General features: G+C 32.6%; 9 protein-coding genes, 1 long non-coding RNA gene and 1 pseudogene across 33 annotated transcripts in view; 8 read left to right on the forward strand and 3 right to left on the reverse strand.

Annotated features, from left to right (window-relative positions):
• The first annotated feature begins 7,636 nt into the window (after nucleotides 1–7,636).
• LOC130821201 (uncharacterized) lies at nucleotides 7,637–10,985 on the forward strand. Of its 6 annotated transcripts, XR_009045311.1 has the most exons (5): nucleotides 7,672–8,030; nucleotides 8,125–8,202; nucleotides 8,323–8,556; nucleotides 9,276–9,348; nucleotides 9,760–10,970. It is a non-coding gene; the product is annotated as an uncharacterized LOC130821201 (long non-coding RNA). The 6 variants fall into 6 exon arrangements; XR_009045308.1 differs by having other exon boundaries at nucleotides 7,637–8,275; nucleotides 8,346–8,556; nucleotides 9,760–10,975; XR_009045307.1 differs by having other exon boundaries at nucleotides 7,637–8,202.
• An 8,643-nt stretch (nucleotides 10,986–19,628) lies between these two features.
• LOC130820129 (two-component response regulator ARR5) lies at nucleotides 19,629–21,580 on the forward strand. Its single transcript, XM_057685383.1, has 5 exons — nucleotides 19,629–20,216; nucleotides 20,309–20,382; nucleotides 20,466–20,543; nucleotides 20,629–20,699; nucleotides 20,801–21,580. The coding sequence occupies exons 1-5, from the start codon at nucleotides 20,042–20,044 to the stop codon at nucleotides 21,222–21,224; spliced, it is 822 nt and encodes a 273-aa protein (XP_057541366.1). The 5' UTR covers nucleotides 19,629–20,041; the 3' UTR covers nucleotides 21,225–21,580.
• A 13,073-nt stretch (nucleotides 21,581–34,653) lies between these two features.
• On the forward strand, nucleotides 34,654–38,049 carry LOC130820128 (formin-like protein 4). Its single transcript, XM_057685382.1, has 2 exons — nucleotides 34,654–36,078; nucleotides 36,364–38,049. The coding sequence occupies exons 1-2, from the start codon at nucleotides 34,919–34,921 to the stop codon at nucleotides 37,703–37,705; spliced, it is 2,502 nt and encodes an 833-aa protein (XP_057541365.1). The 5' UTR covers nucleotides 34,654–34,918; the 3' UTR covers nucleotides 37,706–38,049.
• Nucleotides 38,050–41,499: 3,450 nt separating this feature from the next.
• On the reverse strand, nucleotides 41,500–60,866 carry LOC130820820 (phospholipid-transporting ATPase 3-like). Of its 13 annotated transcripts, none has more exons than XM_057686343.1 (28): nucleotides 59,751–60,852; nucleotides 59,417–59,611; nucleotides 58,399–58,464; nucleotides 58,221–58,282; nucleotides 57,654–57,735; nucleotides 57,359–57,469; nucleotides 55,600–55,677; nucleotides 55,338–55,434; nucleotides 54,714–54,820; nucleotides 54,461–54,526; nucleotides 54,134–54,255; nucleotides 53,921–54,014; nucleotides 53,737–53,814; nucleotides 53,538–53,654; nucleotides 53,216–53,365; nucleotides 52,934–53,038; nucleotides 50,046–50,188; nucleotides 49,625–49,726; nucleotides 49,472–49,535; nucleotides 49,178–49,390; nucleotides 48,356–48,521; nucleotides 48,187–48,266; nucleotides 47,813–48,052; nucleotides 45,634–45,855; nucleotides 45,376–45,543; nucleotides 44,938–45,300; nucleotides 43,604–43,710; nucleotides 41,500–42,012 (listed from the first exon to the last, which is right to left on the reverse strand). In XM_057686343.1, the coding sequence occupies exons 2-28, from the start codon at nucleotides 59,516–59,518 to the stop codon at nucleotides 41,706–41,708; spliced, it is 3,612 nt and encodes a 1,203-aa protein (XP_057542326.1). In that variant the 5' UTR covers nucleotides 59,519–59,611; nucleotides 59,751–60,852; the 3' UTR covers nucleotides 41,500–41,705. The 13 variants fall into 13 exon arrangements, with proteins under 13 accessions (XP_057542326.1, XP_057542324.1, XP_057542323.1 ...); XM_057686341.1 differs by lacking the exon at nucleotides 59,417–59,611 and having other exon boundaries at nucleotides 60,249–60,441; nucleotides 60,588–60,851; XM_057686340.1 differs by lacking the exon at nucleotides 59,417–59,611 and having other exon boundaries at nucleotides 60,249–60,472; nucleotides 60,588–60,851.
• Nucleotides 60,867–61,414: 548 nt separating this feature from the next.
• LOC130820821 (transcription factor BHLH089) lies at nucleotides 61,415–65,211 on the reverse strand. The gene is made up of 6 exons (XM_057686352.1): nucleotides 64,591–65,211; nucleotides 63,316–63,510; nucleotides 63,026–63,091; nucleotides 62,653–62,721; nucleotides 62,504–62,575; nucleotides 61,415–61,747 (listed from the first exon to the last, which is right to left on the reverse strand). The coding sequence occupies exons 1-6, from the start codon at nucleotides 64,843–64,845 to the stop codon at nucleotides 61,628–61,630; spliced, it is 777 nt and encodes a 258-aa protein (XP_057542335.1). The 5' UTR covers nucleotides 64,846–65,211; the 3' UTR covers nucleotides 61,415–61,627.
• A 13,087-nt stretch (nucleotides 65,212–78,298) lies between these two features.
• On the forward strand, nucleotides 78,299–86,175 carry LOC130820823 (uncharacterized). Of its 6 annotated transcripts, none has more exons than XM_057686356.1 (15): nucleotides 78,299–78,508; nucleotides 78,588–78,632; nucleotides 78,716–78,814; nucleotides 78,908–79,018; nucleotides 81,630–81,804; nucleotides 81,942–81,998; nucleotides 82,101–82,225; nucleotides 82,325–82,384; nucleotides 82,467–82,541; nucleotides 82,983–83,053; nucleotides 83,643–83,710; nucleotides 85,008–85,048; nucleotides 85,147–85,230; nucleotides 85,577–85,662; nucleotides 85,762–86,175. In XM_057686356.1, the coding sequence occupies exons 1-15, from the start codon at nucleotides 78,407–78,409 to the stop codon at nucleotides 85,805–85,807; spliced, it is 1,245 nt and encodes a 414-aa protein (XP_057542339.1). In that variant the 5' UTR covers nucleotides 78,299–78,406; the 3' UTR covers nucleotides 85,808–86,175. The 6 variants fall into 6 exon arrangements, with proteins under 6 accessions (XP_057542339.1, XP_057542342.1, XP_057542338.1 ...); XM_057686355.1 differs by having other exon boundaries at nucleotides 78,300–78,508; nucleotides 78,722–78,814; nucleotides 82,089–82,225; XM_057686354.1 differs by having other exon boundaries at nucleotides 78,301–78,508; nucleotides 82,089–82,225.
• A 145-nt stretch (nucleotides 86,176–86,320) lies between these two features.
• On the forward strand, nucleotides 86,321–93,984 carry LOC130820822 (transcription factor ICE1-like). The gene is made up of 4 exons (XM_057686353.1): nucleotides 86,321–89,415; nucleotides 91,620–91,838; nucleotides 93,385–93,555; nucleotides 93,647–93,984. Exons 1-4 carry the CDS (start codon nucleotides 88,585–88,587, stop codon nucleotides 93,728–93,730), a joined length of 1,305 nt encoding a protein of 434 aa, XP_057542336.1. The 5' UTR covers nucleotides 86,321–88,584; the 3' UTR covers nucleotides 93,731–93,984.
• A 17,298-nt stretch (nucleotides 93,985–111,282) lies between these two features.
• On the forward strand, nucleotides 111,283–116,659 carry LOC130820844 (uncharacterized). Of its 2 annotated transcripts, XM_057686384.1 has the most exons (10): nucleotides 111,283–111,872; nucleotides 113,359–113,439; nucleotides 113,535–113,873; nucleotides 113,971–114,106; nucleotides 114,254–114,419; nucleotides 115,294–115,422; nucleotides 115,521–115,715; nucleotides 116,072–116,194; nucleotides 116,308–116,444; nucleotides 116,535–116,659. In XM_057686384.1, exons 1-9 carry the CDS (start codon nucleotides 111,635–111,637, stop codon nucleotides 116,419–116,421), a joined length of 1,521 nt encoding a protein of 506 aa, XP_057542367.1. In that variant the 5' UTR covers nucleotides 111,283–111,634; the 3' UTR covers nucleotides 116,422–116,444; nucleotides 116,535–116,659. The 2 variants fall into 2 exon arrangements, with proteins under 2 accessions (XP_057542367.1, XP_057542366.1); XM_057686383.1 differs by having other exon boundaries at nucleotides 116,308–116,659.
• Nucleotides 116,660–118,701: 2,042 nt separating this feature from the next.
• Nucleotides 118,702–122,304, reverse strand: LOC130820843 (exocyst complex component EXO84A). The gene is made up of 7 exons (XM_057686382.1): nucleotides 121,968–122,304; nucleotides 121,682–121,779; nucleotides 120,547–121,561; nucleotides 119,948–120,460; nucleotides 119,499–119,687; nucleotides 119,292–119,428; nucleotides 118,702–119,203 (listed from the first exon to the last, which is right to left on the reverse strand). The coding sequence occupies exons 1-7, from the start codon at nucleotides 122,130–122,132 to the stop codon at nucleotides 119,089–119,091; spliced, it is 2,232 nt and encodes a 743-aa protein (XP_057542365.1). The 5' UTR covers nucleotides 122,133–122,304; the 3' UTR covers nucleotides 118,702–119,088.
• Nucleotides 122,305–132,230: 9,926 nt separating this feature from the next.
• LOC130820528 (cysteine--tRNA ligase 2, cytoplasmic-like) lies at nucleotides 132,231–140,501 on the forward strand (annotated as a pseudogene).
• A 201-nt stretch (nucleotides 140,502–140,702) lies between these two features.
• LOC130820526 (hydroxyproline O-galactosyltransferase GALT6-like) overlaps nucleotides 140,703–144,179 on the forward strand; it is an 8,712-nt gene continuing 5,235 nt past the window's right edge. The window contains exon 1 of the mRNA XM_057685937.1: nucleotides 140,703–143,470. Coding sequence (XP_057541920.1) covers nucleotides 142,759–143,470 — 712 coding nt within the window. The 5' untranslated portion in view covers nucleotides 140,703–142,758. The remainder of the gene's footprint in view (nucleotides 143,471–144,179) is intronic.

Raw genomic sequence — 144,179 nt, forward strand, 5'->3', positions numbered from 1 at the left:
TCCAATTTCACAACAATAACCCTCATAAGCCAAATGAGAATAGTTCATAAAAACTCACAAAACTGAACAAATCCATGTTTCAATGCCACCCAAAATCACAATGTTGCTTCACAACAGTACTACTCCCACAATCGCAATTCACATATCATACACGATAAGAACTAAAAATTCTCATCCATCGTTGAAAAAAAATGAAAAAATAACTACGAATACTATCCTAATTTCACTCAATTTACCACATTAATAAGTAGAAAATAGCCAAATTCGTAAATGATAAATCACCCAACAAAAACAAAGCAACCAAGACATGATAATAAAAAACAAATTATGAAAGCAATTCACATCAATTACCCTAATCAAGTGATGATAATATACGACATATAAGGAAAATAAGGAGAACAGCGTCTTACCGGTCAACCCACGCAACGGGAGCCCTTGCCATTAGATTATACACTGTTCTACTGTTTTTCTGTAATGAAATTCGAGTGTCTTAAAACAATAGCAAGGGCTTTTGCAAAAATCGAGTCCGAACACCTAGCAAAGAAAAGATTTTTTTCTAAAATACTAAATCAAAATGTTTTTGCACTTTGTACGTGTTTTTTCGATTATCAATGATACCCCTAACATTTCATGTTAATTACAATCGTAACATTATTCAAGTTTTTGTCGTTAAATCCTTTTAAAAACAAACTATGGTGAGTTTGTTATTTATTTACCGTTAAACTGACTAATTTGTTTTTAAAATGGTTTAATAGCAAGATAACAACAAAAACTTAAATAATGTCACGGTTGTAATTAGCATGAAATATTAGAAGTACCATTAATAATCGAAAAAAACAGGAGTGCCAAAAATAAAATGCAAAAACACAAGAGAACCATTAATAATTTCCCAATACTAAAACTAAATTCTAGCCGATATGAAAGTTTAAAATGAAATTATAATTTAGAACAAAACTTTTTTGATTGCTTTTTCTAAATAGTAAATAAAATTTGAGTACATTTAAATTGTTTGATCCCTTTAGTTGGACAAAATGTTGTTAGGAACTTTCACAAATTGTGTAGCAAATTTGTAAGTACAAAAATTAATCTTACACTAGTATTTCTATGATTAGGATTTAGGACAAAGTGTTAATTTTACTTACCCTAATATTATATTTATGCTCCTATCGTTTACGACTAAAGCTAATAAGAATAATAGTTTCTCTTTTTGCAATAACTTTGTTTTTCTTAGTTAGTGTAAAAAATGAAAATTAATTCTTCGAATACAAAGCTCTTAATCACTTGATTAATCAATTATTTTCATATATTTTTACTACTATTGGAGATCAAAGTTAGATAATGGAAAGTTCATATTAGTTGCAGCAATTTGTTTTAATTGCTTAAAGTTTTACAAAAAGAATGTTATTCATAACTTACGCTAATATATATATTTCTCCATCTTAATAAAATTATTACTATCTATCTACTTTATTAAAAAGTCCTTACATAAAAAAAAATATAACAATTTTAATTAAACAAATTTATATCAATAAATAAATAGTGTCGGTCAATGTGAGCCCTTAAAGATTTTGAATTGTTCAATTGTTTAATTGCAAGAATTGAATCTTATCTTATTTAAAGTAAATACCGCATTTTTCAGATAAGATATTAAGATTAATGACACTTAGTTCTCTTCTTCGTTCGTTCGGTCTGCCCCACAATAAGAAAAAACACATAATATAATTAGTAATATATTATATCATGTGAATCTTCTCCCCCATTAAATGATATTAATAGAATCTCGTGTCCCAAAATCTTATCAACAAAAGATAGCATAATTGGGGCCAAGAAGGGATACTACTTATAATAATCTCCTCTCATGTCTCACAAGTCAAATTATATAATTAGCCAATTAGGTTACCATAAGTCTAAGTTCATGTGTAATGCCTTCCTCCCAATAGTTAGTAATACCTTAAGTCAGACTATGATGCAACAGAAGCTGGTTTTATTTTAAGCAGGAATTTAAATTTGATATTCGTTGGCACGTTGCCTCCTTCTTAACCTACCTTGTATCAAAATAAATAGTACTCCATATACATCATCAGATATTATTCATTAATTCATTCAATAATTCTAAAAGTAATTTCAAAAATCTTCATACTATTCATAATGTACAAATAAATGTATATATAACAGATAATATAAACGTGTTTGGCAAACAACTAATAACAGGTAGTTGGTAGCTGATTGAAATGTCTGATTCATCAACTTGATTTTATCAACGGGTTTGGCCAACTTTTTGAGTTCATTATTTTAAACAGCTTGTTTAATAACAACTTACTCATAATTTACCAAACATTAGCATTAAATGTTGGCTCACTCAATTCTCTATTTGCGTCAAAATAAGCTAAAATTTTAGAATAAGTTATTTTATTGAGTATGAAATCTGAAAGCATAATGCACTTTCCAACGACTGTTGGCTATAATCTTAATTCTTAAATGCACATGAAATGAAATTTCACATTTATGGCTTTAGAGTATAGATACTTTTACAAAGTTGAATGTCTAGGAGATAAAGAAAGAGATTTGTAAATTGTAAGTACTTTCATAATCTTCAAATTATAATAATCCGTAAACGTAAAAAGAAAGATTCGCCTAATCTTTTGGTAACTAATAGATATAAATTTCATATTCAAGTTAAGGGTTTATTGGGTATTATAGTGATTTATATTTTTTAATTTCGGAAAAATTACCTAGAATAATCCAACATATTTATGATTTTCATACAATATTCCCACTTATTGATTAACCACGAATAATCCCAACTTTAAGGGGTATTTTCCTAGAGTAAACCCGGTGACTAGATGACTTGCTATAGCATGTTTTATTTTTTAAAAAAAAAGATAAATTAAAATAAAATGTCGAAAAAAATAATAAAAAATTGTTAAAAAACATTTATGATTTTTTTTATTATGTAGAATTTTTTAAGTAAATTTTTAAAATTTTTCTCTAAATTTAAATTAATTTTCAATTTATTTTTTTAGTGAATTACCTACTATAGCAAATCATCGGGTTACCCAAGTTTACTCTAGGCAAATACCCCTTAAAGTTGGGATTATTCATAGTTATTCAATAGGTGAAATTATTGTAGAAAAATCATAAAAAAATTGGATTATTCTAAATAATTTTTCCTTTAATTTTCTAATTTTCAAAATTATAATATGGTGTATGTACTCTGATAAATGTTATCTCAAAAAAAAAGTTCTAAAATAAATGAAGAAAAATAGTCAAATTTATAGAAATCGTGATGTCTAAACCAACAACTAAAAAGTAAAAATTAATTTTTCTAATTTTCTACCTTTATTTTTAAATTTTCAAAAAAAAAAAAAAAAAAAAAAAAAAAAACAATAACAAACAAACCCTTAGCTCTTATGTTAATAGTAACCCCAAGTTAGTATATATACCCAAATAACCCAAGTATTATGACATATTTAAGTGTGCCATAGTCCATACGTAATAAGATTTAAGTAATTTTTGCTTACACTACAAAAAACTATCAAATTGGCGATAGACGGTTTCGTCGCCATTTGATAGCTAAATGGTCAAAAAGTAGGGTTGGCGACCGGCGGGCGACGGCTAATGTGGTGGTCGCTAATCTCTTCGTCGCTAATCTCAAAGTGGACGCGTTTTCCTCGCCAGTAAAACCGGCGACCACCACCCGTCGCCAAACTGGTGACCACCCCTTGCTAGCTGTTTGGCGACCATCTTTTCGTAGCTGTTACGTCGCCAGCATGGCGACCACATTTTCATAGCTGTTTGGTCGCCCCTTTTTTTAATTAATTAAAATATACATACATATATATATATATATATATTTATTGTAATATTAAGATAAATATATATATACACATAAAACAAGTAAATAAAAATAAAGAACTGGAAATATATATATATATAAAATTAAAGTTTATGTACAAATTCACAAAAAGTACATATATTTAATCATTCATTTGGAGGAGGGGTTGATACATCTCGTTCTCTTTGAATTTGTTCAGTCTCATAGGCAGTCTAAACATTTCCCATTTGCACCGCTTTCCATAATTGATTATTGAACTCCATTTGCCGTGCTTCTTGTAAATATTTCGTAGGCTGTGGCTCATTGACCTTTCGATTGTTCTTGAAATATTAAAAAAAACGATATAAAACTAAATAATGAACATAAAAAAATACTGGAAAATTTTAGCACTAAATATGTTTCAAAAATGCCATTATTCGAAAATATAAAAAAAAAAAAAACATAAAAATATATCGAAAATAACATAAAACAATATCTAGGCAAAAAAATAACATCATGAAACAAAAATTGGGCAAAAAAATAACATTACATCAATAATAAATTATAATAAACACTAACCTTTTAGTAACAAGATGAGAATTTTAGAGTTGGAAAGAAAGATAAGAAAATAAATAGAGAATGAGATTAATGGATGAAAAGAAAATTTAGAAGAAATATAAGTTAAATAAAGATAGAGTTGTAGGAAATGAGAAATGAGGGCAAAGAGTTGGTTTTATAACCAGCAACTGGCGACCAACAGGTGGTCGCCATCTGCAACGACGTTTCACTTTCTGGAGTTGGCGACCGACCAACTGGTCGCTGGTCCTCGGAAATGAAAAAAGTTTACGTGCTGCAGTAAAGAAAAAATTTGCTGGACTGTCTTACCTGGCGACCATTTAGCGACCACAGATCTAGTCGCTAAATATTTTAAAAAACATTATAAAATAAAAGCTTTTAGCGACCACCAAACTGGTCGCTAAATATTTTAAAAAAAAATTTAAAAATAAAAGCTTTTGGCGACCAACCAGCGACCGTACTTTTCCGTCGCTAATTTGCTTTTTCAGTTATAAAATTCATAATGTTATTTATTATAGCCGAAGATATTAGGTTAAAATGTATAAAATAGAATCCCGAAAATATAATATAATTTTAATTTTTGTTCAATTGAAACTATTGAAAAGCATAAGCAATGAGCCAATGATGTAGAGTTGGATATGAATGGCTAATTACTTTTAACTAAAAAGATGCTTCACCATATTTAGTAAGTGGATTTTATGTTTGTTATAATAAATAATGGCAAGTATGAATATATATGAAAAGCCATATTTGTCATTAAAATGATCAATGAGTAGGTTTGGATCTGAAAACATATTGTTTAATATGCTACACCATTACATTCACTCTACCAATAATATACTTATATACACTCAAATATTCAACCATCTTACTTTTATTAAAAAAAAAAAAAAAAAAAAAAAAAAAAAACTTTTTAAGCTTTCTGGATTTTAGCTAGTGAATGTTATAATTTAGTTTTGAAAAGTCCAAATTAGTTTTTTGAGATGCTTTGTAGTTTGTAGAAACAATTACTTTTAAATAATTTGAACTTTAATCTCAGTTTTCTTTTAAAGCTCTAAAATCTAAATGACATGTAAGCGATTCTTTGGATTATTGCTTTTTAACTTTTAATTTAAGAAAAAAAAAAACTAAAAAAGACAACTAAAAAATAAAAAAAAAAAGAAAGAAAAGGCATAGACAATCACAATACACCCTTCCTTCCAACCTTCCCACCACCACCACATCACCTCCCTCCGTCTACCTTCACACCACCCCTTCCCTGAAAACTCCTACTAGCAACCACCCTCACTTAAATACCCCTCGTTCAACTTTTTTTCCTTACGAATCGCCTGAAACCTCCATCCTTACGAGTTACGACCCTACTCTCCTAAAACTGCCCTTCCTGTGATTTCCTTTGCCTAAATCCCTCCTCTTGTGGAACCCTAATCATCGCAACCCTCGTCCCTTGAAACCCCCTTAAAATCCGTTTCTCGCGATAATCATTGATGGTGGAGCGAGTTGCAAATGCGTAGGTCATTGATGGTGGGTAATGTTGATGAAGGTGGTGGTTTTAGTGGCACAGCAAAGTATGCTGGTGGTGTTGATCGGCCAGGGAAAAAGAGAGGGCGAGGGGAATGCTATTATTTTATATAAAATAAAATAAAATAACAAATAATAGTGTGACACATGTCACTGCTATTTTTTAACAGAAGAGAAAATAGGGTACAATAAGTTCAAGAAAGACCTTAAAAGAAGATTGAGGGAAAGATGGAATTTTTCAATAATAATTAAAAGATGAGAGTTTTTTTTTAAAAAAAAAAAAAACACTTGAACATATGATTTTTAAAAATAAAATTTTTACTTTTATTGTGTGCTTTGTTTTTTTATTTTTTAGTAAGATTGAAGAATTTCTAATTATTTTTTTATTTAGTTTCCTTTATCATGGCCAAATTGTCGATGTTTTATTTCTTCTAGAAGAGATGGTTCAAACTTCCAAGAAACTTTATCAAAAGTTGATCAAGTTAATAATGCTATTATTTCCACGACGAACTGTTCTTAATGCATGGTTATATTGACTTGTACTTTGATTTTCCAACAGTCAACATGCAAATAAATTCTCAATCTCACTCCATATCTGCATTTTAGATTATTCTTTGTAAAATTCATGATTGAAATTTACAAGAAATTTCTAATAGTGCTTTTATGAGTCCTATTAAATCATTAAATATATATAGTTTACATTTTAATTATTATAATTAATAATAAAATTTTTTAATTGAGTTAATTTTTTAATATAGTATGCAAATTAATGTGGTAAAAGGTTGTAAATTCAAATTTCATTTCACCTAGTATTTTAAGTAAAAACTTTATTCTCGAGTATGAAGACTATCTATATGGATTTAAAATGCTATCATGTGTCAGAAACAAAGTAATAGAGTACTCCTTCCATCTCATTGAATTTGCAGTATTTTTCATTTTAGTTTGTCCTATTTAATTTGCATTAATTTTATTTTTCGATGATGATCCACCAATTTCTTTTAATCTCATTCCTACATTTTAGTTCTTTTTTAATTGTATCCACATAATTCATTCACTCTCTTTATTTCTTACCACATCCTTAAAAACTACCCTCTTTCTCTCTGATACAAATCAAAAAGGACAATGGGAGTACATGTTTAAAGTGAAAATTATAACCATCCGCTTAATATTTTATCTACAATTAGTGCTAAATCCACACAAGAGGTTGGGTGAGGCCTATCCTCCCTAGTCTACACCCGGCCCGGATGGATTTTTAACTCGGATTCGTTTATTAATTTATAACATACTTCATAAAAAGATTGATTAGATATTAAAATTAAAGCGTTTAGTTGTTAAAGTAGTAAAAACGAAATTAAGATTTGTAAGCAAAATTAATCTTTATGCAAGCTATAAATTTTGTAAACTAATAACTCAAGTGCTCAACAAGTTTTTCTTTCATAATTCATAAAAGTGTTCCATTTAAAAATAAAAAATTAAAATTCTAATTTATTTTTATATTTATATTTTGTTAGTATATTTACTAATAGATCCTTCTAGATTGAAATCTTAGCTATATCCAGTTGAAGATAGTTTTTTTACCAGCGGTGTTTATGTAATATTTGAAAAGTTAGTAATATTTAGAATTGGAAAATTAAAATAAATATTGAGATTAGAATTTTATTGGGTTAAACCTAAAAAGAATGAAAAGTGGTATTGGACTTCAAGATACCCAACATAATAATTCCTTTATTATCTCTTAATATTTTATTTTATTTATTTAATTATTCCTAAAAATCAGTTTCCTTCCCCACATGTACTATTCATCATCTTCCCCAAACATAATCTCATTCTGATTTTCGAACTCTACCCACTCATCCCTTACCTCTTGATTTCGAAACCCAGATCAAGGTGAACCTCCCTCTTTTCGCACATTAGAGTAAAGCAAGCAATACTCATCTTCTACCTCTAATGCTCGCAAGAAAACACAGCATACCCTTCCCTCCTTGCCTTCGATTTTGATGAAAATGGAGCAGGTATAACATTTTTTTTCTGTGTTCTCTTGTTTCTTGCTTTGGATATTCGAAAAGCAAAACCTATCTTTTTCCTCTGATTTTCTGAAAATAATACACAAGAACAGCATCAGGTATAGTTTCCCTTTCTTTTCTTTAATTTTTGAGCACATTTACTACATTCATCTTCATGTTCCTCTGATTTCGAACCCTAACAACAACCAATAGCAGCGGGCTTCTTGCCTTATTTGGATCCGAAAATCAGCAATTACCTTGTTTCTTGGTCTTCAATACCACACATTACTGGTACTAAGACTTGATTATTATACTTCTCTATTCACATTCTCACTGAAATTATTGTTGAAATTCAGCAATACAGGTACGATCTTCTTCCCATCTAATTTTCTGATTTGTGAACCAATCCAGAATCTCATTTGCTCGGTTCTTAGCCCTCAAACAGGCGGTAACAGCCGCGTACCACCCTCCTCATTCCCGGAACTCGACCCTATACAGCAGCAATAACACCTTTATGCCTGAGACACTGAATTAGCAGCCTACACTACCTGCCAGCTTTCATTTTGGGTCGAAAGAAGATGCTGGCAACCTTCTGATTGTGGAATTCCTCTTCCATCTTTTCTGTTGCCTAAAAAGAATTAGAAGGTAGATATCCTATTCAATAATTCCTTGATTTCTTTCTCATGTTTTCTCTTCTTCCATAGAAATTCCAATTATGGTTATTGATTATATTTTCTTTATTTTCATAAATTATTTTAATGTCGTATTACACTGTTTATCGCTATGAGTTTAATTAATTGAGTCAAGATTAGTTGGATACTTGTGGATTTGATGTGGACCTTATGTTGATTGTACTGTCTTAGTGGAGATTGAGATTTTGATTTTGTTGTGATATGTCCTTAATGGTGAAATGTTGGGTATTTTGACACTCTTGGATGAATATATATGGCTTTGTTTGTGTACCAATGTCCGTAAGTAGAACACCTATGTTTATGGTAATTAAATATATAATTTGAAGGATAATGATGATTGATATTAATTTTAGAGATATGGTGGAATACCTTGAGTATATACTTGTTAAGGAACATTTGATAATAATGAAAATATTTGGTCATTGATGTTCTTATATAAAGTATTCTATTCTTGAAGGTACTGATAAATATGGATTTAGGATGAATATAAATCTATGAGCGTTGTTGAGTTACTCTAGGTTCTTTGATATGTTTAGAAACAATCTTAGATCATAAAATGCTAGAAAAGAATCCTTATTTAAGCTACAGTCATAGGAGGAGATGTAATAAGTTATATGTTAGTGTAGTTGCATCGAACACACGTTGTGACGTTATGATATTGTCATACTTCAGGATACGACTACGTCGATGAACCCTTCTAGTCAATTGCGGTGAACCGGTCTTGACTCCTTGAAGCGTCTTTTCGGTGAGTAGTAACAGTCCCTTAAAGGGGTCTGGCAAGACTACATTTCTTGAAAATAATTTTATTGAAACTCTTTCAAAATTAAAATTTGTTGAGACAAATGTTGTTGTGACTGCTTATGTTGATATTATGACATGGTCAATGGTTCGGGCTTGCGAGCTGGTTATTGACGGAGTTGAGGAACATTGTTCCCTATTCCATATTTTTGAGGCGAGTTGTTATTCAGATATTGACTAGCTTCACCGAGAGCGACATAGCCTTGGAGCTATGGGGCACCTCTTAAATTAGACTCCCTGTGCGCACATTGATCTAGGAAACTGATGTTGCTTTTAAACCTATATTTTGAATCATGGTGTTTTGGATTGTTATTTCTCATTCAGTTAAACCTGACCCCCTGTTGTTTTCATCTTTTAGATGTTTACGGATCGGAACATGTCGGGAACGATAGTTTAGCGGTGATGATTAGAGTTACAGAGATGTTATATTGAGCTGGGTACGTGAGAAGTGTAGTATTGTATTAGGTTTTTGATAGATGTGTATTAGACTTGACTGCGTTGGTTATATTGGACTTATAAAGTAACTTTTATGATTACTTTGCATCTTAGCTAAATGTTCGATTTGAGAATTAGCTGAGTTAGTTATGTTAAAGAACTGGTGGCTCCTTTGCTCAAGTTTTGAAATTGTGATTTAAGTTTCTTGGGAAGCAGACGCAGACCCCTTAATGACCCTGTTTACCTAATCAACAATAAGTGGAGTTGTTACAGTTTATTTGGATTATCAATTTAATTTTGTATCTAGGATTTCGGGAGGGTTTCAAAATCGGGTTCTAGACCCATATGGAATTTTTCACAATTTTAAATTTATACTAAAGTTAAATTAAACAAAATTAAATTTCGTTATAAAGTCAAATCAATGTCAAATTTTTAAGTGTATCTTAGAAATCTTCTAATCCTATGAGTACTAATAACGTTGTCCACTGGAAAGTTAGGTGCCACTCACCATACTGTGTTCATACGTGTTTAGATATTTTCTGATCTTGTAAGTGACTTTTAATGAAGAAAATTGAGAAACGTGTTAAATACTTAAGACCACTTCTTCATTTCTACAGTCATATGAAGACATATACTTAGTCATAAGAAGATCTTTACAAAGATTTTGCCTCTCAACTTGAGAAAAACATGGAATTGTAATAGTTTTGTCAAGTTCTGGTCATAATCTAGATGTTGAGGTCCTAAATATTTTAAAGGTATGGAATTGTAAATAACAGTGATGTTTGAAATTAATAAATCATGCTTATATCTATATGGTAAAATTTAATATGGTGAGAGTTTTGTAATTTTAATTAACCTTTTTTGATTTTATTTATTTTATTATTATTATTATTATTATTATTATTATTATTATTATTATTATTGTCTTTTTGTGGTGATTATAAATCACGGTTATTGATTAGAAATTATTGCTCTTAAAAAACAAGTTTTAAGACCAAGACTAACCACTAATACCTACTACTTCCTCCATTTTATTATACTTGCTACAATTGTCTTTTTACAGCAACTATTCATTATTTTAATAATTTATATATTGAATTATGCACATCTAAAAATTTTAAAAACTATTATTAAAGTATGCGATTAAACGATTCAAACAAAATCACATTTGACTATATTTTTTCTTACACAGTAGTCGTAATATATAAAATAAACTTGAACAATAAATAGTACATATAATCGTAATGTAACAAGTATTTCAGAACGGAGAATGTACTATGTTAACAATAGTCTTAACTGAAGGTTTTTTAAATAAATTTTGTTTTATTAAGTTTATTTTGTATATTATGGTTAATATGTAAGAAAAGCATAGTCAAATACAATTTTATTTGAATCGTCTAAATGATATATACTTTTATGTTATTAACATTTTATTATTTATTATGTGTAACTTCAGATATAAATGATAAAAAGCGTATTGATTTAGGAGAAAATTCAAATATACCAATTATAGTGAAACAGATAAAAGTACTAGACTGAGAAAATTCAAATATACTGAATATTAGACTGAGAAAATTCAAATATACCGAATATAATAAAAAAAGATAAAAATACTAGACTGTATTTTCATCCAAAAATATGGGCATGCAACATTGACAAAAGTTCAATTATTAAATTAGATTCATGGCATCATATAAATAAAAAATTTTGCACTTAAAAGTAAGTGACATATAGTAAGCAATACTAAGCATGCTCATTGCAAGTATTGCTAATTTTTTTTAATCTTTCTTGGGCAACTTTAGCCAAGGACCCACAACAAAAATCAATCTCTTTTTGACTAGAAGCAAATTGTTAATAGTATCCATGAAAAATCAAGATCCCAATATAAAGAAAATTATAGAAAGTTCGACATACTTTGAGATTCTATTTGACTAATATAATTATACTAATCACAAATTTATTTAAATTTTTTTGAATAATAATAAACTCAAAAAGTAACATTAGTACTTTCCCAACAAAATTTATTATAATACCCGAAAAAATCTATGATATGATTTAAAATTATGTAAAAAAAATTAGAATTGAATTGTTTGATTGAAAAAAACTTAATAAGTATATAAATGCACTAAATCTAAGTACACAGATGAGTTAAAAAGGATTGATGATTTGATGATAAGTAAGAGTTAATGTATAAAAAATATTACAAAAAAAATGTATTTACAGTTAATTTGAGGTAGAAAAAATAAAAAATTATATTTTATTATTTTATTTTATTGAATCAAATCTGCAATTATTTTTATTGAAATAGACACTTAATTAAAAGATTATTGTGGACTATTTGAAAAAATATAGCAACATATAATTATTTATTGCTATATGCATCAACATAGCTAATTAGCTATATGGAATTTGAAAAAACTTTATTTACCTATCGGATAAATTAGTCCGTTAGTTGCAGGATTGAAGCTATTAGCCTAATAAGCCTAAACCACAAGATGTCAAACTCACTAATAATCTTAACCGTGTGCATTTCCAAAAGCTTTTAATGTATTACTCTACAGTCTACAGTAATACCTTGGCAAGAGTAAGCTTCCTATAATAGTGGGGCCCCAAGTTGTACAGCAGTAGCAGTACCATAAATTTTTTACAGGCATGCGGATTAATTTATGATTGATGAGCTTAATTTACTTGCAAATTTTAATCCAATATGTTTGTGATGTGGAAACAAACATGAAATGTAGCTAATTTATCAAACAACTCTTTCTAATTACATTGCTTCCTTCCTTATCAGATACGTTCTGTCGGCAACTTTTTATTCACCCAATTGCCCATACTGTACTGCTATATTATCACACATTTTCTACACCTCATACTTGAACAACAAGTATTTTAACCTCCGTACTCCGTTCTCAAATATTTATAATTTATTTTAGTTAAGGGTACAAATGTTATTATCAATAGTGAACATATCACCGTTAATAACAAGTATTTTTATAATAGAACGAAGAAAGTATGTTAAATCTTGATACTTTATTTAATTGTTCATAAGAAAAGAACATTAGCTAATACTTTCTCTAGTTTTTAATAATTGTTATAATTCTATTTTTCACACTATCTAATGCACAATTTTAATCTTTACTATCTTTACTTTTAAATTCTAAAAAAGTAATATTATGAAAATATGCATTAAGACGAATCAAACAAGATTCCATTTGACTACGTATTACATTAAATATGGAGAAATATAAATCAAATGAAGTCAGTTGCTAAACAATAATTACTACATGAACTGTGACAACTATTAAAATCTAGCGAAAATATTTAATGCCTTAATTCAACTTAAAAAGACGTAATGCATTCGAATATTTATTGTTGTTTTTAAGTAATAAATTTCATAAATTAAAAATTTTCTAGAAATAATAGTGTGGTAGCTAGGCTAGGGGTAGTAGAAATACGTTCCAAATTCCAACGAGGAGGAAGAAGACAAAAAGATTGAGAAAATCCGAATGAAATGGATATTTGGTGGAAGAAATGTTAATTTTAACGTGCATGGTAATTTAATTTGTTTGCACCAAACTCCAAAGGATAGACAATGTATGTTGTGAGGAAAACAATATGAAGGATGGTGACCTTTCAAATACTCCATATAATCAGATACTGCTATCTATTATATGTCCTTTCTTCCATTACCAGACACCATACGTATTCAGTATTCTCACTGCTCTATGCCTTACTTAATACACTACTCATTTCCCTCCCTTTTCTTATATTCAATTTTCGAAAACTTAGCACATTAATGAATTTTACTTTATATATTCGGCATGAAACATACTTTATTAAATTAATTTTTTTATTTTAATTAGCATCAATTTATAAAATAAAATATTTTTAAGAAAAAATTGAATATTTAGTAATAAATATATTAAGAGAAGAATTAATTATGTGAGTGAAATTATAAAAGTCCAGTTTAAATGAATGGATTTGATTCAAGGTAAATATTGGAATTATTTTAGGCATGCAATTTAAGAAAGCACAACAATTGAAATGGGTGGTCCACTGATTGGTTTAAGTCAATTGACTCAACCTGTTGTATCCACTAAATCAACAAGATTTTGACCGGTTAATTTGGTTCTTCAATAAAGATAATGCAAAATGAATGAGACAATTCAGAATAAGAAATAAATTAAATTTGAAGTGCAAAGTAGATTAGATCACACTAAAACCAATTGGAAGAAATTGTGATATAATATACAACTATCATATCTCGGGGCTTTTACTATTAATTTTAGTTTTTATTTGAGTTGGTCTTTATATATAATATCAGAGTCAACGTGACAAAAGAGTTACGAACTTTAATTATCACCAACCTCTTATTTTTCAAATTAAAAAAAAAAACATGTATGAGGAAAACATGTTTAACATTCGTAATTTGAACTCAATTGGTTATCTTGCAAGGGATGCCATAGATTAAGCAGTATAAGATATCATATTAAACGCCTACAACATTATGTTACGAGACTTTAACATACAATTAGCTTGTAATTATAAATTATGATTGAGTTTGGTATATTGACAATTTGTTTTATTTCGTAACATATCATGTCATAGTATTTGATTTGAAATCATAAGTTTTCGTAACATTCCTTGCGCAGTGCGTGAGCGTGAGCTCATATTTGGAAAGATCGAAAAGAATGTCTTCTTTTTAAATTGTTGATGTCCAACAATGTTTGACTTGGATGCTGCTCTAAATTAAGCTTTAATATACTATGTCCTTCATAAATCACTTGTTTAAATCACGTAATCAACAATATAAAATGAATATTAATTTTTAATTAAGGTAATCTCAATATAAAAATAGATGACTTTGATTGCATCAGCTTAAACTTTTTTTAAAAAATAATTGCTTCTTATAGAAGTGGAAATTTTGTTTTTTTTATTTTTATTTTTGTAATTAATGAGTCTTCTACATGGACCAGTTTTACATGAGACAGTCTTATACAAGACGGGCTAAAAAATAAATAGTAATAATATAATAGCTAAACATTTTACTCAAGCAAGATATATTGATAAAATCAGTTCACATGTTTCAATTGTTATTCAACAATTCATTAAATTTGATAGTCGGTATCAAATGGGAGAAATGTAATGAAAATTTGGTGTGATTAGATGGAAAAATCTATTGAGACTTTTAGTGGTCATACTTGTTGAATTTAATTTCAATTATTTCATTTTCTTTTAAAAATTTATTTCAATACATTATCATATGAAAATGTGATAATAGTTGGTAATAAAAAATTGTGAAAAAACTATTATATGATTCAAGTTTTATGAGAATGACATAATATATAATAAAAATTTACAATAATAATTTTTATCATCACCATTAAGAACCAACTATCAAAATGAGTTGTTAAGTCTTAACCCTTACTCTCTCAATCCTCAGTACTCACACCAACTATTCTATTTTAGTACCTCTATTTGAAAAAAGAAAGTGAATCATTTATCATGATTCGGGCACGTGCAAAAACGTAGTATTAATGAACGGATAAGAAAGATAAATAGTTGTTGGAGTTTAATTAGAATACTTAAGAAGAGAACGAGATAGACAGAAGATGACTTGAAGGACATGAGTGGAAAGATAAGGATTTGGACTGACAAATTAAGATGGTAGAAAATCAAAATGAATTAAGAAGAAGAATCTTTATGGACGACCACTAGAACTGATATCATTGAAACGGTATATAATGGCTCATGTAATCGACCATAATCGTTCGGAATAAAACTATGGAGGTGGTGGTATTATTGATACTCTATTCGTCTCAAAATTATGGCTAAATTTGTATTTTCACATTTGACAATACACAACTTAAATTATTAATATCTTTAATTATACATTATTAAAAGTTATACAAAGTTGATACTAATAAAGTATACATTATGAGGAATTAAGTTGATATTATTTTATTCATTAAGAATAAAGAAAAAATAATTGGTAAACAATAGCAAAATCACATGTATAGCTAAAACTTGGGGACTTTAGGTAATATTTTTACTACTTTTACTTACTTGTGATCTTCACATTTTTAAATGTTTTCGCAAGTTGATCATATCTACACACAATATTGTGCTGTTGTTAACTCATTGGGCGAGGTATTAACAACTCTTCATCTTCCTTAAGTGGCATAAAATGGGTATAATCCGACACCAAAAACGAGGAGTGTTTACTCTCTAGTGAGAAGCAAATAGTTGGGTAAAATGACCCGACCGTAAATACTTTCTCCGTTTCAATTTACTTACAATATTTATTTTTTACGCAGTCTAATGTACTAATTTAATTTTTAATATCTTTAATTATGTATAATAAAAAATATAAAAATTTAATATTAATAATCTTTGAAATGAGAAGAATCAAACAAGGTGTCACTTGACTATATTTTAACCTATAGATTAAAAAACTAATCATAAATTAAGTGTCGTAAATAAATAGTGTTATTTTTACCGATAATTACAACTAATATAAAACGAAGAAAGTAAAAAAGACAACTAATATGAAACAGAGAAAGTAAAAAAAGATACGGAAAATTGCATAGCAATCCTCATCGGAATTGGGGCGAGGGAAGACAATTCAATAGAATAGGCAAATTCCGAAATCCTCCGAGATTGATTTTATTTGTCCCGACTCCCTTACATCTTTTTGAATTCATTACTTGGTCCCACTTTTAGATTTCTTTGGGAATCTCCAAATCTTTTCCCCCTCCTTTTGTCCCTACCAATCTTAAATTTTCTTTCCTAATGCTCCCTATTTTACTTATCCCAAAGGGAAAAAGAATACCACGTACTTTTTGTTCTTACTATTTCTATATGATGATTATTGATAATACAATATCTATCATTTAAATTTATTTTATATATTATATTAAATGTGTAAGAAAAAATATAGCTAAATGAGATTTTATTTGAATTGTCTAATTGCCTACTTTTATAACATTAACTTTTTATAATTTTTAAATGTATATAAGTATAGTGAAATAGAGGAAATAAATTATTTCATTACCGGTATACTCAATTCAAACTTGATGAAATACATAATTTAAAGATTTATTTTAGTATAAATAAAACCTTTAAATGTAAAGAAGTATTTTTATGAGAGACTATTTTTCGGCGAAATAACCTGAAAACAAGAAGTTCATATGCCAGTAAATGTATTAATTTAAATATAAATAATTAAATCAAAACCTATTAAAAGACCTATTTATGACCCTATAACCATCAGACCCAGAGGTCTTAGTTTGGGTCTAAAATTTTCAACCCCTAAAAATTTAGATTCGAATAATATGGATCCAAAAAAATTAATAGGTTTAATTATGGGCCCTGTTGGACACAATCTAGACCCGACCAATGACCAATCCTTTTAAAAGTCAACAAATCTTATATGAGACGAGTCAATATGGTTGGCCTATTTCTTTAATTAGCGTTTTGAAAATTAAATTGATCAGTTTAATGTTATAACTTATGAGTTATTTATTTAAAAATTTAAAAAAATAATCCCTTCAAAAACAAAGTTTAAGTGATTACCATAATATTATAAATAATCATTTTAAAGCCATAAGTGTATATTAAATCAACTCAAAAAAATAGTTTTACAATAGAACAGTCTAGTTAAAAATTTACGAATAACAATGCTACTTCCGCTAATTAAATTTCTGTACATAATACCAGTGTATTTGTTTCGAACTTGGTAAAGATTGGGATTTGGGAGATTGTAATTTGTTTGGAAGGGCGAAAGTTAGTTGGAAAGAAAGGAACCAAAAATAGCAAAGAAAGTGAGAATGAAAAAGAATTAGTAAAGGAAGCTGGTCCATTGATGTCATAGGCGCAGTTTAAGTTCCTTGTAGATTTGCAATGGCGTAAGAAAATGCATTTTAAGAACTGCATTTGCTTATTTGTCATTCACTCACCTTCACAGCTACTAATTAGGTACTTCGTAGCTACTTCTCTTTCTCTCCATCCGTCGACTTGACTTATCCCCAACTCACACTCTCTGGCAGCTTTTCTATGCTATTGGATCTGACGGGTGACGCCGCTTCTTCCTCTCTCTATTTTCTCTTTCTTTTCACCTTTGGTCAACGCGCTGCTCCCACTTTCTCACCATATCTTCATGTCTTTATTTAGCAAAATGGAAAATTAAAATTCTTTGCTCCATTCTATTTCCTTCAATCATTTTACTATTCAGCTTTTAAACTTATTTTATATATTTTGATTAATATGTTAAAAAATATATAGTTAAATATAGTCTTATTTGAATCATCAAATCGAATCATTTTATTATATCAAATTTTTATAATTTTTAGTTAAGTATAGGTTAAGATATACTCCATCTGTCCCATTTAACTTGTAGTATTTCTGTATTTGCCATTTTGATCCGTCCCACTTAATTTGCATCATTTTTATTTTTGGACTATGGCCCACCACTTCCTTTTAATCTTATCCATATACTTTAACTTCATTTTAATTTCATCTACACAATTAATTTTTTCTTTTTATTTATTACTATTATCCACTTTTTTCTTATAAACAATATTTTTCTCGTTGATGCAAATTATATAGGACAGAGAAAGTAAGTGATCAAAACACATTGGATTGGTAAAAAATAAAATGTATCATATATAAAGGAACAGAGGAAGTATTTGTTATTTAATGTTGTTTTATCTATCATAACGATATTTGTTCGAAACGATGTTATAAAGCTTTTTCGATATACGTGCCGAAAGATATGCAAATAAATACTTGCTTCGACTGGTTTCCAAAAGATTTGTTTAATAAGAATAATCCCGACGTCCGTTTTTTGAAAAAATATTGTTTTCATTGGTAAAAATGACGTTAAATATTATTTTTCGGCAAGCGAATAAGTACATGTTTCGATCGTATTTTTGAGACAGTTATCCCATAAGGGTAATTGCGATATTTGTTTTTTGAAAAAATATCGTTATGATGGAAAAAGATAACATTAAATATCTTTTTCGGTGTGCAGAGAAAGACTTTCGACGCCCCTATAAGAGGGTGGAAAATATTATAGTAGAAGGTAAGAGGAGTCAAGAAAAACTCAAGAGGACTTGGGATGACCAAATAAAAGTTGACTTGCATGAGTTAAACCTCTTTCAAGGCCTGAGTAGGGATAGGGGTAGTTGGAGGCGCCATATCCATATTATAGACTACTAATGTCCTCTTAGATTACTTTTGGTGTATTTGCCCTCTTGCTTGTCTCGTTTCTTTTATTATTAGTTTTTTTGTTTTTTTTTTTTTTTAGTTGGTTCTACTTGTTTATTTTATTTATAGACATATAATTTATCTTTTCCGTGTAGTTACGTCTACTTATCTTTCTTGAACCGGGGGACTCCTTTGACCGCGCTCTCCTTTATGGGTATGAGTTGCCAGCGCCTTTCCTTCTCCAGACCCTGTCCATAGTTTTTCTATGAGTGAGAGACACCGGATAGAATGATGATGATGATATCTTTTTCGGTGTACATGCTGGAAAATAGGTGAATAAAAACTTGTTGGACCGGATTTTTGAAAGAGATATCTCGTAAGAAAAACACGACGCTCGCTTTTTAAAAAAACATTATTATAATGGATAAAAAATATAAGGAAAGTGGATTTAATCAACTGAAAAAAAACAGAAGAAAGTATAAAAGACGACGAAAAATACGATAAACAATGAACTGAAAGTATAATTAAATTAAATTTTCATCAAATAGCTGTTTAAACATGTTGAAGTAGAAGTACTGTAGTCTACGCTCTCTGGTGTGTCAAAGTTTTCTAAAATAAAAAAAGGTACAGTAAAAAATAAAAAAGCAAAGTGGATTTCAGAATCTGAGTACCAGCCAATTTAATAAAGTGCCAAGATTTCCTCTCCAGATTTTCAGTTTCAGAAGTGAGAGAGAGAGAGAGAGAGAAAGAGAAAGAAAGTCACATTCTTTTTCAGCCTCTCTGACTATAAAAATTCCCCCACTTCTTTCTTCTCTTACCTCATTTCATCTTTCTCCCTTTCTACCTGTTCTTCTTCCACTTGCCATTTTTATTTTCTAAATCTAAATAAACATACTCAAATTTTGTTCTTTTACTTCGAGCTCCATGAAACTACACTAGAAAAACTTTGCTTGTTGACCGATTTCATTGTGGAATATATATTATCTGAAGTAATTCGTATGATGATGAATATGTCGAGAAACGGCGTCGTTCCGAATCTTCGATGGAACTCAGATTCTGTAATTGATCTTTCTCCGTCAGACTATCAATCGGAAGCTCATGTTTTAGCTGTTGATGACAGTATCATTGATCGTAAAGTGATTGAGAAATTGCTTAAAACTACTTCTTGTAAAGGTTAGCTCAAATTCACCTTAGCTTCCAAGTCATGTCTACAATGGCGGAAACTCTAAGTTTTATTTTTCACTCTCTCCTTTCTGGAATTGCAGTTACAGCAGTAGATAGCGGAATGAGAGCTTTGCAATATCTTGGTTTAGTCGAAGATCAGAGGTCCTCTGTTGATGTAAGTTTTTTGGAATTTATCTTTATTTTTCTTTTGAAAATTGAAAAACTCGAGGCTCTAATTATAAGTTATTGAATATTTAGGGTTTGAAGGTTGATCTAATTATTACCGATTACTGTATGCCTGGAATGAATGGATATGAACTTCTCAAAAGAATCAAGGTTAGTTTCCTTTTTTCTTTACATTTCAATTAAATTTCTCTTCAATTTTAAGGTAAGTTCACCAATTTAGCATTTTTGATAACAGGAATCATCAGCCTTTAAAGAAACCCCAGTTGTTATTATGTCCTCAGAAAACGTTTTGGCGCGAATCGATCGGTAATTTTATTTTCCTTGCACCGTAATTCAGTCAATTTCAACACCGTTTTGAATATTTGTTGACTGTTGATATTTTTTTAATTTAATATCAAATTGAGCAGATGTTTGGAGGAAGGAGCAGAGGATTTCATCTTAAAGCCAGTGAAATTATCAGATGTGAAGAGGCTTAAAAACTACATGAGCAAAGAAGATAGATCCGACGGTAGAGAAAGTGGGATAAACAAGAGGAAAGAAAGGGACGGTTCTGATCATTCCTCGGAATCACAATCGCAATCACCTCCTTCTACTAGATCTTCACCTGATTCAGTATCATCATCTTCATCAATACAATCGCAGCCTTCTATTTCCCCATCAATGCCTATGCCTTCTATTACTTTTGAGCCTTTAGATTTACCCGAATCTCCTTCCTCGCCATCTGGACCGTTGGATTGTCCTACACCTTCTTCTCCTTCCCCTGAACCGTTGGATTCCCCTACTCAACGGCTGAAGATGTCCACCTCAGATCTTGTGGACCCCACTTCTTGATCTTACCTTTCACAATTGGTAATAAAAAATGAAAAAAAAAAAAGAAAAAAGGAAGTTGGCAAATTTGGAGAAACTGCTCTTGCTTTCAATGGTTTTTCTTTGCCGGCGTTTTGCAATTTACGCGGTACATCTAACGGTTTCCTTCTTTATATTATATTTTATTTTTTTTAATTTGTATTTTGGGACTTTTTTTTTTGGGTTATTTATTGGAAAATTACAGGAAATTTACTCATTATGATATGCTAAATTAGTCTATGAATCCCTTAAATACCCACTGTAAAGTAATTGAAGCTGTTTTGAAAGAGTTGTTGCTTATATTTAGTTATGAATTAATTAATATAACGTTCTTAGTTACGTAACATCCTTTATTAGTTGAATTTGCTTATACAATACTATGTTCTCTTGATTGAAAAAACTCTTATAGTCTTTGCTTCACGTCTTACACTACTACTTGTTTCTTAATATTAAAATTACAATTACATAATTTGTTACAAGTGTATGGAATCAATGTAGGGAAAGTATTTAATTTATGATTAATTCTTTGTTATATATTATTGGATTATTCAAAAAAATTAAGGTTGAACTTGGGAGCATAATTTTCCAAATAACATTCAAAAACTTAGGAGTTGTTGATACAAAAAGTTTTATTACCACAGCATATTTAAACAAAGGGTTGGTGAAGAAGTAAATTAGAAATAATTATAGTGAAATCCTATAGAGAATACAACATATGGTTGAAATTTCATTATATGTTATACTATTAGTTTTCTATGAAATTTGATTTATTTAATGGAGTAAAAATCACTCTTTTGATTTGATTTGGTGGCAGTTTTGATATTTGTATATGCAAATTAATTTTCATACAACATTGTTACATATGTTAGCTAGTATTATATATATATATAATGACTTATTTTTGTGATTATAATAAAAAGAGGGTTAGTTTGATGTAGTTTTCCTAAAGATGTTGTTGAAAGATTTATGATAAACATGAAAGATTGAAATGAAAAAAATGAAGGTTTAATAGAACAATGATAGTTGAACAGCCATAACATAAGGTATTAAATAAGGGCCACATGAAGGTATGGTCTAAATGAAGGTCAATTCAGAAATCTTAGAATAGGGTCCGCTGCGATTTAGTGAATCATCATGTTGAAAATTGCATTATCGTTTGTTTCCCTCATACTATTCTATGTAGAAGCAATATGTACTCACTCTTTTGTTATTTACTTTTGAGGTGTCTTTTTTTTTTTTTTTTTGGATTTGGATCCACTCATCACTCATCACTCATCAACATTATTATTATCTCTCTTTTACTACTACCATTTTAACGGACATTAAATCATACTTCTATGACTAATAAAGTTCCATGGACTCCTATTCATTCATTGCAAAATTTGGGGAAACATATATCTTCCCTTGATTTGCTTTTTATTATGATCCAAACTTATTCATCTTACTTTTGCCCCACATGGAAATGTTTTTATATTCAAATTACTACTTTTTTTTTAATTATAAATATAAATATAGTACTAATACTTATATTTCTTTTTTTTTTTTATAGAAAATAATGTTGATTATCTTTTGGGATTATGATTTTCACATTGTTGTTGAACATATAATAAGTTTATTCATAGGATATAGCATAATTTTGAGTAATGAAATCAAAACTACATTTGCATATGCAAAATGTATTACTTTTTTGTGCAAGGTTTTAGGTTTAATGTCGTTGATTCTTCTCGTAACTTTTATCCAACACTAAAAGCATAAAAAAATTCTACTTAAGAAAAATTGCTGATAATACTTGTTACTTGTTTGTTAAGATATGGTTATTTTCATCTTAGGTTGTGAAATAACTTGAAATAATTCAACTAAACCTTTTTTAAATACAATTTTTATGCTATTTTTAAATTTGTGGAGGTACATGTCGGTGATAATTTAAGTCCAAATAAAAATTTAACAAAAATCATCTGGTAATAAAAATTAAGAAGTAATGGGAGGTAGGCCAAAAAAACAGAGGATGGGGGAAAAGAATATGGGGAAAGAGTGTACTGGGTTCTGTTATGATATTAGAAGATATGAATTGATATGATTCGGATTAGGGGTGGTGGGATTGATATCCATTGTCTGCTATGCCAAGCTAAATTACACTATTTTTTTGCTTTAAATAAGTACGTGTGTGGCAACAAAACTAGGGATGGATCATGGATGATACGATCATGTTATGTATCTTTAATTTTATACTTCTTTTGCACGTTCCCTTTCCTTTAATTAGTAGCTAAATATGAAATGGACTTAATAATAAAATAAATACGTAACATATCTTATAGCCACCACCATTAAATTAACCTTTTACTTAAGTCGATTCTAAAAAAAAAATTACTAATGAGGTGGTCAATAAAGAATGAGAAATTTATCTTATAGCCTAAAGAATATTCAACCAACCCTTTTCCATATTGATTGATCATTGATGGGTCAATGAAGAGGAGTTATTTGTAGGACTTATTTTACATTATTTAGTTAAGAGAACTTTAATTAATATTATAATTTAAAATAATACAAAATAAATAAGACAGATAAATATACTTCTATATAATAACATGTAGTATCTTGAGAGAATTAATGAGTAATGAGCTGGCCATTGGCTAATAGTAATAAGGAATAAGGAATGAGGAGGGTATTAAGCCGGCGAAATTGGCCGCCAAAATTTTGACAACCAGGACGGGGTCCTGCTGTAATAGTTGTCCCAGGCAGTATCTTCTTTGGTTGGCACCAATATCTTCGTGTGACAATTTTCCAACTACTTTTTGTCACCTATATCTTCTTCTATATCCGATTACAACTACGTACCTACTCTAATTTTTCCCATAAAAATTATAGTATAGTATTTTTCCATTTAACAAGAGCTTTTTAAGCCAAATATAACAATCTAATTCGAAGGAGTCACGGAGGAGTACCTATTCTAATTAATTTTGTTTTCTTCATCGCCTTTGCTAATATAACCCTTATCTATATTAAAATAAGTATTACTTTTTTTAGACAAAGTATTAATTTTTTCATCATAAATCCCATTTATTAATTGAAAATTGTCAAACACCATTATAAGTTATAACTTTTGAGGTGATCTGATAAGTTATAATAATCACTTATAATTGCTAAATGTATTTGTTTTAATTAGTTAGCATAATCGTACAATTGACTCTCATACTCCTCTAGGCTCTAACCAATTGAATTGTGAAAAATATTAAAAAGTGTTGGATAATTGCAAGAAAAAAAAAAAAATACTAACTACAATAGTATCAAAGCTTTAATTCTACTACTAAAAAGTTAGAGTCAACTACATGACAAATAAATGATTTCCAAGACAAATCGTACCTAAAATTCAAAAATTCATATAAACTAGTCTCTCAATAAAATTAAGTGTCACCTAGTCAAGTTACTACCTCACTCAATCTTCAACAATAATTCTATCATGTAATGTTTAGATTGAGTGTAAATTTTCGATTGAATGAAATTTTCCAATTTTACTTTAATTTCTTCTACACAATTTATGTATCAATTTTAATTAAACTTTATTAATATTAATTTTTATAATTTTAATTATGCATGATTAAAAATAACTAAAAAATAAGATATAGATTAGTGCGCACATACACAACAAAACTATTACTCTTCCAAGACCCATTTTTTTATGCAACCTGGCCTAATTTGAAAGGAGAACTTTCCAACAAATCAATGGGCTAAAATGGAATAAAATAATGGACTTTTTAGCCTATGCGGTGTATAGCCCAAGTCCATGTTTAGATACTATTAGTCTATATATTCTACATTTTGGACACACTAAATAAAAACCTTGGCCTATTATTCATATTTCATAATAATTAATAATTATTATATTGCAGATAAATTTAATTTGATGTGTTTAGATTGAATTTGTGATTTCTTTTTTTAGCTATAGTAATTTTGCCATAGATTTTTCGATTGACATTTTATCAGGTTTCTTTTTCAATGTTATACATTATAAAAATTGATTTAAAATATAAAATAGTTTTTGATTAAATGTTTCGAACCAAAACTTAGACAAACATATTTACATCACTATAATTCTTAAGGGTCCGAAATCAAAAGTAATAGAGGACCTCAATCAGGATTCAGGATAGTATCAGAATCTACTACCTAATCATGAGCGAGCACACTTAAAAATCATAAGTGACCTGATCTTCACAGCCTCACATGAATAACTCGACACATGAATATCAATACTCCATAACAACATATCATTGCACAAAGTTAACACTATATTTGAATTATAAATTTAGACAAAAAAAAAAAAAGAAAGGGAAAAGGAAGAGAAGGAAAATAACTCTTATTTGTATAGGAAAGAATGAAAGGGAAATAAAGGGAGATTAGAGTTATCCCTTTAAATCTTTCTAACTTTAAAGAGATTAAAACCTTAATAAAAAATATCCATCAAATTCTTTCAATTCTCTTCCCTCCAAATCTTTTTCCTCTTATTTTGCTATTCAAATAAGGGATTTTTCCTCCCTTTAAATCCCTCCTTTTTCTTTCATTCCATTTCCTTACATCCAAACACACAAAAAAAAAATGATAGAAAACTAAATTTTGTAGTTAAGATTAAAGATGAAAGAAAATAAGTGAAGATATTTAGATCGATATCGATAAAAAATTTTAAAAAGTGATGAAGACATTGTTCAAAATAATTTATTGCAAATTAAAAGGGAGAGGCGAAATGAAAATATTAATAAACTAATAGAAACAGAGTTAAATACATATTAATAAACAAGACGAGCTGTAACATTAATGGATCATAGTGGGCCTTTAAAAGCTATACAACTTGGAAGTAGGGCTGACAAATAGGAGTATTTATCAAACATGTTGATAATTTCAATTTTAATTTAAGCCATCACTTTCGTTCCATTAATCCATTTGATTTGCATGTATTTGCATTTATTTCGTAGAAATGTAAATATTAATTTATAATTTATAATTTATAATTTATAATTTATAGTTGAAAGACGAAAAAACTTTTTGGTAGTAGTCATAGAATCTATTGTTAAAAGAGAAAATTGTGCAAAATATGCGGAGAGAATATCAAATATGTTTCACTCTCTATCCTTTAACTCTTTTTAATTTCTTTTTTTCAGAATCTTGAATATAAAATATTTTCCATTCCTAGAAAACTAATTTCCTACACTCTTCAAACAAAGCAAATTATAAACATTCCAGTGAAAAATAATTTACAGAATAAGTATGAAAAGGGCCTGAAGGCTTTCCAAAAAAATTGAAGGATATTTACTATTATTATTATAATAATGCATTTACTCTATATAAGCTAATCATTCACACAAGCAAACAATTGAAGCAACCAATTGAAAATTTGAAATGTATAAGATAGTTTATCAAAAAAATGAACAAAATAGTATGAGTTTCAACTTTATTCCAAAAGTAAGCGTGAAATTTCAAAACTTGAGGTTTAAGGCTGTTCGCAGTTAGTAACTGCGAACAGGTCAAAAAAGACAAAATAGCTGTTTGCAGTTACTAACCGCGAACAACTATTTGACCTGTTTTTGTGGAGCATGCTATTCGCAGTTATCAAAACAGGTCAAAAAGTTGTGTAGTAACTGTAAACAGTTATTTTGTCTTTTTTGACCTATTCGCAGTTGCTAACTGTGAATTGCCCAAACCTCAGGTTTGAGAATTTTACGTTTATTTTTGAAATAAAGTTGAAACTTATACTATTTTATTCATTTTTATGATAAATTGTCTATACATTTCAAATTTTCCAAACAATTAATAATGAAAAAAATAAATAAGGATTTAGGTCTATATATTATAATTATAATGAAGTTATCAATTCGTGCCTTCTTGGGCATAATTGATGAGTGAAGTGGGTTTGGCTATTTCTAAGGATAATTCTATAATTATTGTAGTTTTCTTGGAAGGGAGTGGTTTAACTAAAATTTTATAAAATAATAGTCCTATTAATATTCCCATGCATTGTTTATTATGAACTAACCCAATAAGTCCAAAATTTCCTTCTTAAGGTGTAAAAGGGTAATTAGGCTGTGTTTGAATTATTAGGAGGAAGTTCACAAAGACTAATCATGGTTGTTACAACAAACCTTAATATTGACTTTTAATACTGAACATTTATATATAAAAGATATGTCCAAATTTCCTAACCATTTACATGCAAAATCCTCAACTCCATTTCTTTCAAACTCCTACCTAATTTATAGAACTCCAATGCAATTCACAAAAACAGTTAATACTTTTGCTTTTTTTTGCCAATTAAAATTTTCAAATTCATCTAGATGTTTCAAGTAGTATTTAATTCAAAGAAAGTAGTATGAAATTATTATAACTTTTCTAAATAATTCTGACTTTTGTTTGATGTGTAGAGCATTTGTTTGTCAAATGTCAAATTATACTTAGCCGGGAATCAAATTTGATCAAGTTTAATGCATGTATATCATGTCACTTTTTCAATATGAATATTGTATTTGAATTTTTTTAAGCCTGAGTCGAATATAATAGTCCATAAGTCCAATTAACACTTTTCACTTTTAATAATGTCAAATTAACTCGACTTAAATTATCTTGATCTAAATAGTTTAATCAGTAAAAGTCAATCTTTATTTCGACTTTCATAGCGAATTAAGCTTAAAAGAGCATTTAGACCTGAAATATTATAGAAATCCATGGATACGCTTGTTTCATGCTCCCAAATCTGACCTAATTCATGATCTGCATGTTGGATTGCCATAGACAAAACACAGTAAACACATTTTATCAATTGATTCGAGTTTTATAAAGTCTAGATCCCTATAGCTATTTGTACAAGTATTTACATATAATTCAAAGCATACATACTGCTAAAACCATAGTGTTCCTATTAGTAGTCTAAAGCATTTTGACGTTTAATTGTTTTTCTTTTAATTTGTCAAATGTGAAATGGACCTACATAACAAAGACATAAGAGATTCTACAATGCGGAAATCATGCAATATGAAGGTTATAAGAATGAGAATACAACATTAATAATTAACACAAATATTAAAAAATTGATAGACACCACTAAATTATATGACCGGATAAAATAATATTAAGAGAATATCTGTGATTAAAAATTTTAAAGTGGTAGGAATGACTAATTGGCTATAATGAGTCTCCAATTTGTAATTAAATTAATATAAGGTTGTATATAAAAAATTAATAAATTCTCTTTATTATTAATAATTTTAACTTTGTAAGAGAATCTAATTTAAAAATTGAAAATAATTAGTATTTTATATAACTATTTAACTTTCCAAGAAAAAATAAATGGTAAATTAATAGGTATAGTTACATTCTTATGTTTTCAAAGCAAAAGTAATATTAAAATATATAAATAAAATATAAGATTTTTTTCTTATAAAGGGCTATATATATTTTTTCATTAAATAAATGCAAATGTAGATAATCTAGTATTGAAAGTCGGAATAATTGACAAAATTCGTTGAACTCTAGCAATATTGTATGAATATATGTATTTCGATCCATTTCCTTCGGTTTGGAGCAAAATACAGGGGTTTTACCAAAAGGGGTTTGGTGTATTATTAATCTTTTTAAAAGAAAGTCAATAAACAAGTATAGTTTTATAGTCACATTACACATAAAGTATGTGTATCTTTACTTAAAATTATGAATTTTTTTATAATAGCCTTACGTTGTGTAATGTGAATGAATCTATCAAACACAAATTAATTTGACAATAACAAGTTAGACTCCATTATTTTAACCGTAGTTTTAGTTCAATTTACTTTAGTTTTGTGATCACATTTACTTTAATATTTAATGCTGAATTTTAATTTAAATTGATCCAAATATATTTTTATTTATAATAAGTTTAATTCAATTATGTTACACGGGCAGGTAAATTACAAATTTTTAAATATACAATTCGTTATTCCTTCCATTCTCTAATATTTTTCTCATCCAGAATATTCCACCTTAAGGAGAGAGAAGTTTGACTATGGTTTTTGAGAAATATATAAAGACACAATATATCCAAGTGAAATTCGTTAGACTCATCTTCATGTTTACTTTCTTATCATACATTTTTTGTAATTTTTTATGATGGATAATTAGTGATTTTGAGGCTTAAAAATTACTTTAAAAACCGAGTAAAAAGTAAACAAAAAGAAAAAAAAAAAAAAGAACAGAGAGAGTAAATAATACGTATCCACGATTCTATCTCCACTTGATAAGTTTTTGAGCAAACTTTGTTGCTTGTTTCCTATAAACGGAGTATATTGAGTATGATGATATTCTTCTCATGCTTGTTTTCGAAATTTTGGATGTATGGACGCTTATTTTGGAAATTAAGTTTTCACAAAACTTATTTTTGGAATTAAATTGTTAAATAATCTTATTTTATTCAAATTTTCGCTTGTTTTCTATGTCATTTCCAAGAAAATTGATAAACTATGAATATCCCAAAAATATAAAGAGCAATCTAGAAACGAAATTATGGAATATTCGGTCAAGACATTTCTAATCTTCTAAAATAGATCCAATTAGTGATGGCCACGGAGCGGGTTACCCGGAACCGAACCGGTCCCGAACCGCTTGAAACCTTCCCGGAATCGGAACCGTTCGCGACAGGTTCCGAACCGGCCCGAACCGCGAAACCGTGAAACCGCCGGAAAAAAACTGCTTGAACCGGACCGAAGAACCGCGGGTCGGAACCGGAACTGGAACCGGAACCGGAACCGGAACCGGTCCGGGTGAATCGGACCACAGGTTCCGTGGAACCGGAACCGGTCCAGGTGAACCGGCCCACAGGTTCCATGAAACCGAAACCAGAACCGGAACCGGTCCGGGTGAACCGGCCCACAGGTTCTTTGGAACCATTCGAAAAAGAGTCGTTAACTAGCCGTTGTGATTTAGACTATAAATATATATCACTTTCAATCATTTTCACTTACAACTCATTTCTTCTCCTACTCTCACTACTTATTCTATCTACTTAATTACGCAATTATTCTCTTAATTACATAATTAGTCTTTTAATTATTTCTTAATTTAGTTAATTACATAATTAGTCTATTAATTATTTATTTATTTCTTAATTTTATTATTATTTCAATATTATCATGTCTTCTTTTTTGAAAAAAGTCTCTAAAAAAGTTACTAAAGTGGCAAAATCATTGGGAGGTTCTAGCTCCAAAAGAAAGGCCACTTCAACTCCGTCGATATCAACAACACCTTCCATTAGTAATTATAATTATAACCAAATTATCCAGAAGGGTACGACCAAGAATTACGCGATTATGCAGAAGAAGTGGAAAGAGAAATACAAATTGATGAAGAAGAAGAACAAGAAGAGGAACCAACGACCCCTATTGAGATACATAGATCTCGACAGTCATCAACAAGATCACATGAAGAACAACTACAACAACACAATAAAGACAAGCTCGTGGCAAACGAGTCAATTTCCAAACTATCGGTTAGTTTTATAATTTTATTCTTCAAATTGATTAAATTTAAAATTATTATTTATTTATATATTGTGGTATTTGAGTATGTCTTTATATTTAAATTTAGATGAAAATGAACCAGTAAGACAAATTTGTGAAAGTCAAGGAGTAAATCCCTTAGTTTCATACAATTTCACCAGAGGTAAATACTTTTTAAGTTTTTTATACATACACGATATTCATATTTTATAAATCAAGAATGTATTAAAAATTCATTTATTGGGTTTTGTGAATATGTGTTAGGTGGTGGTACGGGATCTTTTAACAAACATTTGACAAAGAAGCATGGAATTACAAAAGAAACTCATGCAGCAAGCGGCAGCGAGACCACAAGTGGAAGCCGATAGTGGGACATTCCCAGCACAGGTATGCCTTTTAAATATAATCGTAATGATATAATTGATGAATTTTCTAAATATGTAATTTGTGATGAATTGCCATTTAACCATGGTGAAAGTAGGGCATATAAGCATTACACAAGAAAAACTTTGCAACCACAATATAAAGCAATCCCTAGGAACACTCTTAAACGACATACGGGTGAAAACATAAAATACAGATTAGTAGAGATATGTAAAGAATGAAACTTATTAGATAAGATATTTTGTTGTTCTACCGATAATGCAACCGCTAACATTAAATGCATTGAACTTTTGTATAACGAACCTGCATTTAGTTTTATTCTTGGGGGTAGATTATTACATGTACGTTGTTGTGCTCATATAGTAAACTTATCTTGCCAAGCAGGTATAAAACGATTAAGTGATTTATTGGATCCCATTAGAGACATAGTGAAGTGGCTTAGAATTGGACAGATAAAGAGACGATATAAGCAATTATGTGACCAGTATCAACTAAAAAAAGTGTATTGGTCATTAGATACTCCTACACGTTGGGGCTCAACCAACGATTTATTAAGAAAATCGATTGCTTATCGTCCAGTTATAACACAACTTTATAGTGTGTGTACAGATAGCTATATAAGTGATGACATATGGGAACTAGCTATAGGTATACATAAAATATTAGAAGCGTATGACCATGCAACTAAGATTTTTTCATATGTTTACGAACCAAACGTTCACTTAGTAATAAGTGAGTGTATTACTATTTTTTATCATCTTCTTAAACATTCGCATGATGATACTAACCCATATTTAAAGCCGATTCTTGCAGATATGATGGATAAGTGGAAGACATATTTTACCGATTTTCCTTCTATTTATGGAATTACAACCATTTTAGACCCATGTTTTAAGACGAAAGTCCTTATTAAAGTAATTGGATTTTACTACCAATCTTTAGATCGCCCGCCTAGTGATGTACATAATTATGTTGGAACTTGTAAAAAACTTTTAGCAGAACTTTATGATTACTATGCTAGTGTATATAACCCAAAACGCGATACGTCTAGGCGTGCTAGCGTCTCGGCACGTCCCTCTTATTATAATTCCATAATAGCTAATATAATGAGCCAAGATGATAGTTTTGTAGGATCATCTTCTTCTTCACCCTCCACTGCATATTTAGAATTAGATAATTATCTTAAACATCACTTTGAAATTGACCAAGGTAGCTATAATATTTTAGAGTGGTGGATAGAAAAATCTATAAAATTTCTCATATTATCGAGAATTGCAAAGGATATCCTTGCAATTCCTGCTTCAATGATTGCGTCAGAGTCTGCTTTTAGTGCAGGTAGAAGAGTTTTAGACGAAAAGAAATCTCGTCTTGCTCCACATAGTATTCAAATATGTGTTTGCAAGAAAGATTGGGATCAAGCGGAGATTCGAACACAAGGGCTAAGGAATGATGATGATCAAGGCGATGATGATGACCATGGATGATGATAGATACATTTGCATCATCGTCAGGAGGAGAGTCAGCGGAAGCATCTAACCAACCAGATGATGATGACGAAGACGAATAGGATCCATCGGACAACGATAAATCAACATTCAACAACTACAAATAAAAGGTATGACAAAGAACTACGTGGGCTTTGATTCCTTCGGGATACGTAGGCAGCTTAGTATTCCTTTGGGTACTAGGTTCAAGTCCATTTTCTCCCTCTTTTTTTATTAATCGCCTTTATCGACATTATCGTTGAATTTTCTTATTAATTTATTTTTTTCATTCTTTTTAGTAAATATTTTAATAACGATTATAACTTGACAAGCAATGAATTTCACTAATAATCAAGTAATCATCAAAGATACGTCCACAATATTATAGTATTTTTATATTATATAAATATTTAAAGGAAAAATAAAAATGGAACCGATGGTCCGACCCGCTTGTCCCGCGAGTTGGAACCGCCGAAACCGCCTCATGAACCGCCAAGTAACCGTTTGGAACCGAAACCGTTCGCCACAGGTTCCAAATGGAACCGGAACCGGGTGGAACCGGAACGAAACCGGCCCAACTCGGACCGTGGCCATGCCTAGATCCAACATTGAAGAGATTTTTATCCTTAATATAAAAAAAAATTTTGATTGACACTTAATACACATCAATTAAAAGTGCTCGTTTTAAAAAGATGTATTAATATAATTATATAACAATCAAATATTATCTAACATAAAAGAAATATATTTAGTGACTCCATAAACATGTGCACATTCTATTTATATGAGATTAATTGTAAATAATACTCTTATTTGTAATCAAATATCAATCAAAAATAATCTCTTTATTATTAAAAATATTTTTTCACTTCAAAAAATACACAAATTATTATGAGAAACAGTCACTCTGAGAGACATGTTATATAAATGGGCTAAAATTACCCAATTATACAAATTAAAGAGAAAATAAGAATACGAGCTTCTTATTATGAGGTCGTCTCTTTGAGAGACGGTCTCTCATAAATAAAAAAATAATATCAAAGAAAATTTCATGAAGAAAACCCCTATTTATCGAGGTACGTCCATTCCAAATTTTCTATTATGCATATTCTATTATGCATAGTTTTCTAGCATGTGGTGTGGATGGCATTAAAGATGGTTAAGATATGTAATGGAAATTAAAAGAATATTTTAGAATCTATTTCTAAATAAAAAAATAACATAAAATAAATAGAATAACAGTAAAAAAAAACATTGTAAATTAAATGGAAGGAATAACGCGTATATAGTTCTGAACAGTTGAAAAATACTCCGGCCGCAATATTATTACGATCTGACTGAATAAAGTAGAACAAGGGTTGACAATGAAATTACAACCAACTTGATTCAGCAATAATATAGAAGTACTCCTAAATAAAGTAGAAGTATGACATTATAATTTACCTTTTAATTTAATTTGTCAAACGCCAAACTTCTGATTCTAGTTTTCAAGATGGACAGTTTACCAGTTCAACTTTCCAACTAACAAGAGAATGATTTTATAATAATGTATAATTAGTTAATATTGAGATCTTGTTGAATTTGTTTTAAAATATCGTTTTAATTAGTTAATTTTTGTTAATAATTTTCACTCATGTATGCAAGGCCTCCTCATGGCCCAACGACACGACATCACCTGCTCATATATACATGATTCGCTCATGACCTTCATTAATCATTTTTTTACTACATTGCCCATCAACCGCAACAATGGACCATTTAGAGGCCACATTCACCATTTTTCCAAAATGGCACGATAAGACATGTGGCCTGTAGTGTGAGCTTGCTGGCCAATTAGGCCAGCCATATTATAACGAAAATCGAAAAAAAAAAACAATTAAAAAAAATTGTGTCCCTTCTATGATTGTGGGTACGACATAAAATTAACAAATTAGTAATTGACTAAACAGCCCTTAACAGATAGGTTAATTCACTTAATTGCATTGTAATGATAAGGAAAGAGTAATTTCACATTATTTTTGAATATTAAAAAAATCCAAGGAAATTGTCAAAAGTCAGCAACCTGCTTACTTTGAAAATGTGTACAAAAGTTTACAGAAGAATCAACATTATATTCAACATGGGAACAGCTAACAGCTCAACATCCCCTCAATACAACAAAACCAACAAAAACAAACCCAACATTCAAATATCAACAAATCAACTAATTTAATTTTCCATCATACACCTCTTTCTCATTCCTAACTCCCCTAATTTTTTTTTTGTACAGATCATCAAAGGGGTTGGAATTTGGGAGGGGATTATGGAATTCTTAACAAAGACATACAATTTGTTTCTTACTTCCATTTTTTTCTTTTTCTTCCTTAATTCTTTCTTCTATCTTTCATATTGTCAATTTAATTCTAATTCTCCTCAAAATATTGAAACTTTCTATCCTAAACAGTCTCTATCACCAGCTCAAGCACCTTCTATTCCTCCTGTAGTCTCTCCAACAAATCCTCCAATTGTGTTTTCTCCACCGAGTTCATCAACGCCAACAACACCACTACTGTCACCCCCTTTGTCTGTGACACCATCATCTTCAGGATCGCCATCGCATAAGGCCATATATACGGCTGTTGGGGTGACAGCTGCAAGTACTTTAGTAGTAGCTGCAGCTGTGTTTTTCTTGTTTTCACGCTATTCTAAACAACGGAAGGAAAATGGTGGTGGGACTGTACATAATGTTGGTGCAATCCCTTCGGGTGGTGGTGGAAGGTTGCAGGCATTGGCACCGGAATTTACGAGGTTTGATGGGAATATTAAAGGGTTGATAGTGGATGAAGATGGTTTAGATGTTCTGTATTGGAGGAAACTTGAAGGAAGTAGTCAGAGGAAGAGTGGACCTTTTCATAAGGATGCGTTTAAGGGTAGTAATAATGGAAGGAAGACTTATTCTCGTGGGAAATCGTCGTCTTCGAATCAAATTCATGCACAGTTAAAGGAGGAGCATACATTTAGATTGCTTGATCCTAAATCAGCACTTCAAAATGAAGCTAATTTTCAACCTGTTGGGAATGTGCAAGAGGGTACAGAGAAGTTCGTTGTTGCAAAGGAACATATTAGTGAAGTGGCGGCCCCACCACCGTCTCTGCCACCGATGGTTGGAAAGGCAGGACCAGCACCTCCGCCCCCGATGGAAGTTAAGAAAGGTCCTGCACCGCCACCCCCACCACCACCGATGGTAGGGAAGAAAGGACCAGCGCCGCCACCACCACCTCCACTACGTGGCGGATCATCAAGACCGCCACAAGCACCGAAACGGACACCAAGTGGAAATATAGTAGAATCATTATCTATTGGGGAGGAGGCATTAGGGAGCAAGAATGATCAGGTCAAAATGAGGCCATTACATTGGGAAAAAGTCAACGTTAATACAGATCATTCTATGGTGTGGGACAAAATTGAGCATGGATCATTCCAGTAATTAATCTAACATATTATTTTTGGTTGTTTTTATTTTTTTTAATTTGGGGTTATGGCTGGAGATTCTCAAGAAAGGGGGAAGGGGAATTTCTCCTATAGTGGTGAGAATCGAACCTCAATCACAAGGGTGAAAGCAAAAGTTTTCAACCGCTAGGCCAACCCATGATTCTCTTGTCTTTTGCTTTGTTTTTTTTATGTAAAATATACAATAAATGTTGCAAAGAAAAGTCACAAATCTTTATTGAATGGAAGTTGATTGGTTTGTGTTTTTTGATGTAACAGATACAATGGGGATATGATGGAAGCTCTTTTTGGCTGTGTCGCTGCTAACCGAAAATCACCAAAAGAAGAAACATCTGAAAGCCAGAGTAAAGCTACACCAAATACAGCAGCTGCCAAAATATTCATTCTGGACTCACGACGTTCCCAGAACATTGCGATTGTGATTCGGTCTTTAGGCATCACTCGCAGCGAGTTGATCGAGGGGCTTCGAGAAGGAAAGGGCCTAAATGTGGAGATACTTGAAAAACTATCCCGGGTAACCCCTTCACGAGAAGAGAAGATTGAAATTCTGGGATTTAAAGGAGATGCTACACGGCTAGCTGATGCAGAATCTTTCCTTTATCACTTGCTTAAGGCGGTTCCCTCAGCATTTACTCGGATTAACACCATGCTCTTTAGATACACTTATGGCTCGGAAATCAACCAACTGAAGGAGTCCCTCCAAACACTAGATTCCGCGTGCAGTGAGCTCAGAAATCGTGGAGTGTTCTTGAAGCTTCTAGAAGCTATTCTAAAAGCAGGGAATCGGCTTAATGCTGGGACTGCAAGAGGGGATGCAAGGGGTTTTAACCTTACAGCTCTGCGCAAGCTCTCAGATTACAAAAGTAGTGATGGGAAGACCACTCTGCTTCACTTTGTGGTTCATGAGGTTGTCAGGAATGAAGGGAGACGGTGTGTTATGAACCGGAACAATAGCTTAACCCGATCCAACAGTCAGAGAAACTCAAGCTCAAACGCAAACCCAAATCCAGATGAATCTAAGTCAAAAGAGGAGCAAGAAAGGGAGTTCTTACAGCTAGGGCTACCTGTTGTAGGTGGCTTAAGTGCGGAATTCTCAAATGTCAAAAAAGCAGCCAACCTCGATTATGATACCATCATTAGCATCAGTACAGCGACAGGAGCTCGTGTTGCTGAAACTAGGCAGCTTGTGCTGCAGTGTGGAGCTGATGATGGAGGACGAGAGTTTATCAAAGAGATGAAAGAGTTCTTGGCTGCAGCGGAGGAAGAGATTAAGGTAGTCCAAGAAGAGCAAACGAGGGTAATGGAATTCGTGAAGAGAACAACACAGTATTACCAAGCAGGAGGATTCAAAGACAAACATCCCCTTCAGCTGTTCATCATAGTTAAGGATTTCTTGGATATGGTTGATAAAGCTTGTATAGACATTACTCGGAGTTTGCAACAGAAGAAAATGAGTACAACAGGTGCTTCAGGTTCCTCCTCATCTCCTTCATCACCTTTGACACCTGATGTGTTGAGGACACGTGTCACATTCCCAAGGTTACCTAGAAATTTCTTGTCAGACAAATCTAGTGAAAGTGACTCAGATGATGATAGTTGACAAGTACAAGCTTAAGTCTCACAGCAACTTCAAATGATGTAAATAGAGGATGAGGAAAGTATAGAAGAGAAAACAGATTGGTGAGGTTGAGTTATTATTTTGTCTTTTTTTTCTTTGATTTTTTTGGATAGGTTTGAAGTGATAATTGGCAAGCAATTAAATTCTCCTACACCTTTTAAAAAATGTAATCACTCTTAGAATTCTGTAATTGCACAAAAGACAAGGAACTATTTGATAAAGTAAATCTTAACAATTGTCCTCCATTTTAGGATATGTATTTACTAAGAAGTTCATTATCAATAAGATGTGCTTGTTTAGGGCACAGGAGATTGCAGTTGCCAAAATACATGACAATGCATCATTGCAACACCAGAACCCCGTTTCTTGTTCAACGAACTAACTGTCCTGATCATGCAGAATCATAGTCATAAAGCATTATAACCTACTCTAGCTAATTCAAAGGGGATACAAACTAGCTTTGCTTTTGAGAACCTACTTTCAGTTTAGTCAATGGCTCACTTTCTTTGAGGTTGGCAGATAAGTTTCCGGAAGTTTGGTAGGTTGGAAGTTGGAATAACTACTAATGGATTGTTTTATTTTATCATCAAACATCAATGTCTTGCTCTTGTATCAAATTTGAGGGTGTTCGCCTTGACTTGTAAGATGTGTACAAAAGATTGACAAAAAATTGGATTCAAATGATGAATGAAATGAAGAAAGCAAAAGAGTTTTGAAGAGCCATAAGAAGTCTACTCTTAATCGTTGTTCTTTCAAAGAATTCACTATAAATCCATCTTTTTCAATAAAATTGTGCCTATAAAGCATTATTCCAGGACCAAGAAATAATTAATCCTATAAATCAGAGTCAAAAAGTACCTTTTAACACCAATTTTGTTACTCGAACTCTTCATTTCAACTTAACTATCGTGTCGGACCTCAACACTAATACCCCAACTCTTGTACATTTCATTTTGGACCAAAAATATCGTATTTTCCAATAATTTATCCCAAGTCGGACACTTGAAATCTGTCAATGTTGGATATGAGTTTCCGAACCAATGTCTCAGCTTGAAACCCAAAATCAACAGAAAATGACTTAAAGTGTAACATGAAGATGCATCACAATATACTTCATTATATTTGCGCTCTAAATTCCGATTTCCAACCCAAATTACAAGAGTTTAATCCTACAGTTCAAGTAAAAAATATACTTCCAAATTTCCTGATTCTTTTTGAAGTTCAAGACAGTTGACATCAGTACATCAGCACAGTGGAATGGTCAGTCAATAAACGAAGGAGTTTAATTATAAATTTTATTTCCATATTCAAAATTGACATTATAAACAGTAGAAAACAACACTAGTACAGGCAGGCAGAAATCTCACAAAACATAGAAGTTAATCAAAGAAATGAGTTATCGTACCTCATTGTATGATGACATTAGCAGCCTTTTAGGTTTCTTTAATGAAATTCAACCAAATTTAGCAATTATCAGTAATTACTGATTAATTAAATCTCTTGGTCCATAGGAGAATTAGCCTTCGATGAACATACATCATTGATGTATATTAATTTGAATAATTCAAAGACGGGAATGTAATTTGGGATAAAATAATGTGGATTCCAATTTAACTTCCGTACGAAGAAAATCGCCTGTAACTTCCGTACAATTACCCTTTCTTTTGAGAAGGACTACGACTACGAGGGTTTTACTGATTCTGCATTCAGTCTGTCTATTTAGAGACGTTTCTCTAGGTGGCTTCTTTTAAATTCAATCTATTAAACTTTAATATTCACTTATTATATTATTAATGTCAGTATGTACTGAAACATGACTCTTAGTCTCAAGACCCTGAAAGTGGAAAAACCCCGATCACGACCATGAACGAAGGACATGACGAAACAGCCATAACCCCTTCAGAGGTCCTAGCTCCTTGAGAAGGACGACTTAGCTCCCTGAAACACTAAACTTGCTCTTTAGCTAAGATTCAGGACAACAGAACTCACGGAAGCAGAAAGGTCAAATTAAAACTGATAGAGAAAGAAGAACATAAATACCTACAGGATGATTAACCCTGCAGAACAATAGCAACGGAAACGATGACTGGCAGGATACAACTGCAGTTATGCTCAGAAAAGCTGTCAACACTCGTATAAGGCAAGGCACCACACCTACCTTGCACCCTACCCATATAGGTGTACTAAAAGATAAGGAAGGGGGACCATGGTGTAAAGATCAGCAAACCCACCAAACGCCACATAGGCATACGAAATATTTTATCTCTCTCTTTCTCAATTGATCTCAAGAAAGATTCTATTAAGGTAAAAGCCTAATAGGGTAGCGTAACTATAAATATACAATGTCATGCATCACCAAGGGTAACGTAACTTTTACACTGAAACCCAAGCATTATTCTCTCGTATAAAAATAGCTCTAATTCCTTATAAACTTTATCAGCAATCATCTCAAAAACATTATCGACTTAATCATTAGAGGAAGACCCTCAAAGGAACCCTCTCTGGCCCTCATTTGCTACATTGTGCAGGAAAACACGGTGAAACAGTCGGAATATCAACTCAGACCTCCCCAGTAGTTCATATACACTGTGAACCTTAAAAGGCATTCTCTTCATCTTTGTTGAGAGCGTTGATTATTCTCTCCCCAACCTAAAAAAGCCTATTTAAAATATTCTTAATTTCTACCTATAATATACTTAATGTCCACGAAAAAGTATTTAAAATGCCTACTTACAATATTCTTGATGCCTACCGAAAAACTATAGCCTATTAGCCTACTATCATATTCTTAATGTCTACTTACAATATCTTTAATGCCTATTTATAATATACTTAATGCTCACCGAATAAATACTTAAGTACTTACAATATTCTAAATGCCTACTTACAATATTCTTAATGCCTACCGAGAATCTTATTCTATATTTTTCTTTTTGAGCCAGCCAATTAGAGATGGTCTCTCAAAAGACCATCTCTCACAAAAATTTGTGTTCTGCATTACTCCTAATTGGCTAATTTACGACTATCATTCGACATTCTTAAGATTTATGTTCGAATATTCACCGAAATTAAGAAAAATATAAAATTTTAAATAGAAAACATATTATTTTATATATAAATATAATAGAGAAAAGATACATATCATAAGAATGTTTAAAATTTGTAATATTAATAGAAGATAAATAATAAATAAAATAAATAAATGGAAACAATTTTAAACAACTAAAAAGTAATAATTAATTCCGTTGATTACATAAATTCAAAATTGTTCATTAACTTGTAAATAAGTAGATAGGGATCATAAATGTAGATTACTATCGTTTTGTTCATTTATTTAGTGTTTGCATCAATAAGTTAAAAGACATTCTATGACTGGAAATAAAAAATTGATTTTTTAAAAGTCTTATTATGTAATTGTACACTATTTCGATTGCAGAGTGAAAGGTTTGTGATAAAATATTCCATTAATCTAAAAATTGATTTTGATGTCACCAAATTACTTGTTATAAAATGATTTTAGTGTCTCCAATTTACTTGATGTAATCATGTAATATGGGGTATATAATTCGATAAAATTTAATTTCTCCATTCCTTTTTATTTCATTCTGATTTTTCTTTCTATGCATGGAACCAATACTACCTGTCTAATTTCCCCTTGGTGTAGCCAAGTTCTGGTCATTTGGTTTCTTTAATCATGTACAATAACTGAACTGAAGTTATAAAAACACTTGGATCAGTGGAGATCATGTTGCCTGAAAGTCTAAAAGCGCAGGATAGAAAAGAAGACTACTAGGATTGATCTTTGGCTTGTAATTTTACAATCTCATAATTAACTGTTGCCCCTAAGTCGACTATTTTTACATCAAATATGTGCTTTTACGGAGAAAAGAGAGCTACAAAAAGACTAACATATGACACAATCACCTACTGAAGTTCCTGAGAGAAAAATCTAAGTTTTGTACAAAAAGGCGCAAAAAAAGAATTATGTTCTTGGTGGCTTTGCACGGGATTTCATCACGCTTGCTCTTCGGGCCACTTCCCATGGCTTCTGAGGAGTAAACACACCGGCTTGAGCGGCAAAGAATGATTCATAACCCGGAGAATCAAAGGCAAAGCCAGTATGTTTTGAACTCTGTCCAGGGAGTTGAGACAGAGCGTAACTCCTATGCTCTTCTGGAGTGAGATGATCCTCAACCTCAAGATACTGTGCCCTTTTCTTGTCCTCACGGTCATGCCGATGAAGCTCTTGCATAATCTGATAATCATACGGAGAAAACCATCTCTGTAACCTGACAACAGAAAAATGAAATATTTTGAGCTATTCTTTCATTTTTCATTTGCATATACTCACCAGCAAGCAGGTACTGCAAAAGCACCATGAGCAATCCCATTAAGTGGGATAGATTGTGAAATGACGTAAATAAAATAGTATCGCACCCACGAACTTATAAGATCATGGGATGGTTTCTGCGAGAATTAATCATCCCATGATTCAATCATACCTCAATTCACACATCTAGAAAACTTCATAACAATTTTCATGGAAACTTCCCCTGGCTGTCACCACATTTAACCACAGAGGAGTTTTAGTCCTGACCATCTATGAAAATACAAGTGTAATTCCCAAGTCAAGTAGTAGAAAGTTTCTACATTGATTTTAAGCTGTTGATTTTTGCTTCTTCTTTAGTAGTAGTATCAATTATCAAATTATTGACCATGACTTATTGGATAACTAGAGTATTGTCCTAAGTATCATATTTATGATGGTTAAGTAATATCTGCAAGTGTTTAATAATTATATTAAGCAAAGAAAAAACACGTTCAGAGGAAGCAAACCAATATCGTGCTCGACTGAGAACTCTAGTTCAACCAGGCCGAGCAACTGTTCTCAACCATCGGTTTTGCTCGACTCAGTCGATAAACAGGCTGCCTTTCGTGATTTTAAATCGTGGCTATGAGCTTGACCAAGTGGTTTTGCTTGCCCTGGTCAAGCCTGATTACGGAAACACATTTTTGTGGAAAAATATGTCTGTTCGATTAAAGAATGGGTGAATTAATCTAAACAACACATGTCTTTATACATTAGATTAGATATGTTGAGACATCTTAGGGGTTTCATACTCTATAAATGGAGGATAATGAGCACAATTATAGGCCAATGAAGAATCAGAATTCTCCCATAGACTCATTCTCACCAAAAGACTTAGCTACTCCTTTTGTGCTTGACTTTCTGTTTTGTCACATCCATGTTCCTATTGTTCATCTTCAAGAATACAAGTGCTTTATAATTCTTGTGGGGGTAGTTATATCTCAAAGTAAAATTCCAATTCCAATTGATCCAAAAACACCATTGAGGCAAATAAGACTTTAGGAAAGTTTAAATAAGGTTTCCAATTTGTATCTAGAAAATGGCCTATGTAGACAAAAATTTCTTTTTTGCAACATTCTTTTTAGGGTTTGTTCATGATTCAAGCAATGATGATCAAAAGGAAATATACTAAAGAATTTCAATGGTGATGGTGTTATTTATAATCTTATTGTAATTTGTATATATTACTACATTAAATATATAGCATGACTTGCACACTCAGATGATTTAGCATGACAAAAAAGTAGGAAAGTAGAATATTATATTTCGTAATATTTCGTTTCCTTAATTTAATTCTAATCTCTTGTATAAATAGACGTAGTACCTCTCATTATTATTCAATACAAACCAACTATTCAAAACCCAAATCAGTCTTATTTCGGCATTATGATATTCTAAAAAAACAGCCAATGGATGCAAATAATGAGTGCAGACTACAGGAAGAAAGGAACAGTAGTATCAAGAACAATGAAGAATTATAATGCTTCAAGAAAAAATCAACAGAATGTTACCCTTGATAAAGAAAGTCCCCTATAAGAGCGACAACAGGAACAAGAAATAATGCAAGATAGAAATACGGCGTAGTCATTAAGACAAATATGACGTAGTAGATATTTTCCTGAAACAAGATGTACAAACATTAGCAAAAGCAACTAGAATAAATATAAATCAAGAGACCATTAATTAAAAAGGCAGCCTGCGTGCACCCAGTGCCACCCCTGACCCCACAACAATAAAAGACATGAAATTATGTGTCAGCAACGCCACCAATGCCTTTAAGTCCCATATAGATGGTGTTGACACCATTTATATGGGATCTAAGACATTGGCGTTGTTCAACAACAACAATGCCAAAGGTTTAATTCCAAAATATTGGGTCAACCATATGAACCAATATATCAGTTCCAATGGTTGTTCACATGAATTCTTCTTCACCATTCATTCCGATTTTCTACCATCTTATTCTATGTCTAGATTCTTCATATCTTTTTCCACTGTTACCTCCAAGTCATCCTCGGTCTTCTTTGTCCTCTTAATAAGTCCCCCAAGCTCCAACTTCTATCTTCCTTACCAGTTCGCTAATACCCCGTCTTTGCACATGCTCAAAACATTTCAAACGATTCTCTTTCATCTTTTCTTCAATATTTGCAACTTCTAGCCCTTTCTTATATCTTCGTTTTGAATTTTATTCCTCAAGGTATGCCCACCCATCCACCGAAGCATTTGCATTTCCACTACTTCCATCTTCCTACCATGATCTTTTCTAAAAGCCCAACAATATGATCCATATAGTAGCATTGCTTTAATGGCCGTTCGATAGAACTCTTGCTTTAGCTTTCGTGGCATACCTCTATTACATAATATCCCAATGGTTGCTCTCTATTTTGTCACCCGCACTTAATTCTAATTCATATTTGCCACCCATGCTTAAATCTTTCATAGAGATCACAAAAATTTATTTCTAGTAATACGCAAAAAAAAATTGTGGAAATTTATGACTCCTCAAAAAGTAGAAAACACCAATGTAAGATTAAGAGCATATATGTGCATGCATCATGTACTTTTTTCGGAAGGTAAAATGGACGACCCAATCGCATAGGAACCTCTCGTAGGTCAAATCGTCCCAAATGGGGTGCCCCTGGGGAGTGGGGGGAGGGGGGTTAGAAATTTACACCCCAAATCTCCAATAGATGGGATCCATTTAATTACATTGGGGTAATGAAATGTTGGGTATACTCCTTACAATTGGACCCACCACCTACGTATGGTGTATGCTTTGTGTGTATATGCATGCTAGTATATGTATTTAGCACGTACATAGAGATATAGCAAAATATTGACTCACCTGCCGGTCTCCATTACTCATGATACCAGAGTAACCAAAGATGAAAATAAACCATGATATAATGCTGCCCCAAACACTTATATGATGCAAGCTTGTTATGGTACTGCAGCACAGTAGAAGACGTAAATTAACGGTGATGACAACACACGTGAATGCCATTGTGCTGATATCCCACAAACCAAACATCTTTCCGGCTGATGTTTGAGGCTTTGAACCAGACATAGTTATGAAATAAAAGAAGATGAGAGACTGATAAACAGAGAAGAAGGCCCAAGTAGCAATAACTCTCCAAGAGAAAAAGACATTTTTTAATCCTTCCTTGTACAGATGAGGGTATTTCTTTGAAAGAGACGCACTAACATCCTGAGATCAAGAGTGAAGTAAGCATAAAAAACATCTCTTCTAAAGTAAAATATTACGATTTTCAGAAAGCCCAACCTTCTCAAATAGTCCAAGCATAAGTACAGGCACTGATGTAAAAAAGACATTGTAAAATGCTTGAAACCAATCATCATAATATCTTTGACCAGAAAACCCAGCTTGAAGAGTGAACCAAAATTGAGTCAATGTAAAGGTCAGATTCTTGTAAAAGAAATATGTTACAACCTGCAAGAAAAAAAAAAACCAAAATATGGTCACAGGCTCACAGCCACATTTAGGAGAAAACAAAAGGCTTACAGAGAAATATATACAGACCTTGCATATTCTAATATATGACCACCTTCCATGCACAAGCAGCAAGTCCGTGAGAAAGCGAAACTGTGCAATTGCAAAATCACTAGCCATGACTGCCTGCATGCCTTCCATCCCACTAATCCCAACACCGACGTGAGCTGCCTGAATCATACTAACATCATTGGCTCCATCACCAATACTTAATGTAATCTTTTTTGCACCTTTCTTTACCAAGCTTGTTACCTGCAATCATACAAATCTTGTTCACACCTGTAAACGATGCGGAATTTTGAAAGGCTAAGAGTATAATAACAAAAGAAACTTCCTACAGGGAATCATTAGCATCATAAAAAAAGCCCTAATTAAAAGATCTCAAAAAATACAATTTACCAAAGCGCAAAAGCAACAAAAAATAGCTATAAAATAAGCCATCAGAGCCCTTCCTCCTATTGCCATATGGTTTTGGGATGGTATCTCCTTGGCTTATGAAGTGTGTGCACATCGTGTTTCCCCGATTATATGCTGACATTGCCAGTAAATCCATCTCTCTTAAAAAAAATCTCAAAGACCAACATCAAATGCTAAAGATCCCCATTATCTACTAAGCAAAGCTGAAATTTTCACAATTCTGGGAGAACCAAAGCAATATGATACAGCAAGCCAGAGGTGGCAGTGCCACAAAGAAGGTTAGAAAACCTATTGCACCAAGCACTACGCTCATCATCCGGAGTGAAAAAATTAGCACTGCTAGTTTTTAATAGAATACTATTCTTCAGAAAAATATTGCAACATTTGCCTTGGCTCAATGACTGAACGATTCAAATTCCTCTAAGCCTATTGAGGGTTTGAGTTTGAAACCCATCTAATAAAAGCTGTTATGGTTTTGTTTTAGGTCCATTCAGACCAAAATATGTGCCTTTTCTTCTGTCCTTCATCCAATTACAGAACATATACCATTTTTTCTTTTAAAAAATAGTCTACATTATTGTATTATAACAGATCAAGTTTTTCTTCAAAATTTAGGTAAAGAAGATTTTCCCTGTGAGGGACCATTGTTGTACTACTGTTTCTTAAGTCAATATCAAGATGTTTTTCATCGCTTCAAAAGTAAATTCAGGTATATAAAAAGTAATACTTCAATTAAGCCTATCACGTAAAATTATAAATTAGAGTAGGAATTGTGAAATTTGGTTGCAAACATTATCACATTGGTTGAGGCTACCTTGACCGAAAATCACAGATCCATTGCTGCAAGTACCTCTTGACATATACAAATAGACATTTTCACATAGGTAGTCACATTTAAGGAAGCTACAAAGAAGGGAAACGAAAAAATTGCCCACAAATACAAAGCACATACCTCACAGTCAAGCTGAAAGCGCAGTCAACAATTGAAAATGCAACTTGTGACAATTTGTTGTGCAAAATAGCTAATAGGCATCTAGTACAGAAAAGAAGTGGTTTCAGGAGAAAACTACTGTTTGTTTCTGCAGGAACTATTATCTAATATTACACCCATAAAACTGACCTAATGTCAATCCTAAGGCTCCTTAGTCTTTGCAGGCAACACTAGCTACCAGCAACGCCCCATATCCACCTTCCACTGATGAACCCCTTTTCCTTTTCAACTAGTTTAACATACTCCCCCAGCCCGTTGATTGTGCCCATCTCCCTTGCCCATGTGAGAGGATTTCACATCTTTGGAGAAAGCTCCAGGAAACAGAGGAGTAATCAACATAACTTTTATTCGTCTGACCTTATATACTCTCTTCTTGGTCGTTCCACCAATTCGTATGGATTTAACAGAAATTGCTTCTGTATTTAGTAGCTCCTGAGGTCTCCATTCAATAGGTATATATAAATGAGCAACTCCGTCCAGGTTGTAGTAAGGATGTCTTTTGCAAAGCCTAGGACTTAGTGGGACAAGTCTAAATTGCACATCCGTGCTTCTTTCCCTCTGTTCACTTTAAAATTTAGTGCTATTTAACTCTAATCTTATGTGTCAATTACCAAAATACATAATCCGCTAGAGTCAAATGCACACATGCATGATACATGCAAGCACAACACCAAAAAGTTTTGAACATCAAAAGAGCGAATCATGGATGCCTTCACAAACAGGTAAACATACACAGAAAAAGGTAAGATCAGGCAAAATTTAGACAAAATAGATTCAATATTTCTATAGCATTTTTCTGACCTGGGCTTTCTGCAGAGGAGAAACTCGACAACAGATCACTGAAGAGCAATTTAAGCTTAGATTTAGAAGTGCTCCTCGCAAACTCGTATCTAATGCATACATCAGGCATTTTCCATCTATTACAAGAGCTAGCTTTGGTCCAACAATGGAACGAAGAATTCGCTGGGCCTCATCGACGCAATTCTGCAACTGTCTTTTGACAAAATCTCTGGTATATCGGGCAGTTTCCACCGGGTCACCCTTGCATAATGCAACATTTGATAAATGAAGTGATTGAGGTGGAAAAAACACATTGATAAAAGAATTTTCTAAATTGCTACAGCTTCAGAATCAGGACCTATAAAAAGAAAGAAAAAGACAAAAAAGCCACTCACTCTTTCTTCTACTTCTCTAATTTCATCTGTTTCAGAACTGACAATAAACTGCTTCATGCTATTGTTTATCAAGTTGCACGCTGCAATACATACAGAACGCAATATGTAAGATATAAATGAAGTTAAAGGACCCTTGGGAACCATACAAAATTGAGCAATACAGCCATACCATAACCAATATTTATAGCTGTTTCCATTTTATCCCCTGTGAGCATCCAAATCTTTATTCCAGCCCTTGCTAGTGTCTCTATACAAGTCGGTACTCCCTCTTGAAGCTTATCTTCAATAGCTGTGCAGCCAATCAAAATAAGATCCTTTTCTATAAGTTCAGCTACCTGCACAACATATTACGTGACTCAGGTACCAAAATACAGAAAGTCCGACAGAAGCCAAAGAGAGAAGATAGCAGGCAAATAAACATAAAAACACTTAAAAAAAACTTAAAAAAACACTAAGCACAGGATTTATTAGCAATCGTGCTTGTGGTGGTATATCAAATGAGCCCATACCATTAGGACCAATTAGATAATAAGTAAGGGAGATGTAACTGAAACGAAAACATCCTCATTGAATCACAACCAAAAACGAAGTTTGAAAAACATTAAAACCAGTTATGTAAAGTCAATGAGGTTCACAATTTACTTGTATTCCTTGTAGAAATGCAGATAAGCAAGAAAGGACCAAGGGGTGCAAATTTCCCGTAGAAAATATCAAAGAGGTGACATCTATAAAGATAAGTTTCATGAATGAGCCAATACCTCACAACACCGATGAAAATCAGCAAAATACCATAGGAAAAAGAAACTAAAAATGACACTCAATAGATCGCAGTTTGCAATTCATCAAGTCCAAAAAAAGACTAAACAATACATTTCATGCAACTAAAATTTGATATTGTAAGTTATTTGATAGTGATGAGATCACGAGAGAGCCAACTAACAGCTTAACAAGGTCATAGAAATATTTGATAAGCTCTAAGGGCATAATATACCTCATCCAGATTTTTTTCCCGGTCCTGCAAAGAGGACTTGGCCTGGATGAATTTTTCATTCCAGGTCTCATAGAAATCTGAACTCAAATTCCTATACGCCAGGCACAGTGTGCGTAACCCAGATGTTCCAAACTGTTCCAAGTGCTCTCTAGACGCTTTCTTCATAGCCTCATTCCCTTCTTCCAATCTTTCATATATGACAGAATCAGCACCCTGAGAGACAAATCTTTTAAAATAGCAAAATAATATCAAAAGCAGTCTAAAAAAAGATCTACTGAAGCCTCTAAAACGTACCTTGCAGTACAAAACAAGCCTTCCATCAAGATATCGGCATACAACAGACTGGCGCTTCCGTGTACTGATGAGCAATCAGATAGAGTGAGCTAAATATTGCCAAAATTATATGTTTTGAAAAGAAACAACAGAAATAAAATTGAGTATCATCACCTATTAAACTCGAGGACATTCAAAATTTCATAAGGCACATCTTCAACTTTTCCCATCTTTTCAACATGTGACTCTCTTACATAAATTGTTGTTGGTGTACGCCTAGGACAATATTTCAGAAACAAAAAAGGAAAAAGGTTAAAAACAAAGAAGAAAGGTTTTTCATCTTTCGTCAGTATACAAAGCTATCAGATCCTTGAGTTCCTAAAAGCAGCTTTGAACATAGTATGAACATAATTTCAGGCAACAAATTTGAAATTATATACAAATAACTTGACCGAAAAGGTCATCAAACAACGAAGCAAATCCTCTACAAAATAAGAAGACAGCAACGATTCCCATGAAAAATTGGCATAATTATGAAGATGATTTGAGACACAAGTCTCCAATATATCCATGAACTGTGGTAAAAGTTGTCAACCTGTAGAAGAAGAAGCCAAAATTCTTAGCAGCAAGAACTAAAGCGGCTTCATCTGGAGAAGCTGCTTGGTACACAATTTTCTCCGGAGACTCATCCCCTTCTGGGAGCACTGTGTGACATATTGCAAGGCACCTGAAGAACTCCTATCCAAAAGTAAAGCAGAACACAAATATAATTAGAGAAAGAAACATAACAACAAAAAATAATCAAAAAGCAAAATAATTCAAATTGTGATCTACAAGCTACTTCATAGTTGAGCATCACAGCACAACGCATGTTTACAGTAATTGCAGTATATTTATTCTAGATAAATTCTCAACTTGGACCTTTCCTCCTTTTTGTAGACTCTTCCCTTTTTTGGTTTTGGTCCGTCAACTTTGTACATATTTTGGGATACAAAGTTTCACACCAAGCACTATGGTACCTACCTACAAAAACAAAGGGGTGCACCAGACTGCTCTAACTATCAGGAACCAGAAACTAAGCTTATATACAAATCAGGGGAGTTGTGAACAAGTTATTGTTATAATTTTTTTGTGTAATTATGTAGCTGAGAGCTAATTGAATAGTCCATTAAAATGTTTATTTACATCCATCACTCCCAATTTCCAAGAATACCAAATATAGACCATTTTAAATACTTCCTGTTGATGCAAAAACAGACTGAATTACACACAGATGTAATATTATAAGTCATTGCTTGTATCAAGACATTGTCACAACTTAATTTAATTTTACACCACCAACACATATTCTACCTCACTTACAAGCTTTGATGCCATTTTTAAAATTTGACCAGATTTTTTCATATGCTTGGAAATTACCTGAACCGAAGGAACTATTTTGAATTCTTCGATCAGCCATTTATTACTACCAGAAGTCCAGAAAGGCTGGGGTACGTTATCTTATGGGTCATGGCACATCCCTCGGTGAGTTTCAACTCTCAAGTGCATAATCCCATCTGAAAGGCTCGCTGAGTTTTCAAAAGAAGATTGGTTTACCTTACCTTACCATCCCTAGGTAACCACCAGACACGACAAATATTTGATTGCCAAGAGTGGAGGATATTTAACGTGGAGTTATGTCGGCGCATCTATTCTATTGTTTTTTAAAAAAAGGATGGAGCCCTTGGTCTTGAAGTTCCTTGGGTGGGCTATAAGTTCTATTAGTACTCCTTTTTGATTAATTGCAGGGGGATGGTAAGCATACAATTATTTCTATTTTTACCTATTAAATTTTACGGATCATTCTTTCCTTGAAAAATGAAAAGAAATCCTTAAGTAACATTTCTAATAATAGGACAAAATTTTAATTCCTATTCTTTTACTGTTGAGACAGGCTTTGGCGCTGTCATATATCCTTTTATTATACTATTTATATACCACCACCTTGTCATACTGAATCTTGAAATTTTACTGTTTTCCAATACTCATCAACATCTCCATACTCATATATGTAGTGCTCCAACCTAGACCATCGTTCCACCAGTCACTAATCTCCAGGTAAAAAAAGAAAATAATTAAGATCTTATGCCTTCCCTTTTTAAAAAGCAAAATTGTACAAACAAAAGCTTTCCTTTGGCCAAAAATATTAGCCTTTCAGAAACAGAGAAACAATCTTTATACTAAAAGAACAAATAGCATCGAGTAAGGCTGCCTTTATCAGTGGGTAGAAGTCATGATGACAAGATGATGTATGAACAATATAGACCTAGTGCTTGATGCTAAATATTTTTATCCCACAAAGTGTAGAATACCATATTAATATATTCAACACATTTCAAGAAATTCCCTAAAAATGCAACTCGAAATTTAGAAATTCATATTAATATGTAATACTCCCTCATAAGCCAAGCATTTTGCACAGATTTAAGAAAGTGGTTGAAACCACTTGGGTCTGAGGGAGAATGGGGTGATATGAATCACGTATCTTCACCTCCCTTGCGTCATTTGTATGGTAAAAGAAAAAATAAATAAGGGCAGTTTAAAAATTTTAGGACGGATATTGTGTATCTCTTGTTTTATCCGATTGTTTCGTGATATGTTTGTATATATAGAGGTGCGATAGTAGGTTGTCTTGTGAAAAATTTTAGAATAAATAATTTCAGGAGGTCAGATTCTTCCTGAAAATTCAATTGACTCTCTTGCATTTTCGCCTCTTCCGCAATAATCTTTACCAACTCTTTGATCATCTTATGTTGGGTCTCTTGAGTTCCACCTAAAATTTCTTTCATTCTTTCCTCAAAAGAGCAAGCAAATTGTTTAGCTGATTGGGTAATAAATCCCGCAATTCTTGAATTTCTTTTTCCTAAGCATCCAAACGAGCCGACGGGGTAGGAGCCTTTTCTTGGCTCAGATACCAATTCATATGATATGACCAGTCAGAATATCCAGGATCCAATGGAGAATAGAAGAAGCTGCTTTTGTCCCCAGCAAATAAAAGTGATGAACAAGAACAACCAAAGAAGTGAAGAAGAATATGGTATTTATTGATGAAAACACAGAAGTCTTCAAGTGACTTCGAAACTCCTGAAAAATTGAATGTTTATTCTATACCTCACAAGACCCAAGAACTAACTATCTCATCTATATATATACAAGCGAATCCCCAAATGAACTGATAAACAAGAGATACACAACACCCCTTCCTAAAATTACTAAACTGCCCTTATTTATTTTTCCTTCAGCTATACACATGACGCAAGGGAGGTGAAAACACGTGATTCATACCATGGGATTATAATTGAAATTGGATGGGAGTAATTTAGCCAAATAAGTTTTTTAAAAAAAGAAAAAAAATAGGCCAAAATAGAAACTGGACATTTAGGGTGACTTAGCCAAATAAGGAAATGGGACCAGTAGGCTTAAATACGAGGGAGTAAAAAGTACCTTGCACATATCAGGATTAGGCTCATTTCTCCATGCACCATGCATAAGCCTAGCATCGTCAAAATTAAACCCTTTTTCTCGAATTGCATTATCTGATTTCCGCACCTATCATTGAAAGACATTTAGCAATGCACTTCAAAAAATTTTAAAAATAGAAAATATATCTGGCATTTTGAAAGCGTATATGATCCCTATGGGAGTTTATTGCCAGTTTGCCACTACATTCCCATGTACTCTAATTTTTAAAATAAATATACAGCACTTTGAATTTGTATACAATACCTCTGAGAGTTCAGTGCCAGTGCGTTCTGCCAAACCCTTCTCTATTTCAGTAATACCAGTTCCATAGACTTGACCGCCAATTGAACATTTGAAAAACTCCATCATGTTTCGTGTGAGAGTCCCAGTTTTATCAGAGAATATGTACTCTACCTAAAAAACAATGATAAAAAGTTCCCAGTTCAATTACACATTACGGAAAATAAATACAAGCAAAACAAAAATAAAAGAGATAAATCCTACTAAAGCAGTTTTAGAAAACAAGTCAATTATATGATATGCTCAAATGTATTGTAGACTACTACACTTACAAAAGATCATATACCTGTCCAAGTTCTTCATTTAAATTTGATGTCCTAGCCAATGCTGGTGTATTCGTTTCAGTGTGATACATATTCAAATCATTGTTGATGAACTGAATAGACTGTAGAAATTTGATCCCCTACGTTTCCACAGAAAATATTTCTTGATCATTTACAAATGACATGCAAATGGAAAGCACATTCTCAAGCTATAGAAGTTACCTCAATTGAAACATAAAGTGATATAGGGATGATAGTTGAAAATAGAGTGATCAATGTAAACATAGTTAAGACAACCACCTGAAATAACCACACAAAAAAAGGATCTCATGAGAAAAAAGTCACAGAGTGGAGAAAGGTAAAAGTAAAATAATCAATATAACAGATCCTTAGGCAGAATACAAACCAAAAATCTGTTCCTTGGATCAAATTGGCGATCATTTGGTTTTTCTCCTATTTCAAGACCCAAGTAAAAGTACTTCATGTCTATAAAAAGACCACTGAGGAACAGCACAAAGTAATGGGAAGAGTGATAAAGAAATCAGAAAAATACACGACAAAATAAAGTTGTCATAACCCAACCAGGGTTCGTTAAATGATCCAACACAGTATATTATACCTGCCTATTGATCCAATGAGACACATCATGAATAAAGTTGCAAAAAGAGCAAGAATCAATTTGTCCAACTTCCGTTCCAAGGTACTTCTCTTTGAAGGAACATTCATGGTATTCATCATAACCTGTCAATCAAACCATGATATCCTTGAAAATGGCAACAACATAACACAATAAACAATCTGAAAAAGAAACTGGAAAATAACACAGCTGCAGTAAATGTTATTAGTTTCATAGAAAAAAATTGAACATTTACAAGGAAAATATAAATATACAATTGGCAGAAACATATCTGCATAAGTTTTCAACACATGTGGCACTAGTATTTACCTTTGTCTCATGTCCCGTACAAATCACTGCACCAACAATGTATTCTGTGTTTCTCAGACTGCAGCCCTTTGCACAATCAAGCAGTAAAGAATCAATGTTGGCTCCATTATATGAAGCACAGATTAACAGGTGCTAAAAATCACTAGAGGAAAACAAAACTGTGCAGATATATCATTCCTCACTTTCCAACTTTAATGCATTGAACAGAAAGATATTCAACTAAAAGAAGTATGACCAAGAGATTATATCATACTCTCAGCAAAAGCTGATTCGGCGATAAAGTTAAAGTCTGCTTTTGAATAATGAGGTTGCCAGTGAAAGTGTACAAGGAGTTATTAGGTTGTTCACAGTGTACTTCACCTGGATAAAATAGACAGGACCTTGTCAGCAAGTCATCAACCAAGACAAAGAATACACACGACTTCAAACAGCATAAAGAATTTTAAATTACAGAAAAGTAAAATAGTAATCATAGACATAGAGGTACAATGAAGCGGCAAAGGAAAAAAATTTACATTCAAGGCCAAGCAGCTGACATTGAGTTCTAACTTCTAAACAGCTCAATGCCCAATGGTAAATCATTTCCTCACTGACATACTAAATCGAAGCACACAGAGGTATGACTACGATAATGATAAGCCATTACCCTAATGTTTCTATTTTAAGTTATAAAAAATCTACAAATTGTTAAATAAGATTGTTTCTGAAATTTTATTGACCTATATGACTCAATTTAAATATTTGTTGGCTCACTTTACAATTTCACCAATGTTTATTCACCGCTTTGTCAAAAGAAATTCTCAAAAATTTTCAAAAGAAGATTTGTTCAACAATCTAATAGAATCCACGATCAGGGAAGTAAACAACACCGATAAACCTTTGAATTCAGAGGCCTTCTCAGGTGACAAGTAGTCCCACGTCTTTTCCAATGCTTTCCGAATCTTCAAGTTGGTTTCACCATCCAGATTTGATGTCTGCAAAATCAAATAATCTAAATGGACTGACATATGAGGAATAGAAAATTTAATGAATGCGTCCAAAAGATCAATTGGAACGGCCACTAAATAGGTTCTTTTTATAAGTTTCCCACACAACATAAGTTTGTAGCTAAACCATCAGATTAAAACAAATTTCAGCACCTCAACATAACACACGCCATCTGCATTAGTACTAGCAAGAAAAAGAATATCAGCTGGAAAAAACCCATCTTGCTTGACCTGCAAAAAAGAAAATTTAATACCACTTAGTCTTAAAGTCAGGAGTTCAAGTTACACCAAAAAAATACCAGTAACCTGAAAGGGATCTCAATAATCTCATTGTAAAATGATATGTTTACATGTTTTTTTTTGATGGGATATATTTATATGTTCAGTAAGTAAATAATTGAACTTTTACAAGCTTTAACTATCATTTTGCACTATTGACTTCATGGATGTAAAAAAGGATTTAATATCTGGTCAACGTAATTCAAGAAAATGAGCAAGTCATACATCTTAACATGCCTAAAGAGTACAAGCACTCTAAACGAGAATGAACAAAATAAGTTGGACACCAATTGACCATGCACAAAGCCTTCGTTTGTTCTTTGCTTCTAAAGCCCCCATTTTTCTCTCTCTGCTGTCAACTAAAATGAGCAAGAAGAGAAGCAAGCTTTCTCATTGCTTCTCTCTAAAGATTAGATTCCTTGATTTCTTTATTATGGTCCATTCAAGGCTCAACCGCTCCAGATACAGCTCTAGAAACTTGTGTTGAAAATGAATAATTGGAACACCAAAACAATCCAACGGAAATATCTCTGGTTTGCAGGAATAGAAGGTGAGGTTTGACATCTCATACCTCTACACGTCCCTTTTCACTTGGAATGTCCCAATTCATTTTACCTCACGTACAAAAGTCAAATCCTTCACACTCTGCATGGGTATCTATATTTCATTTTGGGCAAAAACCATGGCACCTTTCAGAAATAACGAGATTGACAAATTAGTTGTACCTACATTCAACATAAGCAATCGGCTTCAAGTAACATAGCCACCCATATGATGAGTCCACAGCCAAGAGTCGTTGTGTAAAAAATTCATTATATGGTGAGTTATAATCAGACATACAGAATTTAACTCGGCCCAAAACTGCTAAAAAATTGAGTACAAACTTAGATCATGATCCACAGACCATAAACTGAAAGACCAAACCCAAAACGAAGTCTGTCAATCAAACTCGACCAAAAACAAATGTGATGTCCCTTCCCTCTTATACAGCACCACCATACTTCTCAATCATCAATCTTTAGAGAGGCTAAAAGCTCTGCCACTACTTCACCAAAAACCTCTATATCACAACTAACTTGAGATGCAAGGACAAAGATGTTTTTGATGCATCTTAGATGTAAACAAAGTCGAATTTATTGACTGTTGCTAATATTTCGATAATAGAAAAAATCATATTCATTTACAAGAGTAAATATACTAATTATGCAACATAAATAGCAAAATGTTAGTTATGTTCTTATCCTATTTGGTAATAATGCTTAATAAGGGTTCATTAGTCCCAACAGCGGTATGGTTGATACATTCCAAAATGTTTTGTAACATTAAGAACTAAATCAATCATTTTTCATAAGTTTACATAGGGACTGAAGAGTTTAGAGTTTGGTTATGTTCAAATACGTTTAAACAAGGGCCAACAAATTCTAGTATATAAAAATAAAGCGAAGAGGATGCACCCAGAATTTTAACATTTCTAGACCCTATGAGAGTAATACAGCAGTTAGGACTTGGGATCAGGTGTACAACGAAAACAAGGTTTGGGTCTTTCATGTCCCAAAAAAGGTCACATCAATACTTAGTCAGAAGCCACAGAAAGCTGAATCTTTTCAAACTACAAATAATGAACAGAACTTACACGGACAATGTCACCGACTTGCAACTTTTTCCAAGGAATAGTTTCCCATCTCTGTCCTTGTAGTACATCTACAAGGGTGTTATTAACTGACAAATCATTCTGAAATCGTTTCTGTTGAACATAATCCAAAAAAAGAGAGATGACATATTCAAAAAATAGAGCACCAGAAAATTCAAAAGTGACTTTTCTGAAAAACTTTAGTATAAGGCTAGAAAAGAAAACCAGCACAATAAGTGATCTTTTTAATAACACTAGACAAACAAATAGATTGTAGAAAAAGGTGGATGAAACTTGCCCAATCTTCAAATGCCTCTTTCACAAGAGAAACAAAAAGAACCATACTTAAAGGAGCCACATTTGTTATTGGACTCACGGGACTGCAAGAGAAAAGAGCCAATCACTCCCATATTATGGATCAGATATTGCAATTAACATGGAACAATTAGAGGATCAGGAAAGAGATTCTAAAGCAACGCGATGAAACAGATAGATCAACAGAAGAACCAGAAATTTCTATTGAAAACAGAAAACAAAACAGAAGGCAAGTGAAGAACGCAAAATAAACACCGTGCTCAATGGAGTCACTTGTTTGCCACAGAGTGGCAGTTGACAGCATTCATATAATGGCAGTATATTTCAAAAACATGAATATTTGTAGTCGCTATAATCAAACCAATCTAGCAATTCTTTCTTTTTTCAGAGTAGAGTAAAGCAGAAAAGGATCCAAGATGTTTGAGAAATGAAAATAAAAATCACTCCGAAATAATGTTGACAATTGATCCCAATGTCAAGAGATTTGCGCAAAAATTTATATTAAAAAGAGAATGGTGTGGTATTCCAGAGTTTGAAAAGAAGGCTATACCTCATAGGTGTCCATGACAAAATGGAGATCATAAGGAAGTACAAATTGGCCACTCGTCTGAACTGTCAATGTATTTGAAACACACTTGATATAGACAGAAATTTTTTTTCCAAAAGTACACTTTGTTAAGTCACATTAAGAAGGCTTCTTAATTCACCCTGGAACACGAATAGCATACCTGTTCAAACAATCCTTTAGGAAAAAATGTTAAGGCATTGTACTTTGTTGTTGACACGGAATTTCCCTGAAAAATACATGCCAGATTTTGTCAAAAATAAGTTCTTAATCAGCACAGACAAGTGAGACAACAAAGCAAGCCTGAGATAGACGTCACATTTCATAATTCTGAGATATCATAATCCATTACCAGTGTGATTATGAAAGCCCTTAAAAGAGAAAACAGACTACCTTATTCAAAGTGCAATACATTAATGTTCTCAAGTAACAAATATATTTGTGACTTCTTTATGATATAGGCATTGAAATTTGTTTGCATGTCTAAGGGTAAAGAAATCCCACAAGTTGAATCCCAAAAAATATAAGGGTCGGCTACATGAACCGTGATTAGTCTCAATGTTCATCCACATAAATTCTCCTCCATTCATTTCGATTTTCTAAATCAAGATTATTCATATATTTTTCCACTTTTTCCGAACATGTTATCTTCAGTCTTCCTCGCCCTTTTTCAAAATGCCCCCATTTCCAACTTTCTATATTCTTTATCGGTTCTCCAATACTTTGTTATAGCACATCCCCAAACCATCTTAAACGATACTCTTTCATCTTATCCTCAATATCTTTGATGCTTAAACCTATTCTCATACCTTCATTGTGAATTCTATAGATCAAAGTATATTCACTCATTTATCTAAGCATCCGTGTTTTCACTATCATTTTCCGACAATTATCCTTTTTAAAAGCCCAACATTATGATCCATATAGTAACGCTTGTCTAATAGCGGTCTAGAAAAGTTTCCCTTTAGCTTTAAAGGCACAGTTGGATAACGTAATATCTCAATTTCCACGCTCTTTATGTTTGCCACCTTAGTCACATAGACAGCAAAAAAATTGAATAAATAAAAGCCGAGCCCACCAATATGTTCCACTAATTTCACACAGGTTTTAAGTTTATGCCTCAATTCTACATAACTATTGACTTGTTATTTGTTGGCTTCAGTTCTTGTTCAAAAGTGTACCTGCCAACATATTTCTTTGGATCCTGGCTCTCCCGTATAGTTTTGAGAATGCAACAGAAGGATATGAAACAACTGGTGTTTAATTTGCCACATCATCTGCATTTATTAATTACTAATGGCTATGCTCTTGTATGTTCGTCATCTGGAGTTTTTGGCAAAGCACGCTTTGGGCAGGCACAAGTAAGAATTTCCAAGCTGAGATAAATTTAATTTACACCATTATTTTAACAACCAGTCAGCCACAATAAGTTTCTAAAAGGTAATGTTTTGAGAATTTTAATTATTATCAAATAGAAATAGATAGGATTTGCAATCCCAATTCCCATGTAAATACCTCCTCCTGTCTCCATTATGGATTGTCTGGGGCTCGACCCATGTACCCTGCATTAATCTACCCAAATAACTACAAACGGTTTTACCCCAAGCACCATACATAGCAGTACCTTCTAAAAGTTTTGCCCACATCATAGTGTACGTCATTTTCTTCACAATTTCGTTGTTTAAATTGACATTCTTACTCCTGTACGTACCCATGAGAAAACAGCATACATAACTTGCCATCTGAGTTCATCAATGTCCATCAAACGTCATATCAAAACACAAAAAGCTTCATTCCCATTCATACAATCTATCAACTAGCACAACAAGAGCATACATAACTAAAATCAATACCCAAACTGTTATTCCCCTGTAAGGGTAGCAACTAAGAGTATTAAAAAACTGGAGAAAATATTAAACAATAGGAATTAAAAAGAATACAAAATTGAAAATAAAATTACAAAATTGGCAAGTATCTCCGCGATTATAAATAATGAATAATTTGAAATAAGACCTTAAATTTGGTGAGAGCATTAGCATCACGGTCATTACAATAGATGGAACGGTGAGAAGGTGCTTGAGGTTGAACACTGCCGAGTCGAACCGTCCGAGGCGAAGCTAAGTAGTTCAACTCAGAAGTATTTCTTCTTAATTGTGATCTCGACGACGATTGTAACATATCCCTCCCAACCATCTTGCTACTAATCCTTTCTTATTTCAAATTCAAACACACAAACCCTAAATTCAGATGATCATTTGATAAAAAAAAAAATCAATAAATGGCGGAAAAGTTCAACTATACAAAGATGATGATGAAGAAGAAAGAATATTCTTCACAAAAGAGTGAGAATACCATTAAATTCCCCCTCCATCTTTGTCTTGTTCTTCCTACTCCTATCTTTGTCGTTCGATTGATTGCCAGTGAATTGAATGGGTACTAATGCACTGCTAAATTGAATTTTTGGTGTTTTTTTCAAGTTGTAAAAATAAGAATTTTCCTTTTATTTGTTTGTTTGTTTTTTTGCTTTTCTGAGTGGTAATTTAAAATTGAGGAATCAGATTCTCAATTTCTTAGTGGCTCACATCTTCATTTGGCTAATCTCGAGTTGTTTTATTAATTTATGATTATAACAAGAGAATCAAATAAATAAAATAAAAAGTTAAATAAGTGAAATTATAAAACAAAACACAAAAAAAAAAATAAAAAGCATCAGCATGACGGCTTTCCAGCAGTAGACATAACATGATCCTACGAAACGTTATGCTCGGCAATACAAACAGGCTCATGTATCCACATCAAAACACAAGCAACAGTATTAGCTAACTCGTGTATGATTGTAATATACTAGTATATCCACAGCCGACTCAGTATAAAACCGTAGTCGTATACTTGCCCGGTCACATTGAATTTTCGCATTTCAACTCTCTCACCTTCAAAACCGTGTGCCATTTGTCATTTTGATTTTTTATTAGTGCAAATATGATGAAATAGAGAAAACATGAACAGAAGGTAATTATAAGTTTAGGAATTCACAGTTTAGTCCAAAATCCAAATATTGCTTTAATAAAGGTCACTCAGATCGAGCTAAGCATCAGCTGATGAAGGTATTGAGTATAGACTTCACGTTTTGAGAAAAAGACAAAAAAAAAAAGAAAAAAAAAGAACAGGAACCAAAGAGATGTAGAAGGCATCATGATGCGTAAAATTCAATTGAAGTATTCTTAGTTCTTACATAAACAGAGTGTACTTCACACCAGATTTAGTAATGGAAGTAAAGTCTCTATTGGTATCAAAGTACTGGATGTATAATATTACAGTCATTGAAGGAGTATGAACTACTTCTAGCTAAAATGGATCGTCTTATTTCCAGCTTGAAACAACGAAAGCTTCTGTCACGTTTGTCTATCAAATCCACCACCAATCTGCATGTGCAACCAATCAGGTGATGAACCTCGAACATACTGATCTCTTGGAGGTTGTGAACCATATCCCATTCCCGAAGAATCAAATGCCTGTTGCCCAAAATGAAAAGGCAAAAATTAAGAAAACAGGTGAACGGGTAATAGTAGCCCGGTAATCCCTCTGCGTACAATCAAGAGGGATTGACAGAAAGGCGCAAATGAATGCATGTAATCAAGCTTAATGCAAAACTCTAGTGAAAAGATAAATGATGATAAAGCACATGAAGGAGATGGAAAATTAGAAGATGATCAGATTAATAAACTTAGAAAATTCAAATTTTAACACCTAGTAAATTTGAAAGATACAAGAATATTTACCTCTTCTATTGACTAGGAAGGGAAATGAAAGGGGGAGGGGGTGTTGGGAATGATGTCCATCACTTGAGAAAATTCAGCAGAAGGAAATTTACTGATTACTCCATATAAGGGGTGTTATTCATGCATACAAGAAATTTCACTAACATTAATTTAACTTGATTCAGTGTGCTTGATAATTGAGCTATATTAATTTGCAAAACCAATCATGAATGTAGCCAGAAACAAATGAGAATGCAATTTTAGCAGCCAAACATTTCTGAGTAAACGGATAATCTCAAATAGCATAGCTTCATTCCTGTATTTCAGTGGTACCCTACAATCAAATCTCTACTGCCTATTATTTTCGTGAGTAAATTCCTGATTGGCGGGGCCGCGGGGGGGAATGTAACAGATGAGCCCAATTATTTTCCAAAGCTAATGTCACTTTCAAGTTTGCAGGATGCAGCAAAATAGGCCTTCTAAATGTCACACAAATCATGAATGACTTACATCTTTTGAGGGAAATCCTTCAATACCCGGAGGGATTCTAGTGTTGACTGCTTCTAATTTCATCGAGAGAAACTGTAACAAATATTTTTATTTTAGTTTAAAGCTCAATATGTAGGCAGCAGAAAGAACTACAGCCGACAGTTCCATACCTCAACTTGACGTTGTAATGATTGGATATAATTTATGATCTCGTCAAGAACCAGCGCCTTGCCAATGACCTGAACCCAGAAGATAGCTTAGAAACAGATTCCAACATCTAAAAATTTACTCTATTAAAAATAACTAATATAAACATCAAGATATTCAATCGCCATAAACACCAAAAAGTCTTTAAAACTGTGTAACCTGATAATTAAGATACATTTAATATTAAGAGGAAAGTGGACCAGGTTATGCAGTCCATGAGTCCAATCAATATCCATGTTCAGAGAAGAAATCAATATGACAGTTCATCAACCTTTCCAATGATATCAATAATGACAACAATAATAAGTGGAGAAACTGTAGCGTAAGTAATTAAACCTTATTACACCCAGGGACGAGGTCTTGGAGAATTCTCATCCTCTCACTGATCTTTTCTCTTCTTGCCTGCCATAAAAAATATCTGAAATGTCATCAACTGCAGCATATTCCCAAAATGCTTGGTAGGAAATGACACAAAGCAGTTTTTACGCTCCCCTTGAACAGGTGATCATACATAATACTTGTTCCATGCGTTTCAATAAAACATTAGCACACAGTTTTCCAAAAAAGTTACAGGCTCCAACGAAAATCTTATTTTGGCTGCCAAAAATAGACAGTAAGAAGAATACCCTTTCAGCAAGACTGTGGCTATCAGTTGCTTGACCTCGCCTTGCTCGTACATGAATATAATCCTTCGGTGGCTCAGTTGCCTGCTTACTCTTTTGTTCTGTTCCTTTTCCGGAATTCTCTATACCACTAGATTTAGGATTCTGACTGTCATCCCCTGATCCTGTTGATTTAAGCCTTTTACCATCGGAATCACTCTACAAAACCAGAAATTGCGTTGATTAAATCTTGTGCAAACAAAAATCACAAAAAGCCAGCCAATTTGGATTCTGCACCAATCACCATTAGATTATGATGACTTACCTACCTCCCACTACTCTTCATGGTTATTCACAAACCAATTTGATTAACTTAAACTTTTAGCTTTTTGTCATTAGAAATCACTCAATTAAATTAACTTACTTAAAAACAATTGATTGTTCATAGTGTTGTGACAAACAAACAAAAGATAGAACCTTGGCAAGCTTTAAGACAACCAACAAGTATCGCTTCAACACAACTCGAATTTTTTCAAACTTAGTTTATACTCCCTCAATACCATAGATATGTTCAACATTTTTATTCATATGAGTGTAATATTATTATTATTATTATTATTATTATTATTATTATTATTATTATTATTATTATTATTATTTAGTGTTATTTATTTTTACTAAATAGGAACATATTTTGGAAGGAGGGAGTATTATCCAACTTAAAAAGCAATAATATCGTCATTCATAGCATCACATAAATTACAAATGTAACAACCAAACGGCATTAAAATTTAGAACAAGAGTGAATAGTAATTAGTCCAGTTTTTCATATCTCTGTACAAATTGCCACAAATCACCCAAATAAATATTTCCCCATATCTTGAAATTAAAGTTTCATTTACTATATTTAACCACCTGCACCATACCTCCATACCTACCTCTTTCTTTCTTTATTTAGCTTTTATTCCATGAAGTCCGAATTTCATTAACACTTCTAATTCATTACAATTTAATGGAGAAAATCTACCATATTAACAATTATCGATTTGCAAAATTGATAACGCAGCTCGTGAACATTAAACGTTCATCTTTTATCCATATCAATATGCTTTATTTACTTGGATTTCTACCCTAATCAGTTACTCAATTAAGCATTGCCAAAACTAACAATTTATATTCATATACTTCAATTTTCATCAAAACTCAGTTATCTCGAAGCAATAAAATCTTTATATTATTATCAGTTATCACCATATAAACAATTATAAAAGTTGAACAGAAAATGAAACGTAGAAATACCATGCCATTGCACGCACCACCCTTGCCGGAATCACCATCTTCAACATTTTCTCTCCTCTTCCTGGCAGCAACGCCATCATTTCCGGAAACATCCAGATTGGAGCCCGGTTCAACAAACCAACCCGAATTCGGCCCAAACGGGCTACGACGGAGGTCCAAAGCAGCTCCACCGGCTCCGGCATTCATTTGAATCGGCCAGATCTCAGATAGATTAAACGACGTCGTTTCATTCATCAGCGAAGATTGTGGATCCATACAACCCTCTAAAAAGCTTTAAAATATATTATTCCTAAATTAAAAAAAACCATTCGAATTAAATCTGACTGTAAGAATATCAATAATTGAGATATTTACTAGAGGTGTAAATTTAATTTGAATATTATTAAATGAATTTATGATAGTGATATTCGAAGTTGGAGTAGCTTGAGGACGAAGATTGACTTAACTTCAATGGAGCAGAGTAATTCGTAGAGAGAGAAAATGGTTAAGAGTGGGGTTGTCCCTCGGGAGTCGGGAGTAGAGTTTTTGAGTTGAGAAGAGGAGTGACTTTTGAGTGAGGTTTCTGGGAGTGGGAGAAAAATACAATCTAAATAGTAAATACTCCCTACTAGAGTAGTACTACTACTTCTGCTAAAGTACATTGTTCGAGTTCGACCGTATGGTTTTCTCAACTTAACTCAATTAGTACTCATAAATTTAACCGGTAAACGACTTGATTAGAGTAATTTATGGTAAAATCATATCATCATTATATACATAATTACATATTATAATTCAGAAAAACTTTGTCCACATGTCACACTATATTAAAAAGTGTTTTGGCGCTCAAAAGCTCATTCCATGCTTTACTTCATTGTCATTATAGTATTGAATTTCAAATTTAATTGTTATAATAATAATTTTAATAATAATAATAATAATAATAATATTATCTATATAGATAAAAGTCTTTTCGTTTTTTTATGAATGATAGAACTTTTTTTTTTAATTTATGTTGTGACTCTTAATGAGCTTAATAGACTTAATAAGATTTGCATGGTTTTCATTAAATGTAGTTATTATTTAAAAGCATTGACTTTTGGTAAATATAGCTATTATTTAAAGTTTAAGGTATTATTAAATTAACAATTGAAGGTTATTCCAACAAAATTCAAATAACAAGTCCCTAGATTACCTCCATTAAATTCTTAGAAAATCATAGTATATGATCATTATTCATAATGTGATAGGCTTAGATTATTCAAAACTCTACTACATATTTATCAAGTTTCAAACACAAGAAGAAAGAACATAAGTTTTTCACACCTCAATTTTATTCCAAAAATGTTATAATTTGTTTATGTCATATTGTTATTTGTATCTAGAAAAGTTTAATGGATATATAGTTTACTAGATTTGGTTTTTATATTTATATATATGATAATAAAGGAATGATGAGTTTTTTGTTTTATTTGTTTGTTATAAGTGGTACTTTTTAATTTACTTTATTCTTCTTATTTCGATTCACTAATTGTTAGATTGAGATTGATTAATTTGCAATTTGGTACAATTTTAATTTATGTGTAAGTTATTATTAGTTTTTTATATTATACCTTTTTGGTGTAAGAATTGGAATGCAATCAAATACATCTAAAACAATTTGATTTTATGAAACTGCATTTGTAATAATGAATTTTTTTTTATGAAATTAAATTACATAATATGAAACACATTCTTATTGGTTTGTTTTAATATTCTATCATGATTCCATGATTTATTTTGGATTATTTGTTGCAAAATCATGGTTCTTTTATTGTAAAAAAGATAGTTGTATTGTTCATAATTTATTACTAATATTTGCATGTTCTTTGACTATTAGTTTCAATCAGATCTTCATTGTAGAAAAGGTCTATAATCAAGAAAACTAAGTCATATGATTCATGAATTATATATTGATTATTTCAGTATAATAATTAAATAATAATTTTTTATGTATAATAATTAAATAGAAAATTAGTTTTTTGTGGGATAACAGAATAATACAATTTAATTGTCCGTATTGTTACTTATATATTTATATATACATAAATGTGTTCTTATTATTTAATTATGTTCATTACTTAAACCCTTTTTTTATATTTTAGCAACATTGGTTTAAAATATTTTATAAATCTGTAATAACAAAATCTTTTGAATACCGTGCATAGCACGGGTAAATACCTAATTACTTGTTAATTTATTATAATTGATAGCAAGTTGTTTAAAGTTTAAACCAATTAAGATAACTTGACCAATCAATCTCTTCTATATGTAGCTAAATATTATAATTGTCTAATAATCTATTTTAAGAGCAAATATTCTAGACCTTATGGCCCGTTTGGTACATGGTATTAGAGGGCGTTTATGGTAATAAAATTAAGTAATAAAAAATTTGGTTGTTTGGATGCCTTCAATGGTAATGAATGGTAATAAAATAAGGTAATGAAATTACCAAAAAGGGTCATTTTTATTACCATCAAACAACCTGATATTAGGTTGTAATGGTAATAATGTATAACTGTGGTAATAAAATAAGGTAATGTTGTTTCGAGCTGAAGAAAAAAATTAATGAAGAAAAAAAAGGTAATGTATGTAATTATCCAAAAAAATATTATTATTAAAAAAAGAATCATTAGATAGAATAATTTAGATACAATAATGCTTTTAGATACAAATATACAATAATGAAACTAAGAGTCATTACCATTTTTTATTACTAACAACCAAATGCAATCAATGGAATATTATCTTCCATTGTCATTCTTTAGTCATGCACACCAAACAAAATAATCTTCATTACCAATTCTTATATCCATTCCTTCATTACTATTGCCATTACAACATTTCATTCTCATTACTTCATTACCATCAACCAAACGGGCTAGTGTTTACCAAAATAAGTTTATAACGAATAGTGGGCTTATTTGTTTCTCGAGCCGGGGGACTCCTTTGGTCGCGCTCTCCTTTATGGGTATGAGTTACCGCCGTTCTTTCCTTTCCAGATCCAGTCTATAGTTTTTCTATGAACGGGATACACTGAGTAGGATGATGATGATGATGAATGGGCTTATTTGATAAATAATTTTTCTTTTTATACTATATTTTAGTATAGGATGGTAGAACACTTATATTTGCATGTGCGAAGTGTGATGAATCAATTTTGTAATCGATCTTTTTTATTATATGTTACACAATACTATAACAGTATTAATAACGTTTTAATTAAAAGACTCGGGTAAGATCTAGATAGGCTAGTCTAAGTTCCTTCCAATCTACCACTTGGTCAAATAGTTAAAATGAAAACTACTATTTTAACATTTTTTTTAGTGATATTTAGTTTATTGTTCCAGCTTCTCTAATAATAAGTCAACAATCAATTAAAATTCTTATTATTAAATATTTCAAGTGATTGACAAATTACATCATAAACTCAAAATAATCATCAAGATTAAAATAAATTTTATGTTAAAACCCGTCACAATAAACACACGTTGATGAAATGATTACAAACATGTTCTTTTTAATTTATTTTTTGATTATATTATTTGATGAAATTAATATTATGCTAAAACATGTTCAGATTCTTATGATCAAATTTATCAATTATTGGCATCCTTGCATTTCTAATTCAAATCAATTAGATGTGTAACCAATACAAGCCTAAAATAGTAGTTTTGTGTAGCTAGCGATTACAATAAATTATTGACTATTTTGACTCATAATTGCGGCTTAACATCCGTTTTATAGGGTAAAAATTTCAAAAAATTTTAGGCCCCATGAAATTTAAATTAGGTCTAAATCCTTTTTTTTTAAATTATAGATCTGAATCAAATCTCTTATTAAGATTGGGATTCAAATCCATGGTTCAATAGACCCATTTACAAATGATAAATTAACAGATGAGCAATCAACGTACTAGTACGTTCTTAGTATGTAATTCAAATGATCCATCCTAATTTGTATTTCTTGACCGACAAATGACAAATCACAAATGCAAGTTACTCGGCTAAGAGTCTACAAATACTATCTATCCATTGCAACTTCTTCGGAAGGCATTCTTTTAATCATCTTATTTTAACGTCTTGTAATTTGTCTAGGTTAATTTTTTATAATATTTTTATCGTTAATATAAGTATATATTTAGCTATTTTTCTCTATCAGATCCGTTTTAGATCTTGATTCACAAAATTTATGAATATGAATTAGACCTTTAAATTTGGATCCATATGAACCCGATTCAAATTCAACACGTTTTCATTCCTATATGTGGCAACCTTAGCATTCATACAAATACACAATTGATTCACAAGCCACTTTATTAGTAGTCATTTGATTGTTGATAACTAAATCTTATTTCAGACGGAGTAATAATAAATATTGGAGTATCAATTTTAGCTAAAGAAAGTAGGGAGTTTGATTTTCATTGTTCCTTCCGCTAGTTCTGCTTTTAACCTTGTAATCTCTTTATTCCTCCGAATTTCATTTTGCATTAATTATTATTTAGTCCGTCGTATTCATTTTGTATTATTTATATTTTTAGACAATGATCCACCACTTTCTTTTATTGTCATCTATATATTTTAATAATCTTTTAATTTCATCAAGACAATTCTCTATCATTCTTTATTTAATATTAATATTTATTTATTCACAAAGATCTTTCCTTTGTTTTTGATGCAAATCTATTTCGATAGAGGAGTATAGCAATAGATATAGCCATCTGATTGTTATCCAGATTAAATCATGATAAATAGGCCCATTTGTCGACAATCGTTCTGGGGATCAGACACGTATAGATTTGATAAATTTGCAACTTGCCGAGAATTAATTAGTTGATTTTGCTTTTGCTTTTGAGGAGGAAGGGAAGGGATAGTACAGTTGAAAAGTAGAGATTAGTTAGGCGATTAGGCGAACGTGGGTATGGATTTTGTTGATGAACCTATTTATCGTCTTTAAGCTTAATTAGGTATAATCATACCTGATGTGCATTACCAGTAGTTTATTAGAGTAAAATTGAGTAACTAATGATTGGTGTTTACCTTTATAATTAGAATATCATATGATTGCTTTCGTGGGGTTGGATTAGATCGTCAAGTCTTGTTAATTGGTGTTTGCCTATACTATTTTGTGTTAAATTAGTATCTAAAAGGCTCATCAGGTTTAGGTCAATTAGCAATTTTTGTATAGAAAAATAACTTAAGTATCGTTTATCAATTCATTTCTCATGTAACTATTGTGTGTGTCATTTCTTTTTATGTCTTAATTCATTTTGAAAAATAGATGGAAAATTAATTAACTTTAGAACAATCAAATTAATGTAAAGTGTATAAAAAAATTCTTTTAAAGTCACAATTATTTTAACATATAATTCATACATGTTTCATTTTTTAGAAATACACAAATTTAAAGATGAGGAGTAAAATGAGCTTTGAAGTATATCAAGTATATAATTGATTTCTATTTCAATTGAAGCATATGTCACTTTTCACGTAAGAAATTGAATTTGATTCCCATTGTCCTTTTTTTTAATTTATCTTGTACCAAAAAAAGATGAAAGAGTACTAGCCTTAATATTTGATTCCTACTAAGGATGGACATGAGTTCAAAACTCTATTAGACCCCCTTTTAATTTTAAAATCTAAATTCATTTTTGAGATCAAGTGGATTTGAGTTTAAAAAATAAAGGGTTTGAATCTGGAGTACTCTGACCTATTAATCCATACACTCTCTTTAAATACGTAAAAATGACTTATAAATGGTGATTTTTTTTTTAAGGTGAATCATGAACCCATTAGATTAAAGTATTTATCATATCAAACACAACTCAAAATGTTAAAGCAACAAAAATAATTAAAAGTAGGCGTACCAATAAAATTCTTCGTCAAATGTATGACTAGACACACACAATGACACAAACAATGAAACAACTAGGTATAGTACTACAACTATTGCTTTGCTTTTGTCAACTCCTATACAATATTTCCCACAATATTGGTAAAATTCAGTCATCTAGGTATATGATAAACCTCACTTTAAAAAGTAATAATCAAATATTTATTTTTTTCAATCAGTTTAACTTATTTTTTATTTTAATTTATTTCATTACTTAATTTATATTTTAAGATATGATCTCACTCCTTTTACTTTTTATATTTTTTTGTTTTTAAATACTCATTATTTTAACTACTATTATTAGTATGTACAACTCCTTAATTATTATGATTTTTAGCAATAAGACAACTTTATTGAAACAAAGTAATAATCATAAAGACGTGTGATTCTCAAAAGCTATAGAAGTGCAACACTAGTTGCAATTACTATAGCTATGGTCTCAAAACTCAAAAATTCCCTAACACATGTGATAATTAAATTAATGAGTATATTGTAATTTTTATTTAGCCACATCAACTTTTGTTTCATTTTCTAATCTCAATATTTATTTTATTAATTTATATATATATATATATATATATATATATATATATATATATATATTTTTATTCTCTAGCTAAAATTTAGGCAGATTTTAAAATTCTAAAATATTAATCAGTAGCATCAATAGATATTAACTATCTAAAAGATATATGTTTCATTTAAATTATTTCGAGATTGAAATAAGTTTAATATTTAATATGAAATATAGAAACATACTATGAAACTTTCCTCTTTTCACTTTGAAAGAATCACCTTCGAAATATCATAAACAAATATCACTCCACAAATTAGAAGTACAAGACTACTAAACAACAAATTAAAAGTACAAGAATACTAAACAACAAATAATAAACATCGTTTAATTCGAATTTATTTATTAACATAACCTTCAGAAAATGCAAGTTATTAGAATTTTTACTGTTGCATGGTTTTGAAATATATAAAACCTTATTTCAAATAGATGAATCGTTACTTAGAAATTTGATTTGTTTTGCGATCACAACCAAATCTAACCTAGCATTTCAAAATAATTTTTTTTTCCTAATAGTATTCGTAGTTTAGGGATTCTCCATCTATGATTTAATATATAATTAGCAGTTTAGCACAAATAAAATGTTCTCTAACAAATTGATAGAAATATACTAAGTGAATAAGATTTAAGAGTTGTAAATATTATATGGGCATTATTAAACATCGTCATCCTTTTATTTTATCGCCATCCCTTATATATTGAACTTCCAAGATTGCTCATGGTTACTTTTCAAACCTTTAATCTGTAATATCTCTCTAAAAACTCTCTCTAAACACTCATTGAACTAAAACAAGCTAAAACTAAAAATCGAATTACAATGGCCAACGAAAATGTGCATCAATATGATTGCGGAATCAATATGATTGTGTTAAAATTTGATACATGTTCACTCTTTTGGCTATAACTTTAAATAGGAAAATCATATAATTGCAATGTTTGCGACATTAGAACCTAGACTTCAAGATCTTTCCAATGATATATTATTTGTCCAATTCCGATAACCGAGCAAGAAATGACGATCGTTTAAAGTTTGTTTGTTCTGAAATTTAATACATGTTAAATCTTTTGGGCATAAATTTTTATAGAAAAATTTTATTAATGCAAGGTTTGTGGCATTTGAAACTTGACTTCAAGAGCTTTTTAACGACGTATTATATGCCCAACTCTGACAATCGAGCGAGAAATGACGACCGTTTAAAATTTGCAGTGATTTCTAACATTCAGTCACGCGCGACCAGACCGCGGCATATATTATGTCGATGGAAAATTTTTAAAGTCTAGTTTCTAATGCCGAAAACCTTGCATTGATACGATTTTTCTATAAAAAGTTATGCCCAAAAGATTAAACATGTATTAAATTTCAGCATAAACAAACTTTAAACGATCATCGTTTCTCGCTCGGTTATCGGACTTGGGCATATAATATATCATTGGAAAGATCTTGAAGTCTAGGTTCTAATGCCGCAAATATTGCACTAATGTGATTTTCCTATCAAAAGTTTCGGCCAAAAGAGTGATTATGTATCAAATTTCAACACAAAACGTGTGATTAGGTTTATTTTTCGATTTTATAAAATTATTTTTTTTTAAAATTAATATTTTTTATTTTAATTTATTTATTATTAATAAATTTAGTTTAGTAATAATAATGGTTGATTTTATAATTAAAAATAAATTTAAAAGCATTTTAGTAATTTTATTAAAAAAAGGGGTGACTATATAATAAAAAGGGTAATGAAGTTTATGAATTGAATATTTTAGAGATAGATGGGTATTTGTAGCTATCTTATCAAATCATTTGACGCGTCTTTTGATTCCTGAAGTATTGTTTTCCATACATTTGCTATTAGATTTATTATTGAATTTAATTTAACTCGACTATAAAAATATATTTACTATTATGTAAAAATTAAAATAGATATATAATTTGTGTTTAAACCGATCTAAATTATCCGACTCAAAATCAATCCAATATTCAAATAATACCTCTATTTATTAACTACAAAATTTCTCATATATTAATTCAAAGAAGTATACATCACTACTCCTATGTAATTTCCAATTGTCCACGTGTTTAACAAAGGCAACACAAAAGTAGGGTGTATGAAAATAGAAAGATGGAAACATAGGGAAAGTGAGAAAGCAATTGGTTTTGGTTAGTTTTGGCAACTTGAAACAGAGTTGAGAGAGAAAGAGATTGGGATGTCATCCATGTGGGGTCACTCCAACGACATATACTGAACTGCTCTAGAAAGAAAATTTTGGAAATCTAGTGGGAGTGGCCACTTTTTATCTTCAAGTACTTTCTTATGCCATTTGATACCCCCTGGCCCCTTTGAAGTAATAGGTAGCATTTGGTGTTAAATTGAAAAAGCTAATTTTACGGACTAATTTCATTAGTTACCGCCAAATTAATTCAATTTTAATATTCTTATGTCTTTTTTGTATTGAAACTCCTAAATATCAATTAAATTTAATTATATTGAAACTCTTAGTCTTTATCAATTAAATTCATCTTTCTCTATATAAACATACATATGCTAGAAAATAAAACTCTTTGTCTTTATATTGAAGATGAAAAGACAAAATTTTAAGATTTTTTGTTAATGTCACATACATAGCATGCCTTATTTAAATGATTGAATTTCAAAGTCTTCATTTAGCGCATCCGACATAATTAAGAAAGATTAGATGGTGTTTTAAGAGTTGAGTTTATTGATTATTTCAATTAGTATGAAAATTGAGATAAAACTAGAGAAAGATATGAGTTTTTGTTTCGTTGCTATGTGAATATATAATTTTATCTCAGAAATTTTATTGGTGTAGATGTGGAGAAAGATATAAGGTTTATAAATTCAGATCAAAATTTGAAGAGTTGAGTGGAGATAAAATAAAAGCAAAGAGAAAAAAATATTGATGAAGACGATGTTTAATTTATTTTCATGTTGACGTGTTGTGTAGTGATGGATTTCATAATAATCAAATATATGTTGTTATGATGATCAAGTTTAGTAAGCACATGAGCAGCTTTTGTTTTAAATATCACTTATTTTCAATGGTTAGTAAATATTTTTTATTAAAAAAAGGTTATTTGATAAACTTAACATAAATTGAAGATATTTTGTATTATAATTAGTTGATATATTTTTGGTTATGTTAAAACTTTAAAGATATAATCGTCAAAAATAACATTTGTATTAATGTAAGAACAATGTCTAAATTAATATTATATATATTTTTATGAAATAGTTTTGTAATCATATGTATAGCATGTGTATATACCTAGTAATAAATTATTTTGAATAATTAGCTTCTCAATTATTGACATTAGATGATTTGATCATCAAATCATCATTTATTTATACGTAAATACTACCTTCTATTCAGCCTAAATGTCCCATTTGATTTTTGGCACTATTCACTTATCACTTTTAATTTGTATTTTACTCTTAATCTATAAGTTAAAATATAATCATGTAGGATCTTGTTTAATTCGTCTCAATACAAGGATTATTAATATCAACTTTTTATAATTTTTAATTAAGAATAATTTAAGATATTAAGAGTTAAAATGTTGTCTCGACAAGTGTGAAAAATGAAAAATCAAATGAGACATTTAGGCTGAATGGAAGAGAGTATGTTAAATTGTTCAAACAACCGAATACACTGATACTACTGACCCTTAAGAGTATCATCTTTTGTGATACTGATAAGCATAAACATATAATTTCTCTAAAGAATTATTAGTTCATCCTAATTTATTACACAATATGGTAAAATTTAGAACTTCATATATAAAGAATCACACAATAGCTACAAGTAAATCGAGAGGAATGAAAGAGCACTTGTTTTGTCTCTATTAGTTTTTGATATTGACAAGATAAAGTTAAATAAGTATATGAAAACTAAAAATAAAATGTAATTTATAGTCAAAAATAAAATTTAAATAATTTTATCATGACGAATTAAAAAGAGAAAATAAGACTAAAAGTTTAAAAAATGATATTTCAAGTTGGTATTAGCATTATATTTCAAGTTGGTACGAATAATTTTATAGTAAAATAGAAGTATATTGTGAAGAAATTATATTGTTGAAAATTGAAAATTATATGTATCCGTCTTTTCATTTAGTATCCATTTTTACACAAGGATATACGAATACACTACATGGTAATATATAAACTAAAGATCGAATAGTGTCCACAATTAAATTTGTAGAGTTATATAAGCATGAATTCTTGTCAAAACCTTGTTTGGTCTCATTTGGGATTTGACAAGAGAGCTGGACACTATACTTACTAATCATAAGGAGATGTAAGAATCACCAATGTTACGTGTTACATTTAAAATTTTTGATATATACAGAATAAATTTATCTTATCTTCTCATAATTACTTTTAAGCTATATAATAAAGTTTAAATGCGTTATTAAAAGAAAATAAATACTACTATATGTATATTTATAAATAAATTGATTGATGAAACAATAACAATAATAATAGTAATAGAGCCTAATACACATTTAAAATAAATAAATATCCTACATTTTTTTTATTTGTTACTTTCTCTGTTACTAAAAGTTTTACTGTATTTTAAACTTCAGAGTAATATAAAAGAACATATGATGATTGGATTACTCAATACCGTGCAGTACTTCTATAAGTATGTGATGAATTACTCCAACGAACAAAGTGTTTAAAATCATAGAAGCCTCGTGTATTTTTTGTTTGGAAAAATTACCGTGAATAATATAATTTTTTGTTAATTTCTCTATAATAATACTAACTAAATCATGAATAATATCAATATAAAGGGCTGTTTTCTTAGAAAATCCCTAACATGTTAAAAATTAAACTATAGGTGATTATAAGACAAAAAAAATTGGTAAATTAGTTAATAAACAAAAATGGTATTATTCTAGGAAAATACCCCTAATTTGGTATTATTTATGGTTAATCAATAATTAGTATTATTGTAGGGAAATAATTTTTCTTTTTTTGTTTGTGTGCCTATTTATGATTAAATTGATGAAAATTGAGTAGACGGATAAGTGATTACGTACTATTTTTTGGGATCGAATCTAACGAGCGAGGACTATCGAGTATTAATGAGTTATTGAGATTCATGCCATGTGGTCTTTTACGAATTTGTTGGGTGTTTTTTTTATTGCTCTTGATGTTTCCTCTTTTTTATGCCTCTATAATTGTACTTTGACAATACAAATTAGTTTAAACGTGGGATGTCATGTGAAACATTAGTATCACAATATTACGTACACATTTAAGAGTATGGAGTATTTATATAGAAGTATAACGTTGTTTTGTGCAAAATTAGTATAAATATGTATAATTTAAAGTAAAGTCATTTAGTATTTATGATTTGGACAAAACTCTCATACACCATTGATCTTGCATTATGGTTATTATTATTATTAAGTGTTGAATATAAATGCATATGATTTTTAGGATTTTATTTTATTTTATTATTAAAAATTAAAGTCAAAATATAAATATTTAATTTAAAACTAAAAATATAAACTAAATTAAAATATATCGAGGCTACTTATCAAAGGGATTTTGTGTGATCATACACCGTCCGTACACATTTCGAAAAGTGTAAAAGATTACATGTTAGAAGAGCATTGACTATAAGAAAATTAATCCAAAGGTGGTCGAGTATTGGATTTTCTTTCTTAAAGGTCATGGTCCATGCCTTTAGTTTTGTTCTAAGATTTTCTAATATTTTCATTTAGAGTGAAGTTTTATATGTAAATTACGTGACTATTATACATTTCCACCATAAAAATGACAGAAATATTTTATAAAAAATTACGCTAAAGCTAATTTATTTTCTATAAACATCATTGAATATATATGAATTGCTAAATGATTTGTTCTTGTCATGTAGTGTCCATATACAATATAATTATTTGAGTGCGTTTCAATTAACTTGCGTGACAATATTTAAAATTTATTTAACCTGTTGTATATCATCCTCCTTACGTCCTAATCTCTACTCACACTGTTTCATATAATTTGCTCCAAATTTTTATTTTGCATGGTCCCATTTACTTTATACCATTTTTTAGTAATGGAGTCTTATCGATAGATTCACAAAAGTAAATTTTTAAAATCTTTTTTATAAATTCAACTCTTTTTACTTTATGAACTCTATTTGTTTCACCAAGTACCAATTATATGGGACAGAATGAGTAATTGGCATGAATGAAGATACATTGTATATGTGTCGTAATATGCAATGTTTAAATATTAGTTGATTAATTATAATGATAATTGACGCTCAACAACAGCCAATGAACCCTTGCGGCTTGAATCTTTAATAATTTGGCAATAAGATAATAGGATAGATTGATGCATGTATATAAATTCTAATCTAAAGCTTTCCAGCAAAGACAAGACAAGACTAGCTGTTTTCTTTGATCACTTGTTTTTGAGTATGAGATAAGATGATTATTAAAACAACATATGTAAGTGCACCAAACACCATTCAAGGATTTTTCATTATTTTTGTAAAACTACTTTCACAATTGATAATAATTTTTACAATTATCTAATTATTTATTTGAATTGTGACTTTACTAATTTATTGGCTTAATTTATATTCCAATTATAGTCACCCACACAATTATAAACTACTTTCCCAATCATTAATAATTCTTGCTGCTATACTCACTATTTATTTCAATCTTGGCTTTAGTAATTTATTTACATAATTTTCTATGTAAATACACAAAATATCTTAATTTTCATCGATTGCTATAATGCTATCAGCTTCTTATAAATAAACCAAATTAATTAATATTATACTCAATATACATTCACGACAAAGAATATTTGTATATTTATCACGAAGCATATCTTGTTTTATAGATGTAAAATATTTGCTGATTTGTTAAATATTTTTTTTTTTTACATTTAGGTTTTTTTGGCAAGAAAAAAATTAAAAATTATGTCGTCATGTATATATGAGATTGACTGTTTGTGCTTTGTTATAATTGAAAAATTAATGTAGTCTATTATATTTTGTAATGGAAATTTATAATAAATTTTCATAATTTAACTTTTTTAATCCTAGAAAATAGAACATTTAAGATTGTAAAATGATTTTTTTTTTATTCAATCTGCTAATTGGATATTTGGATTCCTAAGCAACACCATTATCATAATGAACTTTACTAACATAAATGAGTATTAATTTTGATTATTAATGTAGAGTTCCTCATTGGCGGTAAGAGTTCAAAAATTGGTATTTGCAAGTAAGACCTTGGAGTATATAAAGTGTATAAAATGAGTAACTAATAATACGCCATTGATGGAAGAAGAAGGTACACTTGGAGGAAAAATGGAGTTGCTCAAACTTTCCAGACTAAAACTCCATCTTCGTGTCCTAATATCCGAGGTCAAAGATCTTCGAGTAAGCTTCTTTTCTCTCTACTGCTGTCGCTTCTTCTTCCTCTTTCCCCTTCTCTCTCATTTTCTCTCCTGCAAATCAGGAAAGAGAACGGTCTTCAGGGGAGCGACTTCGTCTTTCAATCCTGGTTTTCCTTCTTTTTTTCTTTCAATTGAATCAGTTTTCAGTTTCACAATGACTAATTTTTAAATTTTCGTAACATTTTATTAGAAACAGAAGCAATTGGAAGAGGAATTCGGGAGGAAGTTGAAGGAATTGGAATCTGAACTCGCTTCGTCGAATGAAGCGCGAGAAAAGTTGGAAAGAACAGTAAGATATCTTACTTTAAATTTGCAGTTCAACTGTTTGGTGAAATGTTTGTAAGCAATTTAATTTGTATGTTGATAATTGTTGTTTTAACAGGTGAGTTATCTCCAAAACGATAATGCTTTGCTTGAAATCAAGCAAAAGGATTTGAATGCTACTGTGCAAAATCTTTTACAATCAAGGGAGCAATTTGTTAATGCTTACCAGGTTTTTCTTCTTATTGCGACTTGTTTCTGTGTTTATTAAGAGCAGATTTAGAAACTCGTTGCTTGAGTTTGATAGGGTAAAATTGCTATCCTATGTAATGAATGTTACTATAAGATCTCGAAGCAATGTTGTAGACGGATGTATCCATTTTAAAGACACTTGTTTATAATATATTTGTAATAAGGGTCAATCTAATATTTGTAGATTAAGACTCTGACATTGTTGTTGTACGAATAAGGTTCAAGTAGGTTGAAAGCATTCGGAACTTGTAGATTCTATAGATATTATGTGTGTAATTTAATAAGCATACATGCATTGTAGACAGGAAGAACTAATTATTTCAGAGAAAAAGAGATGTTTGAAGTGACTTGTCTGATTGATTTGTTGAAGTTGGAAACTTGGAATGTTAGGTTTTTTTTTTTGTGTTTACCTCAATTCTCATTGTACTCCTATTTGACACAAGAAAACTTGGTGCATTGGAGTGTTGCATCTGTTCAATGCATTGAATGTTATTTGTGATGTCCTCTTATGTTTATAGAAAAGATTTGATATGGTATGTTAGGACTAAGTGGCTAATAATCTAGGGTATAAGTTGTCACTATATGTTTGCATATATACACTCAAAATTTTAATCATTGAGAAACATACATGAACATGAAACATTGAAATTAAAGAAGAAAAGAAAGAGAAGAACACACCGATTTGGGAGATAGGAAAATCCCTCAAGCAAATCGTTTAAAGACTATAAACCCCCCCCCCCCCCCCCCCCCCCCCCCCCCCCCCGTGTCCAATTTTATTAAACCCTCTCTTTTGTGGTTCTCAATCCTCTCTTACAATAGCTCTCAAACTCCTTTGTGAAGCTCTCCCATTTTTGTTGAAATGAAGCAAATATGTACAAGTATCCCAAGAAATTAAAGTTAGTTTAATTTCAAATCCCGCATACAAAGTGCAGTTGCTCTTCTGAGTACATGGAGCATTGTGTAAAAATGTGGTACGGTCTCGATTGCGGTAACAGAACAATAATACACTTGTGGGAGTGATGCAGTTTTTGTAACAAACAATGATACACTTATGGGAGTGATGCAACCTTGTTTTTACACTATGGATACAACCCAAAATGCGGTTTTTTAAACCTAATAGCGTGGGAATTATCGGTTTGTTTATTTTGAATACCTTTTACAATGCAGTCGATGTGATGTGATGCGGCTTTGTTTTTACTCTATGACGTGGAGTACAAGCTCGAGCACAAGGAGCATCCCCATATATAAGGTTTTGGAACTATACGTTCTCCCCAAGAGTGTTATAGGCTCGCATGAGCATTTGAGTCCCTGCATCCAGAAGTTTTCCTCGTGCTACAGACCATTTTTCTCATCCATGACAACAACTTTGCTTGTCCGAGCTTGTGTAGTATGTGTACTGCATGTCTGACAAGTAAGCTCATCTGAGTTATAAAAAGTGCGTCCAAGAAACTTTGTACATCAGCCCGCATTACCCATTAGCCAACCAAGCACACCTATATAGCACCAAATTTCTTATGCAATACCAAGGTAGGCGCCAAGCTCCTTTGCTCACCAATGCATCCGATGCTACAACACGCTTCTACCAAACCCTTCATTTAACCATAGAGTTCATTATTGAGTCACCACTTAACATGCTATAACAACTCTTGGATAGTTGCCATTACTTGATAAATTTTAAGTATTTTTGTAGCCCTTTAGATTTTTGGTATTGAATGCTTGGAACAGTAATATGAATTATATGTCATTTAGCTAGGAAATTTACTTGACAAGGTTTATGATGATGATGCTTGTCCTACTATAATCATTTTTTCTTTAACAAAATTTATTCACATCCATTACCACTTGGGAGAGTAGTGCTAAGTGGTAATGGCAAGTGGTAATATAAACTACGAAGAAAAATATTTATTTGAGGATGTGAGCAACCGAGCATCATTGCCATGGGAATGACATAATAGATTTTATGAAATCAACACTAAATATCATTCTTATCACCACCATTTATGAACGAGTATCAAACGAGGCGGAGGAACTCCACTTGTAGATCAAATTATATCTTCTCCATGTAAATACAAAAATTTATGTCCTTTGACTCTGTTGCATTTCTAACAATAGTTGCAACTTATTTTGACTTTTGAGATATACCTTAGATCTGGATGGATAAATGGTTGCCTGTTTTTTTAAAATATATTCAGCAACCACCTATAATCTTGTTTACTTTGATTCTCTTCCTAGTTCCCACCCCCAAATTTCCTTTTCTGAGTAAAAACATTGAAGCTGCACATGTTTAGAAGACAGGAATGCAGGATAATAATGCCTTTTCCATGTTGAAATGGTGCACACACCCCAGATAACTTGTGCCATTTTTCTTATGGTAGTGATCTGTTGGCTTTGGTCCAGTTAAATTTTTTTAAAAATGCTCTGAATTTGTTTTGAGTTGCATGTATAATGTGGTAGTTTCTGTTTATCTAAAGCCTAGGTGGTATTGTACACCTGCAATTGTACAACAGTCCCAATGGACAAAATGCATTCGGATGCAGAGATGAGCTTTTAACTATGGAATGAGATTTGTTTTTTTTTTTTTTTTTGGTTAGGAATCAACAAACGATATGAAACGTTCAATTGAAGCAAGAGACCGGAAGCTCAAATATTTCTCAGAGAAGCTGAAGTCTCACTTGTTACTGTTTGATTCTATAGAAAAGGAGGCATTGTGTGTAAAGCAATTTGTTGATAATGTGCGGCATGTAATTAATGACAAAGAGGAAATAGGCATGTAGCTAGTTCAAATTCATTTTTATGGCCTTTTCTGTCTATCTGCTATTTTTATTTTCTTAGTTGCAAAAAGCGTATTTGAATTTTGTTGCATCAATTGCATTTTCACTTCTCTGACTCCTTTTAATGGGCAGTAATTGGCTTAAAAAGAAAGTTTGATGAGCTTCCTGAGGTTGAGAAAGTATTTATGGGTAATTTGCCATTCTCTGTTTTGCTACTTGGTCAAATCTTTTGCTGATGGATTCAGATAGAAACAGTGTTCAGTAATATGTGTCTCGCAGAAAAAATAAAAGAGATGGGAAATAAACTTGGGAATTACAAGGATGAGCTGCAGAGAAAAGACAAGGTCATTTATGAATTGGAAGCAAAGCTTGAAGCAGAAAGGAATAGTAACAAAAGTCAAGCACAATTAGAAATTATATCCTTCTGATTAATGCTGACTGTAGTGCATTTTAAGTAATTGCTTTGAGTCCTTGGTGTGATCTATTTCACAATGTTGCGCTTTAACCACTTTCACCTTCAGAGATCTCTGTCAAAGAAGGATGCTGTTATACAAAATTTAATATCAGAGAAGCAGGTAAAAAGTTTTATTTTCTCATATTCTATGCATTCTATATTGATTCTTAATTTTAACTTTTTCTTACGATATCAATTGACAGGCTCTGGATTCTGAATTGAAGAGTTTAGCAATTGCCTTAAGGAAGATCCAGCATGCTTTCAGAGATATGAATGAGGTCTTTAGAGCAGCTGTCATATTCAGTCTAACTTACTGCTTTATTGTATGCCTACTCTTAATATGTATAGCACCTTCAACAAATATGGATCATAATGCTCTATTTTTTATCAGACACCTATCAGAATTATGCATTCTTATTGAACATTATGAACGTAAAATGCCTAAAAGAGTTCCTCATAGTATTCATTATATCGATAGTGATCATCATACATATAGTAATATAGTTCAATCATTAGGAATTGAAATACGACCTTTAAATCCTTGCAAAGAATCGTTATCTCTCTTGAACTTCCTAACATGCACATTTTTATGTCAACATTTGATGATAAATTCATGATTGTCATGGGAAAATCCTTAAACAATGATACAGGTTCCTCACTTTAGATCCCCACAGATTCTACATTTAACTGCACTTGTAATGCTATGATCCATTTTACAGGATAAAAAAGCATTTTTGTCAATAGCTGAAAGCGCAGAGAAATGTAAGAATCCCGGAGAAGAAATGAGAAGGTTGACAACCTATCTTTGTAACTTTTCATATCTGAGGGGTGAAACTTCTTCAGCATATTAATCTAGTATGCAGAATACATTAGTCTTTTTCAGTATGTTCCCTGCTATAGTTCTGATTTCATTGCGGTTCATGATCAATTTATCAAGCTTAATTAAATACAAGTTGGTTCCAAGCTCTCCCTTTTCTTCCAAAAGCAGGAAACATAAAAAAATATATAACAATCAAGGAAATGAAAGGAACAATGAAAATGTTACACTGATTTATAGGCTTTGATAGGTCCACTCTAAGAACTCTTTGTATACTGTATACATTACAGTTTCTCCACTCACACCCATTCAATTTCTTAATTACGTAAGTTCTAGACTTGTTTGTTCACCTGCTAAAGTTGGGCGAAATGTTTGACAATTGATAGTGGAGGGTGAGTTGTTCAGCTAAAGTTGAGTTGTTGGACTGTTGGCTTAAAAGCGTTCGGATGTGCTTCTTTCCCTATGTTATCTTCTTCTTTCCCTATGTTATCTTCTTTCGAACTTTGTGATTGTTCTAAGTTCTAACCAGTGCTTCTTATTATTATTCATATCGAACGTCCAGGATTGAAGATTCCAAGGTTGACACGAGGAAGGAGTCTGAATCTTTGCTTACTTTGGGAGGCTTTGGAGGTATTATTACCTTATTTTCTGCAAATGCATTGTTATTGGGTTTTTCTTTGTTTCTGTGGTCCAATGTGCTTGTCTAAAAGCCTTTTACTTCTAGATCATGTTCAATCTATTCAAGGATTGCATATTTGCATGTAATTGAATGTTTTTGCTTTTCACTCTTCCAACATCAAAAACTTACAAAATTCCTCAATGAAACAGACTGAAACTATAATGTTCATGTTTGAGATTGTGTTCTTGTGTAACATCTATAAATGGCCTAACTTTGGTTAAGTCCAAGCTCTCTGCCCTATGGTATTGTCATAAATCTGAATAGCATCATCATCATCATCTTCATTCCACTATCCGCCCATAGTAATGGCCAGGGTCTGGGGAGGGTGGGTAGAAGGCAAACCAATACTCTCCTCACAAGGAGCTTGCGATCCAAAAGAGCCCCTCAGCTCCAGAAACGCCGTGCACAGAAAGCCCTCAAAACACAGAACACAAAACAGAGCACAAACTAAGAGGCAAAAACTAACAGGACCAAAGAAAAGAAAAAACAGCTATGGCACCACTAGGGAAAAACTTGTGTATCTACAAGGAAGCTACCGAGACTCCTGGACACGGGTCTTGCGTCTCCAACTACCATCCCATGTCATGTGCTCGAGAGGTGCAGCTCACCCATGTCCTTCCTAATTTGTTCGGACTTGGGTGAGTTGCACCTCTTGGAGGTCATAAACCTGAATCACATGTGAAATTGGTGCATTCTTATGAACAAACTATTGGAATATATATACTTCTGTTTCAATATTTTAGTCTTATCCTTAAATACTACAAGATATTGATCCTTCAAATAAATAGCAGTCATAAGGCAATTGCTAGTGAAGCCAATAAACTGTTCGTGCTCCTTACGATAGTGAAGCAGCAAATGTATGTTACTAGTAAACTTGTTGCATATTTCTGACATGAGTGCAAAAGTAGTTTTAATGGCAAGTTAGAGCATCATAGTTCTTGGTTGGTGCTATGAATGACCCCAACCCGGTTACCCTTCCTTGGAAGGTAATGGGATAATGTTGATGTTTATATTGGTAGTCAATTAGTTCAAGATAAGCAAGATAAGATAGTGGTATTCTTAGTCGAACATTGGTTGATTGGTTCTCCAAAAACAATTTCTTGTTGATGGACATCGTTTCCCAAAAGAGATGACGGTAGTGCAAAGATTTATGGCTTTTGTTTGCTTTCATTCTTCAATAAATGGTGCTTTCACTTTTTGCTGTCTTTTAATAAAATTATTGTGATACTGATACATACTCTTTCACAGAATTTCAAGAAACAAATGAGACAGGATTTCATGCTGAAGAGGCAAGTAGATCTCTTGCTTATGGGACATTTTATACAAGAGAAAGTTGTTTTGTCATGTTTGGTCGTGAATATAATTATTCCAAGTGATTTAATTGTAGCCTGCTAGCTCTAGAACACAGTCAGTTTGTTCTGTACCTGAATCAGCTACTACTGCTCAAACCAAGCCCATTAATGAAGCAAAGGTATAAGAAATCAACTTCATGATCCATATAATTGATTCTGAATTTTCCTTTGCACGAATCTTACAGTTCTTGAGTCATAGTTTAATCTGAATGTCATGATCATCTATGTAGCTATGCAGTTCTGTTGACTAGTTAGGTCCTAGATGTGTTATTCGGTCTAACGTAATTGTCTGTATAATTGATGCTTAAGTCTTATCTGTATCTAGTGATTGAAGCCTTGTGTACTTCTATTGGTGCTTGATTTTTGCTTCTGAATAGGCTCAGTGAGTTTCAATTAGTTCATTTTAGTTATTTCTTAACTTTCATAATTTCTTTTCGTCTCGATAGTATGTTTGCATGATTACAGCATGCCCAGAGGAATCAGAGTGCTCAACAACTCAAGCAGAAGCTTCAGAATGTGCTGGCTAGGTTCCAACTAATCATACCATATAGGTTTCCATTTAACATCTTGCAAAGTTGTTATTTCTTGTGGGAAAGTGCATCTTATATATTGGTTGCCTGAACACCTCTTTTTCTATTGTCTTGAATCAGGAAAAGAAATATGCAGCCTACTATCAAATTCGCGCAAGGCTTCTGAATTAGGTCAGAATTTGCTGAACCTCTTACTACATAAATCTCTCCTGATCGCGGGTCAACCAGCTGGAGCTATCACTTGTTTCCCTACCGAATTTTATCATTGAGGAAGGTTACATATCCCGTAAGTGTCGTAATTGCAAAGAGTGTTTGATCTGGCCTGTAATGTCAATGCTTAAGACAGGTTAGTTAGCTCAGACTTATTCTTTGAGATAGATTTTGCTATATATTGCACCTTCAAATTTTTTTAGGGGATTTGGGGGACGGGTTTTGAACACTAGTGGCAATGCCAATGATCTCAATATTGCGGAATTGCAGTGCGGTAATGTGTATATTCTCTTTATTCTAACATCCAAGCATTAAGGTTTATCACAGACTTGCCTATTTGAAACTGAGAATTGTTTGTCAATACTTGTGGATAGTTGGAACCTTATAGGGCGGAATATATTAGCAACTATCGTCAATATCAGTATACTTTTCATCTCAAAGATTACTAGGTTTCATTATGTGGATTTTTCTAATAAGAAGCACCAGTTTCTTTTATGCATCCTGTATTCAGTATTCAAAGAAGTTTTAAATTGGTAATTTCATGAAGATTAATTACAAATCCAATTTGTAAAAATGGTACACTAAATCTGGTAAGTTCATGATGAAAACCAAGTCAAAACATAACATCATTGAGTCCTCTCCAAGTGGGAATGTGAATAGAATACGATAATATAAAGCAAAAAGTAGAAATAAACCCAATTCAGTTGATGAGGACTGATTATAGACCATGAGTTAATGATAAACCAACTTTATGTAATTCTTCAACTGCTTGATCCTCGTGTATGTTGGACCCTTTATTTTCTTGGTGAGTTCACGGGGTAAAGTTTTTAGCTGAAAACGAGCAGTCTCTTGTCTAGTATGTGTTCGTTTTTGCCTTTGACTAGTTCATCTTAGTCTCTTGTCAGTGATGATATCAAATTAGATTTGTGCCAGCTTGTGTCTGCATGCAGAGTCTTGAAAGTTGCAATCTGTATGGTTGCTTTTCTCTCTTAGATTTGGACATATTCAAGCTCAAAGCCACATGAGTATAATTTACTTCTATGATTCATGCATACAGAAGCATTAGAAATCGTCCTCAAAAGCAGTAATGTACAAATAATAATTAAAATGGGAATGACACGACACGGCTCGTCTCAACAATTTGTTTCGAACTAGACAAAATTAATAGAACTAGAGGAAAGATCTTAAGCCGTTTAATCAAATAGGTTTAATGGATATGACCTTTGTATTTCATGATCAATTAGATGTATTTATAAATAACTCTTGGAATTAATAGTTTTAATTTATTGTTTTTCTTTAACATATATTCTTAATTTTTGAGTTTTTAATTAAACTGTGTCTACTATTGATTCTCAACATAATTTGATTGTTAATTCAATTATAATAATAATTTGTTTGAATTTTGAATTAATGAATTGATTTAAAATCGTAAAATTGTGTGATATAAATTGATAAGTGGGTAACTTATAATCTAATATGTTAAGAAATTGGAGTACATAGGATGAGTTTATGTTGTTTCTTTAAGTAAACAAGTAACAGGTGAATTACTATGTGAATTTGATACAACACGTCCAATAGTCCCCTCTAGTATTACTTTGTTACAATGTGTTTAATATTTATTGATTACTTAATAAATTGAGGTTAAATTAGATTATGTGCCATACATACAGGTTTATTAATAATCATATTAATAATCAACAACTTTCGCATTTTCAAATACTTGTTTGATTTTACTCTCGTATCAAGTGCTCATTGACAAACTCTTTCAACTCAGTTGATGAAAATAGATTTTAGGGTTGACAATCCCTAAGAAATTCAAATATAATCCAAATCAATTGTGAATAATCTCAATGAATTCAAAATATTTTTTAAATCAGCCATTAAATTATCTATTATTTTAAATTTAAATTATGTGTTATTTTTTTAAAATAACAATAAGTTAGCTTGAAATCAAATTTATTAAACTCAATCAATTAATCAAAATTATCGGCTCTACTCATTTGGATTTCTAGTAGAGTAGTGGTAAGATGTGAATATGAGAATACAATTCATCTTGTAGTTTCTTATAATATATTTGGATAATAATTTTTTATAAAATGATTGATTAAAAGAAATTGAAATTTATACATAATTAGTTGAAAATAAAAATATTAGAAAGTTTAAATGAGAAAATGAAAAGTGTTTAGGATGTATTAGAAACAAGGGGTGTACTAGTCTACAACTCTTTCAAATTTATTTATTTTTTGATAGTAAGTCTTTCAAATTTGATTTTATGATATTTTTGTATGTATGATATAATAAATATACAATCAATCAAGTAGGAGTAGTAGTATATACCCGTGACCCGTGAACAAAGATAGCGCGTTCATAAATAAGTAACCACGTGTCTAACTGGGAAGCACCGTGCACGACACTCACCCACCGTGTCATTTAACCCCGCCCTTATCTTCCTATCCCAATCACTCTATCACCCTCAACTAGCGGCTATTAGCCTTACCCGCCCCTCTTTTTTCCTTTTAAATTTAAATATTTAATATATTTCCACCTCCCACCAAAAATAAAAAAATAAATAAAATAAAATAAGCTGCTAATTGCTATAGCCTATAGCGGCCATTAGCTAACTTCTATATCCAGTCATCTTGCATCTTCGTACCTTTTCTGCACTTTTCTCAATCCAAAAAGCCAATTTACCTTTTCTCCTTCTCAATCAAAACATAAATAAAATTAACACAAATGTTGTCAACTTCTAACGGCGTCGCATGCATGGAAGATACAGGAGAACAATACGACACCGTTTCATGGACTTCTCGTCCACCACTTGACGGTGGTGATTGGTATCTCACTGCCGGTAACATTATCAATCCACTACCACTTCAATTAAACCCAGATAACATGATTTTACCTTGTACTATGCAGACCACGTCGTCTTCTTCTTCTCAATTACCTCACTCTTCTTTCCTCAATCCACTTGAATTTTCGTCTTTCAATTTCTCTTCTGAACCGGGTTTGGCTTTTCTTCCTCCGGTTCAGAATCATCAGCCAAGTTCCTATTTTGAGCTTTCCGGGTTTGATAGTATTGATCCCAACAGGGTGAAAATGTTGATGCCACTTGATATGGGTCATACTAATGGCCTTCCTCCCGTTGAGCCCAGTTTGTTTCAAAAACAGGCCATGATGGGCTCGGGTTTGACAGGAAAGAGGAAAAGGGATGTTGTTAATGTTGAGGAGGATGAAGTGGAAGGGAGTTTTGGGGTTCCAATGATGAATTATGATACTGATGAGCAAATTGAGGAAGCTGATGGTGAAGGGAATACTGTTGGAGTTAATAGTGCTAATAATATTAATGATAGTGATAATGGTAATTTCAGTTGTGATTTTGATGGGGGATTTTCCAACTCGAAAACAAATAGTATTGTCACAGGTGGGGTTGGGGAAGGGGAAGGGAAAGGAAAAGGGAAGAGGAAGGGGTTGCCAGCCAAGAATTTGATGGCGGAGAGGCGGCGGAGGAAGAAGCTTAATGACCGTCTTTATATGCTTAGGTCGGTCGTGCCTAAGATAAGTAAGGTTAGTTTTAATTAAGTTAATCTAATTTTGGTTTATAATTAATGATTTGAAGTCTTGTGTTTTGGTACACTATTCATGTCTACCTGATAACAATATATGAGTGCTCTCTGCTTGTTTAATTATGTGTTATGGTGGCTTATTCTAGTTTCTGATCCGATAAAAATATAGCTCATCCTCTTATATATGAGAGCACTAGAAATGATTCTCAGTTCTTCATGATTATTTGCATCATATGATTATAATATGAACCAAATTATGTGGTTCTAATCCGTGATGTTAGCATCAGGACTTTTAATACTTTTTTGTAATATTTTTGAAACTCTTGACATTGGATAAGGAGTTTCAAAATTCAAACAGTATTTGTGAAAATTCATATACTTTGTAGGAAAGTAATAAATCTTTTCTTCATGATAGGTAGGCACTGTTTATGGGATCACTTTTCATGAGTTACACTGTCTCCATTGTATAATATGTGCAAGGGTGTTCTGGATTGCCTTGCTATTACAAACTTAAGATGCATCCTGTCATTGTATTTGAGGTCTTTATAGAAAGCTGAAAAACACACTGGTTAGGAAAGTCATAGATTGAAAAAGAAGCCTAGAAGAAGAGGTAGGTCAAAGATAACGTGGAGATATATGTGATTTGTAAGACAATAGATTATAATGAATGGAGAAGAGATTATATGTGGACGATTATTTGATTGTATGTTCTTAGTTGTAGATTAGTGCTTATTGAAGATGATAGATAAAGATGAATTAAGAGAATGAATGTGGACGATTATTTAAATTAGAATAAAAAATTAGGACCAAATAAAGTCTACTCTCTGATAGAAACAATCTCTCATGGTGATTTCTTTTTATTCATATAGGCTTTGGCATTGTTGTAGCTATTGTTGTGTAGTTTTCTATGGTTGTTTTTAGACCTGGGAAAATTTGATCCGACCCGAAAATGAACCCGGGACCCGACCTGACAAAACCCGAAGCCGCCCGACCCGAAAGCGACTTAATCCGAAACATGACCGACCCGATAATTACCCGACCGAAAATGACCCGACCGGAAACCGACCCGTTTTGACAGATTTAATATCAATTTTTAGAGTAATTTCAATGTTAGAATTCATTTCAAATAAAATTTTAGTTTTCAAAGTATCTCAACATATTGAGTATATCACTTGAACCCTAAAACACATCAATAGATCTCAAAAAACACGTATTTAACGTCTTTTTAACCATCGTAATTATTTTTCTTTAAAAACAGGACGTTATAATCATCTTAATTGAATACATGTATCTTGTTAAATCAGTCAAATGAGTTTTTAATTCTTCTACATTTCAGTAAGTAAATCAATATAATTTATACGAACGTTTTGCACGTTGGAATGAGCTTTTCAAAAAACGAATGTCGCTACCCTAAATTATAAAACGCATATCTTATAAGACGAAATAAGTACTTAGTTAGTTGTATATCTTTCCAACATGAAAATTGTGAAGATAATTTTAACTTCATTTTTATCTAACGTTACAATTATAATAAACAAAATATCTTTTATAAAGCGCGTATCTTACAAGTCTTTCAAAATAAGTATTAATTCCCCTATTTTTCTTGCACTTAAATGAACCTGACATACCAACTATTTTTTGAAAATCGTACATGTAATTTCTCTAATGATTTTTTTTAGACATTTTAATGATTTTTTTTTTATGTTGAATTAGTCGATTGGATATTCTAATGTTTTATGGTAACCCGTTGGGTCAATCTGTACCTACCCGAAACCCAGAGTGATCCGACCTAAAACTGACCTGATCCGAAACTGACCCGACCCAAAAATGACCCGACCGAAATTGATCCGACCCAAAACCCGACCGACCGACCATTTTCCCAGGTCTAGTTGTTTTATTGGCACCTAAATGTTTTCCAGAATGAACAGACAGCTCTGATACTATTTGTTTCATTTTTTTATATTTTGCAAGACTAGTAAAGTTGTAACCCCCATTTCATCAACTGTGATCGTCTTCTTGATGTTGAGACTATTTTCCCTTTACATGTATAAATAAAACAAAAAGAATAAAAGCAAAGCCCCATCTGTTCTCAATCCCACCTCCTTGTTTCCTTGCAAAACTAATGTGGATATATAATTAAATCAATCCTCTTTGCTAAACAAAAATGTCAAAAAGAGTATTTGCTAATCAATATAACTCCTGCAGATGGACAGAGCCTCTATACTCGGGGATGCTATTGATTATTTGAAAGAGCTCTTGGAGAGGATCAACGAGCTTCACAATGAATTAGAGTCGTGTAATCAAGGCCCTCTGATGCCGGCTAGTTCTCATCCTTTTACATTAATCCCACCCACTCTACCATGTCATGTTAAGGAGGAACTTTCACCCAGCTCTTTGCCCGGCCTCAAGAATCAGCATGCGAGGGTAACTTCACGAAATGACTATTGGATAATTGTTTTTATTACTCATTTTTGTGATGCTTGGTTTTCCCTTTTATTTCGTTTGTTTAAAAAGATTATTTGATATGTATTTGATAATCTTTTTCTACTTGTTTTCTTGTGCGAATTATGAACAGTGACATGAACTTCTGGGTTAAGTTTGTTTCCAGCACACATTACTTTAACAAGCTAACCTTCCATCCTCAACTTTACATAGAAGATCTTGTTTCACGCTAGGCGAGATCCATAGGAAAATCTATGGAGTATTCAGGACGCATAAAATAAAAAATTAGTAAGACATTTTGATTGTACGAAACAATACATTTGATGTCTAGCCGTCTAGGAAGGCGTCTATTACAGATAATCATGAGGTTTAAAGGGCGTTGATTCCTTTCATTTGCCATTGCTATTCAATTCGACCATAGTGCAAAAACAAGGCCGCTTCGCTTAATTCGCGCTGTAAAAGCTATCAACAAAACAAACCGATATTTCACGCGTTGTAAAGGTGTAAAAAACCGCATTTTGGGCTGTATCAAGGGTTATCTCATGCTTTTAACCGATAGATAGGCATTAAGATAACCGGATCACTATTCCATTTTTGTGATCGCCTCCGGTACCGCGTTTTTGCACAATGTTAGACTTGAAGATATCTGTTATTTCATGGATTGTCTACTTCGGGTTGAAGGTCTTTTGTCTCCACTGCTTCCAAAACTTTACAAGTCAAATCTTCTTTTAGCCCTTAGATTTTGTTGGCTAATATTATAATAATAATATTTCATTTTCTACTTAAACCTGATTAAGTTAAGTAGATGCTGTCTACACTCAAACACATCAACGTTGTAGCCACTCAATGTGATGATGCTATGGTCCTGGGTTCCGTGCCTCTATATTAAGGTTACTGCTGCCAGTGAAAGTCTATGCTCGGTAGATGATAATTTAGGAACTACTTCAATGTCTTTTCTTTTTTCGATGATAATTTCTATGCACAAGAGTTTGAACAAGCCAGGCTTGGCAACCTTTATCCTCCTGTTTACTGTTGTTTGTTTGATTGTAGAGAATGCACATGTGTATTTGATCATATGAACAAACTTTTAAAGGGAAAGTAGGAAGGTTGATCAATTTCAAGAGGTGTTTCTGCCTTGTTAGCAATAAGCATTAGTAGCAATTATTTTCACCTCACTTTGGTGATGTGTGGGAATTAACTTATGTGAAATATAACATGGTTAAATATGATTAATATGCAAATCTATTTGTGTGAGGAAATATTGTTAAGGATTACCAAGTAAAAGCAGTAAAAGCTAACTGCTTTTTGTAAAACAAATATGAAGTCTAAGGATTGTCTCTGAAGAAGGATGGCTCAATGGCTTGACTGAATTCCCATCCTGTTATATCCAACCTTAATCATCCTTAATATACTAATTTTTTCCTTGCCATTTCATATTAACATTTGGAATTTTTGTTATACAGTTTGTTCTCTTTCTTTGAAGATTTATTAGAAACTTGTTCATATTGCATTCATTCACTCTGTACAGATTGAAGTCAGTGCCAGAGAAGGAAGAGCGGTTAATATCCACATGTTTTGTGCTCGTAGACCTGGTTTGTTGCTATCAACTTTAAGAGCTTTGGACAACCTTGGATTGGATATACAGCAAGCTGTTATAAGCTGTTTCAATGGGTTTGCTTTAGATGTCTTCCAAGCCGAGGTAAACAACATACTTATAAACAAATACAAAGATGATTTTCTGTTGAATTGTTGATACCGGACATGAATTGACAACCTGTGTTTTGTATCAGCAATGCGGGGAAGGGAATGAGATTTTGCCAGAGCAGATCAAAGCTGTGCTGTTGGATTCAGCAGGTTTCCATGGTGTGATGTAGGAACCTTGGGCTAAAATTCTGTAATATATTTGTCTCCTTTTACTGCCTGCTTACGGTCAATCAGTAATGAATTTTCATTTGATTATTATCTGATGAAATATGTACTTTATTTGTACTGCTTGGAAAGGAGTAAAAGCATTGATTTTCTCCCTCTTTTCCTGCATTCAATTGGCTAGTGGCCACAATTTCACTTTTTTCATTTGAGCATGATCAAAGCTGAAGTACAATCTATCAATGAAGAAATTTTTTCTTTGTAGTAAGGGAGCAAATATTTTTATGTGACTCCTTAGCTTCCTTTTCATCAGATGCTTTTGGATATCTATAGACTATTACTCATTACTCACGATACATATACAAAGAGACCTAAGTCATTGAGTTACCTTATTAAGTGAATGATGTTTACTTTTCAGTCGTTCATAGAGTAAAATTCAAATTCCATGTACTCGGTTTTTTTGCTCCTTGCACTTTCCAGAAAAATCAGTGTTCTTTCTTGTTCGCGCAGTTTTCTATATTAGCAGTCCTTTTTTCACTATACTCCTATTACGCCTAGTGGTCCCCTCGTTAGTACGATGATGGCATCATGAACATGTGGTGTACTTTTTCCCACTCTTTTGGTCCTTTTACTCCAAAAAGATGGGGCCCCTCATATTTCTTGGAACATGTGGAAGCCAAACCCCATGTACAAAAAAGACATGGAGTTTATAACAAATGATGACTTCAAGGATCAAGCAAACTCACTGGAGCTGCATGACGAATACCGTAGTACAGAAAGAAGAAGCGAGAAGTATGTGAATTCACCATTTATATACTATTTTATTCTTTTCACTTGTTTGCAGTAGTTGCTCACTTCATCTGTAATCCTACACAACTAATGCAAATTTGACCAGCTGTATTGTGCTATAGTAATACATCAAATAATTACTAATCATGTTGGATTTTCAGTAATGCTATTATTTAATAAAAAAATGAGTACAGAAAAATTTTCCCAGTACAAGGTGTGTAATCTAAGTTGGGAAATTCAGCTTCCTGGTATGTGCTTCTCAAAGCCTAGAACAATCATAAATGCCTGTTAAAAGCTTTCTTAACAGTGTTAATGTAGCTAACTTTAAAGTCATTTTTACTAGTATCATTCTATAAATGAAAATTCTCTGTTATACTACTGTAGTTTACTAGTGATTCTAGATAGGCTCATCACTTGATACATTTTGCTAGTGGAGTACATATATGCTATCTTTTGAATTATGGAGATCCTCTTTGATCTTCAGCTTGTAGATCAAAGCAGTGTGGCACAGTGGAAACTCTTCTATTGGACCATTTATTGAGCCATCTGCTGCATTTCGTCTAGTCATTGCTTTTGTACTTTATACCATCCAATCCTTGATAAGCTGCTAGTATGAGTTGCTTACTATCTAGGCATAATGTTAAATTTTGGTGACTATTAATTGTCATCGGCTACCTGATTATTTTTATTTGTATTGCCTCCCCCGCTTATTGAAAAAAGAATGTAGCTGGTGAATTACTTGTCTAACATGGAAATATTGAAAAGGTCCAATTCTATGTGTGTAGGTGTGGAAGTTTTTTTTTGTTGCAACAGATCAGTAAAATTCTTTTTGTTAATACAAAAGGAAGGTTGAGTACAAAAAAAAAAAACCTTGCTTGGTGGGAGTCATTTGTAATGTAATGTTTTTGCTGCAGCTATAGAAGTGCATGCAAATTGTAAATGTCTGAATATTATTTGACATTGATGATGAAAGGTGGGCGTGGTTTGTTCAGTGATATGAGCTGTTCCATTAAAAGGCCTTTGGTTGAGCCTTATTGGGCTAGTATATGTCAATTTACAAAGTTTAGAAAAGGGTGCTCTCGTCCAGCTGAAGTATCCATCACAGAGATTTAGATACTTCTGCTCTGGTATGCGTGAATATGGTGTAATTGGTGTGTGTTTTTGTGTACTTGGCTTTTGCTGCATAATCATGGGCTGAGAACTAGTATCTGAGAACTTGCCAATCTGCTACCATATCAAGAAAATCATTTTACAACTGGTAATTACATTAAGTATATACTATGAAAGCCAAACCTTTCTAAGATTACAATTGACCGTCCAAGCTAGTATTCTTATTTTGTACATTCTTGACAATTTGTAGCTATATGCAAGGACATGCAGGTTATAAAGTCTGCTAAGCTTGGTTCATTGCTGTTCAAGGAGAGTACAACAGAAGGCCAGAAGCCCAGCATCTTGCAAGTTTTGCAGCTTTATGTAATTCTTGTATCCATTACATAAGAGTTATCCTTCCCGATTGATTGAAGGTTTATATCTTTGTTACACTATACTCTGAACCATTCAAATTCATATGCTGTTGTTACCTTCAGTCATCATTATTTTTAAGTAATGTGATAATTGCTTTATTAGTAAAATCTTTTTTGTTTCCGGTATATGATATTTGATATTTCATTGAAATGTTGAAAGGTTTTTATAGAAAGGAAGTATTTGACATAGATGATGTACGTTTTAGAAGTATCTGTCTATTTGATATACTCACTCTTCCCATGATTTTTTTACAGGCAAGTCAACTTTATATCCTTTGATTGGGGTATTTCTAGCCCTGAGATATTCAATTGCTCTGCTCCTTACAAACGTCACCTAGAATGGAAACTTTCTGCACTAGCCTTCGGCCCTCCAAGGTTTTATGAAACGCCTTCTAAGTCTCAAGGTATGATTCGTCTCACTAAGGAATAAGTGAATGAGCCATTAACCTCTAGAAGGTGTTTTGTTTGAAAGACATGAAAATTGAGACTTGATATCGAGACGTTATGACTTTTCAGTCTCAAGTCTGTTGTTTGCTCGGAGAGATATGAAGGTGAGACGGGAATATTATGAAGAGAAGGCAGTTTTACATAAAAGTCTCAACTCTCATATCTCTCAAACAAACATATATCCTCTATTGAGCAAATGAAAAGCGGAGTACTGCCAGTGTGTGAATATGGGGATTAGTGAATATATTGATAGTGAAATTCGTGATCTGATCATTGAAATTATGATCATATATAAATCCTTTATATGGTCCTCATCTTTTCTGTTTTCATTATCAGTGAAACTATGTCACTTTTTAACACCAAAAATCATTCATTATAAGACCATGAACATCTAAGAGGATTCACCTTCCTCTTACTGCTCTCTTTCCTCCTCTTAACTATCCTCTTGGATGTGTAGAGGAATTAACAATCCTCTTGGCCAAGAGGATTGGTCATGATCCTCTCCATGAAAAGGATGTAGATGGATGCAAGAGGATTGAATAGGACAAAAAAAAATGAAGGCATTTCTACGTTGGGAGGGAGAAAAAGGAGGAAAAAAAAGAAAAAAAGTATTTGAGCCGAGAAAATTGGTACACTTGGCAAAATTTGATTAGTTGAATTTAAGTTTGATTTTTTTACAATGGTATTATTTAAAACGGTCATAAAAAAACTGTAAAGCAAAATTTCAAAATAATTTCGCCAAACGGCTATATTTTTTTCTCCATAAAATGAACCTAAATTTGCCTATATTTCACACATTTTAATTTTTTGGTCTTTTCTCTCTCTTCTATACTATCGATTTAAACTCATTTTCTTGTTGACAATTCATTCACATTATCATATCTTTAATTATAGATCCAAGTAATTTAAATTATGGAAGAAATTTCAACTTTTCATACTATTTAAACCCTTAAAATAACTCAAATACACCCCTTTTTGATCTAAATATCATCAATAATCCTTAATTTCAAGTTGTTTTATAAAATATGAAATTATGAATATTTTTTTGTGGGTTGCAAGACTAATAATTCACTAATTAATTTATTATACAAAAATTGAGTAAATAATATTTATCATTTAATAATTACACAAATTACAATTATTAAATTTGGATAAGAAAAATAATGTGTGGTGGGGTGTATGTGAATAGGAGAGAGAAAGTGAAAAGAGGATGAAAGAGTACTCTTGGATGTTGGACAAATTAAAGAAATAGAATGAGAAAGAAGATGTAAATAGTGAAAATTGATATGGAGGAAAGAGAAAATAATAAATAGAGAAAAAAAGATAGAATTGTGAAGAGGATATATATTTGTCCTCTTCATTGTTCATGCTCTAAGTGTAGAGTATAATTTCATCAAAACCTATATAGTAGATAGTAGGTAGTCAACAGTAGAGATATTATTATTAGGATTAGAAAATTTCAACACAACCAGCTGTTTTATAATGACTCAAATACGTCGTCGTTGTAGTTGTATTTATCTGTAAGCAAAATTTGTGACGGTGAAATAGGCATAAGATTTGGCGCTCTCGTCTCATATCGTCCAAGAAGAGTACTATCCGCTATCATATTCATTGCTAAAGTTAATATGATATGTATTGAGTATTGACAAGTCCACCACAAAGTAAAAAAGTTGTTAAAATTCCATGTAGCTCACGGCATCTTATTTAGTTGGCCCACTACTACTTTCTACTATTCCTATTACTCTTCAACACAATAAGCTCAGATGTTGCCGAAGCTTGTACATCCATTATATTGGTATTTGCAATTGAGGGTGATATTTTTTCACACGATATGTCTCAATCAGTAAAGTGTCTTTTTCACGCGATATATATACACATACACACACACATAGTCAATCCAAATACACAAAAACGTAACGCTAATGCTCATGACCATCATCTACCCTATCCAACTGAGTTGGTCTCCTACGCCTCCTGCGGTTGTAAGAGGCGTTCGTGTGTCGCTCTGCAGAGGAGGAGACTGGTACTGTGATGGCTGGGATGGCCCAGCCTGCGAGATCCCCGCAACGTTAACGGGGTATGAAAGGTCCATCTCCTCCAAATGATAGTCATAAGCAGGAGATGAGACGTGCGCATCGGCGGTAGCCGGTGATGACTCCGCAGCGACTTCTGGTATGAAGTGCTGGAACTGCGTGCCAATGATCATGCCTTGCGCAATCTCCCTCACCGGCTCCTTGTGGCTGTACCGCATCACGGCTGCCGCACCTTGTGCCTGCAATTAATATGTAGTTAATGTAATATTATATTATGTAATCGAAAACTTAATCCTTTAAATGCAAATGAAGACTTACAAATTGGGTCATCGTAGGCGCAGTAAGAGCATAATGTGACGCTGTGATGATGCCACGTGGTGTCATCCATCGGCGAGTGATGGAGAGGGACCATGGCATGTAGTCAGGTGTAGTAGGTGCGCCATGAACATCGATCGGCGCACCTTGGGCCAGCAGCTCAAGTCTATGATCCCAACGAGTGATGTGGCATCAGTTGATCTCAGTCCAGTTCGCCGTACCCTGATTCTTGCGCGAAATCAGGTGCTACTCGGGTTCAATATCGCAAGGCGGTGGAATGCCCCGTACCAACCCATATTGGCGCAGTACGCGCTCCGGTAGATGTACTTTGACAATGTCGAAGCATATGAGTGGCACAGAAGCCCTCCACGCATCTGACTGAATTCTCGAGTGCTCGGGCACAGCTGCGTAGGCTTCGGCATGGTACGGGTCCCACAAAAACTTTAATAAATGTTATGAAAATGTAAATGATGTGTTAATTAAATTACAGTAATGTTAATGAGTACTGAAATATGTACCTGATTGGGTCGCAGCAGGTCTAATTGATCTTTGGTAGAATCCTAGATCGGTCCAGGTTTTTCTGCGCGTTCGGCGTGAAATTCCACCTTGAACCATATGCAACATCTGGTAGGGGTTGTTGAGGAGGAGCAGCTTCACCACGACCAACGCTTCTATAAGGTTGGCCGATAAGAATATGCTCCCACGCCCACAACTAACGATTGCAAATGTAATTAGTATGTCCAAATGTGGATAAGAATTAAATGTTATTGTTATTACCTGTAATATGACTAGTGGTCCTGCAATCTCCTTGACGTTCTTATGGGCAGCACCACATAGCCTCTTGTACAAGTATCCTAGGGCTGCGGAGCCCCAGCTATACTCGGCGATGCGCTCCCAGGGGTCGTCAAGTAAAGTCTAATATAGGAGTTGTATTTGGTTGCTTGTTTTATCAGCAAACAAGACAACTCCTATCAAATATAGGAGGTACGCCTTTGCGTACCTCGAAATGGTGCCCTCATCAACACCTTCGGGGAGATGCGAGAAGGTCTGAACCAACCATGTGCACTGTAAACCGCTCACCTTAATGACTTCTGCTAGAGGGTGCTCTCCCAAGATGCAGTGAACCATGTCACGCCAGCTTGATAGCTGGCGTCTAGCGGTAGACACGACACGTCCCTCGATGGGAAGCCGTGTTAGTAAGGCTACATCAAGCAATGTGATGGTAGCCTCACCTAGAGGAAGATGAAAGGTGTGCGTCTCCTGACGCCATCTCTCCACCAGTGCTGTGATAATAGCACGGTCAACTCTACCATACGCAACAAGGTGAAAGTCATACAACCTCGTGAGCTCAAGGTACGGGATGATTCTCTCATCGATCACCCACGGAACGGAATCTGGATGTCTAATGCCTAACGTGTCTGTATCGGACACCTATGAATATAGACATTTAAATAAGTTACTTGTATGTTATCATTTGTAAAATGCTCATTAGTATCGGACACCTAACCTGGGCATCCCAAAGAGGAGTACTCCTGTGCTCCTACACACTTGGATCCATCTCCTGTACTACTGTGTTCGCAGTAACTTTAGTTAATATTACTATTATGTAATTATGTATCATAAATTTGTGTTGTAAGTTTAATATTATATTTTGTATCTATATGTTATAGAGTATTATACTACTATAATATATATAGAATAATACCTAGAGTTACAAGTTCTAATGTTGTGACCTTCACTCTCACAACGACAACTATTGCGTTTCTTTCTTCCCTCATCTATTTCGTTAGCAATTCTCTTAGACTTAGGCCTTCCTTTACCACGAATTTGATCGGAATCATGTCTAAGTTCAAAGCCCGTGTATTCAGGCCATGACCTCTTATCGATCATTGGCATAAAGAATGTTCGTATGTCCTTGCATAACTTTGAGAAGTATAGAACGGATCCACAAACCACTCATATGAAAGGTGTCGTTTGATGCAAACAGCAAGTACACGTGAACGAGGTAGGTGGTATATCTCAAGTTTGTTACATGTGCACTTCATTTGATTCAAGTCCACATGTTGAATCTTACCCCCCTTGGACGATCCTCTATTTCCCCTCCCAGTCTTAATTTCGAAAACACCTTTTCTATAGTCAAAGGCGATCATCTCATGGAAACTTGCCTTCTCGGTGTTTCTATTGATAATCTTGGTGGCATGTGATGTGTACATGTGTCCTCCAAGTAACCATGCACTAGCACGTTCACGTCTTTGAACAAAATAATCGTTTAACCGATAGAAGGTGAATCCAACAAGTGTTGTTAAAGGTAAGAAACGTACACCTTTCATCACATAGTTGAAAACTTCAGCTAAGTTCGTATTAGTAACACCATACCTATGACCTCCATCATGACACGACGACCACTTAGACATCTCACCCATGTCATCAATCCAAAAAATTGCCTCTCGTTTTGCAGTCCTGATTGCCTTTAAGCCATTTAGTATCTTAACTTGTTGTCTTTGCTCAGCAGTTCTACCAAACAGCTTCTTCAGCTGAACATTGCCCATAGCACGAATAAAGTTGCTAAGCAAATGACGTAAACAAAACCTATGATAAGCATTAGGTGGTTGCCACTTTGGCTCTTGCATAGTTAATAAAATACCCCCGTGTCTATCAGAAATAACGCATAAACCCATCCTCTGTGTCACATGCTTACGAATACAAATCATGAACCACAACCATGCACCTATACACTCCTTCTCTACCAAGGCAAATGCTAATGGAAAGATTCCCTTATCACCATCTTGGGCAATGGCAGTCAATAAGGTATGACGATACTTACTATACAAGTGTGTGTCTTCAATGGCGATTAGAGGTTTACAATGATTGAAGCCTTCAATGCAAGGTTTAAAAGGTTTAAAGGCCCAAAAGACACGTTGGAAGGTCCTAATATTAGGTCGCATATATACACCCGTGTCATTGTCTTCCTTAAAAAACCACTCAACTACTAAGCCCGGATTGGAATGTTGCAAAGCTTTTAAAAAGCGTGGAAGGAGTGAATAAGAACCTTCCCAAATTCTATATATGGACAAGGCTTGTTGCTCAGCACACCACACTCGCTTATAATTCACTTCTACACCAAAACGATCTTTAACCATCTGTCGTACGACAGATACCTTAATGGATGGGTCTTTAGCAACATAATTTTTAATGACATTGTTAATAAAATAAGAAGTCAAGTGAATGTGTTCAGCCGAGATAGTGTCACTACCCAAAACACAAGACCCATGCTTGCTCTTATACGTATTAATATGCCATGAAGACAAATATGAATCGAGCGTAGCCCTAAGTTTCCATGAACAGCCCCGCTTACACTTCAAGGTATGGACAGTTTGGTTTGAGGTCTTCGTTCTACACCCCACATTTCTATGAATATGATACACTCTGATAGCTTCCAACAACACTTCCTTACTATCAAACATCATACCCTTCTCCAACTCCCCTTCTTTGGTGTAAGTGCTATCACAAGCCCAAATTCTCCGGGAATTGTCCTCTTCATACTCATCTGGAGGTGGACATAGGACATAATGTGTAGGAGGAATAATTGTAGGAATGTTGCCTAGGGTCATGTCATTTGCTAGCGCATCCTCATCGACATCCACATCATCCTCAGAAGGATCGTCAATGAGCTTATTACTCTCATTTCCATCATCCCAAGGTCCCATCTCATCACTTTCTCCGAAGTTAACCATTGAATCAATTGGAACTTGATTCGGAGGGGGTTAAGAAAAAGTACGCAAGGAACGAAAGAATTTAGAGTTTCCTGAGTTGATATAGGAATAGGGGTAGGAGTAGGATTAGGAGCAACTACATTCCTGGGTACTTCTTCTACTTATAACTCCAAAGAGGGAATTTGGGTGGACTTTGAGTGCTCCCACATAGCATCTATAGCCTCATCATCCTCAATAGGAAAGGCTAGCAATTTTTCACTCATGTTATATTTAAAGCTTATATTTACGGTACTTCTAGTGGGGTCCAATCCAATCTTAGAACATATAAAACGTTTAAACTGATTCAAATCCATGTTCGAGTTGCATACAAACAACCTACGTCTTCCCCCAACATAATAAACTTTGTCACTACTTTGTCGAATACAACCATTCCAAAAACATACTACAGTAACGCGAAATGATGCCATTTCTACATGAATACAAACAAAATCAACATCATCATCAACTTCATGCCCATACAAGTACATTATATTCATTTTATTATAATCTTTTTAGTCTACAAATTAATAAACTCCATAATGTAACTAAGTTCATACATATGTAATGCACATAAAATTAAAATAATAAATCAATTAATAAATTAATAAATGATATTTCTAATAACAACGTCAAAATTTCTACTAATATGTAATGTACATCAAATTCAATATGCTCATCAACAACAATACTTCAAAAAACAACATAAAGCTATGAAAACAATTAAACATTACCTTGAACAGTTATGGATGATTAATAAGAGTGTTGATTTTAGAACTAGTAACCTACATTTGAGAAGATAACCAAACTTCATCAAAACCCTAAAAACGATATATATATATATATATATATATATATATATATATATATATATATATATATATATATATATATATATATATATATATATATATATATACACTAAAAAAAAACGCATAAAAGTTTACCTTTGTGCAAGCTAAAGTATCCCAGACTAATTTTGAAGTGCCAAATTGAAAGAGAAATACAAGAATTGATGGATTGAAGCTAGTCTAATAGTGGTTTTGTAAGGGGAATGTCGAGTAGTATAAGATAGGGTTTTAAAATTGGAGAAAATGAGTTTGAAGGGAGCTGCTATGAGTATTTGTGGTGCATTCTGTTCGCAGTTAGTTAGTAACTGCGAATAGGTCAAACAAAAGTCAACACCTGTTCGCAGTTAGTAATTGCAAACATCTAGTTTTCTTTTTTGACCTGTTCGCGGTTACTAATTGCGAACAACCCCAAACCACAGGTTTGAAAATTACACGCTTATTTTTAAAAATAAGTTGAAACTTATTTTATTTCGTGCATTTTTTTGATAATTTATCTTATTCATTTTAATTTTTCACATAAGCATTCATCTATATTCTATACTACTCACAACTTTCACCTTTGGTGAAAACCTGCATTGTCTAACCTGGCCCATGGACTACTTTTACCAGAGGTTTTAGGTTTTCAAATTAAATGTTATTCTTCCTTTCGTTCTACTTGCAAGTTGCAATCAAAGTTAGGGTGAAATCAAAAATAGAAGTTATAGAGGTCAGACTAGGAATAAAAGGTAAAGGACACTTTCGGTATTCCACACAAGGTAGGGTCCAAGTGAGGGCTTTTCTTTTTCCTGACAGATGCGGAAAAATCATACTCGTTTCTCCAAAGAGAGAGTAAAGAAAGATGCACGCAGTCAAGAACCCCAACTGATATCTGTGAATAGAAATTAAAGAAGTAGACTAGGAATATCAAAGCTTTTTTTACCATTAAACCACTAACTTTCTACTACTCTGGTATAAATACTAACTAGTAGTATTTGTATACAGCTATGAAATTTGCTGTAGTCAAATTTAAAAAAATGTTTTAAAAGTAGAGTGTGTTTAAATTGTTCTTTCTTAGATTTCGATGTTGTAAATTGGTGAGGGAAAAGAAGGGAGTAGTAATTTTATCTTTGACGAATTGCTTAGGAGTAGATTTGTGTAGTTATGTAGCACATAAAATGAGTGAAGTTTTGGTAAATAATATCATAAAAAAAGTAGCCCTAGTGAATACGCATTGTTGTAAGAGTATAAAGTATTGCGTTCTCATGACTACTTTTAGGTGAGTGTTATCACCACTCAACCTTGGGCATGATATTTTTGCTCTTTCGACTTGTACCTAAAAATGCTACACATTTCCAAATTCGATAATTTTCTTTGCAAATTGTATGTTCAATCCATTGCATTGACAATATTATTAAGTAGAAAGTTATTGGATTATATTAATGCTGTAATCTTTTTAAAACTAAAAAACATAAAAATAAGATATGGCTTTAATATATATACTTCCATCTTCTAAATTTAAGAAACTATTCACATTATGAAGATTTGATTATTATTAATTAAATTTCAATTATTTTGAAATTTTCATATAAAATCTAAAACTTCTTTTTACATTTCTTATTTCCATACATATGTATGGATGGATATGCTTAAGGTAAAAGGTTGAATTGTCACATTTAAAAATTAAATATTAAATATTTTGAGCAAGAAGGTTAATATTTATAACTTTGTAATTGGAGTATAATATTTGGCCTTAACAATGTAGTTTGATAATGTAAAGTAAAAATTAATAAATAGTAGTAGGAAAGCATTTGCATTAGTGATTAGTGATTAGTGATTAGTGATTAGTGATTAGTGATTAGTGATTAATAGTCCAATAATAGGCAATAAGCATTTATAGAATCTCCCAATTAAGGTCAAATATGGACGTTATACGTAGTAGGAATTGTATGCAAGGATTTCATTGATCGATACGTTAAGTGTAAGCTAAGGTACGACTTTTGCCCTACTTTTAATGTCATGTCATCAAACCAAATACTAACTTCCTACTTTTACTTTTACATTTTTATTCATACTTCTGGGGAGTATTTCTTCCAGTAGCCACCACTTTTAGCACTGTACTACTACTTCTATCAAATACTCTATTTTAACTTTCTATAAAGGTGGATATTATAATTAATAATCCCTCTATTTTACTAATATTGTAGGTTTTTTTTTTTTTTTTTTTTTTTTGCAATGTCTTAATCTTAGTTTATATTTTATTAATATCAAGTAAAATTTTATTTGATTCATTTTAATGTTGTTAATATTAATTGTTTTAAAATTTTATGTACAATTAAATAAATAGTAATGATTGAAATGCTATAATGACATAATATGTAAAATACAAATGAAAAGTTGTTAGTGAAACGAATAGAATAGTAGTAATTTAACAGTATTTTGATAAAAACAATATTCATGTTCATTAATCTTTAAATTGAGATATGATAAAATGTTTAAAAAATATACTTCCTCCGTTTCGAAATAGTCGCTATATAAGACTTATTGGTACTATTTTGTCTTTCAAGCTTAATTTATTTATTGTGACTAATGTGTAAAAAATATAGTCAAATAAGATTTTATTTGAATCGTCTAATCGAATATTTTTATAATATCAAATTCTTATAACTTTATGATCAAAATTATGCATTAAATTGCATAAAAAGTAAAATATAACAAGTATACTGCACAGAACAAGTATAATAAAATCAAATATAATGTATGGATCATTGTGCAATTTTATCATAAATAATGATCTTGATTTCCTAAATGAAGAACCACAATAAATTCAATTGAGTGAATATGAAGGAATGGGAAATGAAATTTGTTTGAAAGGTGAGCAACGCTCTACAAGGCTACAATACTTAGCTAGGTGGGTGATCCAGTAGCATAGGATTCACTCATTTTTGAGAAAAAGTGAGTTTATATATATATATATATATATATATGAAGAAGTTCAGGTGAGAACCATCCTTATATGAGAACCAATCTACCTTACGAACAAGTGTTACTTTTTTTATTAAAAATGTGTTATTTTTATGCAAAAAAGTGTTACTTTTAACATATAAGGTGATACTTTTCGGAAAAGATATGTTACTTTGTATGTATAGTTTTTTTAAAGTAATACGTTTTTGCTACAAAGTACCAGGTTTTTATAAAACCAAAAGTAACATTTTTTTTGTTCAAAAGTAACACATTTTTATCAGAGAGATTGGTTCTCACGGTTCTCATATATAAGCTTGGTTCTCACTCAAACTTGACCATATATATATATATATATATATATATATATATATATATATATATAAATATACACACACACACATTTATCAAGTTTCGGTGAGAACCGTGAGAACCAATCTCCCGATAAAAATGTGTTACTTTTTCAAAGAAAAGGTGTTTTGGTTATAAAAAACGAATTTTGAGCCATTGAAATTGAGAAGATCTGACAGCTGAGATTAATTGGGTTGAACCGGTGAGATTAGGGTAAAAAAACTGAGCGCCTCTTTCTTTCATCATACTCTCTTTATCTTTCTTCCATGAATAACAAATCTCTTTTGAAACCTTCTCTTTTTAAAAAATCAGTAAAAAAGCCCTCCATTTGTTCTTATTTTTAATCAGTTCAAGACATTTTTCTTATCATTACTAAAAATCGAGTAAGTTTTCAACTCATTTTTTGTTTTGATTTTCGATTTTGGTGCATTTTAGGGTTGATTTTCGAATTGGGAAAAACTAGTTTATGTTACTCAATTTTATATTTTTCTTTACATTTAAGGTTTTCGATTTACATATAAGGTTTTCTAATTTTTTTCGGGTTTTTGAAAATCAAATTTGTTATTTCGTTTTGTTAGACTGCTCTAGGTTTCAACTTTTGTGTTCTTCGTCTTAATGCCATAATATCTTGCTTTTGGGATAGAATTAGGGAAAAGTTGATATGAATCAGTATTTCTGATAAAAGATTACTATTTTCTTAAAGAAGGTTACTATACCCTCAGAAAAGATTACTATATAATATAATTTTCTATAAGCCTATTAGCTCACTTTGGTCGAGCACTGTGTATTTGTGTTTACATTGCACAGAGGATGTGGGTTCAAATCCTACATAGGCTCCTACTTGTTAGGCTAAATCTGTCTACTCGAGAATATTGTGAAAAAACCGATTCAAAAGTATAATTTGCTTATGAATAACTAAGGGATGGTTAATTAAGAAGTGAATATGATGTAGATAGTGTTTCTCTACAGTTAGGTACTGCTACTTTACTGTAAAAATTTTCAGTTCTTGTGTTCTCTCTAAAAAGTAACAATGTTGTCCAAAAGAAAGTAAGTATGTTGAAAAATAAAGAAACTATGTTGGAAAAGAAAGTCACTATGATATATTATGTGATATTATAAGAAAAAGTACAAAAAGATAGAAATAAGAAGGCAATATAAAAAAGTAAGTTACTATGTTTAAAAAGAAGGTAACTATGACATATTGAATGATATTGGAGATAAAATAACAAAAAGATAAAATCATTGAAATAAGGAATCAATATCAAAAACAAAGCAACTATGTTTAAAAAGAATTGTTACCATATTGAAAAAGAAAGTAACTATGACAAACTATAAGTCATTATCAAAAAGAAAACTAAGTTACTACGTTGAAAAAAAACTATAACATACTATTTTCTTATTAAAAGTTACTATGTTCTTAGTAAATAATACTATGATTATTATATAAGTTACCGTCTCCTTATACAAAATACAAATGATAGTCTATGTAGGATTTGAACCTACATCCTCCATGCAAAGAAGAACATAGTGCTTTACCAATTGAGCTAATAGGCTTAATGAGTCATAAAAAGATTACTATAAGGGAAAACAAAAAAAACAAATTCATTGAAGAAATGTCGATTGTTTTAAATTCTAATTCAAAAACAAATTCAACAACACATAACAATCAAAAATGTCGACATTGTTGAGTTTTATTGAAGAAATACCTGAAATAAATTCGAAGAACGATTGAAGAACAACGAAAATGTCGAGATTCAAACGAAATTTTTAAGGGTTGAAGAACAGGATGAAGATGCAGAATTTTTGAGGATGAAGAAGGGGTCTCAAAATGGGTTTACACAGGAGGAAGAAAGTAAAGCAGGAGAGAGAAATAAAAAAGTTTTTTATATTGAACCGGTTTAGCATTAAAAATCGGTTTATATTACATGAAAAAAGCAAAATGAACCGCGTGCAACTATTAAATTGAACAAATTAAATCTGTCCATTGATCAAAAAATGAACACTTCAGATTATTTCTTACCCTTCTCATTTGATTATATATATATATATATATATATATATATATATATATATATATATATATATATATATATATATATATATATAGGGGAGGAATTCATTGAGAAGGGGTTGAAAATGAGAAGGATAAGAAGGACCCTACGACCTTGATTTCACTAAATTAAAAAATTTCTATGGCCACGATTGAGCCAAAAAAACTCAAAATTGTAAAAGTAACTATGTTACACAGAAAGATAACTATGAAATAATTTTTAAAATGTTTTTAATTTATAACATAGTATCCTTTTTTGTAATATAATAACCAAACAAAATCAAACAAAAATCCTTCTCACCCTTCTTATTTTAAAATCCTTCTTATTTGATCATATATATATATATATATATATATATATATATATATATAAAGTAGTCAATTAACTCATTATCATTCCCTGAAAAAATAGTCATTATCAATTGGGCCAAAATTGTCTCATTTGATTTATACATTATAATCGATGCATAAATTTATATTCAGGTAAATCAAATAAAATTTTACTTAATTATATATTAATATTTAAATTAAGAATAAAAAATAGAACTACAAATTAAGAGTATCAATAATAGTCAAAAATTAAATAAGACAATTTAAAAAAGGTAGTACAAGTATTGGTAGTTTAAAAGAAAATAAAAAGCACACGCTTTCCCTTGGATTATTAGTGGACGTGGCGGGGTTAGTAACAAGTAGTTAGACTGCTAGAGATGATGTGAATAGTTTAGGAATAGTAGTGGAAATATACAAGCTAATGCTAAGTTTTTATGTAATTTAATCTGTTATCTTAATTATTTATATGTTAAGTCATGTATATTTAGGAGTTATAAGAAAATTAATTTCATGAAAATATATAATTAAATAATTTGAATAAGATTTTACTTATATATTAAGAATAAAATATAAATTAAAATTAATTAGTAAATTATAAAAAAATAAAATAAATATAATAAAATAGAGTATTATTTTTACACATTAGTCACAAAATAAATTTAAATAATAAATAATACTAATAATTAATTATAATATAGTTTAAATATTTTGAAAACCAAAGAAGTACTTGTTGTACTAGTACGCACTAGGTGTTGTGGTAATCTACGGCTGAGGCCTGACTCACTAAGTCTGACCTCGTTTTTATTATTTGACTGCCGTTCTTACTTATCACCATCACTAACACTTTTTAGTTTTTCTGAATTTCATGCTTCACTTCTCTTTTTTTTTTTTTTTTTTTTATTATTTAATTTTTTATTACTCCTTATTTATTAATCACAGATTTTGTTATCATATAAGGAATAGAAGAATAGAAGGACTATATAAGATTTAGACGTTACCTTTTTTTCACGGGTAGTCTCTTCAAGCTCAACCCATTAAAATTAATGTCTATTTATTATATTTTTAATGTCTACTTATTTTATTTTTAATGTTTACTTATTGTATTCTTAATGCATACTTTTAATATTTTAAATGTATACTTATATTATTCTTAATGCTTACTTACAATATTTTAAAAAATATATAATGGGTCTGCCCAATTAGAGATGATCTCTCAAAGAGATCGACTCTTACAAGAATTTGTGTTTTTTTTATAGTCCCTCTAATTCACTACTAATATCTCATTTATTTTATACACTCTATTCAATGTATTTATTTAATTGTTAATATCTCTAATTGTGTATAATTAAAATTATGAAAAATTGATATGAATAATCCTTACATTGAGACCAAATAAGATTCCACATGATTATATTTTTACTTATAGATTAATAATAAAATAAAAATTAAAAATAAAAGATAAATAGTGTCCAATAAGCAAATAAGACGTTACTGCTGAATTGGGGGAGTATCTTAAATAATTTATTTTGAATTTGTTGGCACTAAATAAAACTATTTTGTATTCTAAATTACATTTTAAAATGAACATCTCTTATTAGTTATTTAGGACTTGTTTTCTTCTAACAATTCAAAGTCATTAGATGAAAATAAGAATTAATTATTATTATATTCTCTCCACCTTAATGTTTTAAACTAAGCTTATTTTTGAACCACAATATAATTATTTGATTAAAGTTATTTTTCTTTGCACTTATAAATTTTAACCAATTTAAAAACAATATAGACTTTTAGGAGTAAGTGATAAAAATTACTTTTATAATGTTAGATGTGGAGAAAATAAAAATATTTATCACTACTCACTAGTAGTCAATATCAATACCCATAAATGTTCAATATCATCCTCAAAATCTAAAAAGTCACATAAATCCAACAACAAATAATTAGTAATCCCACCCTATGACATTATTTTATTACAAATAATTATCCCACTAAAATATTAGTTAAAAAACAACATCAACAATTCAACATCAACCAACCATAAAAAAGCAATAATGTTTTTTTTTTTTTAAAAAAAAAAACTAAAAATCAACATAATTCATATGAAAGAAAAGAAAGCACAACTAAAAAGAAGAGTTGTTGTTCTTGGTCTACTTTTTTGATTACATTTGATAACTTTTAATTTAATATTCCAAAACCTTAGTTAATGATGATTAATGGAAATCTCTTCTTATTTTCCTTTTTCTATTGTTTTTCCACTCCACCCACCTCTTCACACAAGTAAATCTTTCCTTCCTTATTGGTGCTTTCTCTCTCTTCCATTTTCTCTCACTTTTCTCAATCTTCTTTGCATTCAATTCATTACATTTACATATTTTCATCTATACATACATAAAACCCAGTCCCAGATTATATATTTCCTCCATTTCCTTTTATACCCTTTCTCTCTCTCTCTCTCTCTCTCTCTCTCTCTCTCTCTCTCTCTCTTCTGCAACATATTCTAGAGAGAGAGAGAAACAAATCATAGAAGGTGGGTAAAAATGGGGGCTTGTTTTTCTACCTCAAAAGTGTGTGTTGGGAAGCCATTGAAGAGGTCAAAGAAGAAGGCTCATAATACTAGCTCTGTTACTGATAATCATAAGAAGAGAAAAGCAATTAAAAATAGAGTTTCTTCTCGTTTGTCTGATCGTCCTTTATATGCTTGTAACAATAATACTAATCATGTTTTAAAGTCCACTTCTTTCCCAGATCGCTACACCAGTAATCCTACCTACCAAGGTTAATCTTTTTGTTTAATTATCTTTCTTTTGATTGATTAGGGTGTTAGAAGAAAAACCCAGATTTTCATTTTTGTGTTTGATGTCTGATGTGATTATGTTGATTGCATTAATAAAAACTGTGATCTTTTTCCAAATTTGTTGTATTTGATGATTGAAGGAAATGTGCATTGATTTTGCTGGTGTTTCTGGGTAGTAGTTTACTTTTTTTGCTGATGTGTTACTTTTTCTTTTTACTTTATTTTGCTTTTTTTTTTGGATTACTGTGCCTTGTAAAGGGTTTAGTTAGATTGATATGAGTATAATTAATGTGATTAATAAAAGTATGTTATTTAATTTATATGTATTTATTTAATTTTTTGATTTTTCTGAATCTTATGCTTTTCTCAATTTGTAAGTTTGTGCCAAATCGGGTTTGTTGGAATGACTTTGATCTTTGATTCTAATTATGTTAATGTCAAAATTGATGTAGAGACTAAGAAGCTATGTTTAGAATACATGGCTATTTCTGCTGTTAGGTTCTAATTATGTGGAATTAATTGAGTGTCTAATGTTGTAGGCTTGTAGACTAGCAAGGTACTTATCTCAGCCATTTTAGAGCTAATTTGCTTAGCTGAAAATGGTAAATTCCCTAAGTTTACTTAAACTGCCACAGAAGTTTACATGATCAAAAAATTCCAGACGAAAGTGAGCCTGAAAGAGTTTGTTGATGAATATTGTTTTCTGGACTTCTTAGCAGACTAGCTCACTCATTGAGCAAGACTACATTACTAGGCTTGATACAATTTTCTATAGGATATTAGGATGTTTGTCTTTTGTCAAAAATTGTTCTTCCTGAAATGTGCCAATTTTGATTATATATATTGCAGCTAGCGGTTTGAACTTTTGGGGTAATTTTGGTGTTATACATCTTTTAGGAGAAATGAAATAGATCCAAGTAAACTTTATTGGTATAACTTCTGCTTCCACATGTTTTAACAATGTAATGTTTGTGGCTAATAAATTTATATGTATAGTTTGTGGCATATGATGTTTTTCAAATCCTTTGATAACGATAAGAATACAGGATTATGTTTGGTAGAATTTTGGAGTGATCTATTGCGGTCAAATTGAGACTCTGAGCTATAAGTTATTCATGATTCAATAAGAAATAATCAAGATAACGCCATGCTACTGGTGGGAAGCAAACAACAGTACCTGATTTCGCAAATTGACAGAAGCTTTAGGGACAGATTAAGTGAACGTCATACTGAAATGTTATGAACAATTATAAATTGAAGTCTTAAATGCAGCTTTTTGTGTATTCTGGATTCTAAAATCTGATTCTGTTTTGTCTTCGTTTTGGCATTATGTACAAATGATTCTTCTAATCAAATGTAGGTTTAATGGTTTATTAGTAGCTTTTTTGCACTTCAATATTTATACTAGTTTAATGGTGGCTTTTCTCTATTACAAAATATGAATAGTTTCTGTCATGGTCTCTACAGGTGGCGTAGAGGAGGCATGGTATGATTCAATGATGATATTTGAGTCTGATGGTGAAGAAGATTTCCAGAGTGTTCCAGACGGTATGTTTTTTGTTTGTTTTGCTACTATGATTTGAAGATAGCTATAGAAGCTCTCGCTACCCATCTTAGTAGTAGATGATTATCACGAAATGCAGATATCTTATCTCAAAATGGTTTAGCGGTGGGTAGAAATTCTCATGAAGCACACTCAGCACGTAATTCTTTGAGTGATGTCGGTAGAAATTCAATGGAAATGAGGCACAGCGTATACCTTGATGAAATATCCTCTTCCGTGGATGATATCACCAGCAAGGAAGATAAAGTGCTGGATCATTGTGGAATTCTTCCTAATAATTGTTTGCCTTGCCTTAATACTACCACCGCACCTTCAATTGAGAAGAGAAGATCAATCAGCTCTAGTCCACCAAGTGCAAGGAAAAAGGTAGCCTCAAAATTTTCCTTCAAATGGAGGGATGGACCCCCAAATTCGAGATGTAAGCACTTGTACTTTGTAGCTTAGAAATGCATGTTAATGAAAATCCTTATGAGAATGTACAAATCCAAAATTGAAAATTATTAAATTTACTGCAGTTTCTTCAAAGACACTTCTGCAAAGACCACTTGCAGGGTCTCAAGTGCCTTTTTCGCCTATAGAAAAGGAAATCATGAACAGTTGGTCTATTATTGAACCAAATTCTTTTAGAGTTCGTGGACAGAACTATTTCAGGTAAGAACAAAATCTTGCTAGTTCTTTGAAGGAGAAGCCCAATATCTATTTACATTCACAAGATTAGGCTTTAAGTATAAAAATATTAATTAGACGCTTCTAATTTTGGCTGCTTGTCTGACCCTGGATTGTGCCTTTGTATGCCAGGGATAAAAAGAAGGATTTTGCTCCAAATTATGCTGCATATTATCCTTTTGGTGTTGATCTGTTCTTGTCGCCACGAAAAATTGAGCATGTGGCTCGGTTTGTGGAACTTCCTGTACTTAATTCTTCGGCTGCTGGTTTTCCCCCTATTCTTATTGTAAATGCTCAGGTATTATGACCCTTATTTCTTCAAAAGCCAAATTAAGAAAGTTGTACTCTCTTGTTTGGATTTGATATTATCAGCAACTGCTTTGTCAAATTTTTAATAACTATAGTTATAGAATAAGGACCCAGGAAGTTGAAAGCTATGGTCATTAGGATTTAGGTGTTGTTAGGCATTAGCAGACATGGTGCTGCCTTTTGAAATCAAAATTTTCTAATTAAAGAAAAAGGATCTTCAGTGTTCAAAGCTAAAGTGCTTCTTAGTGCCTCCGGGGTCTGTAATAGTCATTAGCAGACCTGGTACAAGCATTGGGCTATTGCTCTTTGGCACCTTGGAGGTGCACTTTTTTTGACACTGGCAAAGGCACTGCCTTAGTCTCCAAGAAATCGCCACAGTTGTATATTGCATGAAGATTAAGAAATGGTGGGACCATTTGAATTGTGTGGATGATATTAGAAGAGAGTTGGAATGTGTTGATAATAATAAAAGAAGGTAGTGGGGACATTTCAATAAAAGGAAATTATAGCAAAGTAAAAGGGACAAACTAAAAAGAAAATTGTGGCAATCTCTTGGGGATGGATGGAGTATGAAATGTCATTTTCATACAACATGGCCATTTTGTTTTTGATCATATTCTTTCCTTGTTTTCATACTCTTTGAGATGTCACGTTTTGAATTATCTGTTTTTACATCTCATTTTTACTTGTATATTGTTGAATCTTTTCAAACTTAATGACCTGCAATTAGGCTGAAAATTTTTGATAGCTTACGCAATGTTTTCTATAATATGATAAGTATAATGTCTGTGATTACAGGCCTCAATATGGCAACTTGATAGTTTTGAATTTTGATAGTATTGTTGTTTATTTCCTGGTTCTAGGTGCCATTATATCCTGCTGCATTATTTCAAAATGAAGTTGATGGTGAAGGAATAAATATAGTTATGTATTTTAAGATTAATGAACATTTTTCGAAAGAAGTCCCATCCAACTTCCAAGAAGCTATAAGGGTAAGCCATGATACATTTTGAAACCGATTCTTGCATCGAGATCTATTTATTGATTATATATTTTGAATGACTTCCTTATGTTATTGTTTATTATGCAGAGATTGATGCACGATGAAGTTGAAAAGGTAAAAGGTTTTCCCATGGATAGTATTGCACCTTTCCGTGAGCGGTTAAAAATTCTGGGTCGTCTTGGCAACGTGGATGACCTTCATTTAAGCGCTGCAGAGAAGAAGCTTATAAATGCCTATAACGAAAAGCCTGTCCTTTCTCGTCCTCAACACGAGTTTTTCTCAGTGAGTTGATTCGTCTCCCTAGTAATAGTGTATCTCATGACGTTTTCTAAGTGTTCCACTATCAACATATGTAAAGAGTCAGAAATAGTTATGTGCTCAGCAGGAAAATTATACATGTTACCGAAATTAACGAGTTAGTAATAATTTTCTTTTAATCTGAATTTATTTATAACGGTGGATTTGCATTAAGACTTAAATACTTCTGTTGAAACAAATCTTAATTCTTTCTCTTTTTGATGCTTTAGATGCAAGGTGGTAAAGCATAGAAATACATGTATCATTTATGAAACATCTTTGACTCACTAAAGTTTAATGTGCTTTGGGATTCTTATATTGGTGGTGCTACATGTTTGCAGGGAGAGAATTACTTCGAGATCGATTTGGATATGCACAGATTTAGTTACATTTCAAGGAAAGGCTTCGAGGCATTCCTTGACAGATTAAAGATGTGCATTCTGGATTTTGGACTCACCATACAGGCAAGTTATTAGTTATTCTCTTCTCCACAAAGAACATCGTATTGAAACATTTTCTTTAAAAAAGCGCATTTAACTAGTTTTGCTGATGTAGCATGTCTTGCATTGTGTAACAGGGAAATAAAGCTGAAGAGTTGCCTGAGCAAATATTATGTTGTACACGGTTAATTGGACTCGATTATTCAAACTATCAGCAATTAGGGATGGGTCAAGACCCCTTGTTGAATTAATAGGAGTATATGCTGCAAAAAATGTAAGATTATTTATGTGAAATAAAAAGAATAGGTCTAGTTTTTGAAAAGTAAATGTGATTCTGTGTGTATATTAATGTTTATATTTTCAGATATCCCATGATGAAGGGAGTTTATAGTCTGATGCACATGTACTGTACATGGATAACAGGGCCATTCACATGCAGATATAAAAGTATAGGATTAGACAGTGGAATCTTGCCCCTGCCTGCAATTATAATTCTGTCTTCACATAATCATCAATGCTTCCCCCCCCCCCCCCCCCCCCCCCTGTTTTAAAGAAAAGGAGTGTTTGGCCTCTTTAGAAGTACTTATTATAAGACTTGTACTCCAATATGAATTTTTTTTTGGAGAGATCTGGACATTGTCAATTGTCATTCACCCAACCATAGCCCATAACCATGCTGAATTGGATTGTAACTTTATTGAGTGCTTAATACTTTATGTATTAACAAAAGTTTTAAGACTTCACTTTCATTAAAAAATACATGGTTGTATGTCTTAAGAGCAACACAAATTCTCAAATGACACTGTCCCACGGTGAGATTATTTCTACTGAGCCGATTTAATATACACTTACGATAGTAAGGCGATTACTTGTAACGTTAAAGTGATTACTTTTGATAGTTTTAGAGTGATTACGTAAAACCTTAAATTATCACTTACTATTTTAAAGTGATTAACTATGAAAATGGGTTAGTTATATAAGTTTGCCTCATGTTGGGATGGTCTCGTGCAAGATTTGGTGAGAGAGTTTAGAGAATGTGTACCAACTTTGCCTTGAAAAGACTACTTAAAAGCTAATTCTAGTCTTATTTCTATCATATACTATTATTAAGAACAAAATCTTGCAAGGAGGAAGAGATGAGTTGTTCCACATAATTCTAGGTTTATGGATAAGAGCTCAACGGAAAACCGCCCAATTGGAATTTGTCTCTTAAAAAGATTATCTCACAAATCCAAATCTTTGAGCTTCTTTTTAGGTTCAAAGTTTATACTGCCAGTGCCATCTAAATGGTTTTTTGGTATTCCAGTCCTTAGAAGATTGTGAGATGTTAGTAACTATTCCAAAATGGAAGTCCAAAACCGATGTTCTCATGTCCGCTTAATAGATAAACATATGTCAGAGAGCTGCCTGCAAAACATCTCTACTGATCCTGTGAGATTGTTGGGAGCGTAGATTGATCGTGTCGAACCAGGAAGAAAAGTTATTGTGTTTGGAAAATCTAAATTCAGGTTCAAAGAACAGAACATAGTTAGTAGTTACTTGTTAGTTTCCCAACCCAAAGCTGTCAGACTGTGTTGCATATTCTCGTTTCCCCTACAATATTCATCAACTTAGGAACTGGATGATAGGCAACTACTCAAATTTGGTCTTTTGAAGGGAATTCTTAAAGTAAAAGGAATTAGAATATAGAGAGATTAGACTGGTAGTAAAGTAGCCTTGCCAGTACCATTATACAATTACAATATTGTGCTGGGCTGATAGTTTGTCTAAATTTTTATATAGTAAAGTTTCAACTTTAAGGGTTCTTTTTTTATATGCCTTCTTTTATCGGTCTTCTCTTCATCTTCTCAAAAAGTACAATTTTTTAGTATCGGCAACTATGGTACAAAATTCAAATCGGCTGCTCTTGTACCAATCTATACCTTTTATTTGCTTAATTCTATTTGATATTTGATGGTGAACATAGTATAAACTATGAAGTGAGAATATAGGCACACGTAAACAAAGTACAAATGAAGTTGCATAGAATGACCAACAAAATACCAAAACTGGTGAATTGTGTCCTCAATAATATTGGTCTATTTGATAGTACGCATCGCTATGCCAGATCTGGCGGCTAAGAGTACCCCATGTGACCTCCAAGTCAAACCTTTTTTTTTAGAGCATTTAGAACATGCAGCCCAAAAAGATTTTGGTATGTTCTGACTTCTGAAACCACCAGACATTGCTAGGAGTCAACCCTAAGTAGGTGGTCACTTGTCAGCTTATTATCTCTCTGAAATAGTACGTTCTTGGTAATTTCAGACCAAAATCTAGGCTCAGGCCATGGACGGGTTGATTTTCACAAAACACTTTTTAATGTTGAACTATTATGTAACATATAGCATTGAAAAATGTCTGTCAATTTATATGCAAAAATGTATTCAGCTCACCATATACTAGTATCCTAGATTCGCCCCCTAAATACTTCTGCATTTTGATAACTCTAATACAATCTCCTTATTTAAGGTTCTTTCATTATGTTTCCTCTTTTCGCCTTGTAAGAAGGGTAAGCTAACTAACATAGGTAAGATTGACAAGTTTGAGCACTACTTGGCAAATGGTATTGCTCTTTGACCTTATAGTTCAAATTTTCTTTTTAGTTCATAGTACGTTTGGCAATGGTTCATTACTCAATGTATTAATTAACCAGAACTCACCTTCTTTATATGCCTTTTGAATAAATCAAAATGAAGGGAAGTGAACAAATATACAACATTGTTTGCTGCTGAACATTCTCAAAACTACTGACTAAATAGAGGAAGAGTATCTGACATTCATCTTGCACGAACTTATTTTTAGGTAACAATATGATTTCAAAGATTCTGATCAATGAGCACCCAAAAATCGAAACCTGAGATAATATTGATCTGCTACAGTTAAGCAGTAGGGCTCATATCTTCATGCTCCTCGTTTTCGAAGCTGGCCTTTCCTGTTAACATCTTCACTGCAATATTTGCTACTTCTCCAAACCATTCATCCTCTGGCAAGGTACTATAGAAAGCACCCCGAAAACAAAAAAGACTGAGCTTATGGGTGACAATAATGAACAAATTCATTTTATTGTGTATTCTTAACTGACCTGTAAGGATCAATCCCAGTAGCAGAAACTGCATCAATAGCTCTAGCAATGATGTTTTTAGCTACTTGCTGGAGATTTCGAGACAAGAAACGGCCTTGGGATGCAAATAGCATCACGAATTCCATATCTAAGTAAAACTGCAACAACAAAAATCCAATCATCATTAAAACATGTATTGAATATGATAAGATGACTTAAATATTTTACCTGCTGAAGGCCAAAAGGACCCAAAGGTTTTGCGCCCTGTTCGATTTCTTCCCAAAAGGTTTGATCATCAGAAATCCATAAAATCACCGTCTCAGTCAACCTTATTAGTAGCAATGTCGCGAATCTTTCCCGACCTATAAAGATCTCTGATGCAAGTGCAGCTATCTGACTCAATCTCATATGTAACTCCTGATAAAAACACCCCAATCCAAGTTCAATTCTCAACCAAAATAAGTTCATGAAAGTTCAAATAGTGATTTTCATGGGGAAACGAATGGACCTTATATATCTGATAGAGTATATAGCGTATCCCGAGGGCTTCAACCTTTAGCTCCACCATTTGGTTGAGTTTGTTCCTTGACATGATATCGCTTAAGCTGATTGTTGAAGCCCCCATGATATGTTATATGCTCTATCATTATCTAACCAAGATGAAGGAGATAGATAACCTGAAAAATTGAAGATGGGAACCACTCGGGTTCCTCAGCATAACCATCCAATTTAGTGTATAATTGTGATGTAAGACGGAGTTCACCATCATCAGTAAATATGAGCTCTAATGCAAGCTGTCTACAGAAGCTATCTCTTAACCTATCAACCGACTTTTGCAGCCTCTTTTTCCAATCTCTCTGTTCTGCAACACGGTTTTGTCGATCTAAATCTTTTCTAGAAGGTTCCTCACTTCTATTAGTCTGGTTGAAGGACAACAGCCTTGAAGCAGCACGAGGGAGAAACTCATCAGCTAGAAAAAACGCATTAGCAAGCAAAGCAAGCTGTTGGGCTTCAGTCTCGGCCACCTTGACTATTGAGACTCCTAGTCCATCTTGGTTTGCCTCATTCACTGATACCGGGAATGCATTTATTAGGGTGTTTACATAGGAGTTAAACACATGTATTAAACCTTCAAGCAAGGGAGTCACGAGTTGTAGAGTCTCTAGGGGTTCGACATCTTCAAAAAGATCCTGAAAGGGGAAAGCCTTAGTATATGCATTGCACTCAGACTAGGGAACTAATTAGACTTGCCATACGAATTTATAATAAGTTGCACCTGAACCATAGAATTAAATCTATGTGCACTTCTAGTTAGTTTAATTTGAGTAGTAGCGTTCCCTCCAGGTGGAAGTGTCAAAGACCAATTATCAGAAGAAGCAAGAGCGGCACAGCTTTGTTCAATCCTTCTCAAATTAGAAGTAAGCGCCTGATCAAAAATCGGCTTAAAATCTTTGAGAAGAACAGGAGAGAGTGCAAGTCCTCGAGCCTCAAGCAGCGAGCAATGTCCCAAACATATCTGCACGCACGCAGCAGCTGTTCTGAGATTCCCTGAACCAGCTGATTGAGACAACGATTGCCTCCTAACCAAAACACCAAACTGTTGAGTTTCCTTAACCGCCCAGGTCACTAACTCCGAGGTATACGATGAATCCTCCCCGAAAACAACAAGAGAATCATTTGATGCTTGGGCGATGGTAGAAAACACAAGCTTTGAGAGACTAGTACAGTACTCCACACCTGCATTAGCTGTTCCTGCAGACTTCAGACTGTGCATGCTCTGGTGCAATTTCTGTCGATGTGCATTCAAAAGCAACGAATGAGCCCTTGGACCATCTCCTAGTCTTTTCAAAGCCAAAACGACTGCTCGTCTCTCAGCACTTTTCGTAGAAGATTTTGTTGCTGTTTCTACAAGCTGATCAGCTAACTTAATCCTGCTTGTAGTGATGGCATTTTGGAGCCCTGTCAACATTCCCAAGTTAAGGGTCCCCCTGTCATGGGCATCTTCCACAACCTTTTCAGCTTCATCCAAGGTCGCTAAGGCTTCCTCCACCCGTCTCTCAGCTAGCAGAACTTCCAATGACTCAAGGAACTCATTCAACCAGTTCTCCATTTTGGTGACCTCGCTATTATTGTTCTTCAATATTTCTTCATCGGAAGGGCCTTGTGGGCCCGGTGATAATGAGTTGGCGTGAACCCCATCGGCTAAGCCATGTATGACTCCGGCTTGTGCTGATAAGAGTTGTCGTAGTGATAGAAGTTGACCCTCGAGTAATGATATTTCCTTGGCAGTCCTGGAAATTACGATGGTGCTATCATCTTACGATGCAGATCATACAAATAAATCATAGCAAATAAGCATTACTCCTAATAATTAAACAGGATGGTTGCTGTATAGAGGTAATTCTGCTGACCGTATAAACGCAGAGTAATTAGCATATACACTCTTACGCATTTCCTCTGCTGAGGCCTTCTGTAGCTCCTTAAGATATATTGTTAACTGCTTAAGTTCCTAATGAAGCATAATAAACAAGTAATAATTCAAAAAAAGTTATAAAACACAAAATAATGACATTATTAACAATACTGACTCATTGTTACGGCTAATCCCAATAATTCAGGTAGTTAAAGATAAAAAAAAATTCGTCAATCCCTTTAAAATTGCTATATTATGAGAAAAAAAAAATGAGAAGAGAAAACCTTTTCAGCCATGTAAGGGCATTTAGAGGAGATCAAAGCATCAACATCAAATTGGGAGATTTTGAATTTCTTAAGACGGTCACTAAGAGACATTTTTGCTTCATTCTCGAATTCATTTGAATCTCCTAAACTTAGCTGCTTTCCTCCTATCACAATATGATCCATCTTTTTTCTTTTTCTTCTTCTTAATCATATATATTACTCCTCAATTATTCTAGTTTCAATAATCATATACGTAAAATCTGTATTAAAAAAAAATAATCGCCATTATTCAATTTTCAATTATAATTGAGAACGGATGATATTCATTGCATAATGAAAAAATCTTTAGATTCAGATCATGATGTTTGAGGGAAAAAAACAATAGGAAAAACTCTGATCCATTATGTTAGGAGTTTAATAACATTTTTTTTTTTTAATTTTTTGAAAAAGAACAACAAACTTTACCCTAACGGTTAAGATTTGCTACTTTAGTTGATTAATTAATTAATAAATTATTTTTTTGGAATGAATTATTTAAATATACTAACTTAAAGTTTTGATTTTGCCAAAAAACATATATATATATAGAGAAAATTCTATGAAACTACCTATTCTATACCTGAATTTGCAAAAAAACTACCTTATCTAATTTTTTTTTGCAAAAAACTACCTTGTTTAATACTTTTATTTGCAAAAGACTACCTTCTAACGGATTTGAGAGTTTGACCGTCAAAACTAACATTTGACTATCACGTGTGACGCACGTGACCCTTTAATAAGCAAACCTTCTTCATTTCAGAACTGTTCTTCATTGCTGCTCTTCGAAAAAACCATTTCTTTCCTCTTCTTCTTCGAAAAAACCGGTTCTCAAAGTTCTTGAATTCGCTCCCTTCTTCCTTGAGACATCTTCCAGTAACTTGTCAACTTTCTCCATTAAACCATTTTTTTTTTAATTCAGTTTAAGTAGGATGTGGAAAGTTATGCTTGAATGTCACCATAATCAGTGCGCGGCAATTGACGGTGCGCGGGGTTTAGATGCGCTTGCGTTTCCGAGCAATCCTAGTGATACACATTTAGAAGCATCCTTGCAGCTGGAGCATGACCTTTTAAATTGGACTTACCGGTTCACAGAATGGATCGGGGCTCAGAAGGGCTATGTGAGAGCATTAAATTGTTGGCTGCTGAAATGTATCTTATATGAACCAGAAGAAACAGCGGATGGTATAGCGCCTTTCTCACCCGGAAGGGCAGGGGCACCTCCTATCTTTGTAATATGCAACCAATGGAATCAATCATTGGAAAGATTATCAGAGACTTCCGAAAAGGATTTGATTGAATCAATGCAGGTCTTTGCCTTGATGGTTTTCCATTTCAGAGAACGAGACAAGGGAGAATTAAAACAAAGGATGACGGCAAATAGAGATATGGATAGAAAAGTAAAGAACTTGGAAAGAGAAGATATGAAAATGCAGAAGAAAATGGTTCTAGCTCATGGTGACTCGGACGGTCTATCATTGTCTGGCCATGTTGTTTATCAGAGTGACACCAGCAACAAGAAAATGGCTGGGAATGTCTGAAATGAAGAAGGAAGGTTTGCTTATTAAAGGGTCACGTGCGTCACACGTGATAGTCAAAGGTTAGTTTTGACGGTCAAACTCTCAAATCCGTTAGAAGGTAGTCTTTTGCAAACAAAAGTATTATATAAGGTAGTTTTTTGCAAAAAAAATTAGATAAGGTAGTTTTTTGCAAATTCAGGTATAAAATAGGTAGTTTCATAGAATTTTCTCATATATATATATATATATATATATATATATATATATATATATATATATATATATATATATATATATATATATATATATATATTAATGGTTACTAGATAGGTTTTCGTGCCAAGTACGATTTATTAATTATTTAAATAAATATTATTAATCTTATATATATAATTAAGTTATTATATGAGTTTTAAATGATTGTTTTATAGCAATGTACAGTTCCCCGTAATATAAAAAATAAAAAATAAAAAATATTCTAATCAAAATAAGTAGTAAAATTGGAAAAGAAAACTTTTCTTGTTGCAGTAACACATGTTCAAATCTTCTATTGTTATCATTGTTTTATAGCAATGGCATAATGTTCAGTAATATAAAAAATAAAAAATAAAATAATATTATAATCAAAATAAATAGGTAAAATAAATAACAAAATTATCAATAAAACTTATTTAGAAAATGTCTCTTCAACTTATTTTTTGAATTTAAAATTTATTCTTATTGAAATCTGATCTGATCTGATTAAATTTATTCAGCTCAGATTAGATCAGACCAGACCACATTATATCAGATTATTATTATTATTATTATTATTATTATTATTATTATTATTAGTATTGTATGTGTTATAATAATAATAATAGTATAATAATTACTTAATTAAGAAAATTACAATAATAATAATAATAATAATAATAATAATAATAATAATATTAATAGTAATATTAATAATAATAACAATAATAATAATAATAATAATAATAATGGGTATGTATCCTGAGTCTACTAAGCATCTTTTCTTTGAAGGTCCTTTTAGTATGCGATGTATTTCTTTGTGCTTTTCATGCTGCTGTGATTTATCATATTTGGATGAATAGAAATGCATGGATTTTGTGAGAACTACGTAGCAGGTTTTTGGTACTATTCAGCTAACTAGTCAGAATCGATTTGCGGCTTTGTATCCTATGGTTACTGATAGCAGGATTAGTAACTGGTTGCATTTTGAGTAGTTGCTCTCTTGAGCTGTTTTGGGGACCTGCTGATCATTAGGTTTCTATCAAGGGATTGTTGTTTTCTGCTGTCTCCTGGTGCAGTTTGTCTATGTTGTTGTTCAGATGGGATGCTGTTGCTGGAGTACCTGCTTGCTGACTGTGCTGCTCTTGCAGCTGTCTTATGTGTTGAACTGGTTGACTGTGCTGCACCTGCTGATCTGCTCTGCTGCCATATTATTCATGCTGCTGTGTGCATATTAATGCTTATGGAATTGGTTGTGTTGCATACTGTCTTTAAGTGTAGCTATTATAGTTTACTATGTATAGCACTGGACTTTTGCTATTGCATACTGTTTTTTTAGTGGATTTCGTTTCCACACTGATGCAAATAAAAAAAAAGTTGAGTTTTTAATTGCCTTGATGATTATGGTTTTTTCTGGTGAATGAAAAATTTTTATTTGCCAAATAATAATAATAATAATAATAATAATAATATATAATTAATTTAGATCAGATCAGACCAGACTAGATCAGACCAGTTAAAAAGGATTCACATCAGATCAAACTGAATCAGACCAGATCAGATCAGACCTTAGTAAATGATCATATCAGATTCAATCAGATCAGAAGAACAAAACAGGTTAGTTAACAAAAATATTTTACCTTGCAAGTGTTCCCATCGCCATTAGCATATGAATATCCAATTTAAATTAAAATTAACTAAAATAATCTAAGTAGTATGATTAGGGGAGAAAACTTTTCTTGTTGCAGTGACATGTGTCCAAATTTTCTATTGCTCTGGTATATAGTATGATGTATAGATAGATGGATAAGTGATGAATTAATAAAATTAAATATAAAAAATTATCTAAAATAAAATTTAAGTAGTAGAATTGAGAGGAAAAACTTTTATTGTTGAATGCTTTAGTATATAGTATGATTTAGTTTCATTTGCTTTTAGTGCATACACTAAAAAAATTGAATATAGACGATAAATTAGATATTTGAAATAGGAGAGAATATCAACGATAAATGTCAGATCATATACAAATGAAAATAAAGCAAATTCGTTTGGATATAGATAGTATAATGAAAAATGAAACAAATTGAGTGGCTCGGATGACTTCGTATTATACTCTAGGTTATAAGAATACCAATATGTATTATATCAATTCTAAAATACTTGTCATTGATGGCAAGAAATCAATAAGAAGGTTGTTTAAAATGAGAAGGTTAAGAAGCATTTTACACTCTTGATTTCAATAAGATAAAAAAAATTCAAGGTCACGATCGAACTAAAAACACTTAATCATAAAAGTTACTATCTTACATAGAAAAAATACCATGTCATAAATCTAAAGAATGTTCTTAATGTATAACATAATATTTTTTTATATATATTATATGAAAATTTCGAGGTATAATAAAATAAAACAAAGAAATATCAAGATTTGAAGTATAGTTATGCAATTATGTTTGGCACGCTTAAGATGATAAATTTTTTAAGAAAATTTGAAATACTTAAGCAAAAAAAAAAAATTAATTAAATAAACTAAGTTTCAAAAAATTTTCAAAAGTAAGCGTAAAAATCCCAAATTTGTGGTTCGGAGCTGTTCGCAGTTAGTAACTGTGAACAACAAATAAAACAAAATAGTTGTTCGCAGTTGGTAACTACGAATAGCTAATTTGTCTTATTTGTTGTTCGCAGTTACTAACTGCGAACTGCTGTTCAATATTTTTTTTCTTAATTTTTGAGTTGTTATTTGTTTTATTTGCACTAGAGACATTAGAATAAATAATTACAAGTCAATGTATGTTTCAGGCGGCATGATTCATCGCCAAAACTCCGATCATTCGTAAGTTAAAGCTTAGAGGCTATGATAAAGTAATTAAACATATATATACAACAAAATATATACAAATGTTTGAAATATACAACTCAATAAATAAATATAAATATATATATATATATATATATATATATATATATATATATATATAAATATATATATATATATATATAAATATATATATATATATATATATATATATATATATATATATATATATATACATATATATATATATATATATATATACATATATATATATATATATATATATATATATATATATATATATGTATATATATATATATATACATAGTTGATCCAAATACACAAAAGTTAAACGTTAACGCTCACGACCTTCATCTACGCTATCCAACTGAGTTGGTCTCCTACGCCTCCTACGATAGTAAGAGGCGTTCGGGTGTCACTTTGGCAGTGGAAGGGACTGGTACTGTGATGGCTGTGATGGCCCAGCCTGCGAGGTCCCCGTAATGTCAACGGGGTATGAATGGTCCATCTCCTCCAAATGGTAGTCATAAGCAGGAGATGAGACGTGCGTATGGGCGGTAGTCGATGAGGACTCTGCAGCGACTTCCGGTATGAAGTGCTGGAACTGCGAGCCGACTTACAAATTTCCTTCACCGGCTCCTCGTGGCTGTACCGCATCATGTCTACCGCACCTTGTGCCTGCTATTAATATTTATTTAATGTAATATTATATTATTTAATCAGAAACTTAATCATATAAATGCAAATGAAGACTTACAAATTGGGTCATCGTAAGCGCAGCAGGTGCATAATGTGCTGCTGCGAAGATGACACGTGGGGTCATCCATCGGCGCATGATGGAGAGGAACCACGGCATGTAGTCTGGTGTAGTAGGTGCGCTATGAACATCGATTGGTGCACCTTGTGCCAGCAGCTCCAGTCTACCATCCCAACGAGCGATGTGACACCAGTTGATCTCCATCCAGTTTGCCCCACCTTGATTTTTGCGCGAAATTAGGTGCAGCTGGTTTTCAGTGTCACAAGGCGGTGGAATCCCCTGTACCAACCCATATTGGCGCATTACGCGCTCTGGTAGATGTACTTCAACAATATCGAAGCATATGAGTGGCACAGAAGTCCTCCACGCACCTGAATGAATCCCCAAGTGTTCAGATACAACTGCGTAGGCTTCTGCAGGGTATGAGTCACACAAAAACTAAAATACATGTTATGAAAAGGTAAGTGATATGTTAAATAAATTGTACTAATGTTAATGAGTATTGAAATGTTTACCTGGTTGGGTCGTAGCAAGTCTAACTGGTCTTGGTAGAATCCGAGACCGCTACCGGTGTGCTTGCGCGTCCGGCGTGAGAAATTCCACCTCGAATCGTATGCAACATCTGGTGGGGGTTGTGGTGGAGGAGCAGTATCACCACGACCAACGGTTCTGTAAGGTTGGCCGATAAGAATATGCTCCCACGCCCACAGCTAACGATCGCAAATGTAATTATTATGTAATTCACCAAATGTGGATTAGAATTAAATGTTATTGTTATTACCTGTAATATGACTAGTGGTCCTGCAATCTCCTTGTCGTTCTTATGGGCAACACCACATAGCCTCCTGTACAAGTATCCTAGGGCTGCGGAGCCCCAGTTATACTCGGCGATGCGCTCCCAGGGGTCGTCAAGTAAAGTTAAGTATAGGAGCTGTATTTGGTTGCTTGTTTTATCAGCAAACAAGACAGCTCCTATCATATATAGCATGCGTACCTCGAAATGGTGCCCTCATCAGCACCATCGAGGAAATGTGAGAAGGTCTGAACCAACCATGTGCATCGCAAACCGCTCCCCCTGATCACTTCCGGTGGAGGGCGCTCTCCCAATATGCGATGCACCATGTGACGCCAGCCTGATAGCTGGCGTCCGGCTGTACACACGACACGTCTCTCGATGGGAAGCCGCGTTAATAAGGCTACATCAAGCAATGTGATGGTAGCCTCACCTAGAGGGAGATGAAATGTATGCGTCTCCTGACGCCATCTCTCGACTAGTGCTGTGATAATGACACGGTCAACTCTGCCGTATGCGACGAGGTGAAAGTCGTATAACCTTGCAAGCTCTAAGTATGAGATGCTCCTATCATCGATCACCCATGGAATGGAATCTGGATGTCTGGTGCCCAGCGTTTTTGCATCAGACACCTATGAACATTGAAATATAAATAAGTTACTTGCATGTTAACATTAGTAAAATGTAAATCACAACTATTATGTAATAATATAAAATATATATAATAAATTACCTTGAGTTACAAGATTATCATTCTAATATATATAGCATATTACCTTGAGTTACAGGTTCTAGTGTTGTGACCTTCGCTTCCACAACGACGACAATTAGATCGTTTTGGTCTACCCTTATCCATTTCGTTGGCACTTCTCCTAGACTTAGGCCTCCCCTTACCCCGAATTTGATTGGTATCATGTCTAAGTTCAAAGCCCGTGTATTGCGGCCATGACCTCTTATCGATCATTGGTTCGTATGTACTTGCATAACTTTGAGATGTGTAGCACGGATCCACGAACCTCTCATGTGAAAGGTGTCGTTTGATGCAAATAGCAAGCATATGTGAACAAAGAAGGTGGTATATCTCAAGTTTGTTACATGTGCACTTCATTTGATTCAAGTCTACATGTTCAATCTTATCCCCCTTGGACGATCCTATAGTTCCCCTCCCAGTCTTAGCTTCGAATACACCACTTCTGTAATCAAATGCGAATATGTCATGAAAATTTTCCTTCTCAGTATTTCTATTGATAATCCTAGTGGCATGCGCTGTGTACATGTGTCCTCCAAGTAACCATGCGCTAGCACGTTCACGTCTTTGAACAAAGTAGTCGTTTACCCGATAGAAGGTGAATTCAACAAGTGTTGTCAAAGGTAAGAAACGTACACCCTTCATCACATAGTTGAAAACTTCAGCTAAGTTCGTGTTAGTAACACCATACCTATGACCTCCATCATGATATAATGACCACTTAGACATATCACCCACGTCATCAATCCAGAAAATTGCCTCTCGTTTTGCAGTCGCAATTGCCTTTAAACCAATCATTACCTTAACTTGTTGTCTTTGCTCAGCTGTTTTACCAAACAACTTCTTCAACTGAACATTACCCATAGCACGATTGAAGTTACTAAGCAAATGGCGTAAGCAAAACCTATGATAAGAATTAGGTGGTTGCCACTCCGGTTCTTCCATGGTTGCTAAAATACCAGCGTGTCTATCAGAAATATCGCATAAACCCATCCTCTGTGTGACATGCTTACGAATTCAAACCATGAACCAGGACTATGCACTTATATTCTCCTTCTCTACCAAGGCAAAGGCCAATGGAAAGATTCCCTTATCACCATCTTGGGCAATGGCAGCCAATAAGGTATGACGATAGTTACCATACAAGTGTGTGTTGTCAATGGCGATAAGAGGTTTACAATAATTGAATCCTTCAATGCAAGGTTTAAAGGCCCAAAACACACGTTGGAAGGTCCTGATATTAGGTCTCACATATACACCCGTGTCATTGTCCTCCTTAAAATACCACTCAAGTACTAACCCCCGATTGGAATGTTGCAAAGCTTCTAAAAAGCGTGGAAGGAGTGAGTAAGAACCTTCCTAGGTCCCGTAAATGGACAACAACGCTTGTTGCTCAGCACACCACGCTCGCTTATAATTCACTTCTACACCAAAACGATCTTTAACCATCTTCCGTACGACAAATACCTTAATGGATGGGTCTTTAGCAACAGAATTTCTAATAACATTGTTAATGACAGAAGATGTCAAGTAAATGTGTCCAGCCGAAACAGTGTCACTACCCAATACACAAGAACCATGCTTACCCTTATAGGTAACAATATGCCATGAGGATAAATAAGAAACAAATGTAGCCCTAAGTTTCCACGAACAACCCCGCTTGCACTTCAAGGTAAGGACAGTTTGGTTCGAGGTCTCCGTTCTATACTCCACATTTCTGCGAATATGATACACTCTAATAGTTTCGAACAACGATTCCTTGCTATCAAACATCATACTCTCCTCAAACTCCCCTTCTTCGGTGTAAGTGGTATCACAAGCCCAAGTCCTCCAGGAGTTGTCCTCCTCATACTCGTCTAGAGGTGGACGTAAGGCATAAGGTGTAGGAGGAGTGATTGTAGGAATGTTGCCTAATTTCATGTCATTTGCTAGCGCATCCTCATCGACATTCACATCGTCCTCAGAAGGATCGTCAATGAGCTCATTACTCTAATTTCCATCATCCCAAGGTCCCATCTCAACAGTTTCCCCTAAGTTAATCATTGAATCAATTGGAACTTGATTCGTACGCGGTTGAGAAAAAGTACAAGATACGGAAGAAACGACGGGATTTACAGTTTCCTGAGTTAATATAGGCATAAGGGTAGGCGTAGGATTAGAAGCAACTACATTCCCTAATGGTACTTCTTCTACGTACAACTCCAAAGAGGGAATTTGGGTGGACTTTGAATGCTCCCAGCCTCCCACATAGCATCTATAGCCTCATCATCCACAACAGGAAACACAAGCAATTCTTCACTCATTTCATATTTAAAGCTTATATTTACGGTACTTTTAGTAGGATTCAAACCAATCTTAAAACATATAAAACATTTAAAGTGGTTCAAATCCATATTCGAATTGCAAGCAAACAACTTACGTCTTCCCCCAACATAATGAACTTTGACACTACTTTCTCGAATACAACCATTCCAAAAACATACTACAGTCACGCAAAATGATGCCATTTTTTACATTAATACAAAGAAAATCAACATCAACTCATGCCCATACAAGTACATTACATTCATTTGATTATAATCTTTTTTGGTCTAAAAATTATTAAAATCCTTAATATAACTAAGTTCTTACATATACAATACACATAAAATCCAAATAATAAATCAATTCATAAATAATATTTCTAATACCAACATCAACATCAACATTTCTAATAATATTATCAACATTGAATTCCACTAATTCAACAACATTAATTCAAAAAACAACATAAAGGTATAAAAACAATTAAAAATTACCTTTAAAACTTATGGATGATTAAGAATAGTCTTGATTTAGCAACTAGTGACCTACATTTGAAATAATAAGCAAATTTGGTTAAAACCATAAACAACTACATATAAACCAAAAAAACACAAAAAAGTTTACCTTTGAGCAAGCTAGAGTATCCCACACTAATTTTGAAGTGCCAAATTGAAAGAGGAATGCAAGAATTGATGGATTGAATCAATGGTTTTGGAGGGAGAATGTCAAATGTGAAGTAGAGTTTTGAGAAATGGGAAATTTGCGAAAAACAGAAACTGATCTGCATTTTTGTAGAGCAGGTCTATTCGCAGTTACTAACTGCGAACAATAAATAAGACAAATTAGCTGTTCGCAGTTACTCTATTTTGTCTTATTTGCTGTTCTCCAAACTACAAATTTGAAATTTTCATGCTTACTTTTGAAAATTTTTTAAAACTTAATTTATTTAATTAATTTTTTTTTTGCTTAAGTATTTCAAATATTCATTTTTTAACCAATGGTTCCCCTTCTCGTAGTCGTACTCGTATCCTTGACTTAATTACTATTGTTACTTTTTCATTCTCTAGTCTCCTTGTCTTTTCTTTTAGCATCGCTTTTGTTCTTTCTTCACTAATTTCCCCAAATCAATAACATTAACCCTAATTTTCTATCCCTATTTATTTTTGGGTTTTCATTATTGTTAATCAATAATTGTTTGAGTAGTAGTAGCCTAGTAGGGTGCAGTAATGGCTGAAGAGAAGTCGAATCGCCCTGCACTAGTGCTCTACAATACCATGTCGAAGCAAAAGGATGTTATCAAATCCAAGGTTCCTAACAAGGTTGGTATGTATGTCTGTGGTGTTACTGTTTACGATTACAGCCACATTGGTCATGCTCGTGCTTATGTTGCTTTCGATGTGCTTTACAGGTTATTTCCCGTCTTCGCTTCTTGATTCTTGAATTTTGACTGTTTCAATTTTGTCATTTCTACTCAATTACTCTTCTTTTTTGAAATGCATAAATTTCGACCATTTAATTTTCGTCATTTTCATTCAATTATTCATCAATAATGAATTAAGGTTCTGTGCACTATAGTAATTTCATGTGGAAATCGTTGTTCAAGAGTCAACCCGACCTTGTGGGGGTATACTAGATTCCGGAGTCGTTGTACTATCATGGAATGCACGATGTTGGGTCACTAAAAATTTGTTTCAATTGCCTCTATCTAGAACTTTTTTTAATTGTATGCTGTAATTTTTAAGGATTTGACTCATTTTCTGCCTTTCTGGATAATATCTAAAGGATTGATTTTGTAAAATGAAACGATTGATATACCACCAAGTGGAATCAGTTAAAACGGGTTACGAAGTAAGGAGGTGTTTGATGCAATCAATGAACTAGAACTAGTGTGCAAGTAAATGAAATGAAAAGAGCAATAAAAAAGCTAAAACAAACTAACAACAAATTTATTAGGTTTGCCGAACTATAGCTATGTTCTCCACTCAGGTTAGTGTTTGATTATGTGTTTGGAGAAGAGCATAAGCTCACAAATATTAAGTAATTACAATTGCAGAGAAACTAAGAGAGTAGGGAAGAGATTGCAGAGAGTATCCGGGAGGCAATTTGTATGCATTTCTAAGGGTTAGAATGTGTTAGCTAAAGCTTAGCATGACCCCTTTATGTATATGGGAACACAGGATACAAAAGTCCAAGGCATTATGAAAGACGTGCAGAATCAGAAGAATGCAACATGGCCTTTGCTCGATTGAGTGCCCTTGCCGCCGCTGGTTGAGCGAAGTAGGGCATTTACGGTTGTATGCTCACGGGCTCGGCCGAGCTTTGCTTCATGGGGCTGCCTTTTCAATACTTTCACAATTTTCCCTGCTAGATCAAGTTCCCAAATTTGCACCAAAATGAAAACACCTATCTTTAGCTCTCTTTCCACCATGAATAACCTTACGAAGAAACCGTCACATGTGATGAAACTCCAAGTTAATGGAGACAAACTTCTTTGATGTTTTCCAAAGCCTTAGCTTAATTTGGACATTCTATTTGGAAGTAATCTCTTCCTTTCATGCCCCATAATTTCAATAAGAAGAGTCCAAAAGATTTAGCTAAGCTAAGTCAAGTCTTGGGTGAACCAAGTCACCAACACAACATAAAGCTTTTTCTCCATGAGAATTGTGATTTGTTCACTCTATTATCATGGATTTTCACTAGCTTGTCATGCAAAATGGGTCTTATGCTTTTGAATGTCTGTTTGTGCTTTAATGTCATTCGCCCTATAAAAATTTGTGTTCCTTTGTCTTACTGCTCTCCTTTTTTTGGTGCCTTAGGTTGTCAATGAATAATGACTTTCGTATTTAGTATCAATTTCATTGTTGGTTTTCCCCTCTGTTCCGAAGCAAAACAGCTATTTCGAAGCAAATTAAATACACATAGTTTCAATTTATTTGGACGTATTTCCATTTCTTTATGTAGATACTTGATGGAGTTGGGATATGAGGTGACATATGTTCGGAATTTCACCAACGTTGAGGACAAGGTTAGAAATTGTTTGGTCTTGTGTCTTTTCTAGCTAGTCAGATGAAGTTTTAAACAGAGAGGATAACAAATATATATATATATATATATATATATATATATATATATATATATATATATATATATATATATATATATATATATATATATATTGTCAGATCTATTTAAATTTTGGTTGTTATCTTCAAATTTTTTGATTGACATGTGAGATTAATTGAAAATAAACCAGCTACATTTCGTTTGCCCCCTTTTTTTTTTTTTTTCGTTTTTCCTTTCCCTTACATATGATACATAGAAAGCCAATTTACTTTAATTATTTGAGGTTAGGTGCTTGAGGTTATGTTTTTTCATGCAACTGTTTTCTTCAATCTTAATCGTAACCAAATAACTTTCCTTTTTCTATGTTTAACTTTATATTTATTAAGTTTGAGGTAATGGACTCATTGTGTAATAGTTGTTATGAAGATTGAGGAGGCAATTCTCTATGTTTTTGTGCATTATAATTGGAATAGATTTAACATTGTGTACTTATTGCGATGTATGTTTCCAAGACAATTGCTATCAATATGATAGACTGATTTTAAATTTTTATTGCCACTTTTAAAATTCATGTGTTTTTTTTTTTTTTTTTTGAAATTAAATAAATTCATCATGTAAAGAGTTTTATGGCATCTACATTTGAATTTAGGGTTTAAGACTATAGGAAAAAGGGAGAGAGAAGCAGGGGAGACAAACTTCATGTGTTTTATTCTTGTATGATTTGGAGGCAACTGGACTGAAATTGTTGTGCTATTAACAGCTAGAAAATAGTGTGACTGAGACACTTGAATTCATTTGGAAATGGATAGAGGGTTAAGATGATGTCTTTATAGAATATACATGTGTCCAAAAGGTGATGGAGCGTAAAATCTGCCTGTTAGGTCCTTTTTGTGTAACTGAGGTTATGTCTGCTTTGGGCTTTCATGATCTGAATGCATGTTGTCATGTGTGGACCCATTGGGTTACTCCTTAACTATAGTCACACTCACGTGCACCACTCAACTAGCCCTGCTGGTTGGCTGTGTTAAGCTTCCTGAAACTTGGCACTTAACCTGTGTTGATGAACACCTCTCTAGCACCGCTATGTGTTAGATTCCTCAATATTTCATGTAGTACATCCTTTTGTCAATCTTGCAGTTTACACCCCCTTGATGTACGTCAGAATTTGTTTACATCTTCTGATGTAAGAAGCTTTGTGCACCAAGCTAGACCTATAAGCTTGCTATGCAACCCTCCGTTCACACCCCAAGACCTGAGCATTCAGGAAAATTTCGGACCTTTGGAAGTTTTATACTGTTTTTACTTTCTAGTGTGCCTAAGAACTTACATTCCAAATTTCACCAGCAATGGAACATGTTGGATTGTTGAATACCCCTAGTACTGCATATCATGTTTCTGTCACATACGTGTCTGTATAGGTTTTAATCCAACTCTCACATTACCTCTTTATAGGAGAAGTGCTGCTTGGGGCCATCTCTTAGACACCCCTATAGGCACAATGCTATCCCCCATTGCCGCCTCATACTTGATGCTTGGTGGCTTGGAAGATGAACTTTGAGACCGTGACAAATTGAGGTGGGCGATGCCAGCTTAAGTGCCACTAAACCTTGTGATCTGGGATGCTTTTGAACTAATATATAAAATGTTCTTGATGAATGATTCATTGCTACCTTTATGTTAATTAAGATGTACAGTGTACTTGAGCTGTCAACATACTTCTTTGGTATATCATCTGCATCGAATCTTTCCACTTTCAGGTTTTGACAGTTTTATTGTTTCTCTTGTCCAAAACTCTTTAGATAATTCGCAGAGCAAATGAGCATAAGGAGAGAAATCCGGAAGATCCATTGAGTGATGCCTTGAATTTAAGTGATCACTATTGTGAAGAATTCCTCAAGGAGTCAAGGATATGGATGATCTACAATGTCTACTTCCTACTCATCAACCATGTGTTTCTGATCACATGGATCAAATTAGAGATATGATAGCCAAGGTAAGAATTACTTTTTGCTTGTCTTATATTTGTCTTGGGCAACAATATTTAAGCATTTCTTTTTTTTTCGTTAAAGGAATTTGAATGAAGAAGTTTGACATTTGTGAATCGTGTGTGCTTGCTGCACATTGGGGACTTGGGTAGGCATGAACTGTTAATGGAACTTGTAGTTATCTCATGATTCTTTTTTCAGGTTTTATTTTGGAATGGTTGCTGTTTCGAACTTAAACTGATTGTATACTTAGGTAGAATCTATTCCATTCATTAGTGCTTGTACTCTTTGATTTGTGAAAGTATACTTGCATGCTTCAGCGCTAGGTGATCCTTGCTTCATTTTTGCTATCTGTTGAAAAAATACTGTTGTGTATTAACAGAGAATAGAGCTGGGAGAAACATTTTCTCAAAAAAACAAAGTATTTTATTACATAGACCTGATATCAGGAAACTATGAATTCAGAAAACTATCGGACAATAATTATTTATAAGTCATTTCCCTGAAGTTTTTTTTGATCAATCTTTGTCTCTCTTTGATCACTGCCATCTCAAGTGATAGCCACTGCCACTTTACTGTTAGTCTGTTACCTGAATAACACCACGGCTACCTCACTGTGCTTCACCAGCCAAATTTACTCATACAATCTCCCAAATACCCAACATGAAAGTCAGTGCCACTTCCTTGTAAGGACTGAAATAATAGCCGTCTTAATTAGCGTAAGAGCATAAGGAGCATTACCACTCCTCCCCTATCAGCCATTTCAACCCATCACTTAAGCGCACTCTAGTTAGAGAGAGAGGAGGGTAGGGGATAGAGTTCATTACCCATATTTCCCCTTATTTCCCGTTCTCATGTGAATTGAATGTCTTTAAAGAACAAAACTGAGATTGCTCATGCATGGTAGAGGATGGCATCGTCCCAAAATAGGCCACATATCGTGGTAGCAAATAAACGTAAGAAAGCAAGACTTGCTATTTAATCCCATTACTCAACTGCAATCTTGCATAATATCGATGTCTATCATAAAAAGTACTAGGCTTGCCTATTCTAATGTCTTACTTTGACCTAAACCTTTCAAATGACATTTACCCCAAGAAAATGGGATACGAAGAAGGGAAGATTAAGAGACACAAAAATGACTTGTGAGTGACGTTCCCTGACTTACCCTTGAGGTTGACTCATAGTCACTCTAGATATTTTCCACTTTGGACTTCTCAAAACACAAGCATATTTACTTGAGCATTTCATTATGTTTTCCCTTTATTTTGGGGTTTAATTGATACATATATCTTCTGCCTTCATTACCATTCCTGTCCAAATTCTTTTCTTTTACTGAATTGTTGTAGATTATTGAAGAAGGCTATGCATATCCTCTTGACGGGGATGTTTACTTTGCCGCCAATAAGTTCCCTCAATATGGGCAGCTATCTAGGCGGAAGCGTGAGGACAACAGAGCTGGCGAGAGGGTTGCCGTAGATTCAAGAAAGCGACATCCTGCTGATTTTGCTTTATGGAAGGTACAGATAACAAGAGCAACTTTTAATAGTGTATTTTATTATTAGGAAACAATGCTCAATGTTAGCGAGTGATAAAACGAGGGTAGTAAGACTGTTACTGTTGAGAAAATAGGCTTTTTTGGAAATGCCAACCTGTGGTACTTGCGACCTGGTCATGGTTTATGCTGTTGCCTATGTCCCTGTGATTGATGAATTTGCAGGCTGCAAAACCTGGTGAGCCCCATTGGGATAGTAAATGGGGTCTAGGAAGACCAGGATGGCACATAGAATGCAGTACAATGAGTGCTTATTATCTGACTTTCTCTTTTGATATTCATGGTGGCGGTATGGATTTGATCTTTCCTCACCATGAAAATGAGCTGGCACAGAGCTGTGCTGCATGTAAAGAGACCCACATCAGTTACTGGCAACATAATGGGTTTGTGACCATCAATGAAGAGAAGATGTCAAAATCAACCGGAAACTTCTTTACAATTCGTGAGGTGTGACATGTGATCCTATAATTATATGGTTTTGGCTTTGCTAATGAGGTGTTTGCATGTTTAGTTGACATGCTATAAACTTATATGGGCTTCACCTTTTGAATCCTAGGTTACCAAACGATATCATCCTTTGGCTTTGAGATACTTCTTGTTAAGTATGAACTACAATTCTCCTGTCGATTATTCGTTGTCGCAAATAAATCTTGCTTCCGAAGCAGTCTTCCGTGTTTTTCAGGTAAGTATATCTTGTGCTTTTTATTCTTGGATTTCTTGATGTAGTGCTGGTTCCTGTTTGTTTTTTCTGAAAATAATATGATAATTAGCTTTCTGGTCTCTTCTTCTATAATAGCTTTCAAAATTGTGTTATGTACTTTTGTAGCCATGAATTTAACCTATTACTAAGGATGCCTTTTAATCTAGCATGAATGTCAATCTACTATAAAGATCCTTTGATGAAGGTTGTGTTTATTTCAGCAATTTTTTTTGTTTGTTTGGCTCAAATTATATTGTGTTCAATTTTATCACCCTTTTATGTCAACTTTTATAGATTTTGTTTCCTTAATCTTCAATGTGTATTCAAACATGATGCAATTAGGACTTTAGCAGTTCGTTTTTTGATTTCTCTTAAATGTACTTGGTGGCAGAGGTGAAACCATGTTGGGAGCCGGGGGAGGCCTGCTAGCCCTTCTGTAGCCCAATAAGTTACGTGGACCAATCTTTATTGGAAATTTTCAGTCATGTCCACACTTAAGCTAGTACTTCTTCGCACTTATTCTTTCTAATATTGTCATTTGAAATGGTGGAGTTAGGTAATGGAAAACTGTGAACAAAAAAACATTTTTATGATCAAAGTTTTATTACCATGAAAATGACATAGTACATTTCATGAAAATTTACGCTACAAATCATTCTTATTACTGCCGTTTGGTACCAACTACCAAATGAGCTGTAAAAAGAATGCATATTTGATTCAAGTTTTATTGGGTCCTCAATTGCATCCTAAACAAGAAGTGGTGCATGTGAGTTCCTCAGCCAATCTTTGGCACCAATCAAGTGCTATGGGTTGGTGCACTGTTTTTGGACTTGAGGAACTCCTAAGTTGGTCAAGAGTTCTCCCGACATTGCTAATGGGTTGATTCAACTGCTATGCTAGAAACCAACATGGCTAGCATTTCCTTTGCCATCCTTGCTATTTTCTGTTTGTCCATTTATGATGGATTGTCGTGATATTGTAGGATCATAATATTTATCCAGGGATATTTGTTCTAATTCTTTGAATCTCTTTTGATCTTCAGACATTGCAAGATTGTAGAGATGCTTTGTTGTCGTTTGATAGTGGAAACAACACTGGGAAGCCCAAGTCAAACAGCAAACAACCTAAGCAACCTTCCGAGGCTGAAAATTTGATGAAAGATTTCGAGTGTAAAATGTCTGATGATTTTCACACTGCAGAGATTTTGAAGGGGAGTCTTCAAGATGCACTGAAGTGTATTAACAACGAATTGAACGGCCTTAAGGTGAGTATTTTGGTGATGTCTACATTTATTTAGTTCCCTCCACTGCAAAAGAACAAATAATAGGTGAAAGATCTTTTGCATGAGTAACTCGAATTATACATGTAAATATTGAAATTTCTAAATTCAGAAGAAGCAAAAGCAACAAAAATTGTTGGCTATTCAGTCTCTTAAAGAATTGGAGGAAGCCGTTAGGAAGGTTTTGGATGTTCTGGGGCTGCTTTCTGCTCTGCATTATTCTGAGGTGATTTATTGTCCAGATTTACATCAAGAGTTCCCTTTTGAGCTTGTTGGTGATCGTCAACAACTTTGTTGCTTTGTTTTCAAACAGGTTCTGCTGCAGTTGAAAGAGAAGGCTTTAATTAGAGCGGAAATGAGTGAAGAGGAAATATTGCATCTGATTGAAGAAAGGGCTGTAGCTAGGAAGAACAAAGACTTTGCAAGAAGCGACCAGGTGCGAAGTGAATTAACCTCAAAGGGTATCAGCTTAATGGATTTACCAACAGGCACAGCATGGAGACGATGTGTGCCTGAAGGAAGTAGTTGGATTCTTGCAACAGAAAGATGCTATTAGGTAATTATGTAATTTTAGCTTCTTTTTTTGTTAGGAAGATTCCATTTTTATACCAAAGCCCATTGTGTTATTGGGGTTTCTTTTTTTTTTTTGCTCCTCCCAAGTTCTGTGATACCACAACCTTAAGGGGGACTTGCTTGTATTGGGAATAAATTTTAAGGGAAAATAAAAGTGGATTTATGGAAATAGAGGTAAATTTAATAGGGGAGAAGAAGGATAAATAATTAAATGGTATTTTTTTAGTATTTTCTTAACTAAAGTTAACTTTTCATGCTAATGCACTGTTTTATTCTGAATTTCCAATTATTACTGTTAGCTTTTTACAAGTGAATCAAATTGGTAAAGTATATTTTTTGAAATGCATTTAGAATACTTTTATATGTAGTATGAAAATATCTTGCTTAATATTATTGAAAATGAAATATTTAACAATTTGTTGAATATTTGTTCTTTACAATTTTTAAAGGGAAAAATAAACATGATTGCGATATATATATATATTTATTATATAGATAAATTGATAGATCTACGTTCTAATATTTAAAGATTGTGATTTTTTTAATTTGACTTATTTTTCACATAAATTCTGAATTCAAGCATGACTTGATAGTCATAATAGTTATAGTAGTAGTACAATGAAAGCTATGATTTGACTTAATGTTTTAAATGTAAGTGAAGTCTCTTATTTTTTGTGTTTTTTAAAAATCCTTCTATAACAAAGTGTTTAAACCCGTATTGCCGTATCAGTATGGGCAGAAAAGTTGAATTTGTATGAACTGCGGTATTCGTATAGGAGTGGAGTTGTGGGTTAGCCACTGAAAGGCTTCATTGTTGAAGTTGAAGTTGAAGGACATGCAAGACTGACACTTCATTTACAACACTTTTCATTTCCTGACACGTTGCTTAACTCCATCCTCTTTTTTACTATTGGGATACTCATTCTTACATCACTTTCTTCATACACTAGCTGTACGACTATCTTTTTATTATTATTATTATTATTATTATTTTTTTTTTATTAGAGGTAGTATGAGAGAATGAAAAAATTAGATAAAAATTAAAAATGTGTTATTTACTCCCGAGACCTTAACTCCTATTCATTGAGTGATTCTCATTTTGAGTTTTGACTTTAAAATGTTAAAAAAACTAAAGTACTTTTAATATTTAGTCAAAATAAAATATCAATTACTCAATGAATTAATAGGAGTAATGACTTACGTTCATAAGTTACTACTTCTTATTATGTTTTCATCATACGTACGATGAGTGTGTTTGCTGTTCAATACATTTGATGATATTTTCTTACATGGTACTCCCTCCAAACTAATTTAGTTGTCCCATTTTCTTATTTGGTAAAGTCTTTTTAGTTATCTCATTTCTATTTTTGTCAATATTTTTTTACCTAAATATCCTTAGTTCACACAAGTAATTACGAATATACCCTTATATATCATACTTATCCAACTATCCTTCACTACTTACCCTTTATTACTTACCCTTTTTAATGGACCTTACACCATCCTTAATAAACGTGCCTAAGCAAATGAGACATTTAAATTGGTTCGGACATAGTGGTAATATTACTTGTAATCTTTGAAAATAATAGCCATAGTTTTAAAATTTTTTTTATATTTTAAATTATCTTTGGTTAAAGTTGTTATGTAGTTGCTAATTTTTATCTCTGATGTAGATTTTATATAACTCTTTATTAATAAATCAGGTATTATTCAAAAAAAAATTCTTCTATATTTTTTCATCAATTTATATTTTATAACTATTTAAACACCTAATAATATTGAACTAACCCACAACTACTTTATGTCAAACGCATCCAATGTAATAATGTATTGTATATGTAGATGAGAATAGAAAATAGATTCATCATCTAATTTTAAAATGTTATAAAATAAATAAGATGAAAAACGCAAATTGATAACGAAGATTAAAAATAATACTTGTAAACTTTTAATGGAAAATTTAAAAATAAATTTAATTTTGAAAATGAGATTTCAAAAACTAAACACTTAAATTAAGGCATCAAATGTAAAAATTCAATTTTAAACACACAGAGATAGGCAAGGAGAGCAATTAGGGCATTACCCCAAAATCCTAATATAGTAAGTAATTAGTACGTCCATAAATAACGCATTTGTTGAAGTATCTCTTTTGATTTACTTCACATCATAGTAAGTCGTAACTGCCTGCATACAGAGTATCATACATATACTCCATAATCAAATCTTAATTTAACTCTCATTTCTCTATTTCGCTTCATTATTTCCTTTTTTTTTTTTTGTTTAATTCAAAACTGTTTCCCTATAAAACATACTCCTACAATTATGATATAAATAATTACCCATATTCAAATTTATTCGAAACCCAAAAAACTTGTATTTCTCCTCCTTAATTTCTTCAAACAATTCAGGCGGTGTGAGAAGTGAAAATGAAGAAGGGAAGTAACAAGTTTGACTCGGTGTACATAGTGAGTCGACTCAGATCACTTCACCTTTTAATGGGTCTTGTTTTTGTTTACTGTTTCTTGATGACTACTCAATTTCCAGCCCTCTTACGCTTCTTGGAAAATACCGAAACTCCACCACGTTTCACAATCCAAACGTCATGGCAGAAAAAACCGCCGGGAATTATTTCTAATTTGGTTTTCACTGGCAGAATTAGAAACGACGATAATAGCTCAATTTACAAAAGTGGCATGCAAGCATGGTTATTGGGCTCAGAATTATGGAGGCAATTGAAAAACCCAAAAGGAGATGAAGGGGCAGCACCAGAAACGGCGACGAGGTGTCCGGAGAAGGTTTCTGAAACAGAAACAGAGTTCAACGGGATGGTGAAACTGCCGTGTGGGCTAACAGTTGGTTCACATATAACGGTAGTGGGGCAGGTGAAGAAGGGGCATGAAGAGAAGGAACCGAGTATATCGTTAGGGAAAGATGTAATGGTGTCACAGTTTATGGTGGAATTGAGGAGAGAGAAAGTAGTGAGAGGAGAAGGAGCAGCAAGATTGTTACATTTTAATCCCAGGATAAAAGGAGATTGGAGCGAAAAACCAGTGATTGAAATGAATGATTGTTACAGAGGTCAATGGGGTACGGCCGTGCGTTGTGAAGGATGGCGCTCTCCGTCCACCCATGAAACTGGTAATCATCATTCTTATAATCTCCCTCTTTTTCTTTTTTTTTTTTTAATTTTTTTTTTAGTAATGTGTTTTAATTTTGTTTGATTGTTAGCTCTCTGTTTACTGTTTATTTTTTTTTAAGGTTAATTGCATTATCTATCGTTTCTTTGAGTTTGAGTTGGCAATCTAGGCTACGGTGTATGTTTGGTTTACGGCCGGTCTGATTTTTCTAATAAAATTAATTTTAATTTAATTCGGTTTTTGATTTTCAATTCAAATCCAACTCAACAATCCAAATTAAAACAAACTAAATTAATTCGATTTAAACTTTTTAAAGTCAATTCAAACCAAATTTGAAAACCAAAATAATAAATTAAAAAAATTTTAAGTTATTTTTGCAAAAGTATGAAACTTAAATTGTCGATTAAAGGCTTATATTTGTTTGTAATTTAGTATCGCATACTAGAGTAAAAATGAGCTCATATTTTAATTCAATTTAGAATTTCGGTTTTCAATCCTTAGTAAACCAAATACTTCAGTTTAGACATTCCTAATCTAAATCCAAACCAATTTATGAAAAGCCCAAATCATATTTCTTATTCGATTTGGCTTAATTTCATTTACCGTTTTTATTAGACTAACTTTGATCCCTAATCTAGGCACAAGTTTTCCCTTTATAATACAAAGTACGTTGAGGGAGGGGGAAGGCTACGTGAGAATCAAACACAACA

Source organism: Amaranthus tricolor, chromosome 8, assembly GCF_026212465.1.
Source record: "Amaranthus tricolor cultivar Red isolate AtriRed21 chromosome 8, ASM2621246v1, whole genome shotgun sequence".
Lineage (NCBI taxonomy): Eukaryota > Viridiplantae > Streptophyta > Magnoliopsida > Caryophyllales > Amaranthaceae > Amaranthus > Amaranthus tricolor.

Coding starts and splice junctions, on each gene's coding strand:
- LOC130820844 (XM_057686383.1), top strand. CDS start 111,635: ATGGGGGCTTGTTTTTCTACCTCAAAAGTGTGTGTTGGGAAGCCATTG. Junction 111,873..113,358: donor CAGTAATCCTACCTACCAAG/GTTAATCTTTTT, acceptor TGGTCTCTACAG/GTGGCGTAGAGGAGGCATGG. Junction 114,107..114,253: donor CGTGGACAGAACTATTTCAG/GTAAGAACAAAA, acceptor TTTGTATGCCAG/GGATAAAAAGAAGGATTTTG.
- LOC130820843 (XM_057686382.1), bottom strand. CDS start 122,132: ATGGATCATATTGTGATAGGAGGAAAGCAGCTAAGTTTAGGAGATTCA. Junction 121,780..121,967: donor GCCCTTACATGGCTGAAAAG/GTTTTCTCTTCT, acceptor ATGCTTCATTAG/GAACTTAAGCAGTTAACAAT. Junction 121,562..121,681: donor AATTACTCTGCGTTTATACG/GTCAGCAGAATT, acceptor CGTAATTTCCAG/GACTGCCAAGGAAATATCAT.
- LOC130820129 (XM_057685383.1), top strand. CDS start 20,042: ATGATGATGAATATGTCGAGAAACGGCGTCGTTCCGAATCTTCGATGG. Junction 20,383..20,465: donor ATCAGAGGTCCTCTGTTGAT/GTAAGTTTTTTG, acceptor TTGAATATTTAG/GGTTTGAAGGTTGATCTAAT. Junction 20,700..20,800: donor GTTTTGGCGCGAATCGATCG/GTAATTTTATTT, acceptor CAAATTGAGCAG/ATGTTTGGAGGAAGGAGCAG.
- LOC130820128 (XM_057685382.1), top strand. CDS start 34,919: ATGGAATTCTTAACAAAGACATACAATTTGTTTCTTACTTCCATTTTT. Junction 36,079..36,363: donor ATTGAGCATGGATCATTCCA/GTAATTAATCTA, acceptor TTGATGTAACAG/ATACAATGGGGATATGATGG.
- LOC130820823 (XM_057686354.1), top strand. CDS start 78,407: ATGGAAGAAGAAGGTACACTTGGAGGAAAAATGGAGTTGCTCAAACTT. Junction 85,231..85,576: donor AGCCCATTAATGAAGCAAAG/GTATAAGAAATC, acceptor GCATGATTACAG/CATGCCCAGAGGAATCAGAG. Junction 85,663..85,761: donor CAACTAATCATACCATATAG/GTTTCCATTTAA, acceptor GTCTTGAATCAG/GAAAAGAAATATGCAGCCTA.
- LOC130820821 (XM_057686352.1), bottom strand. CDS start 64,845: ATGGATCCACAATCTTCGCTGATGAATGAAACGACGTCGTTTAATCTA. Junction 63,092..63,315: donor GCCACAGTCTTGCTGAAAGG/GTATTCTTCTTA, acceptor TTTTTATGGCAG/GCAAGAAGAGAAAAGATCAG. Junction 62,722..63,025: donor TCGTCCCTGGGTGTAATAAG/GTTTAATTACTT, acceptor TTCTGGGTTCAG/GTCATTGGCAAGGCGCTGGT.
- LOC130820822 (XM_057686353.1), top strand. CDS start 88,585: ATGTTGTCAACTTCTAACGGCGTCGCATGCATGGAAGATACAGGAGAA. Junction 89,416..91,619: donor TCGTGCCTAAGATAAGTAAG/GTTAGTTTTAAT, acceptor TAACTCCTGCAG/ATGGACAGAGCCTCTATACT. Junction 91,839..93,384: donor TCAAGAATCAGCATGCGAGG/GTAACTTCACGA, acceptor CACTCTGTACAG/ATTGAAGTCAGTGCCAGAGA.
- LOC130820820 (XM_057686341.1), bottom strand. CDS start 60,428: ATGGTTGGGAGGGATATGTTACAATCGTCGTCGAGATCACAATTAAGA. Junction 53,366..53,537: donor TAAATGAAGAACTTGGACAG/GTATATGATCTT, acceptor ATTGTTTTTTAG/GTAGAGTACATATTCTCTGA. Junction 49,727..50,045: donor TTTGGCTTCTTCTTCTACAG/GTTGACAACTTT, acceptor ATATTGTCCTAG/GCGTACACCAACAACAATTT.